General features: G+C 46.1%; 3 protein-coding genes across 4 annotated transcripts in view; 2 read left to right on the top strand and 1 right to left on the bottom strand.

Annotated features, from left to right (window-relative positions):
- TMC3 (transmembrane channel like 3) overlaps positions 1-27505 on the top strand; it is a gene marked incomplete at its 3' end in the record, with an annotated part of 46029 nt that extends 18524 nt beyond the window's left edge. The window contains exons 8-22 of the mRNA XM_079700444.1: positions 370-517; positions 1227-1270; positions 5083-5230; positions 6836-6945; positions 9689-9767; positions 11323-11568; positions 12421-12549; positions 12847-12914; positions 14717-14845; positions 16795-16905; positions 17880-18005; positions 18631-18720; positions 20844-20881; positions 22768-23017; positions 26686-27505. Of these exons, the coding sequence (XP_079556570.1) occupies positions 370-517; positions 1227-1270; positions 5083-5230; positions 6836-6945; positions 9689-9767; positions 11323-11568; positions 12421-12549; positions 12847-12914; positions 14717-14845; positions 16795-16905; positions 17880-18005; positions 18631-18720; positions 20844-20881; positions 22768-23017; positions 26686-27505 (2536 nt within the window). The remainder of the gene's footprint in view (positions 1-369; positions 518-1226; positions 1271-5082; positions 5231-6835; positions 6946-9688; positions 9768-11322; positions 11569-12420; positions 12550-12846; positions 12915-14716; positions 14846-16794; positions 16906-17879; positions 18006-18630; positions 18721-20843; positions 20882-22767; positions 23018-26685) is intronic.
- Positions 27506-35942: 8437 nt separating this feature from the next.
- On the top strand, positions 35943-46129 carry STARD5 (StAR related lipid transfer domain containing 5; the record flags this gene model as incomplete). The annotated part of the gene is made up of 6 exons (XM_079699063.1): positions 35943-36041; positions 36688-36737; positions 37091-37223; positions 40331-40448; positions 41302-41395; positions 45982-46129. The coding sequence occupies 6 exons, from the start codon at positions 35943-35945 to the stop codon at positions 46127-46129; spliced, it is 642 nt and encodes a 213-aa protein (XP_079555189.1).
- Positions 46130-50767: 4638 nt separating this feature from the next.
- On the bottom strand, positions 50768-122356 carry IL16 (interleukin 16). Of its 2 annotated transcripts, none has more exons than XM_079701097.1 (18): positions 122030-122356; positions 96238-96346; positions 90358-90500; positions 87905-88015; positions 84300-84414; positions 78864-78937; positions 77425-77641; positions 74157-74274; positions 71869-72001; positions 68900-68987; positions 67723-68183; positions 64044-64194; positions 60380-61478; positions 58446-58614; positions 56273-56374; positions 53723-53981; positions 53362-53487; positions 50768-51230 (listed from the first exon to the last, which is right to left on the bottom strand). In XM_079701097.1, exons 1-18 carry the CDS (start codon positions 122339-122341, stop codon positions 51037-51039), a joined length of 3981 nt encoding a protein of 1326 aa, XP_079557223.1. In that variant the 5' UTR covers positions 122342-122356; the 3' UTR covers positions 50768-51036. The 2 variants fall into 2 exon arrangements, with proteins under 2 accessions (XP_079557223.1, XP_079557224.1); XM_079701098.1 differs by having other exon boundaries at positions 53362-53484.
- Between the last annotated feature and the right edge of the window lie 21823 nt (positions 122357-144179).

Below are 144179 nucleotides of genomic sequence, written 5' to 3'. Positions count from 1 at the left end.
CCCCCCCATAACCATAAATCTGTTTTCTACATCTGTAACTGTATTTCAGTTTTGTAGATAAGTTCATTTGTAGCCTTTTTTTAGATTCCACATACAAGTGATATCATGATATTTGTCTTTCTCTGTCTAACTTACTTCACTTAGTATGATAATCTCTATTTGCATCCCTGTTGCTGCAAATGGCATTATTTCGTTCTTTTTTATGGCTGAGTAATATTCCATTGTATATATGTGCCACATCTTCTTTATCCATTCATCTGTTGATGGACATTTAGTTTGCTTCCATGTCCTGGCTATTGTAGTGCTGCAAGGAACATTGAGGTGCATGGAACTTTTCAAATTATGGTTTTCTCTGGTCCTTTTTTGCAGGATGGCTAAGAATTCCCGCATGAGCCTCGCCAGCGCGTCCAATGAAAACTACACGTTCTGCTGGCGGGTGTTCTGCGCCTGGGACTACCTCATTGGAAACCCAGAGGCGGCAGAGAGCAAAACCGCTGCCATCGTGAACAGCATCAGGGTGAGTAAGCAAGCCTGTTCAGGCTGCCAGGAATCAGGGCTCTGCAGATCACAGCCTTCACAGCGTGAGCCGCTGGCCCTCTGCTGGGAGAGTCAGCATGGTCTCCTTCCCACGGTGCTCACAGACCAGGGCAGCCACAGTCTGCACCGAGACGCGACATAATGTGCCTCCAGCACGCACCAAACAATCTGATGGTGTACTGGAGAAAAATATGGGAACTTCTCTTTTTTTTTTTTTACTTTCATTCTTCTGTAATTTCAGTGTGTGTATCTTTGTTCATTTGCATAATGGATTACTACCGTGTTGCGTGTACATAACTTGTAAATGAATAAATACATATATGTGAGGGATATAAGCTTTTAGTGTTACCTTAGAAGATAATGCAGTCAGAGGCATTCGGAGACCTGGATCTACTGAACAACACAGACAGTTAAATGGTGCCCCCTTTTGAGAAAAAAATTATTTAGATCGTTTCAGTGACCTAAATAATTTACTCCTCCCCCTCTTCCTCCCATTCCCCAATTTCCTTTTTTATCTATCTATTATCATATAAAGCACTGATATCAATAGAATCTTATTGGACAAAGTCTAGACATTGAAGTTATGATTAAAAATACTGGATAAGTCATTTCTTTCATAAACTATTTCTAAATATTTATGATTAACGATGATGCTAAGCGTTTGATACCGTATGTGTCTTTCTTTAAAGGAGGCTATACTGGAAGAACAGGAGAAGAAGAAGAGCAAAAACCTGTATGTATGAAGACTCCCCATCCTGAATTCATTGATAAGTTGTTTCAATTTAGTAGAAAAATCACCAGACTATATCTCATTTTCACACCTCTTCAGGCAGTTCTTCTCCTTAAAATCTGTCCTTCCGGTAATGTGGAATGTGGATACCCCATAATTTTTCAATAGCAGTATTTCGGGGTTGTTCCTCCTTCCATGGATCTGGCAGTAGGGTGAGAGGTCTGAGGCTGACCAGTTTCCTATTCTTTTACTTAGATAATAAAAGATATTTTTAGCACCAATTTCTAGTTCGTTAAACTAAGCAAAGACTAATTTTATTTAGCAACAAATCTCTAAAGTCCTAGGACACAAATAGTATCCAATGCTTGTTGACAAAACTTCTAAAGTGACTTCTCGGGTTTGGAGTTCTTCTCGAGGTTGTGAGGGCTTCCCTGGTGACGGTGAGGCCCTTCGGCCACAGAATGGACGACACAGAAAGGCAATGACCCTGTCCTCCTGGGCCAGACACGCCTGCTCATCCAATATCCTCACTGGTTCTTTTTTTTTAATTAATTTCTATTGGAGTATAGTTGCTTTACAATGTTGCATTAGTTTCTGCTGTACAGTAAAGTGAATCAGTTATATGTATACATATATCCCCTCCTTCTTAGATTTCCTTCCATTTAGATCACCACAGAGCATTGAGTAGAGTTCCATGTGCTATATAGCAGGTTCTCATTAGCTATCTATTATATATACAGTAGTGTATATAAGTCAATCCCAATCTCCCAATTCATCCTACCCTCCCTGCCCCCTTGGTAACCATAAGTTTGTTCTCTACATCTGTGACTCTATTTCTGCTTTGCAAATAAGTTCATCTCTACCATTTTTCTAGATTCTACATATAAGCGATATTATACGGTACTTGTTTTTCCCTTTCTGACTTAACTTCACTCTGTATGACAGTCTCTAGGTCCATCCTCACTGGTTTTTTAAGCCCCATGATTAGTTTCTTCAGTGCAGAAAGCCTGTCCTGGGGAGTGCTGGAGACCTGGGGAGTGGAGGAAACACCCAGCCCCTGAGAGGAAGCAGGTTGTTGTGGTGGGAAGGACTCTCCATAGGGTGTCGGAAGATGGATTCTAGCCCTCTCTTTGTCATTAACTTCTATGACCCCGAAACTCCCTTGACTTTTCCGGGCCTCCACTTCCTCACTTATGAAATGAAAGGATGGGACTCCATCCGTGCTTCTCAGAGGAAAGAGAGCACCCACCCACATCAGAATCACCCGCAGGCACTGCAGACGCAGACCCCTTTGGCACCCACCCTGATTGACTGAATTAACGTCTCTGGGGGTGAGAGACAAGGCTCCACCTTCTTAGCAGGTCTAGCAAAGCAAAACTCACAGGTGGTTTTTATGTTCCCTCATATTTGGAAGCTCCTGCCGTCCTAAATGCATTCCAGTTAAAAAATGTCTCATTCAATGATTCATTATTACAAGCAAACAAATCAACAAGAAACCGAATTCTCATCTCTCTTGCACACACAAATCCTGAGTCCTCCTGATTCTGTCAAAACTGGAGGAAAATAGATGTGTAAGAGGTATTCTGGGATATCCAGGATATTATAACAGGAGGTGGAAGGAAGAGGGTGGAGACAGGGGAAAACTAGCATGTGACTGCCTACTTCCCCCCGCAAGCCCATCACGTGCATTTTCTGGTGTAATTGCCACAAGGACCAACAGTGCTGGAGGCGGGGAGGGGGGACCAGAAATGCAGGACCTGCCTCAGGGACCACATGGGTAGCATGACCCTACAAATGATGACAGCGTGATCGGGGGACAGGAGGAAGTGAAGAAGCACTAAGGTGGTATTAATGGACCTCACTCTCAAGTCTTCTATCTCTGGTGCTCTATGACACCTTATCTAAAGCTCTCCTCTGCCAGAAGACAAGGAGACACTTACCATTCCATTTGGGAGTGAGTTTTCTCATTGCGCAGAGGAAAAGCTAAGATGCATGCAGAAGGAGATGTTGTCACCTGCCCAAGGTCACCTAGAGTGTGGGGAGCGGGTGGTACACCCCTCGCGTGCCCCTCCAAATCCTCCTGGCCGCACCTCTTTCTCCAGCCCTTGATGCCAAGCAGGCTGTGCAGGCTGCTACCGGCTGCACACATGCCCCTCAGAGCCTCCACTGTACCCATTGCTTGCTGCCCAGGGCTCCTCTGAGGCTGCAGTGTGGGGCACCCACAAGATCCCAGTCCACATGTGTTCATGCAACCAAAAGACTGGGTGCAACACTGGGAGTCAGTGCTCTGGAGTGGCCCTTACCACCAGGGAAAAGGAGCTGATGGAAAATGCTTCACATTTTCACCCCGGCCGGGCATTTCTGAGATGCCATTTCACAGGCCCCTCAGAAGGCCCTGTAGTTGCCTCCAGCTGTGGCCAGCTCCACTCACACCTTGTACTGCCTGCCCTTCTCTCTGGTCTCACTCCCCAGAACTTCATGCACGCTTCCTGGCATAACTTCCCAGAAAAACTCCTCGCAAACACACCTTTGCCTGAGGTTCTGCTTTCAGGGAAAACGGACTAAGACTGACCCCAAAGTCGGAAGCAGATGCCTTAAAGATAAGCCAATTGGAGTCAGTGAGTTTTCCTTCAGGAAGAGTGGGTTTTTTTCAGTTAAAACTGGAAACTTACTGTAAATGCAGTAAGTCCCCTACATATGAACGAGTTCCGTCCCGAGAGCACGTTCGTAAGTCCAATTTGTTCGTAAGTCCAACAAAGTTAGCCTAGGTCCCCAACTAACACAATCGGCTCTATAGTACTGTACTGGAATAGGTTTATCATACTTTTCACACAGATAATACATAAAAACAAACACAATGAATAAAACATTTTGACTCTTACAGTACCTTGAAAAGTACAGTAGTACAGTACAACAGCTGGCATCCAGGGGCTGGCATCGAGTGAACAGGCAAGAAGAGTTAGTGACTGGAGGAGGGAGAGGAGGTGGGAGATGCTAGAGCTGAAGGATCCTCCGCAACAGGAGACGGAGGGTGAGCTGCGATGTCACTCACGCCTGACGTTGCTGGTACAGGTTCCAGATGCGTGTTCGCATCTTTGAAAGTTCGCAACTTGAAGGTTCTTATGTAGGGGACTTACTGTAGTAGGATCACGGTTGATTGTAAGAGGTCTTTGGGAAGTGAGACCTGGCGAGGAAAGAGGAGCCCGTGTCCCAGCTCCTTTCTTTACTTCTTCCTCCAGCAAATATTTATGAAGTGCTTCTATGTACTGGGCCTGTTCTAAGAGCTGAGAATACAGCCGTGAAGAAGACTTTAACAACTGAGCACTTGCTTTCTAGAGGGAAAAGACAGATAACAAATTCCAAGTAAATAACGTGGTATAATATCGAAATCATGGTGCGAAATGAGAGGCAGGATCATTCCCTCCCCTCCTTGCTTCCTCCCCCTTCCCTCTCCTGAGCACCCGTACCTGAGCTCCTATAACTGAAATGTGCATATGCCACAGGACTCCAATTTTAAGTGGCAAAGCAAACACTGAAGCCCAAATACTCAGACTCCAGAACGTGTGTGTGTGTGTGTGTGTGTGTGTGTGTGTGTGTTTAAAGCCCCACTGATGCTGGTGGCTTAGATTTGTATCTCACTGTTGATCTCTTAGGAAATGAGGGATTCTGGGGGTTGGGGGAAGAGCACTGATTCTTCAGGGCAGAGAATCCACTTGGCAGTAAACGTCTTCCCATCCTTCCCTGGCCTTTTCTGTGCATCAGGGTGCCCTGTGCAGAGCCCAGTATATCGCCCTCATACCTGCCTCTCCCCGCAGGGCAGTGACCATCTGCCTGAGGGTCATCGCCAACATCTTGGTGCTTCTTTCGCTGGCTGGGAGCATCTATCTCATCTACTTCGTGGTGGACCGGTCCCAGAAGCTGGCACAGTCCAAGAAGGAGCTGACACTCTGGGAAAAGAACGAGGTACCCACACAACAGTAGCTGCCCCTCTGTTTCCTGGGTGTTTCTTAAGTGGGCTCCCTGGAAACATCTCCACGGAAAAATTGTAGTCCTCTTCTTCTAGAGCACAGACTGCAAGAGCTGGGAGCCAGAGTGGCAACACCCAGACTTGGCTAAATGATTTCACTGGTCTTAATAAGGAAGATTTTGATTCAAAAACACCTTCAGGCATTTGCACAGTCTTTAGTTTTGAGTCTTGCTGCTGACTGTGCTTTGCTTTTCTGGCTTCGTGTTTCTTTATATACACGTTTCCAGAAACTGACTTCACCTAGACTTGCATTAGCAACTGCACTGCCTTTCATTGCATGTGTCAAAGTTGACCATGTGGGGATTATTGAACATTTAGGTGCTTTCCATATTTCTTTTTTTTTTTTTAATTTTATTTTTTTTTGTGGTACGCGGGCCTCTCACTGTTGTGGCCTCTCCCGTTGCGGAGCACAGGCTCCGGACGCGCAGGCCCAGAGGCCGTGGCTCACGGGCCCAGCCGCTCCGCAGCATGCAGGATCCTCCCGGACCGGGGCACGAACCCGTGTCCCCTGAATCGGCAGGCGGACTCTCAACCACTGCGCCACCAGGGAAGCCCGCTTTCCATATTTCTAAATCACAAATGCTTCCCAAACAGCCCCACACCAATGGCTTATTTTTTTAAATGCTCTTTCCCCTCCATTTATGGGACTATTCCCATGAATAGAAAATTACCAAGAAGAAGGTTATAAACAATTTTATAATTTTTAGTATTTATTGCAAGACTCTTGTCCTGAACACTTGGCTCAATTTACCTGTAAAGATTTGAGTGGTAGAAATAGCACAGATGCTACCTCTCAGACCACTTGTATGAAAATGATTTTCATCCTTGGGATTTAAAAAGCAAAGCGGGCAGGCAAGGTGATACTTAGCAATTTATCCTCAATGTACAATACTTTTTCAAAATCTGAGGCTGCATTAGATAATCTCTTCCCATACCTCTTCGTGTTTTATGTCAATTAAGTGGGTTATATATTGATAAATATGGGCTTGTGTGCAGATAGATATTTTAAAGGTAAATTCAGAAATTATTTCTTCCTTTAGCTTACACCTCTTGTGTACCAGCTAAGCCTCCTTTTTCATTTGCAGAGAAAGTACATAAGTACAGAGAAACAAGAGCCAGGCATAATTCTCTAGATAATTAATCTTCCGTGTGCAGAAAGAATATTAAATTACCTCTCAGACTTCCCTTTTCTATTCTTAACAGTTACAGTTATTTCCTTCTTCCATCCAAGGTAAGGGAAGTAGAAATAGAATGAGATGGTAATTGGAGAAGGTGGCAGAAACACCAGTAAATCCCAGAAGACATGTACAAGTGTCTTCAGATTAAGGAGTGTTCCTAGAAGGAATAAACCCATGGCAAAGTGGCCTTTTGAAAACAGCTAATTAGCCAAGATTTGGGGGAGGTTTTCCATGTAAGAACTGCATGACCCTCTGAATACACCCCTCCCCGACCAAACATTAGGCTACAGACCAGCTACGAGGTGAGGGAGGCTGGGATGCGGGGCCCCGAGGAGCTCAGTGGGGCACACCCTCTCTTGGTAGGTGAGCGTGGTAGTGTCCCTCGTCACCATGCTGGCACCATCAGCCTTTGACCTCATTGCCGCCTTGGAGATGTACCACCCACGGACCACACTGCGCTTCCAGCTGGCAAGGTACCACCACCCCGCTGGGAAATGGCTTGTTGTGGGTTACCCGTCCGGCCACCCGCTGTGGGAACTCAGTCCCTCGGGAGCCAGGGCTTGCTTTGTTCCCCCCAAAACTTAGCACAGGACTTCCCCTACGGCTGCGTCTCAAGAAAAGCAGGATACCACAGGAGAGAATGGTGGGAAGAAGGGGGAAGAGGAAGCAGGGAGAGAGGAGGGGGCTGGAGAGGATGGACCAGGAGGACAGGACAGAAGAAACGGGTGAAAAGGCGGTGATGAGAACAAGAGGAGGAAGAGGAGGTGGGTGAGAGGGAGGGGGAGGGGAAGCGGGGAGAACAGGCAGAAAAAGCAGATGCAGGAGAAAGAGGACCAAGAAGATGCTGGAAAGTGTGCCCTGTTTTGCTCACGTTGGGTCCCTCAGTGGACTGACCGTGAGAGGTGAGAGACCCATGCTGTCTTTCCAGACGTGAGATGGACATCATGCTTTGCTAATAATTCCCCAAAGCGTAGACTCAAAGCGGTTCTTGTGAGTAAGTCAGGGAGCATCGAGCATCGGGGCTGTGCTGGGATGGTCAGTGGGTGTGAATACAGGTGGTTAATGCAGACGTGAGCACAGCAGGCGGGGAGTAGGGGCGGGGAGGGGGAGGTCAGAGGGGCCAGCCCCCTGAAACCACACTTCTTCTCTAGCGCTGGCATCATCACTGTCTTCCCGAAAAATCCCCGTCTCTGTTAGGGTGACTGTCGCAGAGGGTGGCACTGTCCGAGCCCTGCTGATTTACCTCCCATCTCTCCCGGGTCTACAGTGTTTGGATTGTGCTTTCTCTTGTAATGCTTGATCACATTCCACAGAACAAATGTCCCACAGATCACTTTGGGAAGAATGGCTGTCATTCAGGAGTCAGCAAATGTTTTCCATAAAGGACCAAATAGTAAATATTTTTGGTTGTGCCGGTCACACGGTCTCTGTGGCTCAACTCTGAGGTTGTAGCACAAAAGCAGCCACAGACAATACATCATCCAAAGGGTGTGGCCGAGTTCCTTACAACTTTATTACAAAAATAGAAGAGGATAGGGTTTGGCTAAAAGGCTGTAGTTTGCCACGATCTTGAAGTCCAGCTGTCATTTCAGAGATAGAAAAACATCACTCGAAAGATCAAGGGGTGTGTGGAAGCCCCTCACCCAGGGTAGCTCTGGAAGAGACTCCCAGCCCCACAGGCTTGAACCCTGGTCTCTGTGCTCTGCTCGGCACCTCCTCTGTTGACCTAGGAGAGAGAAGTGCCGCCCTCAGCAACTCCCTCACGGCAGGCATTGGGGGAGAATCAATTCTATGATTGCATTTGGTCTAACAGCAGTCCTCTTATACAGATTGGCCTTGTTATTCCCGTTCAAAACTAGAGAAACAGAGGCTTCAAGAGACTTACCCCTGATGAATTCAGGCTAATTCTAGAAATAAGAGTAGGATATATTACTTTAGTTCCACTAACTCACCAGCAGACGAAGTTACCTTTTACTCAGGGCACAGTGAGAACAAGAGCCATGCGATACGAAGACGGCAGAAGGTTAAATTCTCTCGGTCCTTCCTTCAGCCAGCAAGTGCCAAGTTGACTCTGAGGGTCCTGCCCTGTGTTAGGTGAAGACAGCGATAGAAAGGGAAGCTGAAGGGAATCCCTCCACAGTGCACAGGGAATCCCTCCACAGTGCACAGGGAAAGCCAAGATGAGTCAGAATGATGCCCCCGGAGGTGTCCTAGCCCCTGTTTCCCTGCTCACTACTGCACACTGGTGGCCACAGGTGGTAAACTCTACACCTGAGGAGATGAAGGCCTGCGGGGATGGGCGACTCAAAGTTCCAATCTGGAGTCTTTTCTTCATGTTAAATCTGCTTTCTCTTTTTCACCAACTGGCACGGGCTTCATGATTCTCCAAGTGCCAACCACTGTCCTGTGAGAGATTTGTAAACCTGCCATTTTCCTTTCTCATCTCATTTTCCCAGGCATGTTTCTGTTAAGACCCAAGGCTGCAGCCTGGGAAACTCCACGGCATGTTTCCCAAAACCTTCCAACTCCGGGGAAGCGGGCATCAGGTCTTGGATCTGAGGCTGCTGCGGGCAGGTGCCACCTACTCAAGGTTGCCCACCTGTGAGCAGGTGTAGATGTGCCCACAGCCCCTCACTGATTCAGCCCATCTGACAGGTTCAGCCTGTATTTCGGAACCAGACCACTGAGATCCTGAAATCTCACCCTGCCTCTTTTTAACTGTGTGAACCCGAGCAGGTGACTTAAGCCCTCCCCATGTTCAATACCCTTGTCCCTTAAGTGGCGGTTATAATAATATGGACCTCACAGAGTTGTGAGACTCAAATGAGATAATGCCTGGAAAATCACTTTATAAACCAGAAGGCATGACTCAAGGACACGTATAATTCACACTACACTTCAGAGCCCCGCTTCCTGAGCTCACACACTGTCTGCTATACCAGTGGTTCTGAAATACTGATCCAGAGATCGGCTATAGTGGAATCACCTGGTAAGGAGATAAAAGGATTTCCAGACCCCATCCAGACCTCTTGAAACAGTGTAGATTCTGGAATTCTGTATTTTTTTTTTTAATGCCCACAGTCTGATTCTGAAGGAAACCAAGTGTGGCAACCAACAACTGTCTTAGCCAAAACATGGTGGTCGCTCCCAAATTGTGGTCATTCTAGAATGATGGAGTGGTGGTCTGGTCATTCAAGGTGGGCTTGTGGCTTTCAGGGTCCTTGTGCTGTACCTGGGAAACCTCTACAGTCTGATCATCGCCCTTCTGGACAAAGTTAACAGCATGAGCACTGAGGTGAGTGCTCCATCCTGGGGATGTGCCCAGCCAACCACTGCCCCCCACACGCACCACACACACATACACACACGCACATACACACATATATACACATACACACACATATACACAAACACATGCACACATATATAGGCACATACACACATATATACACACACACATACACAAACACACACACATACACACATATATACATACACACATACACAAACACATGCACATACGCACATATAGGCATACATACATACACACATATATACACACATACACACATATACAAACACACGCACGTACACACATATATACATACACACACATATACACAAACACACGCACACACACACGTATATAGGCATACACACGTACACACATATATACACGTACACTCACGTATACACAAACACATACACACATATATACATGCACACATATATATACACAGGCACACACACAAACACATACACACATATACACATACATATTGAATACATACACACATATATACACATACACACACATACACCCATATACACATACACACACACATACACATACACACATATACACACATACACACAGATACAGAGTCATCCTCAGTGTTGTCAATATCACTGCTAGTATTTGCACTCTGTTCATCATGTTCAAAAATCAGTTCATTTGTGGTCTTCTCAACAAAGGATAGGAAATTTGGTCTCATTTCCAAGATAAAGAAACTGAGGCCAGAATTTATGGCTAGTCAGTGACAGGGCTGGAATGAGAACCTGGGTCTCTTGACACTCTTTCCTGGAATTCCATCAGGAAAGGTTATCAACAGTTATTGTAAATGATCCCAGGAGAATGGCAGACCATGGGACTAATTTTCACTTAGAAAATCAGGAGAAAATAAATATCTTATGGAGAGCCATTCAGAGCAGGCCCCACCATCCCAGCCTAGGGTAGTTTTGGAGGTCATTTTAAACCTGCCCCACCTGTGAGGTTATCCCAAAATGGTAGGGGAAGAGGAGGCAGGGAGTAGGAGGTTTCTTTAGGGTTGTTTGCCCAAGCCATACCTTCCTAGCATCAAATCCTGCTGCTTATAAGACAGGAGAGGCCACAGGGAGAAATGGTTCTGCATCAGGGCTTTGATGTTGCGTAGACTGGGTCCTTACCTGCCACTTACTAGCAACATGACCTCGAGCGTTTGAGTTCTACTAGCTGAGCTTCAGTCCCTTCATCTGTAACATGGAATAATCATTCTTACCTGACACTCTTGTGAGAATGAGAAATATAACATGCTGTAACCTAGGACAGGCTCTGACACTTTACTGGGGACCAATCAATGCTATTCATTACAACTCTATGTTCATTACTGGACCAACTCTAGTCAGGTGGCTATCAACCAAGCTAGAGATAGTGAGAGAGAGAGAGAGACAGAGAGTCGGAGACAGAGAGAAACAGAGATAAAGAAAGAGAGATTATTCCCAAGCATGCAGTGATATCCTTGGTGTTCATGATGGATTCTTATTTACACATAACTGGACAACCTTTTCTTCTTCCTTCCCTCTCTCCACAGGAAACTGCTCCCCCAAATAGCACAAGTCATTGGATAGATTCTACCATCTTCTTTGTCACCAGGGCAGCCCCTGGAGAAGAGAAGTGGTCCACGCCTGGGCCTGGGATAGGGCTCAGGAGAAACAGCACTTGGGCCCTGGAACAAGCCAATGTTCTGACTTACACCTCGCCTCTCTCAGAGGCCAACAAGACCACTGCTTCCACCCAGAGTCTGCAAGGCCAATGCTGGGAGACATACGTTGGACAGGTGGCTCCCTCGTTCCCTTATAAAGCCCTTCCGTGTCCATTTCATCACTTAATTCTAGTGACTCTCTGAAGTGTCATTATCTCTATTTTATAGAAAAAGAAAATAAAGTTCAGTGGGGGATTAGGTTTTTCCAGGTCTCAAAATGAATTATCATACTCAGTGTAAAGACTGAGGCAGTATCAACAGTGTGCTTGGCCCTGTTCTAAGTGCTTAGTCTAGAATCTTATTATGATCCGTAGAAGCAGAGATGAGGAAACTGAAGCACAAGAGTTTAAGTAACTTGCCCCAAAACACAGATAGTAAAAGCAGAATGAAGGGGACTTCCCTGGTGGTCCAGTTGTTAAGACTTAGCCTTCCAATTCAGGGGATGAGGGTTCGAGCCCTGTTCGGGGAGCTAAGATCCCACGTGCCTCGTGCCAAAAAACCAAAATATAAAACAGAAGCAATATTGTGACAAATTCAATAAAGACTTTAAAAATGATCCACATCAAAAAAAAAAAAAAAAAAAAAGCACAATGAAGCCCTAAACCCAGGCATCTGCTCCAAACTCTGTGCTCTGAACCCCTCTGCCTTTCACCTTCACTATATCCCATGATGACACCTCAAGTGGTCTCCTGTGGCTCAGAACCATAGACTTTTTCCCTGGCTTTGTGTAAAGCTGGTCTCAGATATCAAAATTCAAATTAACAAATATTTGTTGAGCAGCCATTATGTGCCAAAAATGAAGCCACCATTGGAGGGGCCCCAGTGGCTCAAGCCATGGGAATGAAGAGAGAAGGGAAGACCCCAAGGAAGAGGTGGACAGTGGGAAGGGCAGGGCGTGGTGGCATCCAAGGACACCTTGTGTTGCAGGAGATGCTGAAGCTCTCCATCATTGACATGCTCTTCACTGTGGCCAGCATTCTGCTCATAGACTTCTTCCGAGGACTTTTCGTTCGGTACTTAACTGACTACTGGTGTTGGGACCTGGAGAGCAAGTTTGTAAGTAAGATGCCGTGTCCATTAGGGAAGTTCATATGGCCAGATCCATCCTTTCCTGATGGCCAGGCTGGGAAACTGACATGGCTGAGAGAAAATACGTGAGGGAAGAAGGAAAGGCTGTACAAAGCTGAGTTTCCATTTCTTTCTTACATTTACCATTTGCTGGGATGGCCTCACAGACAATGATCTCTGCGTATCTAGGCGAGCAACGAATTCTGTGTATTTGACTATAGTGAACTGGTTTATGCAAAGAAATTTGGAATGTTTTTTAATGCAGAAGTTCGTTTTCTCTTGTAGCCTGAATACGGGGAATTCAAAATAGCAGAGAACGTGTTACATTTAGTCTACAACCAAGGAATGATTTGGTACGTAGCAAAGCTTCTTCCTGCTGTGCTTACATCTAATCTGGGCTAAGATTTTAATTTACCGAGTCTGGATGGGACATGACCATAATAAACACAGCCATAAGAGTCAAGAAAGGACATAAACAGTTTCTAATTGAACTATTTCACATATATAGTAATTTCAGTAATGGTTTTCTAAGCATTTTGCAGAAAGGAATGAGGAAGGAAATAGTCCATTTTTAGGCCACTATCGGTCACTGAAAAACAAACAAAACTGCACAAGAACCAGTAGAATAAGCTGCTGGGGAGGATTGCGGGGAGGCTAGGAGGAGAGGCTGCTGACCCCCGAGGAGGACTTCCATCAGTGGCTGTGTCACAGCTGGGGAGCCTGCCTTCAGCTACCCACTCTCCTTCCGTACTCTCACTTGGACATTGAGCCCAGGTGCATGACTATCCCCCAGAAAGATAGACCCATCCTAGGGGAGGTCTGCTCACCCAGGGCAACCCCCAGCCAAGGCAATCATGTTCCTAAAGATACTAAAGGCTGAAACGGATCATCTGATCGACATGGACGTGTGTGTCCATGGGGCCACGGCAGAGAGCTCCCTAACCAACCCTCCATCTCTGGCTTTCCCTACTGGACCACAAAAAGTGCTATTTGTTAAAATACAAGCAAACGACAAAAAAGAAGAAGAACCTGGGTGTCCCATACCTTCAGAAGACACAATCTCTCTTCATAATCATTCAGTAAAATGCAGGAGGAATGGAATATAAAGTAATATCCCTTTACTCAAATTCTGTATTCTTAGAGTCCACTTATTTTGAAAAATATTTTCACAAATACAGTATTAAAAATAATACAAAACATTTACTTAACGTTTGCCAGAATGTCGGGCATGTTTTTCCCTGTAATAACTGGTTTAATCCTTATAGAAACCCTATGAGGTAATTAGTATTATTTTCTCCATTTTAAATATGAGGAAACTGAGGAAAAGAGAAGCTAAGTGTCTTGCCTGATGTGAGAAACCAAAAGTTTTTTAAAAAAACAGTTTTACTTATTAAACCTCTCTTTGTATCTATTTTCCTGCTGCTAAGTCCAAACTTCACAAGTATTGTATTGAATGAACATCCAGTATAAGCAGATTTAGCCTTAAAGTCAGAAGATCTGGGTTTCATTCCATATTTGGCACTTATTTGCAGGGTAGGTATACCTCTGTTTTCCTGGGATGTTTTCCCAGATCTGTCACTCTCAAAGGTCTCTCAGTTTGGATGATATAGAGTCTCCCTTTTATTAGTCTCTGGGCAAATCACCTAATTTTCCCAGACCCACATTTCATGTCTAAAAACTTTGGATATTTACCCCTCCTTTTATGGTTGCAGAAGGTTAAATGGGCCAAAATGTGTGAGGATGCTTAGCACAAGGTCCAACAAAAGTAGCTCTGCTTCACATAATGTTGATCAAATCTGAAAGTCAATAATTTATTAACGTAGCCCCACCAACCCCATAGACAGGCAAAATCTAGAGCTTGCCCGAAACCACAGTTATCCACTATTTGCCTCTTGACCGGAAGAGGGCCTTTCCTTTGCTAAGTGTGAAGAGGCAGGAGACACTTAGCATCCTTGTGCCAAGAGGATATTTTCAAACAGGCTCCCTGCTAATCTGCAGAAGTGACTTGTCTTATCTCCAGCAGGTGGAAGGTTGGGGTCTCAGATCTCCAGGGGCTTCTTCAGTTCTTTAAGCGCAGAGTATAAATCTCAAGCTCTCAGAACCAAGATAGACCAGAGGAGAACAGACGCTAACTGGCCTCCCATTGTGGTTTCAGGATGGGAGCCTTCTTCTCACCATGTCTCCCTGCCTTCAACGTCCTCAAACTCATTGGGCTCATGTACCTGCGCAGCTGGGCCGTGCTGACCTGCAACGTGCCCCACCAGCAAGTCTTCCGAGCCTCCAGGTCAGTGAGCGTCAAGTCCGCTTCACAGAGAGAACTCACATCACCCACACTCGCCTTAGCCAGAGTGACCTCCAGCAAGGGGGTCTCCCCAACTCCCTGCCTGTCAAAATCTTGTCTGCCCTCCAGTTGCCTTTCCTCCTTGAAGCCATTGCCAATGCCCCACCCTTCAAATGAATCATGACTTTTCTTAAGCTCATGCCACATCTTTTACAACTTTTTACTGAAGTTTAATAATTATCCAGAAAGGGCACACATCACAAATATCCGGCTTGATGAATATTCACAAACTGAACACAACTCTGTAACCAGCCCCCAGATGGAGAAACAGAACAAGAACAGCGCCCAGAAGCCCCCTTGTACTCGACTCCAGTCACTACCAGCTTCTAACAGCGTAATTCGTTCCCCCCACCACACCATTTTTTACTTGATGTAAATAGAATCCCACTCAGTATGACCTCTTTTATTCCTGTCTTCTTCTCAATATTGTGCTTGTGAAAATCACCTCATTGAGGACACCCCCCCCAATTTCTTTATGCATCCTCCTGTGGTTAGCTATAATGAATAACACTGCCTTGAACATTCTCACGCATGTCCTTTGTTGGGTACATACCTAGGACTGTTCTTGCTGGCTCACAGGCCACGCGTGTGTTCTCCTCTAGGAGAGAGCGCCAACTATTTTGCCAAAGCAGAGGCCCCCTTTCCACTCGCACCAGCTTCATGTGAGAGTTCCAGTTGTCCCACAACCTTGTCAACACTTGCTCTTCTCTGTATGTTTCACTTTAGCCATTTTGGTGAATTCATATCACATTTTGAACACCTTGATTAGAACTCATTTATTTTATTTTGACATAATAGTTATTGATGTGGGTGTGTTTCAGTGTCTTTCAAACTTTTTGACAATAACCAGCATGACAGTGTATTTATCATTCACCTAGTGACCAGTGTAGATGCATATATTCATATATATGTTTTATATATAATTTATATATGAATGTGTATATTCATTGACATCTGTGTATGCCTATATATAAAAATACATGCATACATATATACACACAAATATACATAACACATACATATAAATGGATACACACATATATTGAGTGTATATATATATGTGTGTGTGTCTATACATATATATAAAGAGAATGTGTGTATATAAATAGAGAAAGGTTTCACAAATCAACACTCACCTACTTAACCACATTGTATGTGCCCTGATATTTTCTGTTCTCTTCTAGTCCAGTCTATTTCATTAGAGAGAGAGAGCATGCAGGCTGAGAGTCTCAGGGTTAACAGAGCATTCATTCTCTTTTCAGGACTATACACAGGGCCTTGCACACCAAACAGACCTGTGCTGCCCTCAGGGGAAGCCTGGGCAGCCGAGCTTTCAGACCAGCTTAGGGCCCAGGGCTTACTCAGGCAGACCATTCACCCTGAGCAGCCAGAAGCAGAGCGATAAGAGATTGAGAGAGACATCCAAGTAAGAGAGTCAAGAACCGTAACAAAAGAGTCAAACCATCCTCAGACATAGGGGACAAGTTCAAGGCTGGGAACAGGACAGGGAACCACTAGGTAAAGACTCAGCTGGGTGGGGCATAGGTGCTAAGATTTTTCCATGAAATTAAGTTTATTGTGTGATGGCCATGGGGCCACCCGTCTCTTGTCTTGAGGTGGACAGGTGCTCAGCAAGCGTTTAGTAGATGAACAGGTTGGGCTGGGTGATCCAAGAATTCCCGTTGGGCATCCATTTCTAGTTTGCTAAATTGCCTTTGATCCTATAACAGACCCTTTCCTAGGCAGTGATGGGAGGAGGATTTTTCTGTTTGCAAAGAGTCAGGGCTACAGTTTCTGTGTCGGTTTTGTTTGGGGGGGGCAGGGGGGGCACATACATCATCGGCAGCTGGCCAGAGAGTGAACTCAGTGCCTGGCCTTTGGTTTCTTTACAGATCCAACAACTTCTACCTGGCAATGCTCCTGTTTATGCTCTTCCTATGCATGCTGCCAACCATTTTTGCTATTGTCCGGTACAAGCCATCTCTAAATTGCGGGCCATTTAGGTAAGTTCTCTTAGTTCAGTCCACTCTGCCTGGAGCTACTGACAGCTATAGAGGAAGGACCCCTGCATTAAACTGAATTCTCCTTCTGGCTCACAGAACAGGTCAACAGCAGAGAAAAACTTCCAACTCACGTCTTTTGAATCCAAGACCATTTCCCTTTCCTTGCTAAGCAGGCTGCCCTCAAGTATGATCATCTCTGTGCTCATCTTTAAAATATACAGCCCACTTCAAATCAAAATGGGAAATGGCATTGCTCCAAGGCTAGAAGGAAATTCTACCTGGTCAATCTTTCCCTTCCAGAACTCAGAAAGCTTTTATTAAAAGATAGTCCATGTCACTTTTGATTCTACATTATCTAGCTGCATCAAGACAGAAGTCCCGGGCTTCCCTGGTGGCGCAGTGGTTGAGAGTCCGCCTGCCGATGCAGGGGACACGGGTTCAGGCCCTGGTCCATGAAGATCCCACATGCCGTGGAGCGGCTGGGCCCGTGAGCCATGGCCGCTGAGCCTGTGCGTCTGGAGCCTGTGCTCCGCAAAGGGAGAGGCCACAACAGTGAGAGGCCGGCGTATTGCAAAAAAAAAAAAAAAAAAAAAAAAAAGACAGAAGTCCCTTGAGTTATCTTCACCTAGCATTTGCTTTAAGTCAGTTTTGATACAACGTATACGTAACATTTAGAGTCTATCTTTGTATACATTATACATACACACACACGCGTGCACACACACACACACACACACGCCATGTAGTTACTGACCCCATCTTCAAACCTACATGTTAATTAAATGACTACTTCAGGTGAAATCATTTCAGGAATGTTATGTATCTTTCCCATTCATCAGATACTTACTTTAGCTTTGAAACTGACTTTGAGGATTGGACTCCAGCTAGCTAGCCTTTTTTCTTTTTTTTAATGGCTTGCAGGATCCTTCTGCCAAAAGCAATATAATCTGGAATTATGGTTTTCTTCCTCACAGCGGACAAGAGAAAATTTATGACATCGTGTCAGAAACAATTGAGAGGGATTTTCCCGCGTGGTTTGGCTCTGTGGTTGGGTACATCAGTAGCCCTGTGGTTGTCCTGCCAGCTGTGCTGCTGCTTTTGTGAGTACTTTCCTGCCTGCTTTGGGGGAACTTCTGCGTATTTGGCCAAGAAGAAAGCACTGCTTTCCAATAACTGTATAAATTCAATGAGTTCATTGAAAAGTCACTTACGGAGCCTGATGATCTGAGCAGGGATGCTGAATCACACAGGGGCCAGGGAGGTAGAGCATGATTGATTCGTCAACAGCATTTCGGCGATCGCTGTGGCCATGATCATGGGGTTGAATGTGATTATCATTATCTTATTTTCCAGAAGTTTAATCTCAACATGGAATTTTACAGTGCAGCTAACTTGCGTCTGTTTTAACTTAAAGGGGAAATAACATCAAGTAGTTGATCCAATACTCCTACCATGATACACTGTAACATGCCTCTCCCATCTTCACTCCTTCCTTATTGCTGTCATCCGTGCAGAATTCCAGGTCAGTGGAGGTTGCTTTGAAAATCAGGAGAGAGAAAAGGAAAGCAGCTCCTTCCCAGCACTTGCCAGCTTGAAAACTCACTGATACCTTTTGTCCTCAGGGGGTGGTGGGGTGGTAAGTGGGTAGCCCACATCTGGCCGGGAACACAAAAGCCCGACAAGGGGGATGAAGTACACTCACCGCCCTGTGCTGTTCTGCCCTAGCATGCTCATCTATTACCTTCAGAGCATCGCAAGATCCTTAAAGCTCAGCAACCACCAGCTCAGAATGCAGATACAAAACGCAAGTATTATGTAACCTTTGCTATCGTGAATGTGCATCAACCATCTGACTGATTTCCCTGGCCAGGGAATACCAGTGAGGTCACATTTTCAAATTACTAGGACTCTTGGTCACGTGCTAGAGTGCAAGGCCACCCCTCCCCGGCCAGGATCTCCCAGGGCTGTTTCTAAGAATACCCAGGCCCTCAATTGCCAGAATGAGCCTCCTCTCCTAGAGGCCTTGCTCATGCCCTCAGCACTTCATCTCCCCCTCCTGTGGCCACACCAAACTTGCAATGTACTGGGCTCTTCTGCTGGCTGCGCTGACTGGGCAGGGAGAAAGGGTCCCTCCCTAATCCCATGTCGAGTTGGACATCTGAGCCCAAAGACACTGTTTGGACCCAAAGACCCACCTTTTTCATATCTTTTAAATTCTGGTTGTCATTACAGTAAGTCCCCTACATACGAACAAGTTCCGCTCCGAGAGCGCAATCGTAAGTCCAATTTGTTCCTAAGTCCAACAAAGTTCGCCTAGGTACCCAACTAACACAGTCAGCTACATAATACTGTACTGTAACAGGTTTATAATACTTTTCACACAAATAATGTGTAAAAAACAAACACAAAAACTAAAGAAAACATTTTGACTCTTACAGTACAGTACCTTGAAAAGTACAGTAGTACAGTACAAGAGCTGGCATCCAGGGGCTGGCATCGAGTGAACAGGCAAGAAGAGTTACTGACTGGAGGAGGGAGAGGAGGTGGGAGGTGGTAGAGCTGAAGGATCATCAGCAACAGGAGATGGAGGGCGAGCTGCAGTTTCACTCACGCCTGATGCTGATGGAACGCACTTTCACACCTTTGAAAGTTCGTAACTTGAGGTTCATATGTGGGGGACTTACTATACCTTCTCTCCCATCTGGGGCTCAAACCATAGATCTCAGAACAGTCAGAGGGAAACCAACACTCCCCAATCCTTCCACAGTTTCTCCTCCTCTGCACACCCTAGGTGCTCCCCCAGGGCCAGGACCGGGGTGAGGCAAGCGAGGCACCAGGCTGCCAAACTTAGAGGCACAGACTCTCAGGGTCACACCGACCCTGCACTCCCACAGCCCCAAGAGTGAGCACCTCCTTAAATTTGACCCCTGGATACCTCACCCGCTTCACCCAGCCCCAGAACCCCACGCAAAAAACTTCCACATTTCTCCGTTTTAAAAAAAAAACAACTCTCACAAATATCAATTCATGTAAAGAAACACCAGCTCATTTCATATATAGTCAAATAAGAAATGCATCTAGGAACTTCCCTGGCAGTCCAGTGGTTAAGACTCCATGCTCCCACTGCAGGGGGCCCAGGTTTGATCCCTGGTCAGGGAACTAAGATCCCACATGCCACATGGCATGACCACAAAAAAAAAAAAAAAGAAGGAAATGCATCTGGAGTTGCAAAGGGCATTCTTATGGAAATACACATCTCCCATGTGGTTGATCCATATTTTCTCTTTTGTGTCTCAGCCAAACCATGCTTAGCAGAGTCTCAACATGGTCTGTCAAAGAGCTGCCCCTAAAAATGAAACTTGCCAGGGATAAAACTTCAGCTCTCAGGTGTCAGCATTTATTCATTCAAGTAACAGGCTTAGGACCAGAGCACAGTGTCCCCAGGTGACAGCAGTAGCTCAGCCATGGCCCAAAGGATTAGCAGTGATACCTACATCATTCCCCACCCCTACCCCCAAGAATAGTACAGCAACTTCCCTACACACGAACCTTCAAGTTGAGAACTTTCAAAGATGCGAACGTGCCCCTGTATGCCAGCTGTTGTACTGTATTACTGTACTTTTCAAGGTACTGTACTGTAAGATTAGAAATGTTTCCTTTATTTTTTGTGTTTGTTTTTTATGTATTATTTGTGTGTGTTTGTTTGTTTTTGTGCATTATTTTATAATAGTATCATAAACCTATTCCAATACAGTACTGTATAGCCCATTGTGTTAGTTGGGGACCTAGGCTAACTTTGTTGGACTTACGAACAAATTGGACTTATGAACGCGCTCTCGGAATGGAATCCATTCATATGTGGGGACTTAACTGTATTTGTTACTCCTTCCTGCTAAATCCAAAACAAACGTATGGTTATCATTTATATTTTAGGCAAGATCTGAAGATAAGAAGAAGGTTGCCCAAATGGTAGAAGGTAAGTACAAACAAAAATCCCTGATGTCTCAGTTGGTGAGCATTTTAAAAAACAGCAGTTTAAGGTTCATCACGAATAAACATTCCTACTCAACTGTGGTTTTCACAATTAACTAGACACAATAAAAATCTAGGGATATAAATGTTGGTTTATATCTATAATTTTTACATCAGCCCCAGACCTGTGAAAAACCCCAAAACACATCTGAAATCACAAGGAAACATTGAAGTAGGAGAGAAAAAGAAGCACAAAAATCTGAAGAAAACCCGTAAGAACATCTTGGCCTTATTCACTTTTGTGTACTTCCTCTCAGTGGCCCGTTTTTTCCTTGCAAGCCCCCCTCCCCAGTTCTCTGCCCCTTAGGTCATGTCCTCTCTGTCCCTGCCTGCAGAGCAACGCCAGGTGGGCAGGTCCAGCCATGAAAACAGATTCCCTAGTATGAAATCCAAACCCAATGGGCACACTTCTTCCCACCTTCCCCAGCAGCACCTGGACACACTTGTTCCCATCTGGGCTCATCGAGGGAAAAGGAAAGAGCCTCCCTGTACAAAGAATGATAATACGGGCTTCCCTGGTGGCGCAGTGGTTGAGAGTCCGCCTGCCGATGCAGGGGACACAGGTTCGTGGCCCGGTCCGGTAGGCTCCCACATGCCGCGGAGCGGCTGGGCCTGTGAGCCATGGCCACTGAGCCTGCGTGTCCAGAGCCTGTGCTCCGCAACGGGAGAGGCCACAATAGTGAGAGGCCCGCGTACCACAAAAAAAAAAAAAAAGAAAGAATAATACAAGGAGCACAAGTCTGGTGTGGGCTGAAGGGAAGGGAAAGTGAGCAGGTGCAGCTCAAAGGAAACATGCCTGCCACTTGGAGCCACTAATAAGATCAGTGGGCAATGGCAAAATGGCGTACGTAGTCCATATTCTTCCTCAGAAAATAAACAAAAATGAGACCCAAAAAGGCTTTTTGGCTAACTCCTTTGTCTGCTTCAATGCAGAGCTAATTGGGAGGGATGTGTTTCCTTCCAAGAAAATACCTGAATAAGAGTCATGAGGCCTAAGGGTTGTGTTTGCTCCATCCACTTCCTCAGAGAGCAAGCCTACAGGTAAAAACTGCTATGGAAAGTGACATGTACACACTGCTATATTTAAAATGGATAACCAACAAAGACCTACTGTATAGCACAGGGAACTCTGCTCAATGTTCTGTAACGACCTAAATGGGAAAAGAATTTGAAAAAGAATAGATACATGTACTTGTGTAACTGAATCACTGTGCTGTATACCTGAAAGTAACACAGCACTGTTAATCAACTATATTCCAATATCAAATAAAAAAATTTTTAAAAACTGCTATGGAAAGAGACTGCAGCTCATGTTATAAAATTCCGCTGTAATTATCCAGTATTATTTGCCAATGAAGCATAATTAAGTTTAGTTCAGGTTGCCTTCAGAAACTAGGGACTTTCTCAGGATAACAATATTGTCATCTAATGTTTTTCAAGCCCAAGACCACACTTTTTTCCAGAATGCTCTGTGAACTGTTTCCAAAGAATCATAATTATCATCTAAGCTTCATCGTATCAATTGTATAGATAAAGAACCAGAGCCCCAAAGCTGGTGAATAACCCACTTTGCTAATGGGGGCATCAGATGGTGCATGTCTCAAGCCTCAGGGTTCATTTGATTCCTCCTACACTCCCTTCCAGCTCCAACTCTCAGTGAAAAAATGATTTGAATTATGAAATGTTTGTCATCCATGGGGTCAGGAGTACCTGCAAGTGCACACAACTGTTGGTAGACCCACCTGCTGGAAGTCAGGACACTTGCAGCGGAACCAACCTGAGCGTGTCCCCCCTCAGCTTGTCTTCCCCTCACCCTCTGTCTTCCTGCAGCCCGCATCCAAACCCAAGACGAAAGCACCAAGAGGTTTCCAAAGGACAGCGATTTCGGCAGCCAGCTGTCCTCGGCTCACTCGGTGACACCTCAAAACAATGGCAATGTGGTCAGTTTCGACTCATCAAGTAGCAAGAGTAGCAGGGTGGAGACCATCACACGGCCCACGCCCCCGAGTCCCCAGCCAGGACCTGGCAGTCCCAGCTTGCCTCTTCCTGGCATCTCCAGATCCGGGCACAACTCTACCAGGTGAGTTAACTGCAGCTTGGCAGGAAATCTGCCTCCTGGGTAATACTTACCAGTGATGGCCCAGAGCCATAAAGAGCAGGATAAAAAGCCATTAGGGATGCTGCAATATTAGGGACAGCAACGGATAAGGAAGGATTAGGTGATGAAAAGAAGCAGGAGATCAGAGCATTATTTTCCCATCGAGAAGAACACAGGTCTTTCAGAGCAGAGGAGACTGTCCCAGTCATCCAGACCTGATGGAGCGTTTTAGTAGGACAAAAATTCGTTCTTATTTTTGTTGTGTTTATTTCCAAATATAAAATAAAGTTATAGTTCAGTTTTTGTGCATCAAAAACAAAACAAAACAAAAAAACCATTAGGGCTTCAAAGGCCCTAACAGGTTTAGGAAGTAAGAGCCATTAAATTCCATTTCTGCCTGAAGGCCACAAGGCCATTTCTGACTGTTGACAGCTGCTATTGAGAAGAAATGAGGGGACAAAGTTTGTCAAACAGGACAAATTCTTCCTCCTTGGCCTTCTGCCATATAACCTATAAGCAAACCTTCCTGCCAACCTAGAGTATTTATTTCTATAGCCTAAGAAAAGAAAATGCCTTAAAAAATTTTTTTTTCCATTGGGGACCTGGTTTAATGAATAGAGGGATTAATTTTAATTAGAATATTAGTTGTTTGCTTGTCAATGGCAATAACACTGTAACTCAAAAAATTCCAAATTAGCATAATCCAAACACGTTTGTATTGTAAAGAATTCTCTAGTATCTAATTCAACAAACTTTTATTGAGAATCAACTCTATCGTACTCTCTGTGATGGATAATACAGATTAATCAGAAACATCTCTGCCTCCAAGAGTTGAAAGTATAGTGAGAGAAGGATGTAGTTAAATATTAGATAATGTGATCAATGCTATGCTTCTGTGATAAACAGTATGTTTTCAGAGGACAAGGGGGATTGAGATAAAGTCTACGTGGAGAATGGATAAATATTCCATAGGAGAAATTACATTGGACTTGGACCTTAAAAACTAAGTAAGATCTCACCAAATGGAGAAGAATCAAGAATGTACCATAGTGTTGAGTAATAAACTGGTATTAATGAAAAGCCATTTTTTTAAATTAAGACTTAAAAAAAAAAAACAATTCTTATATTTCTGGGATAAGCGACACTTGGTCACAGTGTACAATTCTTTTTATTTATTAAGAAAGAAACTAGAATATGTTCCAGAGCGTTCTTGGTTGGTTATAGACAGTATTGCCTAAGCCATATACCAGTTTTATTTTTTAAAGTTTTCGGTTCTTAGTCAATTAAATCCCTCTATTAAAAGGAGACAATGAGGGCTTCCCTGGTGGTGCAGTGGTTGAGAGTCCGCCTGCCGATGCAGGGGACATGGGTTCGTGCCCCGGTCCAGGAGGCTCCCACATGCCACGGAGCGGCTGGGCCTGTGAGCCATGGCCGCTGAGCCTGCGCGTCCGAAGCCTGTGTTCCACAACGGGAGAGACCACAACAGTGAGCGGCCCGCGTACTGCAAAAAAATAAAAACAAAAAATAAGGAGACAATGACATGTGTCATAAACAAGAACAAAAAGTGGTTACTCTGTGAGATAATGAGTGTGTTAATTAGCTTGACTGTGGTAATCATTTCACAATGGATACATATATTAAATCAAGTTGTACACATTAAACATACGCAATTTTTATTTGTCAGTTATACTTCAATAAAGATGGGGAGGAAAAGGTCAATTACTATTCCACTGTCTAGATACGCTATGACTTATTTAACCAATCTCTATTTAATATTTTTTTTGGGGGGTGGGATATAGAAAGAATGTTACAAAGAAAACACAAAAAATTTAAAAATAAAAAAATAAAAACCAAAAAGAAAAAAAAGGAATGTACCATAGTGGAGAATAAGCATGAACAAAGGTATGATGTTATGAAGAAGTGAGGCATCTTTGGGAAATGACTGAAGCAAAGGGAGCCTGGAGGGAAGCCAGAGATGATGCTGGAAAGAAGTGTAATACAGACCACTAAGACCTTTGAGCCTCTTTGGAGTTGGGACTTTATCTCTTTTTTTTTTTTATTGAAATATAGTTGATTTACACAGCAGTGTTAGTTTCAAGTGTACAGCACAGTGATTCAGTTATATAAAGATGTATATATGTTCTTTTGAATATTCTTTTCCATTATAGGTTATTACAAGATACTGAATATATCAATAGTTCCCTGTACTATACAGTAGGACGCTGTTGTTTAAATTTTTTTTTATCTTTTATTTTTTCACTCCAGACTGGCTATATTATCGGCAAGATCTTTTATATTTTAGTTCCAGGCTGGCCAAGTTATGGGCAAGATCATTTCTGCATTTGTATGGGTCAATTATTTCAGTTGTACCTACACATAAGAAAGCAGTAGAACCCTGCATTCTTTTCAGGGAGGTAGGACATCTAGAAGGATGCACTGACCCTAACTTACATGGAGAATTATATCTGACCTGAATGTAACACAGTGAAAGCAATATAGATAATATATAGGAGAGTTGTTTGGCAGGGGTAAGGGGTGAGGTTGTTTTGTTTGTAAAAACAATGACTAAGTGAACAAAGAATTCAAAATCTTGCTATATTAGGAGTTGTCTTCGTGTATCTATTGGGCTTTGGTACAGAGGAGAGATTCCAATAGTCCTGGATAGGAGTCGACTGAAAAAAAATGCACAACCTAAAATTTGAGAATTATGTTTTATTTGGCGGACTTCCTGAGGACTATGGCCTGGGACACGGCCTCTCAGATGGCTCTGAAGGACTGTTCCAAAGAAAGAGCTAGGAGATACAGCAGTTTTTGCTGAAAAAAACCCACGTGGTTGGACATCAAAGCCTTACTGCTAATCACAAAAAGACAGACATTTCAAGTTAATGATTTTAGTGCTTTTCTATCTTCTAGGGGAATATGCAAGAGTCTGAGCTCATTGAAGTTATTCCTTTGATACACATCTTAACTATCTAGGGCCAGTATCTTGTTTTTCTCCATCCCGAACTCCCCGTAGGGTACACCGTCAGGGCAGCTGCAGTGACCGATGGCTTTACATCCTTTGTTTTCTGAAATGACAGGTGACATTCTTTGTCCACATAGGCTATGGGGAGGAAGTGTCCAAGAACCTGGACAGCTGCATGGCAGAGACAGTGAGGGGCAGTGTTCCCAGCATGTGCTCCACAGTTCTTAGGCCCACTATGTGCTCCTGGACAAAAGGAGGTCTCCGTGATGAAATACACCAGCACAACACTCTTTGCCCTCCATGGAGATTCACGGTGCACATCATTACGATAAGGGTTCTGAGAATTCCAGCAGTAAAGAAATCTATTTAGCCCAGTTCCCCGAAGCCGCCTGTGCATGCAATCCACTGGACACCCATTAGGAATATTTTTTTTTCTTTGATCCTCACTGCACGGCATGTGGGATCTTAGTTCCCCGAGCAGGGATCAAACCCGTGCCCTCTGCAGTGGAAGCACAGAGTCCTAACCACTGGACCACTGGGAAATTCCCCACTGGACACCCATTAACATTTCAGAACAAGTTTCGGTGGAAATGCAGAGAACTGCTGTTCTGGCTCGCAGTGCTGGGACAGCATAGGGGTCTGTGAGCACCAAGGCTGCAGGAGTTTAACCACCTCTGTCTTTCAGGTATCCACGTGGCCTGTGTGCAAGCACAAGTGATCTTTACAGGAAGAGATCCTGCACACCTGGAATGTTTACAAAGCACATCGAAGACGTTCACTCAGAGCCTCTTTTCCGAAAAGACCTTCAGCAAATCGACCATGGATCAAGGGTCTCAGCCTTGGTGCCACGGGGTCGTAGGTCCCGTGCCCCCAGATACTATATGGTTAATGAACGTGACCTTCACCAAAAAAACCATTCAACTTTCTGGCCAGAAAGACGTTTCAAGGTAGACATCTTTGGGGACGCTGTGGAGATGTACCCCAGGAACATGCAACCGTATATTCCCTGGGCCTCTCCACAGCTCAGTGAAGAAGAGGAGGAGATGCAGAGGAGAAAAATGAGCAGACAGACTTTCTACCCACGCTCCCTGACCGACCTCCATGGGGTTCCTCATTTTTATGCTGGCAAAAGTTTAGAAAGTCAGGCCCTGACTCCTGAGCTCCAGAGACAGACACATTACAAATCTTGGAATGATGGCGTTGAGGGTCAGCTTGACCGGCCGATGTATGTGCATAAAAAGCCACGCTACCGGAATTTCCAACACCCCCAGCACCCTCTGAAGCCCAGAGTTAAGGCCAAGTTCGAGCCATCCGTCACAGAATCTGATTCCATGTCGGCAGCATCCAGCAGTGACCAGCAGAACAGCAGCACCGACCAGTGTCTCCAGGTCACCCGCAGCCAGCCCAAGTTTCTGAGGCCTGCGGGCCAGTTTGGCGGGAGGAAGGCCATATCTAGGCAGGAGCTGACCACAGATCTGAATGACCTGATTTGTTCAAACGTCTAGGGCCTTCTTCTGGCGTCCCATTCATAGAGATCAGAGGCCTATTGGAATGCCGTGTAGCGTGACAAGTGTATGGTCCCTCCCCTGCTGGGAAGAGAGACAAACACACCCAGTAGGTGAGATCAGTGGGGCATATCCAGGCACGTGGCCTGATGGCTGTGGCCCTGAGACCCACAGGGCTATGACTCCCTAATCTACAGCAACCATACACAAGTGTGGGGCTCTGTTTCCAGGGGGTCTCTTTGGGTCCAGCCACTGTAGGCCATCATTTCAAAAAACCTCAGTCCTTGACCTCCATTCAGGGTGACCCCAAATCATAGGCAAGCCAGACAGCTGATCCAATTACAGAAGACTCACCCCACGTCTCTGCCCTTGTCCTGAATCTTAGGAGGGGCCTGTTCATATCGTAATGTTCTCTTTCAGCATACAAAACTCAGTCCTCCCTGATAAGCACCCCAAAATGAGGTGGCTGCCCTTAAAGATGTCACAGTGCTTAATTACATCATATCAATAATCAGTTTAGTAACAACCAGAGTAACTAAAATTTACTGAGAGCTTACCATACTGTTTACCCAACTATCTATCTGTATTCATTAGTCAGGATACTTGGGTTGGCGGTAACAAAATCCCCAGGGTTTACTGGTTCCTTTAACTGGGAGGGTTGAGCATCAAGCTGGCTTCAGGCTCAGTTGGACCCGGGTGTCAAACATCTTCAGGATTCTCTCACCTCTCAACTCTATGTCTGTTTGTTGACTTTGTTTTCTCCTACTGCTGACAGGCTTCCTCCATGTGGTAGGTGGAGGAGGAATGCACAGCCACAGAAAATTCCAGGTTGATGGCACCCAGCCAGTGAGCCCCAGGGAAGGAACAGAGCTGTCCCTCCCCACTTGATGTTCTCTTCACCTTTATGGTCAATGCCTCTTTCACTGGCATATGCGGGGGTTTGGCAGCCATGAGTGTTCAGCCTTCCGTGGTTAACCAGACGTGCACCCCTATTCCTATTTCCATGGTAACTTTTCGCTTTAAATTGTGTCTTTTAAGTTTTCTGTCTCTTCCAACAGACGGTGAGTGCCTTTGGGAGAGGAATGGTGTTTATTCATTTCTGCAGCCCTGGTACCTGACATATAACAGATATTGTACTTGCTTTCTCTTGCTGCATAACAAACTTAGTGGCTTAAAACAACACTCATTTATCATCTCAGTTTCCATGGCTTAGCTGGGTACTCTGCTCAGCGTCTCAATCAAGGTGTCGGCCAGAGCTGACATTTCATCTGAGGCTAGGGTGTCACCTTCCAAGCTCATGTGCCTATTGGCAGAATTCATTTCCTTGAGGTTGTAAGACTGAGGCCCTCTGCTCCCAGAGGCTGCCCACATTTCCCTCCCACATGGCCCTCTCCATAACGTGGCTCCTTGCATTTTCAAGGCCAGCAAGAGAGGGGTTCCTGAGCTTTGAATCTCTTTCTCCCGGCAAGATATGGACTCTGTTTTAAAGGACTCACCTGACTAGGTCAGGCCCACCCAGAATAATCTCCTTTTGATTAATTCAGAGTTAATTGGTCAGAGACCTTGATTACATCTTCTAAATATCTTCACCTTTACCATATAACAGAACCTAATCATGGGAGTGAAATCTTATCAGATTCACAAGTTCAAACACACTCAACAGGAGATTTTATAGGAAATGTACACCCAGAGCAGGAATCCTGGGGGCTATCTCAGAATGCTGCCTATCCTAGGTACTTAATAAACATTTGTTGCATGTGAATGGATGGATGAATAAATAAATGGACCGTACTAAAGAGTGAATCATGAATGACATGGTAACAGGATTATCTTCCAAGATCTACTGCTAATTCTAACCCCAAAGAAAAATCCAGTATAAGTAATGCCATTTAAAAGTAGACGCAGATGAACACTCCTCCCCAAATTCATAAAAAAGTGCGCAGTATTTTCCAATTGCTTGACAGTGCTTAATTACTTCATATCATGACCTCCTGACCATGACAGATCCAGGAGGCTGTGGCTTGTTCAAGATGAAATGCTCTACATGCCATGGGACCGTCCTTTTGTGATACAGGTGCCCACAGGAGTTCCACGATGAGGGTACGCTCTTCTACATGCTTAGTCTGGGGCTGTAGCCAAGAGCTCCCTGGGACATTGAAACATATTTTGGAAAAGGCTGGCCCTGCCTCCAGGCACCCTCAGGAGTACTTGTGTCTGTGTGAGAGCAGAGAGGATTCCATTAGGATTAGGGGACCAGCAGGCGCCGCAGCATTCCTAAGAAAACACGAGTTTTGCCAATACTTCTCCAGAGCTGCAGATATGTTCATCACCTTTCAGTGAGCAACGTAGCTCACATGCACTCCAGCACTTAATATTCGGCTACGTCTTTTTTTTTTTTTGTCTGAATTTTCTTTTATTGAAGTATTACAGAAAAGTGTACAGATCATAACAGTATGGGATTGCACTGTTCTTGAAACTTTTCTGTAGGGTTGAAAATATATTTATTATTTTTTAAAAATTTTTATTGGAGTATAGTTGCTTTACAACGTTGTGTTAGTTTCTGCTGCACAACAAAGTGATGGGCTATGTCTTTAATTTAGAGAAATTTAAAAGATGCAGAAGAGCACAGAGACTAGAGTGACAAGCACCCATACTCCCACTGTGTCAACAGCTATTGAAATTTTATTTCCATCTAGTCATTTTGTTATTATTATTAAAGAAAATAGGACAGATGTCATCAGAAGCTACTCTAATCCCCACACTTAGTTTCATTCCCCCCAGGCTGCCAAGGCATGTGACACATGACGCGGCGTGTGTCCATTCAGCCAACTGTTTATAGCTATACATGTTGTGTGTGTGCATGTGTGTAAATATGTATGTTTACACATCCATAAACAATATGTAAGTATGTCTTACTTAAGTAGATGCTATTATACTGCACATATTGTACATATTTGTGTTTCGGAGGTCTGTTGAAGAAATATGCAGATCAAGCTCACTTGTTATATCTGCTACGTAGTATTTCACCATTTGAATAAACTACACGATACTTATCCACTTCTTACTGATGGACGTTGAAGTCATTTCCACTTCTTTGCAGCTAAAAGTAATGTTGCACTAAACATCTTTTATACAGCTCTATGGCACATGTGCTCATGTTGACTTAGAAGTGGATACTGGTACTTTTATTTTTTTCTTCATTTTAAAATTTTTATTGAAATATAGTTGATTTACAATGTTGTGTTAGTTTCAGGTGTACAGCTATGTGATTCAGTTATACACACACACACATACATATATATTCTTTTTTAGATTCTTTTCCATTATAGGTTATTACAAGCTATTGAGTATAGTTCCCTGTGCTATACAGTAGGTTCTTTTTGATTATCTATTTTATACGTAGTACTGTGTATATTTTAATCCCAAACTCCTAATTTATCCCTCTACCCGCTTCCCTTTATGGTAACCATAAGTTTCTTTTCTACGTCTGTGAGTGTATTTCTGTTTTGTAAATAAGTTCGTTTGTATGATTTTTTTTAGATTCCACATATAAGCGATATCATATGATGTTTTTCTTTCTCTGTCTGCCTCTCTGTCTGCCTCTGTCTACAAATGAACTTATCTACAAGACAGAAATCGAGTTACAAATGTAGAAAATAAGCTTATAGTTACCAGGGGGTAAGGGGGGAGGGATAAATTAGGAATTTGGGATTAACAGATACACTACGATACATAAAATAGATAAACAACAAGGACCTACTGTATAGCACAGGGAACTCTACTCAATAGCTTGTAATAACCTATAATGGAAAATATTCTGAATCACTGTGCTGTATACCTGAAACTAACACAACATTGTAAATTAACTATACTACAATAAAAAAAAAAACCCAAAACTTCTCAGAAAAAAGCAGTCTAGTAAATATCTTAGCAACTTGAGGATGATTCTGTCACTCCTGTTTCTGAATTCGTGAATGCCAGAAAACTCAGAAAAAAGTTTTCTACACACTTCTAGAAGACTAACTCCCCTAGTCTGAGGTAGTAGTCCTGTTTTCCTGCCACTCTGTGTGTGTTTTTGTGTTTTCCTCCTTTTTAGAGTTCGTAGGTTATTGTGTATGTGTTTTAATCTTTACCCATTTCATGGTAACCAGTGCATATCCTTATAGGAAGTAGGAATCAGTAAAGCATGAGTATAAAATGTGACCTTCAGAAACAGAAACTGGGCGTGGTGTTTGCCATAGTTCTGCCACTTACTAGCTGTGTGGCCTTGGACACCCCATGTGATCCTCAGTTTCTTAACCTATAAAGTGGGAATAGATGTCTCTACCTGTGAGGGTTAAATGGCACAATACAGGTAAAGTGCTTCGGACAGTGGCTTGCCAGTGAATACATAAATATATGTATGCTTACAGACTCAATTCACCTAGCAGCTGCCTGAGCTAACTAAGTAAACACACATACAATTCTTCATCAGTGACTAGGTAGAAAGCAAATACTCCACTCAAGAGCTTTTAGGATTGGAGCACTTGGACACTTGGGGCCATCCCCTTTATGGTCTGGCGGTGGTTTGGGTTAGAAGTCTCTGGGCCCCCTGCCACATGTACACCTATTTAAAATTCATCTAGGACTTCAGTGAGGTCCGCTTTGGGCAACTGGCTGACTTGGAGGCCCGAGGACATTATGGGTGGGATCTGATCAATGGAATCTACAGACGTCAGTTATTCCTTCTATCCTGTCAGCTCTGAAGTGCAGACTCAAGGAGATTGCTAAATAAAGAGCCCAACGCAGGCTGGGCTGAGCAGCTCTGTGGGCAGCTCCCACCCTCCCCGGCTCTAGCCAGATGCTCACCCTGCCCTGTCCTGGCCTCCAGAGGCGAAACAGACCAGAGGCCTGCTTACAGCTGTCCCAACTTCACCCAGCTCCTGCTGCCAGTGTGTACAGGCCTCAGGGTTAAACAGTTTGCTTCTCCAAATATTTCATGTACACCCAGGACTGGCATTTTCTGGCAGCAAAGATTAAAGTCTCTTATAACGCTAGAAAAAATTTAAAACCCATACTTCATTTTGTAAGTATAAAAATCTCTTAAGCGTTCGATGTCTAACAAAAGTCGCTTTCTACAGCAAGACTTACTTTCCCGCAGCTTTGTTTTCATAGTGTTTTATCCCCAAACAAAATTCTAATAGGCTCCAGACTGAGAGGGTCCAGAGCTGCAGCTTTCTAGAAATATTCTACATTGAATTTTTTAATGATGCTTTTTATTTTTTAAATTATTTTTTAAATTAAATTATTTATTTATATTTTTAATTTTTGGCCACGTTGGGTCTTCGTTGCTGCATGTGGGCTATCTCTAGTTGCAGCAAGTGGGGGCCACTCTTCCTTGAGGTGCGCGGGCTTCTCATTGTGGTGGCTTCTCTTGTTGCGGAGCACCGGCCCTAGGTGCGCGGGCTTCAGTAGTTGTGGCACATGGGCTCAGCAGTTGTGGCTCACGGGCTCTAGAGCGCAGGCTCAGTAGTTGCAGCGCATGGGCTTAGTTGCTGCGTGGCATGTGGGATTTTCCTGGACCAGGGCTCGAACCTGTGTCCCCTGCATTGGCAGACAGATTCTTAACCACCGTGCCACCAGGGAAGTCCCAATAACGCTTTTTAAATTTAAGCAAACCTACATGTTAGTAATTAATATATTAAGCAGTATATGATGATATAAAGTGAAAAAGAAGTGTCCTGTGGCATTATCCCCTCCTGTTAACAGTTTATTCTATACCTTTCTAGAAGTGGATATTCCAAACCTATAGTACATATATAAACATACATAACATATATGTAAACATAAAAATATAATCATATATTAGCACATCTCTAGTTATTTCTCTTTCTCACTCAAGATATATATACATGATATATGATATATATCATACTATGATATTATATATAAATATTTACTTACAGTATGCCAAGCACCCTTCTCATTGCTATTCATTTATTAAATCCTTTAACCCACATGTCAACTCTATGAGTTAGTACTACTATTTTTCTCATTTTCCAAATGAGGATGCAAAGGTCTGGAATGGTCAGTTATTCACCAAGGTCACAGCTAGTAAATGGTGACACTGGGATTTGAACCAGGGCACTCGGATTTGAGCCCTGACTCTTATTCTTATCTACAGTACTGCTGTCCTTCAATTTACATTTTTAAAATATATATAGTGGATATTTTCCCCGTTAGTACACATATAAACATTTTATTTGGTGGGGGTAAGAATTTAAATAATTTTAAGTTATTTTAAAGTTAAGTTTGAAAATACCATTTGTTTCCTTCATAGAGAGTGAATTGTTCTTGATTAAAACAGTCCACTCATATCCGCTCATACTTCTAGTTCCCTAGGCTCTGTTGAGCATTTCCTGTCTGTGTCAGCCCCACCTTTTTTCATCTGGACCACACTATATTAATGGCTACATAATAATCTAATAAATGGATATCCTGTAACTTTGTTTAATCTATTGACAAACACTAGGTTGTTTCCAGTTGCAAGATCAATCTTATACATCTGTGTGCAGGAGTTGCTGTGTCAAAACAAAAAGTAAATTAAATTTTTAATACATGTTATTTTGCTCCCAGAAGGTTACATAAATTTACACTCTCACTCACAGAGTGCAAAAACAACTGTATAAAGTTGTATAAAAACAACCGTTTCTCCATACACTCATCAACACGGAATTAACCGCTGTCAGATTTGTCAGCCTCTTGTTTGTCCTTTGTTTGTCCTCTGAGGGACAAACCTCTTCAGATCTGTCCCTCAGATAGGTGTAAAAAGTGTCCCCTTGTTTTAAGTTGTAATTCCCTAACTATGAGGGTGGTTCTGCATCTTCTCATATCCTTGTTAGCCATGCTAATTTATTTTTCTGCAAAGTGTCTGTTCATATCTGATGCGTTCCTTTTGTCTGTTGGGTTATTTGAAAATGACTTAATGATTTGTAAGAGCACTTGGTACATTAAGAAAACTTCCTTTTAGTTAGAATACGCTCTAATTTTTCCCTCAGACTATGATCTGACTTTTTATGAGATTTTGATGTGCTTAATTTTTTAACCATGGTTAACTTATTGGTCCTTTTTTTTTTTTTTTTAATGGCTCCAAGGTACATTCACATGCATTTCACTTGCCTATCACAGTGGCATGGGGAGACATTCATTATGGTCCCATTTCACCTACAAGCAAACAGGCTAAGTGACTTGCTCAAAAGCACACGGCAAAGTGTGGGTGAAACCAGGTCTAGAACTTGGACTCCCTAATTCCCCATCCGGCTTCTTAACACCTGGCGGCCCATCACATCTTCCAAAAAGGGGTTTCAAGTAGTCGTTTTCTTTACACCATTTTTTTTCAAACCTTTAAATGAAATAATAAGCACACACAACAGAAAATACAAACTGATCTCAGTGTTGACCTTTTCAAATATTTAGTTGGTTATAGCGCTGAAGAGGAGGATAGGATAGGAGGCTGGAGGGATGTGACCCCCCCACACACTCACCCTCCAAGGTAGATGCTACGCAGAGGCACAGAACCCTGCGACCTCTTATCTGGAGCCCAGCTCTCTCCCAGATACCAGCGTATCCCACTGTCTCCCGGACATCGCATAGAGGTCTTTCAGGCACCTTCAACTGAACATGCCCAGAACTGAACGCACCATGTTCCCCCTCCAGTCTGTCTTGTCCCCAGCTCAGCTAAGCCACCCGTGGCTCAAGCCAGAAGGTGGGAGTCACGATGCTTCCTGCTCCTCCGGCCTCCACCATCTGTCACAGAGATCTCTACGTTCTACCTTCTAAGCACTTTACGAGGGGTCCTCTTCTCTCCACCCCCACTACCCAGCCCTGCTCCAGGCCACCCCCATCTCTCCCACTATCGCTGCAGCTTCCTAACGCGCCTCCCAGTCTCTACGCTCATTCCCTCTTGCACCCCTGCAACGGCCGCCCTAGAAAGGTATTCCGGATGGAAATTTCTCCATCGTCCCGCCTGGCTGAAAGCCTCTGTGCATTCAAGACAGAAGTCCACGCTCCTTACACAAGTCTACGACGTTGCCCACGACCTGGCCCGGCCCACTTGGCTCTCCACCACTGGCCGTCTCAAGTTCCGGAGTCCCAGAGCCCCTCCCTGAGCTGGGACAGGCGAAAAGCAGGTCCGGGAGGACCGTGCGGGGCGCGCCTTGGACCCGTCAGGGCAGAGGGCGTCCTGCAGTGACCGGCCGGTGATCTCCGGCCCTGCCAATCTCAGAGAGGGGCAGGGTCTGTCTGATGGTCTAGGCCAATCCCAGAGCGGGGGCGGGGCTGGGGGCGGGACTCTGGGCTCCTCTGCTGGCCCGGGCTTTCCGGCCTCCCATACCTAAGTGCCCGGTCGCCACCGCACACCGCACCTGCTCCACAGCAACCTCGCGCAGCTCTCGGCGCAATGGATCCGGCGTTGGCCGCGCAGATAAGCGAGGCGGTGGTGAAGAAGATGCTCCAGTACCGGCGAGACGAGTCAGGATGGAAGATTTGCCGGGAAGGCGTGAGTGAGGAGCTGGGCAGGAAGGGGTCGAGGGGCCTTTGCTCCCTGGGGCCGGGGTTCCAGAAGCCCCCAGGCTGCTCTCTCCTGGAGGTTTTCTGCGTTCCATCCTCCGGAGCTAGACTGAGGAGGAGAATGCACTGGGCGTTGTTTCCTTAAAAAAATATCGGGCCTGTTTTGCACACAATGACCCCCCCACCCTGGGAGATAAGTATCCGTTCCTTTCTTTGAAAGACTTAGCCAAGGTCACCTGGCTGGTAAATGGTTAGGATGGAACCGGAAGCACCAGGTTCCAAAGCCTCTATTCCTTTCCTCAGAGCAGGAGCCCCTCTCTGCCTTCCCAGGAGGGTAGCAGAGGGATGGTGCTGCTCACTGGACACTTAGGATTTTTAACAAACAGACCTAAATTGCCCGAGGAAACAAGATGCATGGTGGGTTTTAAGGTGGTTTGAAAACTCCCCAGCGCTCTTCAAGTCAGCCATATAAGATCCCTTTGTCCATCACATCCTCCTGGGGGCAGTTGGGTACCTTGGAGATTTGCATCTCTTGGGGCTCTCGACTTTTCTTCCATAAAACAGGGGATTGGGCCTGGTGATCTCCCAAGGGCCCTTCTAGCTCTAAAATTTTGCATTTCTGTGGCTTTTGACAGAACGGAGTTTCAGTTTCCTGGAGGCCGTCTGTGGAGTTTCCAGGGAACCTGTAAGTGCACCCCTTGTTCAAAGCTTATCAAAGGTGCCACACCTTTCCTGCTGTTTCTGTGGGTTTGCTTCCTAAGGGACTCCAGTCAACCCTAGCACCTGGAATCAACTTGCCAGTTATCTTCCAGAAAAGTTTCCGTGTTTAACTACATCATTTCCTCAAACTATATTCTTATGAAAGCTTGACGTCCGTCCATTTCTGCAGGCCTGAGGGGAGGTGGGCTGGTAAATGTCAGCCCCTTCTCTGCAAGGCTGTCTTAAAGAACAGTGACAGACGTGACTTCTAGTCCTTATATGTAATCCCAGGATAAACAAGTTTGATGCCTTGGGGTCACATTCCTCTTTGTGCACCAGGTACCGAGGAGAAGGCATTGTGAATGGGACACCAGAGCAGGTGTGGGACTGTGTGAAGCCACTTGCTGGGACCCTACGAGATAAGTGGGATGAGAATGTGAACAGTTTTGAAATTATCGAAAGCATCACTGATGTAAGTCTTTCTAAGCACTGTTATCACTAGACAGTAACCTGACTCTGTTCCCTCTGCGGGGGGCCAGTGACACCTTTAGGCGAGAGGACTACACTGTGAGCCCCTGATACCCAGCAAACAGTTTGCCCACTGCTTGACACTCAAACCCAGCCTCGGCCCAGGTACAGGTAGGTAACAATGAGACCCAGAGAGGTAGAGCTGCCCTAAACAGAGCTGAGAGAACATAGCAGTGGATGATGAAAGCAGGAGTGCAGAGTGAACGTGAGCTCTGAGGATGCTGAAGCAGTGCCTGGATTGGACACAGCAGCTCTAGTTTGAAATATTGCCCATTACTGGGACCATGGTAATGAATTGAGTCCTGGCCAAAGAGTCAGGATTCTCTGCCAGCTGTAACGCTGTGCCAGGTGGCAGATGCTGGATGGCAGTTGCTCCATTGGTAAAATGTGTGGTACCTACTCTAGCGCTGCCCAGGAGAACTTTCTGCTATGATGGAAATATTCTACAACAGCGCTGTTCGGTACGGTAGCCACTAGCCCCACGTGGCCACAGAGCATTTGAAAGGTGTCTAGTTTGAAGAAATAAATTGTTAATTTTATTTAATTTTCATGACTCGATGTAAATTTAAATAGCCACATGGAACTAGTGGCTACCGTATTGGACAGCAAAGATCTAGTTTGTCCTGCCCTGGGATCCTCTGTAGTATTAAGTATCCACCTCCTTTCGATTATAGAAGTTAAGGAGAAAAAAACAAAACAAAACATAGCCAAAACAAATGAAAAAGTTGCCCTGGGGAAATGTTGCCAGCTTTTTAAATTTGAATGGTGCCTTGATTTTGACATCTGTGGACATGGTACCCTCTTGGGTGTTTCTGTAGACGGTGCTGTGAAACCTCAAGCCATAGTTCTTTACTGGTCAATCCGTAGGACCCAAGTGTTCTTAACCTTGACCAAGAATTCACATTTCAGTTCATTATCACAAATTATGTCAGTGTTTCCTGAAGGGTGGGGCACATAATGTTGGGGCACTAGGTGATACAGTGTATTAGGTCTTTAACAGTCAAAGATGAAATTGAATCACACATAGCGAGGTCACCCCATTTCAAATCTTCTTCAACCTCTCTGATAACTTGAAGGGAAAAGTCTGGGATAGGTGCTAATGTGCCTTTGACACCTGTTTAACACTTGCGAATCTCCATTGTAACAAACAGACAGCTGGCCTCAGGCTCAGAATTAGAACCCAAAAATCTCTTGTGTGTGTGTATATGTATATATATATATATATATATATATATATTTGCAGTTGTCTTTTATTTATGCGAAGTGGTACCTTTTTTTCATTTCCAGTAGTTAAATAGCTTCCTTTTTAAAATAAGTTTAAGTTTTAAAAAGTGAGCACATTTAGGTAAAAATATTAACTGAATAACAGGATAGGTGCTACCAGAGATAGGAAAAAATTGTGAAGATAGTATACAAATAATTATACACAAATGCTTGAAGTTGAGGAAACATGGGTTAATGCCCTTTGAAACATAATGGAAAGGTAATAACAGAATGACAGCATGATTTTGACAAATCTCAAATATCCTAATTCTAAGATTGATAGATAGTAGATGGATGGATGGATGGATGAGATACAGAGCCATGCCACAAGTTTGTGGCAGTTATAACACGTGCTGCTGCTTTCAGCATTTCTTACCAATATGTCCTCTTCATCTTGTTCTCCAGACACTCTCTTTCAGGATTGATGCGTTTTGTAGCAATAATCAGGAGTGGAAGCTGTATAGTTATTTTTTTTAAAATCTCATCACTTCTGCCATTCCTACTACAAACTACTAGAATTCAGAAAAGGCAAAATAACCTTGTTTCTAGCAACAAGCTTTGGCCTTTAAAAAGAATATATGCTTTAAGAGAGGGGAAAACATGGAAATTCTAACTCCAGTGTGCAGTGCCTTGGTTAAATATTGAAATCAGCATCCCTCAGTGTCCCTTTGGCCCCCTGGGGGATTTTACACCCTAGGACAGTGTATGATTGGAAGATTCCAGATGGGTAGGGTATGTGGCACCTTTTTCAAGTGGGAAAGGGAAACCTGCATGAAGGTGCAGGCTGTTCTCAGGCAGGTCATTCTAGGAAGGACACATGGAGGATGGGCCATCTGGAAACTGATTCCCAGTGCTCCCAGAGCCCTCTGGAAAGTTCTCAAGTGCCCCCAGGGATTGCACGCCCACCTGGAAGACTTATACCCAGGGTCAGAGTTTTCTCAGCAACACACGGTGCCCCTAGTCTTAATAGCCAAAGAGGCAAGAGACCTTCTTGCCTGCTCCCCAGAGGTCTCCCCAGGACTGTCCCATCCTCGGGCCTGACCTGTACCTTGTGACCTTGAAAGGACTGGGGTCCTGCTGGAGGAAGGGAATCATGGGATAAAGCATGGGGTGGGTTTGAAGGGCCCTTGGCTTGTAAAGTGGGAGAATGGACTTGGTGGGATATTCTGAGATGGAGTGCAGTTCAAGGGGTGCTCCCTCCCAGGGCTGGGGCTGGGAGAAACCAGAAAGCTGCCCAGGACACACATTTAAGGAGGCACTGCTCTCAGGGTTAGGCAAGTACCAGGTCGGCCTTAGGAAGGAATGGCCTTTCTTGCCTCACCCTACTCCTGGCCCTATTCAAGCCTCATCTCCACCCTGAGCTTTGTGGTGAATTCCTTCATCTCTCCAAGCCTCAGTTTCCTCACCTGTCAAATGGGTTCATGAAACCTATTTCTCAGTTGCAAAGGACCACTGAGAGCTTTGTCCAGCCAGGCTCTTACTACTTGCTCAATTAATGGCAACTCTCATGATCTTCTGAGACATAAGCTCAGAGTCGTCCTGATCAGCCATGGGCAGCCCGTGTCACAACCCTGGATTCTACGAGCTGGGTGTGTTGCCGTGACCCTTGGCACGTCCAGGAAAGTTCATTCTAGACCCTCCAGGTCACAGCGCCATCCTGCCGTCAGTGCTATTCCCATTTTCCAGACCCTGGGGTATTGGGACAGGGTGGTTGGGTCCGAGTCGAGTTGGAGCGGGGAGCACATGCGCGGCCATCAGACGCAGCTGGATCCCCCTTTGCTCTGACAGACACAGTGCGTCAGCAGAACCACCACCCCCTCGGCCGTCATGAAGCTCATCTCTCCCAGAGACTTTGTGGACCTGGTGCTGGTCAAGACGTATGAGGATGGGACCATCAGTTCCAATGGTGAGTGACGGCAGGGCTGCTGCAAAGCCTTCGTGGGATGCTGGGTTCTGTCTCCTCCACACCCGCCCAGCTCTTCAAGGAAAGCCGACCAGCTGGAAATCCCTGGAGCACTCACAGCCTGGGTCCCTTTTTCTGTGCCAGCCTCCCCTTGTCAGGTTTGGGGAGATTCTGTGCCAGGGAGGTCTGAGGTGGGAGAGTCCACACACTACTAATTTTAGTTATAAATCGCAGATTTCGTCAGCACCCCGTTTTCATCCCTGCTGAGGCGCATAGTTTGTACGCTAGACATGCGGGGTACGGTTTGGCTCCAGGGAACCCCAGGGTGCGGTGATTCCCTGCACCCACGGAGCACCTTCCCGAGAGGGCTGTGGGGCTGTCCGCTCCCCTCCTTCCCACGAGGAACAGAGTTCCTGCCTCCGCACTTTTGGTGGTGCCTCCCGCTGAAAGCCACAGCACCTGCCACTCTTCTGAATCTTCCACATGGGGGTAGATTGTGTGTCCATCCACACCTCTCTCGGCTGCGATTTGAGAGCGGCTCCTTCATTCTCCTGCCCCCAAGCCTCATAGTCTGAAATGTTCTTTTCTCTAATATTCCAGCAGGCTTGGGGAAGCTGTGGACATGAGTGTGTGCGTGTGTGTGCGTGCACGAGTATGTGTGAACGTGTGTGTGAGTGTGAGGGACAGGGGGGTTGCAGTAGGAAGAGCTCAGGGCCAAGTGGCAGGGCCGTCCTCTGACGCCTGGGCTCCAGATGACTGGTCTGTACCCACCGTGAGTGCCCGGTAAGGCCCTTCCGCGGCAGTGGCCCAACTGCCCGAAGTTGTAGCTCACTGACCGTCTTTCTCTGTCTTCCAGCTACCAGTGTGGAGCATCTGTTATGTCCCCCAAAGCCAGGTTATGTGAGAGGATTTAACCATCCCTGTGGTTGCTTCTGTGGACCTCTGCCAGGGTAAGGATAACCTCTTGGATTGAATGATGTGCCCAGACCTAACTGGGGCTTCACTGAGGACATTCTACTCAAAGGCAACATTAATGATGATTCGCAGTAATAAAAACGCCTCGCCACTCTGTAGGCCTTGATGTTACAGAACCCTATATATACACATTAGTGACCTAACACGCCAAAGTTCTAGGCACGTGGGAAAGAACTGTGGGGAAGTGTCATTATTTCTGATGTGGGGAACCCTCCCTCCGGCCCCAGGCAAGCTGAGCAAATGTCACGGTGCCATTTAGCAAACGAGGAAACTGAGGCTCGGGGAAGTTAGGTGGTCTGTGCAGGGTCGCAGGCTGGCCACGCGGGCCCCGGGCACCCAGGCTTCTCCTCCATGTTCTTAGTGCTCTCCACCAGCCTGGAGCAGCCAAGAGCTTAGCTGTCCTCACCCCGAATCCCACACGGGGCTCTTCACCCCTCACCGAGGAACGGGGTGGAGATACTCGGGGTTAAAGGGCGATTCTCAGAGCACACCGTGAGTCAGCCCCAGAACTGAGCTCAGAAAGGGTTCTGTCCCCATTTTCTCGCAGGTCATGGCCAGGTTCTTTTTGGGTTCTTGGTTTTTTGGTTTTGGGCTCACCGAGCAGCGTGCAGGATCTTAGTTCCCTGACCAGGGATCGAACCCACGCCCCTCGCAGTGGAAGCGCGGAGACATAACCACTGGACCACCAGGACCAGGTTTTTACCAGGAGCTTTCCATGCAATAATAACCCGAAGGTCACTGGTTTATCCTGGGAACCACTCAAGTTGACAAAGAAAGAAACTGTACCTGAGGCTCTGTCCCTGTCACCCTGCAACCCACAAACAGACACCAGCAGGGGAAACATCGATGCTGTCACCACGCAATCCCAGGAGAAGGGTTTTGGTGCCATAGCATTGTACCAAAAACCCACATCCCACACCGCCACGTAACACTTTTGACTAAGCTGGCTTTTCAGACATCTTGTGGCAGACTTCTGTTAAACGTAGCAAAACTTTATGAGTTTGGAAATAATAGCATAGCTGCAATCCAACACAGCTCCTCCCCTCACCATGCGCGCACACACACACAACACACACGCACACACACACACACAGGAATTTTCAGAATAAGAGTCAGAGCACTTTCCCCTTAGGGGCTGAATTCTATGGATATCTTCCTTGGGGAGAACACACAGTTTGATGAGTATCACTATGCCTCATTCCAGATAGCAAGAGTTGATTGCACAGACTTTGTAGCTGGGTCACTTAGAGCCAGAAAGATCCCACAAAACCCAGCTAGTGTGGAGGTTTTTTTCTTAAGACATTTTAAAAACATTTTTATTATATATGTGACAAATATTTCTTCCCAATATGTTCCATATACATACATATATATATATATATATATAGCTTGTTTTATTTTTTGGCCGCTGCAGTGGAAGCGTGGGGTCTTAACCACTAGACCACCACACCAGGGAAGTCCCTAGTGTGGAGGTTTTGACTCAGCTCGCTTGAAAGCATTTTATGTGGATCTGAAACCTGGGACAATGATGGTTCCCATCACTCTATGAATATAGGCCTGTTCTAGGTGCTGTGGATTCAAGAAATGACACTAATCGTGACAGGAACAGCAGCACATGTTTACACATCCCTCCTGTGTGTCAGGCACTCTTCTCTTCTTTATATTTTATAATTTAATTCATTTTTATTCTTATAACAATTCGAAGGTACTGTTATTACCTTCAGTTTTTATCTGAGGACTCTGGGCACAGAGAGGTTATCTAACTTACTCAAAATCACACAGCCAGGAGCTGGTCAAGCTATAGCATCTGACTCCAAAATCTGTGCTCTTAATGTAGATATTGACCCTTCAAAACAGATAAGCCTTCTTGGAACTTAGATTCTAGTGGGAGCAGGGTAGACAGACAAAACACAAGCACCATAATTATATCAGATGTACGTGCTTGTAATGATCAGATTTTAAATGATTTGGAGAAAACTGAAACCAGATAAAGGTGCCAGAGAGGGATGGGGGAGCTAGACATCTGGGGGGTCACCAAAGGCCCCCCTGATAGGACGTTTGACCAAAGCACAGCACAGGGAGCCTTGGGGATGGAAGGGGGCTGGGGGGAGTGGGTTCTTGGCAGAGGGATAAGCAGGTCCAAAGTCCCTGAGGTGGGGGCAGGCAAGGGGCATTGAGGGAACGGCATGGAGGCCGTTGTGCCAGATGGCAGTGAGCAGGGGGAAAGGCAAGGAGATCCGGTCACCGAGGCAGCAGGGCCCACACCTTGGAGTCATGGGCGCTGTCATCGGAATCGAATGGGGAGCTGGTGGGGAGTCTGGAGCAGTATGTGCTCTGAGCTGGGTGTCCAGTGCTGTGATGCCTCTGGAGTGGGCGAGGTTGTGAGCCAGAGTAAGGGGACTAATTACAGGTGGGGGATGGTGGTGCCTGAGTTGAGTGGCTGCAGCGGACAGGGCAGAGCTGTCGGGTTCTGGTGGTTCTCCAGGCGGTGGGGGGCTGGTGTTTGTAGCAGGGGCAGCGTAATCACATCGTGAATGCAGCCCTGCTCTGTGCCCAGCGAGTCTGCTGAGGGCTCTGCACGTGTTATCTCACGAATCCTTAACAACAAGGACCAGTGGTGGACGCTGTTATCTAGGCCAGCCTTCTCCATGGGGAGACCAGGTGATTCCGGCATCTCTCTGAGCCCCCCTTTGCCCCCTCTGTTAATGATGTCCAAGCGAGAAGCACTCTTCACCGTGACCACTCTGTAAGGTACCGAGTTTGCCTCTTCCAGCCGGCCTGTTGCATGTTTACCTCCTACCAAGCCCCGTCCTCACCCGGAGGAAAGCATGGTCACTGGGCAGACTTTCCCCCTCACCTGTTCAGGCCAAAGAGGACAGCACTGAGAGGTATGAGGGCTTGAGTGAGCCCGGAGAGGACGAGCGGAGAGAAGAGAGAAGGTCCCAGCAAAGGTGGAGGGGCTGGGGGTTGGTGAGCAAGGAATAGAGTCCGATGATGCTGAGGCTTTGGGTTGGAAGGCAGTCTGTGCCCCCCACCCCCGCCCCGAGTTCAGGCTCTGTGCAGAGAAGGCATGAGCAGAGGAGAGAAGCCTGCCCAGCCAGCACCGTCCTGCACTGTCATTCATCTGCTGGTCCCCGGCCCTGTCTGTGCATCTGGGAGGGAGGGCAAGGTTCTAAAGGGTCTCCACTTCTCAGCCCTTGACCTCCAGGATGTCAGGAAACATTTGATGGGCAGGTGCAATGCTCCGTGGGGTTCCTGATGAGATTCTGAGGCTGCTGACAATTCCATTCAAATGAAACGCCAAATGGTCTCCGCAAAGCCCGTGCCTTTGTTGTCCTGGCAATCGGGAAGTTTGTGACACTGAAGACCCCTTGTCCCTACCAAGTTGGGTCCCACCTCCTCCCGTGCGTGCCCCTCACTGAATCTGACTCTCGCTGGTGGGCTTCACTGCCCTTGTGCCCCTGAGCATGAGGCCACTACGTCTGCAGCCCAGGGAGGTCCGCTGAGTTGCTAGGTTGGTGACCGGACCCTGACTCTCGACTTCAGCACAGGTCTGTGCCATGTTCCATGTTGTGGCCTCCCTCGGGGCTTCTGCCACCCCCAGCCGAAGCCCCTTCACATGTGCGCAAGTTATGTGTCAGGTCTCTAAGTCAACCCTTCTCACATTTTTGGTCTGAGGCTCCATTACACTCTTAAATATTATTCAGGGCATCAGAGGGCTTTTGTTCATGTGGATTATATCCATCAGTATTTACTACATTTGAAATTAAAACTGGGATATTTAAAAAACATTTATTTTAAAATGATAATACATGTATTATATGTTCACATAAATATTTTTGTGAACAGTAACCATATTTTTCAAAAGAGGAAAAATAGTGAAGAGTGGCCCTGTTTGACATTTTGGGAAATCTCTTTAATGTTAGGTTTAACAGAAGCTCATATCTGCTTCTGCATTCAGTCTGTTGTGATATCACACCTCATGTAGCCTCTGGAAACCTCCTCCGGAAGCTGTTGACAGCTCCATTCAAATAAAATACGCAGTGGTCTCCACGAAGCCCATGCCTTCATGGTCCTGGCCAAGAGAAAATTTGTGAGAGTGAAGTATACGCTGAGAGAATGGGAGTGAAAAAGGCAAAGCACATCTTCGTGCTGTGATGAAAATAGCTCTGACCTTGCAGACCCCTTGAAAGGGTGTCAGGAGCCCCCAGGAGCTGCCAGACCATTTGGAGAACCGCTGCCCTACATGGACAGAGGGCAGCATTGTGTCTGTTCCTCCCAGGGCCCGGTACAGGAGTGAGTTCTCTGAAAGCTTTTGCCGAGTGAATCGGGCACAGGGAACGAATGACCTTCCTGGGCTGGAACTGGGGGGTCGTCCTCGCTCAGTGGCCTGGCGGGGCCATGGAAGCATCCACGAGAGGGCCCGCTTCCATCCCGAAAAGAAGCAGGCCCAGAGGGACGCCCTGGGCAGTGAACCCAGCGAAACCCCTGGGTCTGGACCATTCCCCTGGGCGGGCTTCTCTGCTCCAGACACATAACAGCCCTGGCCTTGCTTTCACAGGGAGCCCGACAAGACCAGCCTGGTCACGTTCTTCCAGACCGACCTCAGCGGTTACCTTCCGCAGGGCGTGGTGGACTCCTTCTTTCCCCGCAGCATGGCCGGGTTTTACGCCAACCTCCAGAAAGCAGTGAAGAAATTCTACAGCTGACGTCCTGGCTGGTGGGCCGAGAACTGCCATGACTTCGTGCGGAGCTGCCATTGTTGGGACGCAGCTGGAGAGCCTGGGAGAACACGGGCTCCTTTGGAACTGCTCTACCTTTGGGACCCACTGGTGACCAGTTCATCTCCGGGGACATCAGCCAGAGGCGGCCCCGGCCCCTCCTGCGCCTCCTTCCACTTGGGCGGGGCTGCTGTTTCCCAAGCACCCCTCCTCCAGCAGGGTGCCCCCCAAGTCCCCCGGCCACCGGACAGGGACTCTGCCCGGGCACCGTGCTACGCTCGTGGGTCCAAAGCCTTTCTGTGCCGATCACTCTCAGAGACCACGTCTCCCCGTTTGTTGAGAAGAATCACCATCAATCCCAAAAACCTGGCTCAGCCCCTTGGTAGCATTCGAGCTCTCAGTCCTGTGCCACAGATATCCGGATGTGTGTTTCTGATACCGTGCCAGACTTTCCCCCTTAAAAGACGTCAGCTTGGCAAAATGATGCTTAAAAAATGAGACAAGCATTCAGGAAAAAACACTTTCAATACTCCTTTTGTTGTCTCTTCTATTCAAATCATTTTTCTTTCTTTTTCCCCGGCATGAGTTAACTTTCAGGCGCCCCAGGGAAACCAGGCCGTTTGAATCTGCCCAGGCAGCGCTCTGGAATTGATTCTGGGCTCAGGGCACCTACAAGGGGAACTTGGAGGAGAACCTCCTCTCCCCGGGCATTTGCCGGTTCTTGTGTCTGTTATAGAAGATGGAACAGGAGTCCTCTGGCCTCCAGGACCTGGTGAGCCTGTACTGCTGTCAGCGGGAAGGACAGAAGAGCAGATGCCCCACCCCCAGCAGTGCTGGCTAAAATCCCCCCAGGCCCTGCTGCAAGATGAAACGACCCGGAAAAGGCTATGCCCAGCCCGGTGCATCATCGGAAACAGGGAGCACAGCCTTGCCACCTGGAAGGGGCTTCGGCAGCCACACGACTCCCTTTCCTTCTCTCCGGTCAGGGCCACACAGTCCTGTGTGGAATTCTCCAACATTCCCTCACAGGCTCCTCCGTGGGCCCACCAACTTCCTGGTGAGGGAGGCCCCACGTGTGTTTGACCAGAGTGCACTTGTACTGCAGTTTCTCAGGTTACTAGCACCCTGTGCAGATAACTTCCAGAGTCCTCAGCCTTTGCGCCTCCAGATGGAAAACATTCCCCTTGTATCAGAGTATCTTGCTTCCCCACCTTTGAGTCCTGGGGTGCCTGTCTTCTGAATGTGCCGAGGTCTGAGCAAGCTTTAAAACGTGAAAGCTCAGTGTCAGGGGGTTAGAAAGCCTTCTTTCTGGACTCTAATGCAGCTGCAGATCCCACAATCATGCCATGAAGATCATCCAGCTAACTCCCTCTTCTCATCAAGACATCTTCACAGGACTCTTGTATGTACTTAGATTTCATTCATTCATTCGCCAAGTACTTAATGGGTCCTTAACCCTGTGCCAGACGTTGTTCTGTATCAACTCATCACAGTTTCATCTCCCAAACCCAGCCAATTCTGGGCACGCCAGCCCAGGAGACCCAGGAAGGTGGTGGTCTTACCAAGATGGAGCCACCTGTGCTGCCCCCTCTGGCCAGGAGGGGAGGTCAGCCTCCCAAAAACACGTCTCACTGGGCCCACTGCATGGACTGCACCTGCACTGCTGCTACGTGCATCTGCTGGCAGTGGGTTAAACTGGATTGAGCACTGGACCAACAGTCAGAAAACATGCAAGTGGTCTCATCCCTGCCAGTTAGAAATGATGCCCTCGGACAGTCACTTAACACTCCTGTGCTTTGGCTTCCTCTCTTTAAAGAAAATCTGGGGGCATGAATACCAGTCCTGGGGTAGCCTGCTTAACAGTCCATGCAAATGAGATGATGATGGTGAATCAGTGAGATGCTGTACAAAGCCAGGAACGAGGGCTGCCTGGGAGAGACTCTTGGATGGACTCATTTCCCTGGAGAGTTAAAGTAGATCTGGGATTGTTGTTTGTGTGTTTGCGGTGTTGGGGATGACTGGAATCATTGTTTGCAAAGGCACTGTTTTCTCTGCCTGTTGTCAGCTCTGAGGAAGGTGGCCAAGGCGCACTAAACCTCATCCGTAAACTGCAGCATCATGACGCTCAAATGGATGAGCTTTCGTTTTAAGACCTTCTTGCTGATTCTTTTTCTTTTTTAAAAATAAATTTATTTATTTATTTTTGGGCTGTGTCGGGTCTTCGTTGCTGCGCCCAGGCTTTCTCTAATTGAGGCGAGCGTTGCGGTGCGCGGGCTTCTCGTTGCGGTGGCTTCTCTTGTTGCGGAGCATGGGCTCTAGGCACACAGGCTTCAGTAGTTGCAGGGTGCGGGCTTCAGTAGTTGTGGCACATGGGCTTAGTTGCTCCGAGGCATGTGGGATCTTCCCGGACCGGGGCTCAAACCCGTGTCCCCTGCATTGGCAGGAGGATTCTTAAACCACTGCACCACCAGGGAAGTCCCTTTCTTTCTGATTCTTGATTTGAAACTGGAAAGCTGGCAGTGGCAGCGTCCTCAGTGGTTCTATTTGAGCTGGGGGAGAAGGGGGTCTTCAGAGACAGAAGGGGTTCCTGGGAGGGCCTTGGCGCACCCTGGCTGCATGTGAGTCCTCATACAGCCCCACTCACTCACTTGATTCATCTGATCTCCCAAGGAGGCATTCTCTGTGTCCCAGGCCCATGGCTGGCACTGTGCTCATCCATGTCACCACCTCCGAGTCCTGATGGAAAGACTCTTTCTCCTTCCCCAGGCTGGTCCACATTCATCACCTGGCTGGTCCACCTTCATCACCTGGCTGCTTGATAAGACTCAAAAGAATAACCCGATTATAGGAAACATCACTGTGTACAGATGTGAGATTGCGGGGGTGAGGGGTGTGCCCGCTGAATCCCGTGGCCTGGGTGCCCAGCCCTGGACAGGCACACAGTAAGATCCGGTAGGATGGCTGTTGAATGGGGTCATACCTTTCATTGACAGACCATGTTTAAATTCAGCATTTCTCTTAAATCTAAGGAGCTGACACAAATGGTTATCTCCAAGTTCTTGTCTCCTCTAGAGCTTGACACAGATGACCCTGAGCACGTAATTTCTCAGGAAGAATAGGGCACTGAGCTGGCACCCACTGTGGTGAAGTCACTAAAGGGGCTTGCATGAAGATTATGATTCCCCGGGAGAGTTTTCTAAGAGTTCACTGCCAGAAAGCAGATTCTTAGCCCCCTGTGGACCCTGGAGAAGCTATTGGATGACATTAAGATGGCCCCTCTGATACTGGCCTGGGAGTAAGGACTTTTTGTGTCATGTCTGTGGTCCTTGCCAGGTCCTCCCTCACACCCTTATTCACGGGAGCAGGGCTGACGCACTGTCCAGGCCTCGTCAGGGGGTGCTGGGTGTTGCTAATGCATTTCCTTGTCCTGAGCTTTGGCCTGTTAGTCTCTCCCAGACCACAGAAGAAAGGACTCACTCTCCATGCCATTCACCAGCTGGACAAGTTGCCTCTTACCTCTGGGTCTCAGTACCCTCATCTATACAGTGAGACAATACCACGCTCTGTAGACACTGCTGTGATTACTAAGGACAGTGTCCACTTAACCCAACACGGTGCTTGGCTCGTGGGAGTCAAAGGGCAGCCATTGTGTTGTACAGCCTCACGCTAGTCCATCCTGTTGGCACAGCTGAGCACACGTGGAGTTTCCATTGTTTGTTTACTCGCTCTGCCAGCGGGTACCACCCTGGCTAGGAGCACTTCTCCAACCCAACCAGATCCAGTTTTGCAAATGTGTTGTGTGCTAGATTGGATTTTCCAAAAACAGCCCCAGCAATCTTTCCCTTCCCCTTAAACCGGGGCAGGTTTGTGCCAGCTCTGACTGATAGAGCATAGGAGAAGTGATGCTATTTGATGTTAGAGGCAAGGTCTTAAAAAGGATGCAGCTCCTACGTGGCTCTCACACTCTCCGGGGGACACCCAGCTACCACGTTGTGAGGACGCCCAGGCCACAGGGAGAGGCCTCCTGCAGTGTATAAATAGCCAGGGAAGTCCCTAGCTATTTTTTTATTGTGATCATCATGACTATTATCTTTTACTCTTATTAAATATTTGCAGATATCCTTGTGTCAAACAGATGGGAAATTTTCTTTCAACATCGGCAGTAAAAGAGCACTCTTTCCCTACGTAACTCTGAAAGAGTGGGAACCGTATGTGATTATGTCCTCTTTACGTGGGCCCAGGGGTCTTCTCCAGGCCATTCAGAGCCAAAAGCACTGTGAAGATTGTTTCGTGAACATCCCACCAGCTCCATTCCCACACCACCCAATGCGCGGCCAGCAGCCAACATCAGCTCCAGCTGAGTTCCCAGCCAGCAGCCAACATCAGCGGCCCGATGTGTGAGTGAGTGAGTGACCCTTCGGGTGGTTCCAGCCTCTGGCCTTTGAGTTGGGCCAGCTGATGTCACGTGGACCAGGACGTGCTGTCTCCTCCAAATCTGCCACCATTGCAGAGTCCTGGGAAAAACAAAGGGTGCTGTTTGGGGTGGATCAAGACACAGTGATAGTCCTTAGAAAATCTGCAAAGCAAAACATGGATTTCATATCCAATTGTCATATATCCGTTTTATTTACAGCACCACAATATTAATCAGTAAGCTCTCTCTAGACATAGTCTGTAGTTTGTATCAGTCACCCCAGTGTGACTCTGCCCTAACTTTCTGGGACAACCCGCTTTTTGGGTGATGTTCCAGAAGGTCCGTCCAGACGTGGGCAAGCAGCCACCAGGAAGCACGCCTGTGCTTTCCCCCATCGGGGTGGGGTTAGCAGTGACCCTGAGAATTAGCGGTTGTGGAGAGCCGCACGCAGGTGGCTCTGGTGTCAGCTCTGGCGCTGGGCCTAGGGGTCTCCAGCAGCTGTGGTCCCCTTGGACTGGAGGCTCTTCCTCCTGAGGACGATAGTGACAGGTCCATCAGGCAGCGCCTTGATGACGTTCCAGGCTTCAAACCGTGTGAGGCCCTGCATGGCAGTGCTGGCCAAGTGTAAGATTTCATCTCCTGGCTGGACCGTCTCACTTTGTTCTGAGGCCGCCCCTGGGATGAGAGAGAAGAGAATGGGTCCCACAGATGACAGTGGAACAAGCAGTTACTTCCTACCCTTGGTCTCTGAGGAGCTGGGACAGCTCAGAAGGCAACTGGCACCCATCCCTCCAGAACTCGGTGGTCGTTCTGAAATGAGACATCTCATAAAACGGTGACTTCTAGGCTGGCACACCAGGCTCCAGCTCTCTGTGGCCCTTGGGAGAGGTGGGGACCATGCTGTCCCCAGAGAAGGGGGATTTCGAGCAGCTCCAAGCCAGAGCCTGGCTGGGGAGACCTCCCCGGGGAACCAGGTCCTCCTCTAAGCCTCCCCCGCACATGTGGTCTCTCTGCTCCTAATGAGGTGGCCGGGCATTGGGTGGTGTGGGAATGGAGCTGGTGGGATGTTCACGAAACAATCTTCACAGTGCTTTTGGCTCTGAATGGCCTGGAGAAGACCCCTGGGTCCACGTAAAGAGGACATAGTCACATACGGTTCCCACTCTTTCAGAGTTATGTAGGGAAAGAGTGCTCTTTTACTGCTGATGTTGAAGGAAAATTTCCCATCTGTTTGACACAAGGATATCTGCAAATATTTAATAAGAGTAAAAGATAATAGTCATGATGATCATAATAAAAAAATAGCTAGGGACTTCCCTGGCAGTCCAGTGGTTAGGACTCCGCGATTCCGTTGCGGGGGTGGGGGGCGTGGGTTTGATCCCTGGTCGGGGAACTAACATCCCGCATGCTGTGTGGCGCGGCCAAGAAATAAATAAATAAATAAATAAAATGGGCCAAGTATCTAAGCAGACATTTCTCAAAAAAAAAATTAGCTAAAATATATTGGGCAATTATATATAACAGGCATTGTGTTAACACTTGGCATTTATGGCAATAGTCCTGTGAGATATGTATGCTCTGTTAGTTCCCTTTTCACATGGGAGGAAACCAAGGACTCAAGTAGCTCACACAAGCTCCAAAGCTGCTGAGTGGTGCAGCTGTAGAATCCACTTCCCTTGGTCCCTTACATCCCCATGTAAGCAAATGGGGACAAGATAGTGAAGGAACTTGCCCAGGGTCATGCTGCCATTAGGGGCAGAACTAACTCTGGAATCCAGGTCTCTCGACTTTGAGCCCTACGCTCATTCCAAGTTGACCTTCAAAGTTAAAAATATCTTTCGCAGAACTGGAGTCAACGTGGATTTCTGGGGAAGCTCCACGTGAGCCTTGGTCCACCCCCTGGGTTTCAACAGCTGTAACAGATTTCCCGCTAACAAAACCAGTCTGCAGTGGGGGCGCCTGGGGGACGGGGAGCAGAACTGGGAGGGCCTCTGGTCCCAGTACTAAGAGCCCTCAGACACACACCCACACCTCTTCTTATAGGTAAGGAGCCTCAGGCCCAGAAGGCAACAGTCACTCAGCTAGTTAGAAGCAGAGCTAGACCAGAGCACAGGCCGCGTGACCCCCTGTCCACAGCTCCCTGCTCTGTGACTCAGGGGGGTCCGGCATGAGAGGCAGTGAAGAATCAGGGTGATTGCCTGTGACAGCTGCAGGCCATTCATGATTTTCACAGGAAAACCCAAGTGACCCCCCACTAGAGGCTGGCGTGCTCCCCAGTCCATGATGAACAAAATCTCAAAATTCTGAATAAAGGTAGGAGCTGACAGGTCCAGGATTAGGGTGAGGTGAGTAAGGCTGAGTTGTGCACCTGGAAAGTCGGACTCTTGGCTTTGTTTTACAACTTGATATTTTGTTCATTGTGGACTTTTTGAATTAATTTCGAGTTTTAAAAATATTGCACTGAAACAGTATGTATCTTGATTACTGAATATTTCGGTGCCGCCTTCAATTTTGCACCCAGGGCAGTGCCTCACTTGCCTCACCCTAGCCCTGGCCCTGCCAAGCTGAACCAAGCCCAGGGCTGGGTCACGTACAAGGACCCAGTAAAACAGGGGGGTTAAGGGGATGTCTGAGCCTTAACAGGGAGAAAAAGCAAAGTGGAGCCCTTAACAGGCTTGCCTGCCTCCCAAAAGGGCCTGGGGTTGTGGGAAACTGACATGGCCTAGAAGGTGCTCAGAAGCCTTTGGGGGGCCTGGCCGGACACCCACAACTGGAGCGAAGGCTGAGAGGCAGACGCACACCGCACCTTTGAAGATCCTGTTAACAGTCAGAGGCTTGTCCCCTTGCAGAGAGCCCTTCCCTCCTTCCAGACTGAAGCCCAGGCCGGCAGAGGTCTTCTCCAGGGTCACTGTGCAGACTGTGGCCTCTGCTGCTGCTGCTGAGAAAACACAGGGGACTGTTAGGGATGCTCTCAAGTGAGCCTGGCTGATGCGCCCAGCAAACTGGTGCATGTGTACGGATAAACCCAGGCATGCATGCCGGGCAGCATACAAGGCAGGCCACGTGTTCTGGGGGCCACAAATGACTGCGCAGCCCTGCTGGCATGGGCCTCACCTGTCCAAAGGTGATGTGGCCCACGGGGCTTCCACCATGTGGGGAGAACTTACAGGAATCTATGGAAACGTCACTGGCCACAGAGGCTGAGGCTGCAGAATCTGTGGAAGAGTTGAGGTCGGGCGTGGTCTCCACAGTTGGCTTCCTTGTGACAATCACGGCTTGCCTGGGGTCCCGAGCTTGGCGAAGGATTGCCAGAGCATCATTGTGTGTGGCCCCTTTGAGAGACTTGCCGTTGATGGAGAGAACCTCGTTGCCCTTCTGAATAGTCCCTTCCTGGGAGGCCAACCCGTTGGGGAACACCCTGTGAACCTGAGCAAACCAAAGGAAGTCAGGAGCCAGGAATCACCATATCAGATCTGGATTCTTGCTGCAGGAGGATCGGAACCAGTTAGTCAAACCCAGCAGATCCTTAGGCCAAAAAAATAAGACGAAATGTGTTCTAGATTAGGGCTGCTAGCCAGCATTCCCTCCTCCACCCAGACCAGAGATCATTAGCAAAAATGACCAGATTGGCCCTCAGAATCCTTCCCAACACAATGTCCAGGACTATATCACTACAATCTTAGTTAACATTCAGTTAAAATCTTTTGCCTTATGTGCTCTACATCAGCATTTCCCAGAGTGATTTTCTTCAAGCACTGATTCTGTGCCATATTAATAGGTATTGTGTAAGAAAAGTTTCTGAAGTCTAAGAAAATTAAGAACATTGGATAAAACACAAGCTCTGAAAATGCCTACAGTTTAAAAAAATCCTAGAGACTCTACAGTGCTATTTGGCATGATAATTCTCTAAGAACAGGCTATATAATACAGTGACCCCCAAAAGTTTCAGCAAAGCATCCTTTTTTCCATAGAGAAATTCTCAGGCCCCATCTTCTGCAGAATGCAGAATTCCTATCCTAGGAAGTCTAGACATTTTTAAAACTCCTACCCTAGAAATTCTGATCCTTTAACTCCAGTTAAAAGGGACCATCACCCACCCCCATTCCCTTTCTGAAAAATATGTGGGATTAAAAAATCTCATGTCTTTGCCTCAGCCTTTTTAATGTAATGTAAATTCTAATGTGCTTAATTAAGAGGACTGAATGACAGCATGGATGGGCAATCACTAAACTCTGCTACGTGTTGTTTTGCTGTTATCATCTGAACAAGGTTCTTTGTTTCTCTAAACTGTTTCAGTGTTAGAAAAAGTCTGTTATGGGGTCAGATGTGGTCAAAATCCCTTGGTTATAAGACCCAAGTAGGAAGCAGAATCTCTGCTCTGCATCTCAGTCTGTCCTCTATAAATGAAGCATACATGCCACCAATCCCCCATCCTGAGGTATGGGGAAGGTGACTTGAACGTGCCAGTGAGAGCCCAGCTTGCTCTTGGTCATGGACGGTGCTCAATGTTAGTTCTCTTTTAATGAATCTGGAAAGGAAGGGAAGTGCTCAAACACGGAAGGAGAAAGGGGAAGTCTGGTGCCTATGATGAGCTGGTGTGTATCGCTCCTGGTTTTTGAGGCAGTGTCTCAGGGGTGGCGAGCAAATGGGATGCAGAGAAGTCCCGACTCAAGGAAAGACCCACAGATCCAAAGTACTCTTCCCACGGGCAAGCTCTCTTTTCTTCTCTTCAAATAGAAAGCAAACTGCACCATCAGGAAGGTCTTTATGATGCTCTGCTACGTGCTTAGTGTCAGAAAAAGTCCTCATTGGTTTTACGTGCTTTTGTGTGGTAGAGAGCTTGCTTACAAAGAAGGAAGTTGGTGCTCACACACAACTGACTCCGAAGTGACCAATAGGAATGGGCCAAGTTACCACTGCCAGGGGGTGTGGTGTGTTTAACGCTGGCTGCTCCTGTGAGCTGGAGGGTTTGTTTTCAGCTGAGCAAGGGAGTCCAGATGAGTCCACATGAAGGATATACTGAGACAACACAGCCATGGGGGTGACACCAGTGCACTCAGCTTTGGAGAGATGGAGCAGCCATGTCACAGCTGGGTGCATGAAGATGGGATGACCAGAAACCATCTGGGTCAGGTGCAGGTAGCCTAAATAGTGGGCAGAGGGCAGCAGCCAATGCTGATCAGACTGTGTGGACCAAGAAAACAGGGTCCACGGGGAAAGATGCAGATGATCCAGGACCGCGGCCCTCCCCAGTCTTACCCCGGGCTCTAGTGGGTCCTGAGAGAACAGGGGGCTCGACCGTGAGATCTGAAGCCTCATGTGCATCCTGGGTTGCGCTGTGCTGTTCCTGATCTTTCCAGCTGGGCCCCATTGCCCTCAACCAACCATCAGATCTGCTTCGCAATCATGCGTGTTAACATCCCCGATCTCCCAGTGGGCAAACCCAGGAAAACAGCCTCCTGTACAGGACCTGCCTTCCCAAGGGCTCTTTCTGTCCAGGTGACGCCTCTTTCCATCTAGGTGTGCTATGCTACATATCACAGCCAGGTCTTCAATCCTGGCTGTAAAGGTTCTTGAAAAGGATCTTAAGCTCCTGCCCTAACCTCACACCCAGTGGCCTGGGGTCATGCATTCCTCTGATCTCTCCTAGTAAGTGCTCCCCCCTCCCAGGACCATCACTTCTGGCTCTGACGCGCCCCCATGGCTGGGCCACTCACCGTGATCACCTTGTTTTCTAGATCTGCTCCTCCTGCCAAGGTGAACCCAAGGCCAGTCCCTTCCTCCTTGTGCAAGATGGTAACATGGATGTTGTCTAATTGCTGCAGAAGGAAATATATATATTAAAAAACATTTTATTACAACAGCGTGAACAGTTTAACAAGTGTTCCAACATCAGGCTGATTCGTTCTCAAACCCCAGCTTGGCCACGCTCCCAGGTATGTCAGACCCATTTCATCATTTGTAAAGAGAAGACTATATTTCCTGGAGTCATGGGAAGCTCAGAAGAAAAAAAAAATGTGCATAAGGCAACCAATAGAGTTCTTTTCCTCTCCTATTCACGCAATCCACATCCAAATTTGTATGGAAATAGGGCTGGGCGCTACTAAGTCAGCTGGAAATCCCAGCGTGTGAGATAACACAGCTCTGGCACTTTGGCGTGGGACAAGATGAGGTCAGCCTGTAGGACTGTGGGTCAGCACAGCTGGGGGCAGCGCTGTTTTGCAGAAGTTGGCTGCTCCATGGGGCACAGCAGCTGCATTTAGGAGCCCAGCTGACTCCTTGCCCTAGAACACACATGCACGCATGCACACACACACCCACACAAGCCCAGCCAGGCACACACAGTACTTCCCGGCCTGCACCTGGGCTCAGCTGGAGCCAGAACAATCACTCTGCAGTTTCTAAAGTCAGAGACCCTCATTCCGGTCTCGATGGTAGAGGGGTCTCAAACTCAAATGCACACAAGACCCAGGCAGATCCCTTAAAAGAGCAAAATGGGCAGATGTGGGCGACAGGAACTGCAGAGAACTGAGAGCACACCTGCTTAAGAGGACCCACGGCTACATAGGAATGCAGACCCAGTGCTACAAGATCATTCATTCCTTTTATTAAAAGAGAGCAGCCAGAAATCCAGGTTTTGATTCAGGTTTGATAATATTTAGGATATAATACTTTTTTAAAAAGCACCATGCAGACCACATAAAATATACCTGCAGGCTCTCGGGCCACCAGTTGTGCCTTAGCGCAAGGGAATAAGCTTATGTCAAAGAATTCGCTTGTTGTGGCACCACCAGAGCATCTGCTGCGCAGCTGGCTCGATGATCATTTGATCTGGAGTCCCCAAGACCCAGGAAGGATGAAGGGATGAATGGACCTCACTGTCCCGCCTCTACGCCAGCACTGGCCCAAATCTCCCAACTTTGACCCAAGTGTCAGCTTACTTGCCCTATAAGAGCCCTTTGTCAAATTGGAAAGCAAATACTGTCCCAGGAACACCCCAGGCAGGACCGCTCTTTGTATTTTACGCAACAATTTTGCCTCTGTTATTTCATTGGAATTAGGCCCTGGGGATGATGGTCCCAGTGCACAGGTGATGAGTGAGAGCCCCAGAGGATGAATCCCGGCCCAGGGCATCTTGTCAGACTCACCCATACCCTGGATCTAGGGAACACCAGCTATGGTGCCTCCTTATCCTCTCATCCCAGTCTGGATGATTCCAGCACAAAAAGCCTGCGTGGACTAGGGCAGCCCAGGCGGATGCAAGGCCCATGAGCCCGTGCTCATCTGAGCTGAATGGGCCTCAGCTCTGCCTGACCACTTCCTCTCCACGCACCTTTGGGTCGTGCTCAGAAGGCACAGGGGAAGTGGGACTTTCAGAATGACTTGACTGAAGTGTGGGAACCCTTACGAGCCCTGGGATCAGTCACCTCTCGGTGTGCAGGGCAAGTCTTCAGGCAAGAGATCAGAACTTGCAATGGATGGCTCACGCCCACGCAGCATCTCCCTGGAGACGCACACTGGGCAGGCAGCCCGTGGGACGTGGAAAGAGCATGGAACGTGGAGATAGAAAACCGAGGTTCTGCGACCTTGAACCTCGCCTTCCTCATTTATTAAAGGGTCAAAAAGATACAATAAGTCTATGATTGAAAGCACTTCATGAGCTACAAAGCTCCCTACACCGGAAGGTCTTACTGTGGTCCAGTGATACACCGCCCCTCGGCCCAGGGCAGGATACAACCCGAGTCTGGTGTCAGCCCCTGGGAACTCCCTTCTCGACCTCAAGGAGCCCAGGGCAGCGTGCGCTGCTTCCCCCGCACCGGCCCACCTGAGGTGACCAGACTGCTCATAGCAAGGCCTTCATCTCTGTAAGTGCTTATAAAAGAAACCTACCTTTAATGTTGCTTCATCCAGAACCTTCACCTCCTCTATGAGCTTCTTTAATTCCTCGGAGCTCAGCAGGGAGATAACTGATTGACCAGACTGAGGAGCGCAGTGGTCAGAGTCGTCGGCTTCCGTGGGCTCACCGAGACCCTCTGTGTATTCTCTCAGCTCCGAAAGGCTTTCACAGGGAGGACCCGCACACAGTATGAATCATGACATTAGTAAGAGCTAACATCCTTAGCAGAATTACTCTATTCCAAGACGGTGCGAATGTTCATTCTATTATTGGGTGCAACAAATGCACAAATAGATACCAGCATCCCTCCACTACAGAGATGAGGAAATTGGGGCTTAGGGAGGGGGAATAACTTTTCTATGGTCACATGGTTATGAAAGGCCGAGATCTGGGATTCGAAATCACAGGTCATGGTGTGTCTGGCTCCAAAGTCTGTGTTCAGAACCTCAACACCTCACCCCAGAGTATAACTGATGCTTTGGACAAATCTGCACCTAGATGGCCACCCAGCCATCTAGGTGGCTTGGGACAGGACATCTGTGTGTCCTTTCACACACACACTCACCTTGGCCTCCTTCACAGATGTTGTCAGCCCCTGCCTATCCTACCTTAGCACCTAATCACTACGAATGGTGCCCACTTAGCTAGCAGCTGGCCTTCCTTTTTCTTTTGAACTCATTTTGGTACGTGTAGCTATTTTTTTGCAATGACACTTCATATTTTGCATGAAACTGTGGTTTGGGTGATAGGGATTATTCCTTCCTCTGATTGACAGATCTTTACTGCTAAAAGGTGGAGGGGGTCTCACAGCAGTAAATTCTAATGGTGAGCCTTGCAGTTCCAGAAGAAGAACAGACTCTCAGCCAGAAAGAGCAAGCTCCTGGGAAGCCTCAATATTAAAGGCTACGATTCTACCACTGACCAACTCTAATGCTTGAGTTGGTCTGGCTCTTCAGCCCCTGATCTGGGTGTATCTTGGTGCAGGGGTCCCCAACCCCCCGGGCCGCGCAGCAGGAGGTGAGCGGTGGGCGAGCAAGCGAAGCCCCATCTGCCGCTCCCCATCGCTCCCCAGCGCTCACATTACAGCCTGAACCTCCCCCTCCCCCCTGGGTCCGTGGAAAAATTGTCTTGCACGGAACCGGTCCCTGGTGCCAAAATGGTTGGGGACCGCTGTTTTGGAGGATCTCTCCTGTTCCCTCACAGTAGCTGGCACCTGATAGAACATCACAGTAGCTGGAACCTGATGGAACATCTGGGTCAGTGAGTCTCAAACGTTTCTCAGCAATATAAGAACAATACATAATATTGATCAATGCACAGTTGTTCCGATTCAAGAGGGAAGACTAAACCCCAGCCCTGTAGCAGGAGCTCTGGGGCACTGCTCGGAGCCCCCCGCACCCCCGGTTCTGTGGAGCAGGTCTTGCCCAGCTCCTAACTTCAACTGAAGAGGAAACCGAGGGGGAGTGTGGTAGGAACCAGCTCGTGGTCAGGGCGTCAGTGTGGGAGATGGGACTGGGACTCAGGTGTCCGAACTGCCAAGCCAGGGGGCTGAACCCTGTGCAGAGTACAGGTGGATTTCTTTGGAGAGAGGGAGGTAGCAAGAACCCCCAAGGGATCATCTCCTAGCCTCGTTCTGGTCTTCCTGAGCAATGGCCGGATATGTCCAAGGTTCATTAGTTGCAAATATGCACGTGTTATTCACCAGGGGGCCAGTTCTGTCCCCCACCTCCCACCCCTCCCAAGGCCGGGTGTTGTGAAAACTCCTTAATACAGAAGGCAGAGGTGTGACACACACACACACATGCACACGTGCATAAAAGAACAGGTGGAACAATCCTTTAGCAAACCTGAGCGACTTTTTACAAGACACAGAGGATTATAAAAGGAAGAAAGACAAGAAAGTTCAACACTGGGCAGAGACACTCACTTGAGCGAGAAGCCCATGTCTGAGGCAGGAGCTTCAGCAGAGCTATTTGCAGCAGGATCTTCGCTGGACGCCATGGGGGGTGACGCCCCTTCCTTGGGGCTGCAGGAGGTCTGGCCACAGGAGACGGAAGACGGAAGGCACAGCAGGGACTTCATGACAGCCGATGACACCTGGCTGCTGATGGAGTAGAGTTTACTGGTCTTTTCATCCAGTGACTTCAGCTCACAGGACTGGGTCCTGCTCAGGGGGAAGCTCCGTGCCCGCTGGCTTGGTATCTTGACCCCTGGGCCTCCAGACCCCTCTATCTGTGTCGCCAGCAGCCTTGAGAGAAGGTCGGGGTCCGAGGAGAGGGTTTTCTGACCGGGCTGCTGTCCGGGGGGAGGGGACTCCGGCACACCGGGGTCGCTGGCCTCCAGGGCTGCAAGGGAGGCTGGGGGCGGCTGCTCTGGCTCTGGCCGCTGCTGCTCCATGGCGGGGGGAGCCCCTCGCCCTGAGACACCAGGAGCCCGAGAAGCCCGTCCTCCCTCTTGCTTCCCAGGAGGTTTTGCTGCCTCCCCGGAGGAGCTGGAGGGCTGGAGGCTTAGTCTCTGGGTTCCTTTGTCAGGCCGGTGAGAAGAGCCAAAGGTTTCAAAGGAGCTAATCCTTTGCTTGATGGAAGAGGAGGCCCGTAGGGGTGGCCCGGGGCGCTCCCTGGAGGTGTGTGTCGGCTGGCTGGGGGAGGCTGCCTCTGGGGGCTGCCTTGGGGCACGATTCCTCAAATCTTTCAAGCTTTGGCGAAACCAGGTGGGCTTGGGGGCCACTGGAGGACCCTTCTTCACGGTGCTGCCGTCTGCCGACTTGTAAACTGTGGGACTGCCACTGGTGGTGTCCAGTTTGGGCACAGTCCCATCTGGGTGGCCCTGAATCCCATCTTCCTCACCCAGCGTGACGACGGGCTGCAGTGGCGTGTGGCTATGATTCTCACTCATGACAGGGCTAAAGAGATTTTTGATGCAGTCAGAAATTCTAACCCAAGGGTCTTCGGCGGTGATATCAAGGGTATAGTCCATCCGAGCCTGCCTCTTAAGCAGTGGGTGTTTTACTGGAGATGTTGGTGTCACTGGGGAGCAGAAAGAAGGCCAAAGCTGTGCGTTACCCCTGATCGTGAGTTTTCTTCCTAAGTTCTGGTTTCAAAGATGAATAGCAAGGATGCTAGAGGAGACGATAAGCAGAAGTGGTGGGTCCCTTGTTGGGTGAGCTGCTACCCCAGGTGCTATTACCTGGCTAAGTGTGAACAGGCAGGGACACAGAACCAGAGGACCAGAAGTGTGCATTATCTCCACAGCATCCCAGCATTTTAGAGCTAGAAGGGCTCGCATAGAATACCTAGTCTGATCTCTGACATTGTATGATTGAGGAACCCAACATTCATGAGGGGAAGGGGTCATCTGTTGGCAGAGCCAGAGTGAGAACCCCTGTCTCCTGATTCCCCACTTTCGTATTCTTTCCACTGTACTAAATAGCCTCTTAGATAACTCATTAGAACTTTAAAGGCCAAAGCAATCCTCTTACCTTTAAACTTTTAAGCCAAGGGTCACAAATTGGCAGCCGTATTTGGTTTGGACCACCATGTCATTAAAAAGAAAAAGTGGGCGTGCACGCCTTCAGACGGGGCACACCCCAGCTCTACGCAGTTACAGCCTTCACCCTCACTAGGTCAGCATTTCACACATGAAAGCATCCATCTGGTCCTTGAGGTCATGTGAGTTTGCTACTCTCCCTACTCAAAGAATTAACCAGCTTGCTCAGCAAAGGAGCATTCCCCCTACCTAAAGAGCTGATGAGAGGATTCCAGGTAGAAAGAAGATCTGTGACAATGATTCCCAAACTTGGCTGGCACATTGGAATCTGGAGAACCTAAAGAATGCTGATGTCCAGCCCTGGGTTCTGATTTAATACACCTGGGATGCAGCCTGGGCATTGGTGTTGGAGCAGCCCCACAGGTCATTCCAACCTGCTCTATCAGGCACGCCTAGTCAAGTTCAGCCCCTCACCACTGGTGGGGAGGGGAGCCTATGGAAGTCTTTCTTGGAAGCCAGTCTTGAACAAGCCAGAACAGGGGAGTCTGCCCGGACTCTTTCCCAGGAACAGAGGGAGGCCGGCCCCCAAGTCCTGCACAGCCAAGAAGCCAAGTAGATGCGTGGCCCTTGGGTCACCCCAGGTCTGATCTCTCCCTGGTTAGGAGTATGCTGCTCTGGTTCCATGCTCTGGGGGATGCTTGGCATCAGAATGCAGCCCAGTTTAAGGAGGGCTGATTCCTCCTGCCCTCAAGGTATGCAAACCATGCAGAGCACTAAGCCTTGAAGATGCCCAGGAGACCTTCTGCATCATCCCAAAGGCCAGGGTGGTTAGTACTGACTCCGGGGGCTTTACCCCTCAGCCTGGTTCTGCATTTACATATTGCTCTGCTGCAGGGCCTGTCGTAAGACTCAGGAGTCAGACGTTCTACAGGAGAGCCCTCTGCAAACTGGGGGGAGGAGCTCTTGCCAGTAGAACACCAAGGCATTCCCTGGCAAGTTCCTCAATTGGGGTAACTCAGGGGAGGGACGGGGGGGAGGAGCCTCCAGTGGTAGGGCCGCTGCTCTGGGTGAGACGTGCCAGCTGTTTCCATTCATAATGTCCCTTAACCTCTGAGAGCCTTCCTTGTGCTTTTCACGTAGTGTTTCTCAAACAGGTCGAGTAATAACTATGTAGGTTTGTAACCTACATAGCTATTACCTTGCCACTGCTGGGAGCTCCTTGATGGCAGGGACTGGTCTTTCTTCTTTCTCTCATTCTCTTTCTCATTCATTCTCATATCTTCTCTCTCTCTCTCTCTCTCCCCCTGTCTCGGTCTCTGTCTCTACCTCTATCTCTATCTCTTCCTCTCCCTCCCTCCCGAGAAGCTAGCACAGGGCCTCACGAAGCCAGCACTCTGTACACGCTTGCTGAATTGAATCACATGTTGGGCTGCTGTGTGATTTCCCGCTTGCTGATGAGTGACTTGAGGCTCAGAAAAGTAAAGAAAGTTGCCCAGAATCACCTTCGTGAAGGACAGAGCCAGGTTTCCTACCCTGGTCTCCCTGACCCCAAGTCCGATGCTCTTTCTAACAAAGCTCTGCATCTTCAGCTCAGGTCTCAGCCCTGCCAGGGGCACCATGTGGGCACACCCCTTCCATCCACGCTCCCCCTCCCCCCGCAGGAGGCGGTGACCACCAGCAACATGCTGTTTATTCCTCCCTCTCTGACCCCGCGTTCCCAGACTTGGAAATGCTGAATGTAGCTTACTAGAACGCTGTGACCCTAGAGGGAGCAGCTGCTCACTGTGGTTGGGTGGGCGTGTCCTGGACCTTTTCCCGAGGGCCCCTTTCTCCAGCTGACTGTCTGGATTGGCCCGAGTTCCCCCTGCATCCCCCGCCCCCATCACAGCATCACAGATCCAGCCAGGAGGTTCCCACCCTGGACAGCAACCCCACGGTCCTGCAGTCCCACGGCCTCAGGGGACTCCTGACCGTTCATCGGCCCAAGTCCAGCTGTCGAGTTGTGCAGAATCCTCCAATGCTCTGGGCAAACTCACGTTCTTCCCTTAGCACCGGACCTTGATCTGGAAGTTCCTTCCTCCTGGCAGATCTAACTGAAAACCTACCTGGGCCGCCTCCTCTCCTCCCCGGCTGGCCCTCTGAGGAGGACGTCGTCTGCGGGCCGACTGCAGGTCCTGGGCTGCAGGCAGTGGCGTGAGGGCTTCTCCCTGCTGCGCCTTCCTGCACAGGCAGCGGTGGCAGTACTTCGCTGGCTTCCTGTGGTGTAAACAGGAAGCAAGACCGTGTCAAAACGGTAGCCTCCAGCTGTGAGAAGGCAAGGCACACTTTGATTGGGACTGGAGAGCTGACGTTGAGATGCTTTAATGAGAAGTTCAGCGGCCCTGTCAGTCAAGGGCCTTTCCTCCACTGTGGTGCCTGCATGGCTGACCCAGGGAGCCGGCACCTCCTAGAGGCCCAGAGCATCCCTCTGCTTCCCACGAGCTGGTGTCCAGAACAAGGGCTCATCCTATTGACATATGTGAAGATCCTGGGCTCTCTGTGACAGGGAAAAGAGGCTTGGGAGTGGGGACGGGGGACTGTCACTGCTTCATTTACCACTGCATTCTGCCAAACTACCCCCCGTCCCAGGAGGGAAGAGAACCAGGCAAAGAACTGCCCTCTAATCTTCACTAAGTTAAGGTTAGAATGCTTGGAGGAAAATGTGTCTATCGCTTTCTACATTGTGATTCATTATTCAGTTATTTAGAAAGCATGCTGCAAAGGATGACAGATACTCAGGACCTGTGCCATCACTTCCCTTTGCAGCCCCCAGAGTGATATCATTCTAGGGCAGAATCATTCTCCCCACTAAGCCTGAATGTGGACTCAGGCTCCTTCACAAACCAGCCTAGGGATGAGATGGACCAAGCACCAAGTAACCATCCAATGCTTGACTGGAGTTTGGGTTTTCATACAGCATGAAAGAGATGCTGTCAGGGCCCAGAGGAAGCAGCCAGCACCAGTTCTGTCCCAGAGAGTTGCTGAAGGCTTCCCAAGAGAAGTGCTTTTTGTCTGGTTCTTGAGCAAAGGGTAAGAATTTTCTAGGCAGAGAAGCTGAGGAAGAGTATTCCAGAGATATAGACGTACACAGTAGAAGGAATAAGCAAAATACCAATACAGAAAAAAAAAAAGGCAGACATCATCAAAATGATGCTGCCTAAATTTTTCTGCAAGGGAAATACTCTGCCATGCTGCCGTGGATGGCATCTGTGTTCTGCTCATTCCAGGGTCAGGTGGAATGACGGGCTGGCTATTTGACAAGGCTGCAGGCTTCCTCCCAAAAAGAAGGAAGGAAGGAGGAACAAGTGCACCATTTGGGACTAAAAAAGACATTGAAAATGCCTGTGGCCTGAGATTTAATACCTACTTTCTGTCAAGAAACATTCTTTAGCAATGAAAATTCTACAGAAGTTAGAAATATGTTCCCAAAGCATTGTTTCAGCCCAAGGTCCCTAGTGTAGAACTGAGTCTAGGGGGGCATTTTGGAAACACTGAGAGACTAACTAACTCAAAGGAATCTTGGCGTTTCTAGAACTAGTCCTTCGTAAAAGCAAGGCTTGGCCGTGGCATTAGAAGCTTAAAATATTAGACTGACGGTATCTAAGACACTCATCAGCAGGAAAAAATCATATGTGGCTGAAATTTAATTTCGCCCAGTTGGAACTCTGAAAGATGAGGTGACACTTGTCTATATCCATGATTGGTTGACACTTTCATAGGCTGATGCTCTGGGTACCAACCACAGTCGTCAAAGCAACTTTGCATCTTGGAACAGACACAGATGTGTTTTGTCTTTTCATCAGCACACCTGATGCTGCACCCTCTTCATGGGAGTTTTTTTTTTTTTTTTAATTAGCTCCTGAAATAAATTTGATTTTACTTGAATTTTGCTCTAAATAGTATTTCCTGGCACAGTGCTTGGTGAAAGAGGGAGAGAGAAGCGAAAGAAGGAAAGAAGACAGAGATGTGGACTTAGGGGAGAAAGTGATTTTTAACCACAAGTGATAGTTCAAGCTGATTTTCCAGAAGGGAGAGGATTGGTCTTCTGTTGAAGGGAATACCCTGAAGGTCATTTTGGTAGTGAAAGTTAAGTCCCCTTGAGTTACAGTAGATGAAAAAGATTTGGGGGTTGTAATAAAAGCTTGAGAAGGGCCTTGGGACCCTGGAGAGAAAAGACTGGGGGAGGGGGAGGTGGGGGGAGAGAGAGAGACAGAGAGAGAAAAAGGAGGAGGAGGAGGAGGAGGGAGGGAGAGAAGGATGGAGAGGTGTTATACACTGGGGCCAAGGAGAGAAACACCCAGTGAAAAACCCCCAGGCATGGCGGTGGAGATTTTTTAAGAATGACGCACAGCAAACAGCCCCGTTTTTGCTATGCTATAATCCTTTCTCTGTACCCCCAACGCCCAGGAAAATAATGTGGTGTTGGTTGTGCTTTTGTAAAAGGCCGTAGAAGGGTCTGTGGGCCACGTGGGACACAGCAGAAGGTGGGAGGGTGCAGGCAGGCGCGACGGATGCTGAAGAGGCAGCACAGCGTGGCAAAGACAAGGGACTTTTGCTTGCAGCAGATCTCCTTCTTCTGCAGAAGAAGAAGGAAGTTTGAAGCAGAAACCCTGATTCCTCCTCCAGCAGCCTCACTTGGGGAGACTGCCCTGCCCCATATCTGGTCCAACCCGGCCAGGTGGCCCAAGGGCATCGCTGGGGCAGACCTGCTCTGGCAAATCCGCTCCTTTTCTGGGTCTCCAGGGACAAAGTAAAAAGCCTGGCTTCTCAGCCTCTCTGTTCCTAATTTGCCCTCCTGGACTTACAGGTCTCAGGCTCGTAGGAAAATGAAATGTTTGCTTAGAAAGGAGGAGCAGGGGAACAGATCCACGTCGGCAACTTCATCATGAATTGCTAACCAGCCACATCCTGCCGGCTCTGCAAAACTGTGCTTCCTCTGCAGTAACCTGGCTTCCTCTCCCTTCTTCACTCTCGCCCCTCCTACTCAATAGCTTCCTCTCTGGGGTTTCTTGTTCCTGCTGAAATTTACCAACCCTCCTTTACAGATTGTTAGAGGGGATTCCCAGTTCCACCTGCCCAGAGAAGGCAGCTGTTGGGGAAGAAGTGAAAGACAGCGTAGCCTAGTGATAAAGCGACCCACTGGCAATGTGACCTTGAGCAAGTCCCTCGGTTTCCTCTTTGCATGAAGGGCACCCTCATCCCCAGGTGGTTGTCAGGCTTAACTGAGACAAAGCACAGTGCCTGGGCATAAAAACAGCCCAGGATGTAGAAGCTGCCTGGCCATCAGCCTGCCTTCCCGTAGGGGAGTGGGATGGGAGGACATGAAGGTCTTTAGGGGTGTGATGGAAGAGCCAGTATAGCAATGAACACCATTATGCCTGAGAGTCTGTCAGGCGTCCACTTGGCCGGTTCCATTTAATCCTCATGCTAGCCCATGGAGGGAGCCTCTAAACTTGGCCCCAATTAACAGATAAGGAAACTGAGGCTTAGAGAGCTGTGAAAACAACCCTGAATTCCAGTGTGTAATGGATGGGAACACAGAAGCCAATCAACAAGACTGGGGCTTCAGTTGAGATCTGCCGGGCTTCAAACCTCTCTTTCCACAGTCGGCCCTAAGCTTGCGCCCAGCCTCTTCTCTCTGATGGAGGAGAATCCTCCTTTGCCCACGGCTAACGCTCTGCGAATGCTCAAGATCAACCCTGCTTGGTGCGGGAGAACGCTCAACCCATCGGACACCACTCTTACCTGGCCACAGGTGGGCAAGGTGTGTCCAGGAGGGCACAGGGAGTCCCCTCTCTCTTCTAGACTCTTCTGAGGGTCACTGTCACTTTTAAAGTATTTTCTGGGTGGAGGCTTGGGCTTGGAGGACGTAGGCTTTCTCACCAAAATCTCGAAGGATTTCTTCAGTCTCAGTGGCGGGTGGCCGCCCGGGCTCTCCTGGGTCGGCCCGGATGATGCCCCAGGAGGCACCCCTGGCTCCGGCCCCAGAGGCAGGCCGGGGCTGCGCGTGCTGACTTCCAAGTCGGAGGGCGGCTGCTCTCCGCCACTGCTGGGACTGCCCCCGGGGGACCCCGACATGTAGCTGCTGTCACTGCTGGAGCGGATCATGACCTTCGGAGCCCTGCGATGAGGGGGAGCTGAGTTCTTCTCCCGGTCCTTCTCCAAGGTCGGCCGCCCGTGCCAGCTGCTCTCCAGCCTTTTGACACCTGCATTGGAAGCACAAGGGAACCTCCACCCCTGGCCTTGATCACAAGGTGAGCCGCGGGTGGCATGCTGCCTGCCCAGGCTGTCCGATTCTCCTCCGAGGTCACTTTGGTTTGGAGCTCGGCAGTCTTGGGTCTGGTGCCCAGCACCAGTGACTTTAGGTTGGGAAAATCATTCAAACTCTCTGAGTCTCCATGTGATGGAGACTGAGATGCACCCCCTAGATGGCCCTTCAAGGAAGGGCTTGATGTCCTAGCTGTGCCGAGTGCTGATAGCAGATGGCCTGTAGCTGTCAGCCCCTCCAGGGACCACCTTGGCTACAGAGAGCTACCTCGCCCGAGGGGCAGCCCGTCTCCAAAGCCTGATGGAGATGGGTCTAGAAAGGCCCAGCCATTTCTGCCAACAGGACAACTCTGATGGGCCATTTGAGCTCCAGGGGTTGGCGGAAGCTGTCTGACGTCATCTCAGCTCAGCTCATCCCTCTGCCCAGCCCTGTGACTCCCCTCCCTTCCACAGACGTGGAGCCCAGGATGCTTCTGAATAAACATCCTGAAGGCCAAACACCATGTCAGAGTCGGCTTCCGGGGGAACCCAGGCTCCCACACTCCATTTCCTCATCTGTAAAATGGAGATCCATTGGAGAGGGTGAGTTAATGGCTAAACTCAAGCTTTCTAAGAAGACAAAGACACTGCAGATGCAAGTTCACTGTTTCCTTACCTTCCAGACTCCACTGATGCCTCTCCTTTCCAAACTTGACATTCTCCACAGCCTGGGCCACAGCTTCTTTGAGTTGCTGTTCAGAGACCTAGAAAATATCCATCACCTCCTCAAGCAAACAGTGGAAACTCTTGCATCAGGATCTGAGTCCTGTACCAGCTCCCAAGCTGAGCCCCTGGATTCTAGTTTCTTTCCTTCACACCCACTCTACAAAGAGTTGACAAATTCCATTTCCAAAAACACCCTGGGCATCAATGGTTCCCTAGTATCTTCTAGGTAAAGTCCAAACTCTGTCAATAATAGGGTTCCCAAGATAGCCCCTCTCAACTCTCCAACCTTCTCTCCACTACTTGCTGCAAAACTAGGCCAAGTTACCATTTCAGAGTTTACCTCTGGGAGCTATACCATTCTGTTTTTTTTTTTTTTTTTTTTTTGCGGTACTCTCAACCACTGTGCCACCAGGGAAGCCCAAGAACAGAGGGTTTTAAGAAATACGTTGTTTGACACCAAAAGCACAGGCAACAAAAGAAAAAAATAGATAAATTGGACAGTGTCAAAATGAAAATATTCTGTGTATCAATCAACAAAGGGTACAATCAATAGAGTGAAAAGGCAACTCAGGAAATGGGAGAAGACATTTGCAAATCATACTCCTGCAACTCAAAAACAAAAACAATCAAACAATCCAAGTAAAACATGGGCAAAGGATTTGAATAGCCAATAGAAGATATACAAATGGCCAATAAGCATGTGAAAAGATGCTCAACATCACTAATCATTAAGGTAATGCAAATCAAAACCACCATGAGATGTGACTTCACACCCATGAGGATGGCTACTATCAGAAAAATAGAAAATGAAAAGTGTTGACTAGGATATGGAGCAATTGAAACACTTGTACACTGCTGGTGAGAATGTAAAATGGTGCAGCCACTATGGAAAACAGTATGGCAGTTCCTCAAAAAAATTAAACATAGAATTACCATATGATCCAGCAATTCTACATCTGGATATATACCCAGAAAGAATGGAAAGCAGGGACTCAGATATTTGTACACCTATGTTCATAGCAGCATTATTCACAATAGCAAAAGGTGGAAGCAACCTAAGTGTCCATCAACAAATGAATGGATATACAAAATATGGTCTATACATACAATGGAATCTTATTCAGCCTTAAAAAAGAAGGAAATGGGGCTTCCCTGGTGGCGCAGTGGTTGAGAGTCCACCTGCCGATGCAGGGGACACGGGTTTGTGCCCCGGTCTGGGAAGATCCCACGTACCGCGGAGCGGCTGGGCCTGTGAGCCATGGCCGCTGAGCCTGCGTGCCTGGAGCCTGTGCTCCGCAACGGGAGAGGCCACAGCAGTGAGAGGGCCGCGTACTGCAAAAAAATAATAATAATAATAAAATAACTGAGCAGGGCTGGGTTTGAATCCCACCACACAGGCACGTGTGGATCTTGCCCATCATTCCGTTCTCTGTCCTACCTCTTCTGGGAGTTTGGGAGCCAACTAGTTAAGGACACAGGCTATTGTGGATTTAAATCGTCATTTCTCCACTTCGTAGCTCCACCACTGGGCAAGTTCCTTTGCCTTTCTAAGCCTCAGTTTCCTCATCTAGGAATTGGAGGGGAAAATCATACCGACTTCAGAGGGATGTATAGCAACTAAATGCAATTGTATATGTCGAGTCTTTGGCAAACCCAGCTGGGACACACTAAGGATGAAATAAATAGTGATGGTGACTATCACCAGGGTCCCCAAAGTCACCTCATCCACGCCCATGGCCGCACTTCTCAAGTCTTGCTCCCACCTGGATCTCCCTTACCAGTCACTGTCAGTCCTAAATCTAATGGCCTATGGGCATCTCTAACTAAACCTCCCCCAGTCACCTCCATCTCTCTCTATCCCACACTGAGATCTTTCTCTTCCCTTCCAAGCCCACCTCCCTCCTCTGATTCTCTACTCCGGTGGTGGTGTTGCCATCCCTCGGTCTTCTCATCTAAAAATACTCCAGTCCTCCTAGGCTCCCCCCTCTCTTGCTCCAGAGCAATCAGACAACAGATCTTGTTGATTCTTCCCAGGTTGCCTCTTGTTGCCCCTTCTTCTCTATTCTCTTCCCACATCTGCTGTTTAGTTCAGGTCCTCACCATCCGTTTCCTTCCTCTGAAAAATTCCGAGTTCCACCTACTCCATCCTGTCCTCTGCGTGCAATCAAAGGGTAAAAAAAAAAACCTGAACATGTTACATATAGAGCTAGAGACCTCCCCTAGTTCCTTACCACTCACGGAATAAAATGCAAACACCTTAGCATCCTGTGGAAAGCCCTTTGCCACGTAACCCCAGTGCCTCGCCAAACTCTGCTCTCGATGCTCTCCTCCAGTCCCTACATCCCAGCCCCGAGAACCTACCCCTCGCCTTCCACGACAGGTCCCTTCACGACTCTCCTGCTTGGAATGACCTTCCGCAAATTCTTGGAATTTGCCTGGAATGACCTTCCGCAAATTCTTTGCCTGGAGAAAACTAACTTCTGATATTTCTTGCTTTCTCTCACCTTCCCTTCTGTATCCCTGTATTCTCATAGTACTTACCACTCTGTATCACAATGATTTCTCTGTTCGTCTCTCTAGCGAGAACGTAAGCTTCTGGAGGGCAGGCATGCGTGCTACGAGCCCACTTCTTCCTGTGTGCTCAGTGCCCGGGTCCAGACAATCACATAGTGGGGACCCACTGGATGCATGCATGAGTGAATCTCTTCTATCTACTAGCAGGAACCCTGGGTCTATATTTTCCTGCCCTAGAGCCTGTAACCCAGCTGCAAGAGCTTCCCTGAGCTAACGCCAATCGCCTCTGTGTCTAGGAGTTTGTCAGGGGACCTCTCTGCAGACGCTTGTTACGACAGACACTTGGTTCATTTGAGTCCTGAGAGAGTGGGCCTGGGAAGAAGAGGATGCCCAGCAGGCTGTCACCTGTGGGTCCGGATGTCGGCTAACCATGATGGGGACTGGACCCGGGTTACAGTGACTCAGGATGGCGTAGACTTCATTGAGCGTCATGCAGTGCACAGGGGAGTCGTTGATCTCCACAAGTTCATCGCCACACCTGCAGAGGCATCAACAGGAAGTCATCAGCAAACTCATCAACAGGACATGTGCTTCCCCGAGGTCCCAGTCCTGCCTGGGCTGTGTGATGAGACCTCAAATTCACAGCAATAAGGAGACATCCTTCGCCTCCCGACTGAAACTCAGTACAGGGCTGACCAAAGCGACATATTGCACACCCCCTTCATGCATGACCACAAAGTGGGAGACAATGCATACCGAGTGTAAGTCTGTAACTTTTTCCTGCCCTTTCCATTTAACTTAAGCTCGATCAAGATGGAGGGCATCGTTTAACCAATGTAATGGATTAACCAATTAACCACAATTTAACTGCTCACATCCTCTCTTGGGGCTTCAATGTTCCCATATGCAGAATGGTTAACAGGAAGAGCAGATGGGACGTGCTAAAAGGTAAAGAAGAAATAACTGGGTGGGGAAGCAGCCAAGGTTCTTGCAAAAAGAAATAAAGAGGGAAGGCAATGGAGTTCATTCTTGTAAGGCGGGAAATGGAGGAAAAAAGGAAGTAGAAAAAATAAGGTTGCATCGATACACAGAGGATTTTGTACCATCCAATCCTCTTGCTTCATACATGGGGAAAATGAGGCAGAGAGGGTGACATAATCTCCTCAATAAGACGTCACTTAGGGATTAAAAAACTTTTTCTGGAAAGTGCCAAATAGTAAATATTTTAGGCTTTGCAGGCCATGCCACCTCTGTGGCAACGGTGCAGCTCTGATGTCATAGCCTAAAAATAGCAGCCTTAGACAATATGTAAATGAATCAGCATGGTTTCGTTTCAATAAAACTTTATTTAACAAAAACAACAGATGGTGGGCCCCCATTTGCCCTCCTCTGCCCTAGCTGGTTATCAGCAGGGCCAGGATTGGAACTCAGGTCTCCTGTGGCTGATTTCACACTTCCTCCTGCTGTGGTTGGCTGCCTCTTCCTTCTACATTTCTGTCACTGAGTTAGTTCCCCTTCTCCTTCTTGCTAAGAAAGTACACATTTTCACTGAGGTAACTGAAGACCATACAGCACCTGATGCCAAGGAAAGTGGAAGCTTCCAAAACAGTCCCTACCCAGCTGCAGGTCCAGGAGGGAAGACTCTGTCTAAAGATATTAGGACTAAGACCATCACTCTGACTGAGCCACTCGGTCCCAGGTAACAGCACAGCACCTCAGCAAATCAGCTGTCACCCTCCTGCCCATGACAGCAGCAAGCCCACCTCTAATTCAGAAGCTCCATCAAGATACCACCCTAAGCAGGGCTTGCATATATTGGCTTGGCCAAAAAGTTCGTTCGGGGTTTTCCAGAACATCTTATGGAAAAACCCCAACGGACTTTTTAGCCGACCCCAATACTACAATGATAGGAAAACATTTTAACATATGGCCAAACTCTCCTGATTCAGCAAAACCTAAGCCCAGTAGAGAAGATATACATGAAGATATACAATCTGGGATACATATAAATATATAGCATATATCTTCTTACGCTATAGGAGAGAAGCTATACCACACATGAGTGTTGGACTGAGCATAAAGTACTGTAACAAGTTAAACTGGAATAAAATGTAATTACCAAACTCAGATCCCTTGTTGAAAATAAAATTTAGATTTTTAATTCTCTTAGAAGTTATTCGTAAAAAGATATATGTGGAATGCCCGAAAATATTCTGCTTATGTTACCAAGAAATGGAGTTAATACTACTGATTTGCTTAGTAAGCTTCTTTTTCCATACAGACTGACTCCACAGGTAAACCTCCTTGAAGCTCCTATTTATGTCACTCTACAGTCTGTATTACTTACATCTGAATTAAAGTATGTTTAACTTCATGTTTTCTGTTTCGGACTGATATTCTCTGAGACAATGCCTCTTACACTGCAACGTGCATACAAATTCCCGGGGATCTAGTTAAAATGCAGGTTCTGATTCAGTGGGATGGGGAGGGCCCTGGGATTCTGCATTTCTAAGGAACTCCCAAGTGATTTCAATGCCGCTGGTCCAGGGACCACACTTTGAGGACAAAGGCTCTGAGCTATCCCTGGATCATTCTAAATATCTCATCTCCCAGTCAGTCTCCTGATGCACTAAGGAATTCCTTCCCTCCTTGGTAAATCAGGGGTCTTTTCAAAAACAGAAATCAGGACATACCGGAGTCGTCCGTCCAGATGCGCCACGGATCCCGGAGAGAGCGTGTGAATGAAAATGCCTGAGATGCACTGGAAATAGGGGACGCTGCACAGGCCGATTCCCAGCCCAACGCCAGCCTCTGGAAGGCAGAACGGGATGGGGGTGGGGGGACTGGTGACTGAGCTTTCCCAGGGTTGCACTAGTCTATTAGGCGCCAAACCTGTCCTGGGTTCGTTGGTGTCTCCTATTCATTAATGCATTCATTCCACCCATGCTTATGGAGAATCGCTGTGAGTAGGCACGGCTCTAGGGTCAGCAACTAGTGACCAAGGCAGATGAGGATGCTAAGGTCAAGTAAGGAAAGGGAAGGAAAGAAGGAAGGAAGGGAGAGAGAGGGAGGGAGGGAGGAAGGGAGGAAGGAAAAAAAGGAAAAGGGAGGGAGAAAGGGAAGGAAGGAGCGGGGGAGGGAGAGAGGGAGGGAAAGAAGGAAGGAGGGAGGAAGATGTCAGGGAGTGATAAGTATTATGCAGAGAATTAATAGGGAATGCACTAGAACACAAAAGGATGACCACTTTAGGGCTCAGAGAGGGCAACATTTAGGCTAAAATACGAATGACAAGAAGGAGCCAGGGATGTGGTGATGGGGGCAGATCATTCCCAAAAACGGTAACAGCTAATGCAAAGGCCCAAGGTGAAAGGAAGCAGGCCATGCTGCAGGACCAAAAAGGAGGCCAGTGTGGCCGGAACGTAGCCCATCACGGGGAGAGTGGTATGAGAGGATTCAGGACAGGGAGGCCAGCTTAAATGGAACCTTGCCAACAAGGATGTGTCAGCGAAAGGACGCTATTCTCCACTGAGAAGGAATGCCATAGGAAACTTATGAGCAGGAAGTGACATGATCTAATTTCTATTTCCCCAAATATGACTGGCTGCTTGGAAAAGAAAGAGCTATGAAGGGTCAAGCAAGAATGGGAACAAGGAGAGCAGTTAGGAGGCTACTCTTCACCCAGCAGTGGTGACTTGGACTTTACCGCTAGTGAAATAGGAGAGAGATGGATATACACAGAACGCATCTTGAAGACAGACTTGCTGATGGATTCAATATGGGGATTTCATAAATTAAAATGAAGATAACTCGTAGAGATTTTTTTAGCTTGAAGAACTCTGAGACTTTTTGGCTTGAGTAACTGGGTGGGTGATGATTTGGTTTACCAAAACAGGACACCTATGAAGGACCAGAATCATGAGGATGGTGACCAGGTGTGCAGTTTTGCCCCAGTCACTCTTGAGATGCCTATGAAGTAGCCAAGTAGACATGGGGAGTAGATAGTTGGGTAGATGAATCTGGAACCCAGCAGAGAAGGCAGGGTGGAAGTTTGAAGTTTGAAAGTATCAACATGGAGGTGGTAGTGTTAGGACCATGGGGCTGGATGGGTCCTCCAGAGTGTGTGGGAGAGGAGGGCCTGGGGCTGGCCAGCATCAAAAGGACTGGAGAACGAGGGGTAGCTGGTAAGAAGGACCAGATGGAGTGGACTGCTGTGGCCTCTCCCGATGTGGAGCACAGGCTCCGGACACGCAGGCTCAACAGCCATGGCTCACGGGCCCAGCCGCTCCGCGGCATGTGGGATCTTCCCGGACCGGGGCACGAACCCGCGTCCCCTGCATCGGCAGGCGGACTCCCAACCACTGCGCCACCAGGGAAGCCCGAGAAAGACCTTCTTATGGTTTGCTCCTGGCACCTGTGATTTACAAAGCACGGTTGTGAGTATTTTCACCTCTGATGCTGGTCCTCCCAACATCCCATGAGGGTTGCCATGGGCAACTGTTAGCAACCCTGTTTGATGGATGAAGAATTTTGGCTGTGATATGGTCCACAAACAAAGGTCAGAGCCCTTTGCCGAGATCAGGTTTCCTGACCAGAGTGAGAGTTCTTAAGCCCTGCGGGCATCAGAATTGCCTGGGGTACTTATATAAAAGTTATAGATCCCTGGGCCTCTCTTCTAATACAGTGGAAGCGAAATATCTGGGGGTAGAGATTAAGAAGCTGTGTCATATACATATGGCAATCCAACAAAAACCCTGCCTATGGTATTTCTGATGCCAGTGATCTGAGGAAAAACCACCCCAAGGCCAGGGACCATGGAGCCCAACAGGGGAAGGAAGAGAGCCATGTCTTCCCCATGTCCTGCGCCTGCTCAGTGAACTCAGGCCGGGAGTCCTGGACACAGCTGCTGGCGTGTGCCAGCACGTACTGACCTGTGCCTAGTATTCATGCCAGGCTTGGGGGCTCAGGGATGTCTGAGTCCTCAGGCTGCCTGCTGTCTACCCTCTTCATTCCTCATTCTCCTTCTACAACAGATCTCAAAGCCACCCACCCGTCTTCTACCTACCGTTCTCATCCTCTCTGATCCAATGGCTGCAACTGGTTCCCAAGCCTCCATTTTTGTCACATTATAGGCCATTCTCTACAGACGCCTAGGAGATGTTTTTTTTAAAGCATAAGCTGATTGTGTCTGTGCTTAGAAATCCCTCAAGGACTCCCAATTGCAATTAGAAGAGAATCTAGCGGCAAAGTCCCACAGGGTCTGTCTCTTTACCTCCGCCAGGTGCTCCAACACCACTTCTCAGGCTGCCCACCTCGCTGCAGCCACACTGGCTTTCCCTCTGTTCCTACAAGCTGAGCTGGTCCCTTTGCGGGAGCTGCCTCCTCTTCATTCTCCAGGTCTCAGCCTAGCTGCAATCTGGCAGGGGGGGCCTGCTGAGCCCCCTGCAGTTAGCATCCACCCTTGGGGGGTATGAAGGGACTAGATGCCAATCCCCAAATGTCTGCGCTTGAGAGGATCTCAATTTTCTGGCACAAGTGAGAAAAAAAGTGTCCCAGAGAGGGCAAGTGATTTGCCCAAGGTCTCTTAGCAGATTAGGTATAGAGCTACAACTCCTGGTCTAGTGTGTGTGTGTGTGTGTGTGTGTGTGTGTGTGTGTGTGTGAGAGAGAGAGAGAGAGAGAGAGAGAGAGAGAGAGAGAGAGAGAGAGAGATTTGTGTTTGCTTCCTTTTGTTTTATTTTATCCACCGCACTGGGACATGTTGACTGAATTTGGATGGTGTGTCCCGGGCTTCTGTTAACAAACAGAGCCCTAGACCTTGGGGCTAAACAGCAGCCGTAAAATCTGCTAAAGGACAATGCCCGGGCCTGTTTCCAGCCAAAGAAAGTCTGGGAGATAGCTCAGTGGAGGGAGGCCCAGGCAGAGGGCAGAGGAGGACAGCAGGGCCCCCAGGAGGCCGGCCTACCTTTCCTCAGGGACACCTCCACCAGGATCCTGTAGTTGGGCTTGGCACTGCTGGCGGGCGCTTCAGGGCTTTCCAGGATGAAGGAGTTGCAGTCCTTGGTGACACAGGTGCTGGAGCTCAGGGAGCGGCACAGTGTGGGGGATAGGCGGCTGCTCAGGGAGTGGGGGGCCGTCAGGCGGGTCCTCACCGTGAGGGCGAGGAGGCCCTTTTTGGCTTGCTGGAAGGAAAGAGAGAGGGCCATGGCTTCCAGCAGCAGCTCGGGGCAAAAGGGCAAGAGCCCGGGCCTTTGTGGGGAACAATAGTAGAATGCTTTTCAAAGAAACGTGGCCACATGCGGGGGTGTGTGTGGGTGTGCGAGATACAGAAATGTGTGTATGCATATACATGACATATATTTGTATGTCTGGATATGGATATGACATCTTATATATGAAATATATACACATATATGCCAAAGAGATAGAGTCTTGAATTGAACTAACTAGGTGGAGACTCAAAAAATATCTTTCAGTGACTGTCTTCGAAACTTTAAAGATTGTAATATAAATACATAGAACGTTATACCCTGAGAAAACCATAATTCAAAAGGACATGTGTACCCCAGTGTTCATTGCTGCACTATTTAGAATAGCCGGGACACGGAAGCAACCTCAATGTCCAACGACAGAGGAATGGATAATGATGTGGTACGTATATACACTGGAATATTACTCAGCCATAAAAAGGAACAAAACTGGGTCATGTGTAGAGATGTGGATGGACCTAGAGACTGTCATACAGAGTGAAGTAAGCCAGAAAGGGAAAAACAAATATCGTACATTAACACATATATGTGGAAGCTATAAGAATGGTACGGATGAACCTATCTGCAGGGCAGGAATAGAGATGTAGAGAACAAACATGTGGACACGGGTGGGGAAGGGGAAGGGGGGACAAACTGGAAGATTAGGATTGACCTATATACACTACCAGGCACAAAACAGATGGCTGGTGGGAACCGGCTATAAAACACAGGGAGCTCAGCTCGGTGCTCTGTGATGCCCTAGATGGGTGGGATGGGGGGGGAGGTGGGAGGGAGGTCCAAGAGGGAGGGGATAGACGTATACGTGTAGCTGATTCACTTCATTGTACAGCAGACACTAACACAACATGGTGAAGCAATTATACTCCAGTAAAAAAATAAAATAAAATAAAATAAAACCGTTCTATAAACCTGAAATAGTTGATACAGCCCCCGACAACAGTCCTGATTACACTATTATTTTCAGAGTAAGGCCTTTTTTGAACAATGTGCCTAGATCAGTGTCAGCAAGGTGCCCCACGTAAAGGAGCCCACATTTGGAATTTGTAGGTTTGAAGGAAGGAGGGTGATGCTGGGAGCTTGCTTCCTTTGTCTGAAGGCCCCAGAGTTTGGCCATATATTGATAATAAATGGTCACCTTGAACTTCTGCAAAGCATCCTGATGTGTGAGTCCAGCCATTGATTCCCCATTGAGTTCCAGAATTTCATCACCTGTTGGGAGAGGAAGAAATTGTAGCTGCGAAGAGTTTTGCCCAATCAGGAGGCGTTATCCCTTAAACTCTAGTGCCCCCACCGCCTATCCAGGTTTCTGTGAGATGCACAAAGCATCACAGAGAACATCTTCTCGTTCAGGGCTCTCCCCCTGGGAGGTGGGCAAGGCAGCAGTGCTAGGCCTTCTCTGGCACCACTTACTTTCCAGGGTGAGATCCAGGGTCCTTAGCCAGGCACACAAGGCCTGGCCCAATCGGCTCCCTGCTGGGTTTCACCTCTTTCCCTCCTGCCTCTCAGCCCCTCATGCCATTCGCTCCCTGGACCATTTCCTGATGCCACACACCTGCCTTTCCCACCGTGGTCTGTGCAGTTCCATGCTTGTTTCCGTGCCATCTTCCTAACTAAAATGTACATCTCCTACCTTCTTCACCTACCACTTCTTAATCTCTTGGTCTCTGCTGACTTTGCACTCTCGTGGCACCCAGAACCTACCACTCTCACAGCCCTTGTCACCCCGGTGGTCATCGATGAACTGTGAAAGTCTCTCCCTGGGGATGGGGCTTTGTTACGTCAGAGGCTGTATCCCCAGGGCCAATTCTGGGTGAGGCCTCCACAGTGCCCAGTAAATGTGGGTTGGATGTGATGTTTCCAGAATGCAGTGTAGGTCCCATGTTACAGAAGAGGAAAGTGAGCTCAGAGGAGTCCAAAGTTCATATGGTAAAAGGAGTTAGGGTTCAGAGCTTTTTCCTCCTACACACCTAAGAGAGGAATTTTTTCTGTATCCAGAGATCTATTTTTATGGGGATGGAAAACCACTTTCGCCCATTCATTCCATCTATTCAATACATAAACAAAGAGCACTGTCTCTGCATTCAACACTGTGCTGGGAAATTCAGATGCAAACATTATTTTTTACACGGGTTTCTGGCCTGCGTGCTATTGGGTGAATCTGCTGTCACTTAATTATGGTCCCATTGTAGAGAATCCATCTTTTTTCTCTGGTTGTTTTTAATATATATATATATATTTTGTCTTTGATAGTCTGAAGTTTCACTAGGATGTATTAGAGTGCTACCTCATACTGAAGTTTGCATAATTCTGGAAAATTCTGGATAATTCTGGAAAAATTTTAACCACAATCTCATCGCCTATCACTTTCCCTCTTTTACTCTATTCTTTCTTTCTAGAATTCCCATTAGATTATTGTGGACCGTCTCAACCTATTCTGCATGTTTCTCTAGTGCTCATCGTTTTCTTCTCTATTGTTCTGTGTGGCCTACTGGAAATCTCCAGATCACAAGTTCTCCTTACAGCTGCATTCATCTACTGTTTAACCCATCTGTTGAGGTTTTTTTTTATTTCAATGACTTTGCTTTTTTTTAAATTTCTAAAAGTTATTTTTTTCACATCCATCTATTTTTTCATTGTGTTCTGTTCTTTCCTTATTGTTTTTCTATTCCTTCTCTTATCTTTTTAAAGATCTTATATGTTGAGAAATGATCACCACAATAAGTCTAGTTAATATTAGTCACCACACCTGGTTACAAGTTTTTTTTCCTTGTGATGAGAACTTTCAAGAGCTACTCTTTTAACAGACTTGTGGTTGCCCAAGCGGATTGGGAACTTTGGATTAGCCGATGCAAACTAGTATATATAGGATGGAAAAACAGCAAGGTCCTCCTGTATAGCACAGGGAACTATATTCAATATCCTGTGATAAACCAGAATGGAAAAGAATATGAAAAAGAATATATATGTGTAGAACTGAGTCACTTTTCTGTACAGCAGAAATTAGCACAACACTGTAAATCAACTACATTTCAACAAAATTTAAAAAAAAAAAAGCTCTACCCTCTTAGCAACTTTCAAACATACAATACAGTATTACTAACTAGAGTCACCCAAGACTTATTTATTTTATAACTGGACATTTATACCTTTGGACCGCCTTCACCCAATTCACCCCCCCCCCCGCCAATTCTGGCAACCACCAATCTGTTCTCTATAACTATGAGTTAGGTTTTTTGTTTTGTTTTGTTTTGTTTTTTTAGATTCCATATATAACTGTGATTGTATGGTGTTTGTCTTTCTCTTCTGACTTATTTCACTCAGTATAATGCCTTCAAGGTCCATCCATGTTGTCCCAAATGGCAGGATTTCATTCCTTTTTGTGGCTGAACAATTGTAATCTTTATTTTCAACTCACTTTTAAGGGGAGCTTGTTTTTCTGTGGAATTCCCACACCCCTCAGGTGGCTACTTTTATTTTTTTCCTTTATTTCCAGCAGGTACCCCGGGGTCTCAGGACTGGTTCAGGACCAGTAGTAACATCAGCTCCTCGGCTTGGGAGTCCTGAGCTGCAAAGGCTGACGGCTGAGGTTGCACACTCCCCCTGACATGGGTTTGGCTCTTCATTTTCTCGAGCGAGATGTCTTTTCCCCACCCAAGGGCCAAGGACAAAATTACGTTTCCTCATTGCTTCCCTGGGCTTGCTGGCCTTTCATGAGGGCAGCTCTTTAGTATGAAGGCTTTCTGCAGGTTCTCAGAGGTTCCCAGGGCCCAATACCACCTCTCCTGCCCCTGTGTGAGCATCAAATCCCAGCCCCTGGGCCTTAGGCCCCGTAAGTAGCTCCCTGTGCTATCACGTCATCAACTCCTGGGAATGTCACACTTAGATTTAAAGTGGTTTCTTTGTTTCTTAGAAGCTGGGTGTTTCCATTTCTTTCTTTAGAGTTCGGATGTGCTGTTTTAGCCAACTTGTGTCTATGACAATAAAGGGGTGGGAAGCATAATCAAATCAGCTTAATCTGTTAAATTGCTAAAACTAGACAAGAAAAATAAAAGCCTCGGTCCTTGTCCTTATAAGATTCCAAGTTGAGGTGTGACAACTGACAAATTAAAAATAATCAAAATATAACTAAGTACGTGCTGAAGGCAGGATCTACAAAGAACACACTTCAGAAACATCCATTCTTTATGACACAAGAGGCTGAAATTGTCTTCAGATTATTAGAATGTCCATCCCAAGGGGGCCACATACTCTGGGCCCTCCAGAGAGTCCTTAGCCTTATTTGGCCATATCTGGTAGAAGGTGAATAGCCTCGGTTTTGCCTTATAAATCTTACACAATCATTTTTTTGCAAAGAGAATACAAATAAAACATTCTTAGCCTTGATCTGGACACCAAACTTTTGTTGCAACTGACATATCCCTGGGGAATTCAAGGGTGTATTCTAAAACTTCACTTTTGAAAGAAGTTACAAAAGGCAATTTGGTCAATTATTTGAGGCTAGAATCAAGGACCGCAGACTAGCTGAGTGTCCTTTTCACCGAATTCTTACGATCACTATTAACTAAGCGAGACAAATACCCAGAAAGAAAAAGAATGAAGCTTGGCTTGGGCAGGCTTCTCTCTTCTGGCCACTTCAATTCCTCCTCCACTTTTTAGTCAAACACAGAAAAGTACAGAAGATAATGAAGCAGACCGGCGCGTCTCAAGATTCTGATCCCACTTTGCTTCCTTTCTCTCAGTGACTCCTCTGCGTGCCTCTTGATTTAGCTATCCCCCTCAAGCCTTGCCTCGGCCCTCTTCTCTCTCCTCTCTTCCCTGCTTCCTGCATCCACTCCATAACTTCAGCTATTTTCCAAAAGACCCTAAAAATCTACATTCAACCCTTATTCCCTTACTGAACTGGAACCCAAATTTTCATTCGCCTGCTGGACAGCGCCACCTAGTGCTCACCTGGAGACCTCACTCCGCTCTGCTGCTCAAACCTAAATACCCTCATTTGCCTTCTTTTGCTCCCCTTCCTCCACCTCCTGTTATATCTAATTCATCATCGTTCTCTAGTTTACTAAGATCAGACGCCGTTACGTGTTCTCTGACCTCATTTGCCACCTCTACAGAAGCCGTTGTTTCCCCCATCAGCATCTTTCTCCTCCCAGGGTTACAGCCTCAGGGCAGACCCTTAAGAGCTGGAGCCTGGCTCTTACAATAAATAGCCTCTGAACTGGTTTTACTGCTTCTGGTGTCTAGCCAGCCCACTTCATCTTACACTCAGCTTCCTGAATCAACTAAAAACCCTGGTCCTAGCTGGTCCCTCCCAAATTATAAAAAGCTTCAAATGCTCCCCATTGCCCATACAATAAAACCCATATGCATAATGTTAGAGTTGGCAAACTTTCTCTATAAAGAGCCAGATAGTAAATATTTTAAGCTTTGCAGGCCACATGCTCTCTGCCGAAACTACTCAACACTGCACAAAAGCAGCCATAGACGAGAGGTCAATGAGCGAGCATGGCTGTGTACCAATAAAGCTTTTCTAAGGAGGCTGAAATTTGAATTTAATTTTCACAAAAGAATCCAAACTTCTTTTGACTTTTTTTCAGCCATTTAAGAGACATGAAAACTCTTCTTCGTTCGGGAGCCTTATAAAAATAGGCAGTGGGCCAGATGTGGCCTGCAGGCTGTAGCTGGTCAACCCTGCCCTGAACAAGTTAGGTTATTAAGGGTGGTTCGGCTCGCAGCAGAGTTTACAGAAACTGGCCTGACAGAGAAGGTAAGAAGGTTGTGAAATCACTTCTCTTTAAAGATCCACGTGTAGCCCGGTGTCAGACCTGCAGCATCTTCCCTCTGCTCCCTGACTAACTACCCCGGAATTTTGCCTCCCAGTTAGAACCTGGAGATCTCCTGGGGCCAAGCCTACACGTGACTGTGGGGTAGGATTGGGGGTGGGGAGAAAACCCTCCCCTCCAGGACAAGGGGACAGGGAGGGGCACTCAGGGGACACCTCAGCACCCTGGGCCCCTTCCTCTCAGGATGGCCAGGGGCTTCCCTCCCTGGAAGAGATGAAAAAGCTGGAGGGAGGTAGTGGATGGGAGTAGGGTGGGCAGAACGGGAGGGGGGGCAGCTGGGCGGATCCTGAGCTCCTTAATAGAAGGAACCTGTCTGATAATCCTCTGTATTCTTAGAGGCCAGAACAGGGCAGGCTCACAGAGGACTCACTGGAAGCCCTGGGCCTGGTTCCCCGTGTCTGTGGGCTGGGGAGGGCAGAGAAAACGAAACAAAGGGGATGTCGATGGCTGCCAGCAACGCAGAGGGGCCTTGACAAGCAAAGGCGCAAGAGGGCTGGAAGGGGTCTTCTGACCCAGGCCAGTAACAGGACCGAGACTGAGTGTGCAAACACACCCAGCCAACGTGCCAGGCCTGACGGAGCCATCGGGGCCTGCAGACCCCCGAATCCACACAAGCTGGATTCTGAAGGCTCAAGACACATTTCACTTTCCTGGTAGCTTCTACCAGTAGCCTAGTGATTCTGCTTTTGATTCCACCAACATCATCTAGTAAAGGCCGGGAAATCTACCTTCTTGTAGCCTTCCATCGGCTGCCGCTGCTCCCCCTGCAAAGATGGTTTTAACGTAAATTCCAATGGGGCCATAAATGCTGTCTTTTCCTCCAACGATGCTGAAGCCCAGGCCCTGGGAAAGAAGAGGAGAAGGTCAGATTTCGGAGTGTTCCATGCCATTCACCGGGCTGCCATGTCCTGAGGCCCTGCCCCAGCGCTGAACAAAGGACTCAGGGAGGAGAGGGGTGCCCTTGGTCTTAGAGGTCTTGGGACCTAACAGAGGGATGGGAAAAAAGGCCACGCTGGGCTGTGTCGTGTCTGGAGCTCTCTCACGAGTCTGATGTTCCCCACACAGGGGGAGTCTGAATGGAGACTAGCAAGCACCCTGGCTCTGCCCCTCTGACTAGCAATTCTGGGCAGATCACTTCCTGTTTCTGAGCTTCAATTTACCCCCTTGGAAAATGATGCTGACATCGCCAAACTCATAGCGTTGTGTTTGAATGTTAACTAAGACATCCAGCAACGCACAACTAACACACCGACACTAATAATCATAAAAGCAGCAGCTGACAATGGAAGAAGCATCTCTTCTCCTACCAAAAGCTGTTCACTCCCCTTCTGTTCTGCATCCCACCCCCGCCCCTTCTCAAGGAATTTACTACAATCCTGTGCTCTCCCTCCTGCCCCTGCAGTACCACGAGGTCAGGAGCTGCCAGGTGGCAGCAGAGAGGAGGCCAGAGGCCGGGGAAGCAAGAGAAAGATGTGAGTGAGGTCAACAGACAGCAGGAAGAGAAAGGCGGGCGGGTCCAGCTTTGCCTGTAGACCTTCAGTGAGTTAGGACAACCACCTAGGCAGACCCAGAGAGCAGCGAAGGAGGTGCACGCACAGCCTGCTTTATTTGGTTGATGACTGAGAGCACCCTTCTTCTCAAGAAGGCTTAGCTTGGGTCGCAATGAATTTCTCTGGAGACTGTGAGCTCCCCGGAGGTGGTGAACGCATCTTATTTGTCAGTGTCTGCCCTCTGGATGCAGGTGCTCGGGAAACATATGTTATAGACTGAAGGCACGAAAGCCGGCTGGAGGCTGGGCCTTTGGATTCACCTTGCAAGCATGCCAGGAAGCAGTAAGCAACTTGGCTCCCAGAAAGACCCCTCTAAGTGATGGCTGCCAAGTAACAGCATCACTGCTCCTGGGCAATTTCTCCGAGGCCAGCAGCTGCTCAGAGCCGAGTGTGTGCATTGCCCCAGCATCACAGAGGTGGCAGGCCAGGCAGCCACCTTCAAGACCCTAAGGGAGCATGGCGAGCAGGGGCCAGACATGAAAGCTGTGTGGACAAAGTGCTGGTGTGAGCTTCTGGTGAAGGTGTGGCTGTTCCAGGATGGGAAAGAGCAGCTGTGTCCAGGAGTAGCATGGGCGTAGGAAAATGAGAGGTAAGGCAGCTTCTGGGCTCCCTGTATGGGCTCCCAACTTCTTCCTGGCTGAAATAATTGCTCTAGACCCAAACTTTCACCCACTCTGGTGAGGCCGGATGGTGTAGTGGTTAAGAACAAGATCCAGGGGTCAGAAAGTCTTGGGTCATTGTCTTGGTTCATCTGCTCACTAACCAAGTGACCTTGGGCTAGTCCTGTAAGTCCCAGATCCTCAGTCTCCTCACCTATTAACAGGAGATAGTAATAGGGTTTTGTGAGAATTAAAGGAATGATCCTTGCAAAGCCCTTAGCACAATGCCTGGGTTTGGGTCGCTGGTTTTATTGTTTTTGACTACCTCAGGCACTGGTGGAACCTTCTAGCTCTGCTTCTTCCTCCTCCTGCTTATCCCTGTTAATGATGAGGTCTTCGGTGTGGAGGTGTATCAGGAGGACAGTGGGAGACCCACCGTATTTCTAACCCATCGCCCCTGCTCTGTACTCCAGGCTTCCGACACCGAACACCTTACGGCTCTCCATCAAGGCCATTTCAATCCACCCAGTGACACATCTGCCCACGAAATCTATTTACTGACTGTACAATCTATGCACACCAAGATGACTGACACCATTGTTGATCATCTTTGCGTGAGTGTTGGTACTCTTTTCCATTCTGCCTCCTTTTGAGCATTGCAAACCGTCTAAAAGTCAACTACATTAAAAATGCTTCTACCTAAATTCAAAGGGGACAAGCATTGTGATTTACAAATCAGAAAGAGGGGCTGTCTGGAGAAAATCAGCACTGGCGAGAGTGACCCCCTTGTGATTAGAGGAACAATCATCTCAGTACTTCCCACTTGTGTCTCCTCATTTATCTCTGCTGAGCTGCCAGGAGACAGGAGGGATGGGGGTGGAGGGGAGGACTCCAGACATATGGGGCCCTCCTCCAGGAAGACCATATCGGTGAACAGATCTTCCCTCACACCACACACCAAAATCATATGAGGTGGGTAGAAACCTACCCTTCCATCATTTACGCATCTCGGTTCCCTGGGCTGGCCTGAGAACTTTGCAGCAGCTGCCATGTCTATTTCAGAAGTTCTTCAGTGCCCGTGTCAACTCCATGTATGGGATGGCATGTCCTGGAAGCAATGCCAAGGAGCATTTGGGATGTCCCACCATTACACTGCTTTTGTGCCCCCCTTTTGATATTTCTCAATTGTGGGGCAAAAATCAGTCTGAATATCTGAATTTGGGGAAGACACACGGACTGAATGTTTATGCCCCCATCCCAAATTAATACGTTAGGGGGAGCCTTTGGGAAGTCACTAGGCCATAAAGGGGGAGCACTCCTGAAGGGGGCAGGGGCAGGTAGGGGTAAAAGATGAAGAGGTACAAACTACTATGTATAAAATAAATAAGCTACAAGGAAATATTGTACAGCACAGGGAATATAGCCAATATTTTACAATACCTATAAATGGAGTATAACCTTTCAAAATTGTGAATCACTATGTTGTACACCTGACACTTATATAATATTGAACATCAACTATACTTCAATAAAAAAATAAGTAAAATAAAAGAAAGGCAAAAACAAAAGAAAAGAAAGGCTAATTTGTTTATATATGTACTTGCTTTGTTTACAAAATATATTTATTCTAAAGAAAAGCACTGCCTTGGTCCAAAAAAAAGAAAAAATGTGGAGCCCTCATGAATGGGATTAGTGCTCTTATAAAAGAGACCCCAGAGAACTCCCGTGCCCCTTCCACCATGTGTGGACACAGAGAGAACAAGGCATCCGTGAATCAGGAGAGGAGTCCTCAACATATGTGGCATCTGCCGGCACCTTCAACTTGGACCCCCAGCCTCCAGAACCGTGAGAAATAAATGCCTGCTGTTTAAGCCACCCAGTCTATGGTATTTTTACTATAGCAGCCTGAACTGACTATGATGATGTTTTGAATTCAATCATCAGGTAAAACTAACTTCTGGAAAATACTACACCAGGGAAAAACTGGGGAACATTTGTCTTCCTGTGATGTGCACAGTGCAGAGCAACCCTGACTGCCCCTCCCTGTGCCAGCATGAGAGCATCCGAACACTCACGTTCTGAGCCAGCATCACCAGTCCCTCTCTCCACCCTTCCCGTGACATGACAGCTCCTCAGGAACCCGTGTCGACCCAGTAACTTCTGTTGGCCACAGTCCTTGCTCACCTTGGCCTGGCCCTTCATCAGCACGATGTTGGAGATGACGGATGCCTGGAGGCCCCCCAAGGGCTGCATGAGCTGAGCTGTGCTGAGCGACCGCATTGGCCTTGACGGGCCCTGGAACAAGGGACCAGGGTGGGGAGAGGATAAGTCAACAGGATGGCGGCACACGCCTTGCTGGGAATAGGGACAGGGAAGGCCCAGCCGAGGAGAGGACCCGGATCCCCTCTCTCCTGAGGGAGAGGGGCCAGAGCATGGTGAATGGGGTGTGGGTGGGTGTCTGGTGGAGGGGGGCTGTTTTGGTGGTCCCAGGAGCCTGATCTCCCTGTGGACCAGCAGCCAGAGGCTCACTAAGGCTTGTCATGGGAGTGGGTCCCGGTTCACGACACAGACCACGCTGCCCCAGGACAACGAGTCCCATAACCGGAGTCCCCAGCCCAGGTTGGGAAGCCAACGGCCAAGGACACCCTCAACAGAATCCAAGCCACATTTACGGAGACCCCATTTTGTGCCAGGCACAGGGTGGTGGGCAAAGGGTCAGGAACCCAAAGAAGTGAAAACTCAGAATGTAAAGTCCAGGGGGAGGCAGACAGGGGATTACCCACTTGCATAGGAGCAGGGGTGCCAAATAGACACACGTCCTGCGCCCCACAGGAAGTGCCGCGGGGAGGGGCAAAGGAGCATGGTGGTTAGGTCTCAGACTTGGGAGCCCGGCTGCCTGGCTCTCCAACTATCAGCTGGTGACCTTGGGGAACTGACTTAACTCTTCTGTGCCTCGGGTTCCTTATCTGTAAAGTCACCTGTCACTTCGGAAGCTGTCTTTTTCTAACACTGGAACACCGATGATTCCCACTGGTGAGAGAAAAGCATAATAGCTCAAGGAAGGGAATGGAAGAGAGAAATGAAATCTTCAAGCGCCTGATGTGTACCGTGTGGGGAGAATCAAACATGGCTTGACTATGGACCCTACAGGGGAGCTAAGACCCTACCATAAGTAATGACACCAACAAGGCATGTTGGGTGAGTCTGTAAGAGAAGCCCAGACACGTTACGATGGGCGTCAGGAAACATATAAGTGCCAAGCACTTGGAGGACTCAGGAGAGCTCGCAGCGGAAGTAGTGCTAGGAAGGGTTTTGAAGGATGGGGTAGGGTTTGCAGGCTAGAGGTGAGGGAAGGGGACAGGGTGATGCAGACGGAGGGCACTGTATGCTCACAGGTGGCAGCAGGAGGCACTGCAGGTGCCTTGTGCCTCGGCCGGGGCTCAGGGACACAACAGGCTGGCTGGGGTGACAAGTGAGGGGACCCTGTGCTTCACACCTGCTTGGCTCCCAGACTGCAACCTCGTGCCCCATAGTGGGAAGGACATGGACTGGTGAGCCACACAGGGCTTGGTTTCAATTCTGGACCCTTAGGTTTTCAAGATGTGTGAACCCAGACCGCTACTCCCCTTGCCAAACCTCTGCTTCCTCACTGTACAATGGGGCTAATGTTACCCTCCTTTCTAAGCTCAGGAATTACAGTAAGTCCCCTACATACGAACTTTCAAGTTGCAAACTTTCCAAGATGCAAATGTGTGTGCCATCCATGTCAGGCGTGAGTGACATCACAGCTCGCCCTGCGTCTCCTGTTGCTGACGATCCTTCAGCTCTACCATCTCCCACCTCCTCTCCCTCCTCCAGTCAGTAACTCTTCTTGCCTGTTCACTCAATGCCAGCCCCTGGATGCCAGCTCTTGTACTGTACTACTGTACTTCTCAAGGTACTGTACTGTAAGATTAAAAATGTTTCCTTTGTTTTTTGTGTTTGTTTTTTGTTTATGTATTGTTTGTGTGATAAGTATTATAAACCTATTCCAGTGCAGTACTATAGAGCCGACTGTGTTAGTTGGGGACCTAGGCGAACTCTGTTGGGCTCACGAACAAATTGGATTTACGAACACGCTCTCGGAACAGAACTCGTTCATGTGTAGGGGACTTACCGTAGAGGCAAAATGTGTAAAGCAAGTCACTATATCACAGGGGCTAAAAGCACAGGTTTGGAATCCTGAAGCTCTGACTTCGAGTCCCAGGGCGGACTCTTATTAGCACTGTGAATTCACATGCCTTCCTTAACTTGTCCTCACTTCCCTCGCCCTCCTCCTAGGATCGCTGTGCAGATGAAATAAACGGATCCACATAAAGTGCCAGTTCAGGGTCTGCATGGGTGGAATGTTCGCTGCACATTAGCTCCTCATAGCATCAAAGCATCCACAGTCACAAGTGCCTGGCACCCGTGGGCACGCATAGGTGACCATTCCTGATGTGGTTCTTTGCCTGAAGGCGCCCACACTCATGAAGCCAGCCCCTCCCCTCTGTAATTCTGTGGACATCAAACCACTAGGAAGGTCTCTTCAGCCACCGCTGAGTCTGGACCCCTCCCCTCTCTCCCTGCTCTCCAGGGTCCCCTGCCTTCGCTCTTACCACAGCCTTTCCTGCTGCACAGTCCAGTTGTTGAGAGAGAGACTTCCTGTTGCTACAGAGGGAATAAGGCTGCCTGTCTGTGGAAGCCGCCGATTTCTTGGTCATTGGAAAATCAATCTCTCCTGTGCAGTAGGGATTAACACCTAACCCAGGAGAGGAAAAAAAGGAAGAAATCATTTGTGCTGTCAGAAAGCAAAGCTCAAGGGAGAACAACATCAGCCCCGGCCAACGGCCAGCCCTCATGAACCAGCGGCCAGAGTGAACCTGAACCATGGAGCGCCCAGTGCTGGGTGCAGGATGCAGAGTGGGGGCCAATGAAGACGTAGTCAGCATTAGCTCCGTTCATGCTGTCTGCACCGCAGGGTGCAGGTGGGACTGTCACTTCCACTTCACCTCAGCTCAACTCGAGACAGTTGGCAAGGCATCTCCTACGTGTCAAGCAGGATGCTGGGCTCTCAGGAAATCACAATGCTCTGTCAACTCCAGTCCCTGCTGCCAGGGGGTTTTCAATCTCGACCCAGGAGGGAGAGGAGGGAGAGGAGGAATGCCCCCAGACAGGTAGAGCCAGAGGAGAGACCGGGCAGGAGCCTGGGGGATCTGCCATGGCAACATCCAACCTCCCGACAGCACCTGACTGCTTCTTACATACACGCACACGCACAGTCACACACAGGCACATACACACCCCTAACACAGGCAGGCAGAGTCAACTCTTGATTCTTTGGGGATCTAAGAAAATGCAAAACCATCATCTTCTTTTTCTTTTGGGGGAAAACCCCAGACTTCCTTTCACCCAACCGGGAACTCTACCTCTTTCAGCTGGAAAAATCTGCAGAGATTCTCTGCTATGGCCCCTCATTGTCTAGATCAGTGTTTCTCAATTGAAATATAATACAAGTCACAGATGTAATTTGAAAATTTCTAGTAGCCACATTAAAAAAAAGTCAAAAGAAAAAGTGAGGTTAATATTAATCATGTATTGTATTTAGTCCAATATACCTAAACCCTGTCATTTTAACATATAATACATAAAGTTATTAATGCAGTGTTTTGCATCCTTTTTTTGGTTGTGTGCTTAGTCTTTGAGTTGGGCGCATCTTTTACACTCTGAGCATTTGGACGAGCCACACTCCAAGCGCTCGAGATGTGAACAGTGGCCATGGTACTGGGCAGGGAGCACCCAGAGAGGGGCCGATTTTCCTAGCGTCCCTCCACAGTGAGTGGACAAGGCTTTGGTGGGAAATTCCCCAAGAGAAAGACACGAGATGGGTGGTGGTTCAGAGTGAAGAAGGGAGGTTGGAGCAGAGCCTTTGGTTTGCTTTCATAGGATGGGAAAGACTTAGGCTGAAGAAAGGAAGCCACTGCCCAGGGTGGGCTGAGAATATGGGACAGAATGGGCATTCCTGGAGATGTGAGATCCCTAAGGGAAGAGGAGGAAGGGACAAAGGCCTGGGGGGGAAAGGAGATGTCCTGGTCCATTGGCACTCCAAGTGGCTGGGGCAATGTTTCCCTGCCAGGACAGCTGCTCCCAGCAGCCGTCTCCACACAAGGAGGTGGTTCTCCCTGACTCACAGAGACCCTCTGACCCGAGAGGGGCCAGGAGAAAGAGGAGGCCAGGAGGTTCAGAAAACCACGCCCCAGAAAGAGGGGACGAAGAATCCTGGAGCGGGGTTGGGAGGAGGGGCTACAGATGGTCCTAAATCTGTCTGTTCATCATGTTTATCTGGGTGTGTATCATAAGTGGGGCAAATTTCAATGCCCCACCCAGACCTGCTGAATCCATGTCTGCATAGATGGGGTCTGGGCGCGGGGGGGTCTCTGTGTTTATCAGGCTCCCCAGGCGATGCGTCCAGCTTTTGAGGAAACTTGAGGGAGTTCAGCTCCTTACTTCATCGTGAGGAAACCAAAACAAGTCTCCCATTCTCTCTGCCCACAGCAGTGCAAGGTGACTGCCATCTGAAGAACGGCAGCGGTGTACCATTTGGGTTCAGAGGGAATAAGGACAAGCAAACACGTGGCCAGCTTGGATTGGTCCACAGGACAGAAGCACCTAGAGCCACCGGCAAGCACAGGGGGAACAGGCCAGGCAAACTCTGCTTCTACCCTCACTGATCCAGACAAAAAAAAAAACAAAACTCGGGGGCTTCCCTGGTGGCACAGTGGTTGAGAGTCTGCCTGCCATTGCAGGGGACACAGGTTCGTGCCCTGGTCCGGGAAGATCCCACATGCCGCAGAGCGGCTGGGCCCGTGAGCCATGGCCACTGAGCCTGCACGTCCGGAGCCTGTGCTCCGCAACGGGAGAGGCCACAACAGTGAGAGGACCGCGTACCACAAAAAAACAAACAAACAAACAAACTCGGGCTTTCTGTGGTTCCTGCTCCCACTATGAGTTCCAATCAGCAAGGACATAGGCCCAGAGTCAGGACGAGCAGTCTCTCGAAAGCACTAACTGGTCTGAGCCCTCTCCTACTCCTTCAAAAAATTACTGGATGTGCTCCAACAGCAAGGAAATACATCAAGATTATCACCTTGAGTGGAGGAAGTTGAAATCAGTTAACATGTAGCACTGAGTGAGTTCACTGAAAATGTGGTTATAAAATCTAATGCAAAAACCAAAATAATTTTTGATGGGGAAACTATATATTTTGAAGATTATATAATAATAATGTGAGTTTCTAATTTAAGTTTACATTGAATTATGAAATAGAAAAATAAATGGGAATGGGACTAGAGGTAAATAACACCATCTTCCATTAGGGGGACAATTTGGAAAATATAGTCTCAAGTATTATTAATTAATTAAACCTAATTGATTAAACTTAAAGGAAACTGGAAGTGGTGATAAAAATTAAATAAACCTTACAAATCACTGCAAAAACTAAACACACACACAGAGAGCAAGAGGCAGAAAACAAATGACAAGTAACCATAAAAACAGAAAGTATAAAAAGAACATGAGTAAAAGCAAATATTAATTATAATACTAATGTCAATGGCTTAAGCTTCTCTCTTTAAAAAGATTGCCAGATTTGCTTTCGAGATCTAAGTGCATATCATTTGCAAGAGATAAACAAAATAAACAAAAAGTGTAAAATAAACGGATGGGCAGAAACTACCAATGAGTAATGCTGGAATCAGCCACCTAGAAAAAAAATCTATCTAGATTCTTGCTTCATAGCAAACACCAAAAATAAATTACAGATAGAATACATTTGAAAAAAAAAAAAGGCAAATCATTTAAAAAACTAGAAAAAGCAACACTATGTAGAAATAATTTAATCGATGTGGTTGTATACTTAATAATCTTCATATTATATAACCTCAATGATTCTCTCCTAAATATGTAACCAAATATGATAAAAGAAACGTGTACAGCATGTATCTATAATTATTTTGTAAATGTTGATAAACTGGAAGCAACTTAAAGGTGTCATAGTGTAATAATTAAATAAGTATACATGAGAAAAAACTAGAAGAAAACACAGCCAAATATTTAATAGTTCTCTGGATGTGGAAGAAACTTTTAACATTAGACAGGAAAATTTGATGAATTTGATTAGATAAAGATGAGAACATCTTCATGCTAAAAAATTAAGTTAAAAGAAAAATAACCAACTGAGGAAAGTATGTTCAGCAAATACAGCAGCCCAATATTAATTTTACCAAGAGACTTTTCATAAATTAGTGATAAAATAATGATCCTCCCAATAGAAAAATAGGCGCACTCAAAAGAAGGGAAATAAACAAATGAAGGAATGTTGAACTGCGCCTGTGTAGAGAGGTGTTCTTTCCACTGATTTCATATGCACGTGAACCAGTCAGGGTTTGACAGAAGCAAAAGGCACACTCAGGTAGGACTTTGAGAAAGTGAATAAAGGGGCCATTTACAAAGAGTAGATGGGGCTTAAGAAAATAACAAGGCCTATTGAGGTACCTAGGAATTACTAAGAGCTGGAAGCTATTACCATCCCAGACCTGAAGGGGCACAGAGAGGAAATAGCATCACCAGGCCAGGGAGTGCTGGGACCAGGGCACTGCCAGAGCCACCAAAGCAGAGGGAGCAGAGAAACACCCCAGCGGTTCTCCCTTCCACCCTCCAGTCTCCCATTGATCCTCTCATTGACTGAACTCAGCTAGAAACCAGAGGGCCAGGGCACCCGGATGACGCCATCTGAAAGAGTCAGTGCCTGGGATGCAAGCAGGGCTGCTTCATGGGCATGCGACCTGTGAATTCACACAGAGCCCCAGACTTAGAAGGTATTCAGCTTGGTTTAATGCTCTGCTGTCGCCATTTTGAAATTCTTCATAGTATTTGAACAGGAGTCCCACATTTTCATCTTACAATGATCCCCACAAATTGTGAAGCTGCTCCTGGGTGCAAAACAAGCCCCCCACCCCACCACACCAAAAAAGCGGACAATGGGAAAGGGAAAGAGGGAAATAGAGAAAAACCTGCATGGCAAATATTTTTTAAATTATCATCCAGTGTGGGCTATGATTGAAGAAATTAGCATTTGTATACATTATTAGAGTATTAGCTCTGGAAATTTGGAAGCCCAGATAAAAATCTAAGGTATAGGGCTTCCCTGGTGGCGCAGTGGTTGAGAGTCCGCCTGCCGATGCAGGGGACGCGGGTTCGTGCCCCGGTCCGGGAGGATCCCACGTGCCGCGGAGCGGCTGGGCCCGTGGGCCATGGCCGCTGGGCCTGCGCGTCCGGAGCCTGTGCTCCGCAGGGGGAGAGGCCACAACAGTGAGAGGCCCGCGTACTGCAAAAAAAAAAAAAAAAAAAATCTAAGGTATATTTACCTTTTGAAACTCCATTTCTAGGATATTATGCTAAAGGAAAAAAAAGTGATGAAAAAGGGCAACTAGCAGTCCAAAAATAGGAAATGATTAATATAATGATGATCCATCTTACAACAGAATAACACGAGGCTTAGAGAGTTTAAGGGATGTGCCCAAGGTCACAGAGATAATTATTTCTGGAAGCAGGATCTAAATCCAAGTGCCTTGGCTGCCAAATGTGAGCTCCTAACCACACATCAGTCCACTGCCTTGTATATTTCACCTAAGAAAATCACTGTAAACTCAAACAAAGTTTCATGGACAACCTCAGCAATGTTAATTATGTTAGCAAAAAGCTGAGAATAACTTACCTATCTAATAATAGGGAGCAGGCTAACTAGATTATGTACATAATGAAACACTATTTATCCACTAAAAATAGTGTTTACAAAAGAATTCCCAATGACATGAGGTCAAGGGTGTGTGTGTGTGTGTGTGTGTGTGTGTGTGTGTGTTTTCTATAGGCATATATAGGCATAGGAGGGAAATAATTGACAATGTTAACATAGATTGTCTCTAATTAGGATTTGGCACTGTTTTAATTTCTTCATGCTTTTCTGCATTCTTCACATTTTCCCGACTTTGCATTAGCACCATTCTCTTTGCAACAACCAAGAATCACGACATCTTCCAGCCCCAGCTCCCATCCTATACCAGATGAGGTGACAGAGGCCCTGAGAGAGACAGTGGCCTTCCTAAGACCAAGGAGCATCTTGGATGACAGAGCAGGTGTAAAGCCCTCGTCTTTTATCTTCTGTGTCAGGTCTTCCCAACTTGGCACTTGAAGTCCATCTAGAAGAGAAGTTGACTAAACCACAGAGAGCTCTGTCAGCAAGGGCAGAGGTGCTCTAGCTGGCCAGGACATGCACACACAATGAAGGGCGCTCTCAGAGGGGTAAGCAGACCACCATCTTGGGCTAGTCCAGCTGGACAAGCAGAGACCCACCCTCCCCCAAATCTCCAACATCACTGATATTCTCGATATTCAGCAACATCTAAGCCCTGCTCCTGTAGATGGTTCAATGACACACTTACTGGTTGAGTTGCTGCGTGTCCTTTGGTGACAGGCTTTGGGAAACAGGAAGTTACTACTTTGTGCATCCAGTTTTCCAGACTTTTCTCGAGAGGAAGGTGTAGAAGCTTCCTGCAAAACAATTTCCATCTTTTATTCAGCAACTTAGTTAGAACAGAAAAACTGAGATTTCGACACTGACCGTGGAAGTACTTGTCAGATTGTCTGTCTCCTCCACTAAATTACAGGCTCTGTGAGAGCAGGGACTTAGAATTACTGTCATCCATTAACTCATAGATATATTAATTCAGTTAATAAAGAATATGAAAATATCATATCTTTATGTGACAAAGAATACAAATTATAATAAAGAATGGATAGAGATTGCATAAATGTTGAACTAATGCAATAAATGTTGAATGATTATGTCAGCTATTACATGTCAGGTTCTTTGTTAGGCATTAGGGATTTAGCTGTGAAGAAGACAGAGAAGGGCACTGAGAAAAGGCATTTTCATGACGGAAGGCCGACAGCAAACAAGCAAACAGATAAAGGTGAAAGATAATGACAGAGAATGATAAGTGCTACCAAGAAAAGAACTAGAGACTGACGCGAATGGGAGGCTGGGAGGAATGTGTTAGAGAAGATGATCAAGTAAGTTCCATCGTTCTGGCACATAATAGGCACTTAGAAACAGTCATTGAAAGAATATTATACAAAGAGATTTCTTAATATTGAACCATCCATGCATTCTTGAGTGGATTGCAATTTTCTTATACTGCTGATTTCTCTCCGTGAAGATTTCATTTAGGACTTGAAAAATCAATATTCTTAAGTTAAATTTGGTTATCATTCTGTTATTCTTTTTCTACCTTGCCATATTGATCCAATTTTCCCTGCTTCTTTTTTATACTAATAATTTGGGAACTCATTGTACTGAGTCTATAAGTAGTATGTATTAAACCACATACTTGAACTCATCTCTCTATCAGGGTCAGTGATGAAATAGAAAACATATGACCCTAAGATGAGAATCTGAAACAACTTTCACGCACCCTCTCCTCACCCTGGTATTTTAGAAACAGAGGACAGATGGACAGAAGGCTAGAGGTTAACAATGAGGATAATGGTATTAATTATTTTACTTCTCTTCCCAGAACTACTTTTTGTATCTTTTTTTATTGCATAACTTTATTAGTCACAATGATCTTGACTTAATTCTTGAGTTATGTTGGTTTTATTCCTCACAACCATAATCCTTAGGAGAGAAAGAGAGAGTGTGTGTATGTGTGTGTGTGTTCTCAGGAAAGCTGTGCAGATGGAAAGCTCTCTGAATATTTTCATGTCTGAGAATGTCTTCCTGTGGTCATCACACTTGAATGATTTGCTGAGTATAGAATTTAGGGGTATTGGTTATCCTATCTAGAAACGCTAGTTGGCTCAAATGCTACCTGGGATTTAGTGTTTTAGCATAGAGGTTTGCTAGGGGTACCTGCCACCCTTTTCTGACAGGTCTTTCTTGTTCAAAGCCAGGCTTGGCAGTGCCAGTTAATTTGGCAGTGCCCTCCCAAAGTGTGCCAAGTGCCTGCCGACTTCCAGCACCTGGTACATTTCCCAGAGTGGAAGGAGGGAAGATCTACCGCTGCCTCTCACTATGCACCAAGTAACCCATCCTCCCCTCCAGCCCCCAGCATTGTGAGCTGGTAGGTATTGGGGTTGAGGGGTCTGCTGGCCCCTGTCCCACTCATTCCCCAGGCCTTTCCCTCCCGTGTGGTCAACGGCAGGCTAACAAGCCCTTCCCTCAATCCAGTCTCACCTGCACTATGTCATGCAGAAAGTTCTCATGGGTTCCAGAATGTGGTTGGCCCCTTTCCGTGGCTTCCTGTTCTGACATGCTTTTCTCCCTATTGGTAGTTTTTTTTTTTTTTTTTTTGATAGAAATTTCTAAGAGGTGGGGGAGTTAATAAAGTGTACTCTGTAACCGTCTGAAGCCAGAAGTCCACTCACAGCCTTTTTTTCTTTTTAAAACTGTATCCAGTTCTGACACAAGGGGATCCTGCAAGAAACCACATATCAATTCCCTTTTATTTCTTGTACACATCAACGTTAAAATCGGAGAACTCATCTTCCTAGACATTCATTTTCTTTTTCACCAGCAGATGGCGCTATATTAACCTGACCAAAATTATCTTCTCTAACCAGGGTAGCCCAGGAAATGTTTTAAAGGAGAGAACAGGGATTATATGGAAGGTGGTTTAGTTCAGTTGAATTCTTGAGACTCCATATTTCTAGGACTTAGCAAAATGACTGGTTCTTTGAATTAGCTGTTTCATACGATATGGTAGTCAAAAGATATTTCTTAGCTCCAATAGTTTCTCGAGGTCATGTCCTAATTCTAATATCAAGACGGCCCTCTGGCATTATTCCCACCTCTTCATGTTCTCCAGTGAGACTATGAAAGTAAATAATAACATGTTATTTCAGTAGCTCTTTTGGATTCGCTGATAAAACAGCCAGTATGTCTACTTGTTTGAAGTGAAGCCTTATTTGCAAAGTACAATTGAAATGTATTTCCCCCCAAATATCTAGTAAGATGAAGATAAATAAGTAAATGAGGTAAACACAAAACATAGAATACTAAGTATCTTTTTTTTCTTTTTTTTTTTTCTTTTTTCTTTTTGCGGTATGTGGGCCTGTTGCGGCCACTGTTGCGGCCTCTCCCGTTGCAGAGCACAGGCTCCGGACGCGCAGGCTCAGTGGCCATGGCTTCCAGGCCCAGCCGCTCCGCGGCATGTGGGATCTTCCTGGACTGGGGCACGAACCCGTGTCCCCTGCATCGGCAGGCGGACTCTCAACCACTGTGCCACCAGGGAAGCCCTATTCATTCTTTTTAATCGTAAAACCCTGAGCATAATGTTTCTCCACGAGATATGCACAGTGGGATAGAGCAGATAAAGGGTCACGAGGCCAGCAGCATTAAGCCTCTTATGACCCTGGACTGGTCAGTTGATTGTTTGGTCTTGGTATCCTCTTTTGTAAGGTGAAGGGGTGGACTAAACAACTTCTAAAACCACGTTCGGCTCCATACTTTTGAATGTAACTGATGATTATGTTTAAAGAGCAAAAGGGTTACTGTCCTCTCTGAAATGATCACATGTCAGAAGATCGTTCACAAGGACAAAACATCCTCCTTTGGTTCCCTGGCCCCTCTCCGTCTGGCAAGGATGTCCTGGGTGGAGTGGTTTCTCAACAAAGGAGTCTCTGTAGGAGCCCCTACGAACATTTGCACAGAACAGCTCCCCCACCAGTCCACAGAACAGAACTCTTCTATTCTTGCTCCCAAGGTGGGGCTGCTCTTGAGGCCAAGGATTTGTCACTGAGGTCAGAGGCTGGCAAAGTCATTTCCAGACACATTTCCCCTTGTTATCCTCAGAGACTGCAACCCAGAGCAGCAGTTCTGTGGGTGGTGTACCCCATCATTACCTGGGTGGGAGTCTCTACATGTATCAGTCCCACTGGTGCCTGAGTGGGGAATGAGGTAGACTGTCCAGAGAGCCCTCCCAAAGTAAGGACCAGTCACATAACTGCTAGGACTTAACAGCCAACTCCAAGAAATGGAAAAAACCCATGATCTGCATGTAACCAAGGAATAAACCTGGAATGAAGATGCAGAATTCTGGGGCATTTTTTTCTACAAGCAACATTATTCTGGAGTCTAAACTGTTCCCCAAAGGTTACAAGGCTCTATTACTCTGTTAGAAGGGTTCATTTTGTATACAGACCCTTAACATTGCTGACACAGCTTGATGCTTCTGGAGCTTGGTGACTGCATTCCTCTTACATACAAGCCTTTCCATTTTCTCTTTGAAGTGAGATGCTATAGCTGCTCCAGTCTAAGGGAGCCACAAAATGGAATCCAACTGCCCTCCTGATCAAGGCTTGTTTCCTGTGGTTGGGTTGATCATGCAGCAGCAGACTTGATCTTTAAGTCATAAGGATAAATAACTGGCCCCAGCAGATTGGTTCTGGGATGGTCACATGGTCATGTGGGATGCTGAGGCCACATACCTCCTGATATGGAGAGGAAACTGGTGGAAACCAGAAACCTAGGAGTCCTCCAAAAGTCCTGCTTCTCCTCCCATGGTCCCTACATGACCACAGCCACAAAGTCCTTGTAATTTTACCTTCTCAAAATTCCCCAACACATCCATTCTTGCTGGCTATGTTCTAGTTCATAGTATACCTTTTAGATTAGGCTATTACAATGGCCTATGGGATCTAAGAAAAGTATTTTAAAGAATATTTTTAACAAATGGTCTGGGACAACTGGATATCCACATGTAAAAGAATGAAGTTGGACCCCTTCCTCACACCATACACAAAAATTCATTCAAAATAAATCATAGACCTACAAGTAAGAGCTACAACTATAAAGCTCTTAGAAAAAAAATAGGACTAAATATTCATGAACTTGGGTTAGAGAAAGACTTGGTAACTGTGACACCAAATCATGAGTGACAAAAGAAAATACAGATAAATGGACTTCTTCAAAATTAAAACCTTTTGTGTTCTAAAGGACACCATCAAGACAGTGAAAAGACAGCCCACAGAATTGAAGAAAATATTTTCAACTCATATATCTGATAAGGGACTTGTATCAAGAATACATAAAGAGGGACTTCCCTGGTGGCTCAGTGGTTAAGACTCCATGCTCCCGATTCAGGGGACATGGGTTCGATCCCTGGTCAGGGAACTAGTTCCCATATGCATGCCGCAACTAAGAGTTCACATGCCACAAGTAAGGAGCCGGCGCAACCAAATAAATAAATAAAATGTAACCAAATAAATAAATTAAATATTTTTTAAAAAGAATATATAAAGAACTTTTACAATTCAATTATAGAAAGGCAAATAATCCAATTTTTAAAATGGACAAAGGATCTGATTAGATACTTCCCAAAGAAGATACGCAAGAAGCCAAGAGGCACATGAAAACAGATTCAACATCATTAGCCATCAAGGACATGCAAATCAAAACCACAATGAGATACCACTTTACACCAACTAGGATGGCTATCATCACACCCACTTAACATCCACTAATATATGGAGGATTTAGAAAAAATAGAACCCTCATACATTGCTGGTAGAAATAAAAAATGATGCAGATGCTTTGGAAACAGCTTGGCAGTTCTTCTAAAAGTTAAATATACAGTTACCAGATGATCCAGCAATCCCTTTCTTAGGTATATACTCAAGAGAAGAAAATATACATCCACACAAAAACTTGTGCACAAATGCTCAAAGCAGCATTATACATTATAGCCCCAAAGCAGAAACAACCCAAGTGTCCATCTGCTGATGGACAGGTGAATAAAATATGGTATATCTATACAATGGAATATGATTTGGCAATAAAAATGAATGAAGTACTAATATACGATATAACATAATGACCCCTGAAAACATTACTCAAGTGAAAAAAGCCAGTGACAAAAGACTATACACTGTATGATTCCATTTATAGTAAATGTCCAGAATAGGCAAACCTATAGAGACAGAAAGTAGATTAGTAGATGATTAAGGATGGAGCAATAGTGTGGTGGGGAAGGGTTAATGAGGAATGACTGCTAATGGGTATTAGATTGCTTCTGTGGGTAATGAAAACGTTCTAAAATCAGATAGTGGTGAAGGTTGCACCACTCTGTAAATACACTAAAAACCACTCAATAGTATACTTTAAATAAGTGAATTGTACGGTGTGTGAGTTATATCTCAATAAAACCACTTAAAATGGAATATTTATCCATTCATTCATTGATTCACAATTTCCCTGCCCCCAGTCTTTTCTCACTTCAACCCCTCTACACTCTGCTGACAGCATGATTTTACAAAAATGCAGATGGTATGCATGAAACTTCCTAATTAAATCTATGATGTATTCAAGATCAAATCCAAACTCCCTGGCATGTCATTGAAGGTCCTTCCTTCTCTAACACTACCAAAAAAATAAATAAATAAAATAACTCAATCAAAAAATGGGAAGAAGATCTAAATAGACATTTCTCCAAAGAAGACATACAGATGGCCAAAACGCACATGAAAGGATGCTCAACATCACTAATTATTAGAGAAATGCAAATCAAAACCACAATGAGGTATCACCTCATGTCAGTCAGAATGACTATCATCAAAAAATCTACCAAAAGTAAGTGCTGGAGAGGGGGTGTGTAGAAAAGGGAACCCTCCTACACTGTTGGTGGCAATGTAAATTGGTACAGCCACTATGGAGAACACTATGGAGGTTCCTTAAAAAACTAAAAATAGAACTACCATATGAACCAGCAATCCCACTCCTGGGCATATACCCAGAGAAAACCATAATTCAAGAAGATACATGCACCCCAATATTCATTGCAGCACTACTTACAATAGCTAGGACATGGAAGAAACCTAAATATATATCAACAGAGGAATGGATAAAGAAGATGTGGTACATATATACAATGGAATATTACTCAGCCATAAAAAAGAGCAAAATAATGCCATTTGCAGCAACATGGATGGACCTAGAGATTGTCATACTGAGTGAAGTAAGTCAGACACAGAAAGACAAATATCATATGATATTGCTTATATGTGGAATCTAAAAAAAAAGGGTACAAATGAACTTATTTACAAAACAGAAGTAGAGTCACAGATGTAGAAAACAAACTTATGGTTATCAGGGGATAAAGGAAGGGGAAAGGATAAATTGGGAGATTGGAACTGACATATACACACTACTATATATAAAATAGATAACTAATAATAACCTGCTGTAGAGCACAGGGAACTCTACTCAATACTCTATAATGGCCTACAAGGGAAAAGAATCTAAAAGAAAAAAAAAAGAGAGCAGATTTATGTATATGTATAGCAGATTCACTTTGCTGTATACCTGAAACTAACACAACATTGTAAAGCAACTATACTCTAAGAAAAAAAATAAAAACTACTCAAACTGACTCAAGCCTCCATTGAGCCCAGTTAGTTACACGTCCTATCAGTAGACCCTATGTGTCCTGTCCTATCTGTATAGTTACCCACGCTGGCTCCCCTTCATTCTTCAAGAATCAATTTAGATGTCACTACCTTTGTAGTGATGTTTCCATGCAAAATAGCTGCTCCCTCAAAAAATCATGGGCTCTCTTTGCCAATAACAGCCAAGGATGGACCCCCTCATGCAAAAGCACCTGAATCACAACTAACTGCTGAACAATCATCGACAGAAGACACTGGAACTCACCAAATAAGATACCCCACATCCAAAGACAAGGGAGAAGCCTCAATGAGACGGTAGGAGGGGCGCAATCACAATAAAATCAAATCCCATAACTGCTGGGTGGGTGACTCACAAACTGGAGAACACTTACATGACAGAAGTCCACCCACTGGAGTGAAGGTTCTGAGTCCCACCTCAGGCTTCCCAATCTGGGGGTCCGGCAAGGGGAGGAGGAATTCCTAGAGAATCAGACTTTGAAGTCTACTGGGATTTGATTGCAGGACTTTGACAGAACTGGGGGAAACAGAGACTCCACTCTTGGAGGGCACACACAAAGTAGTGTGCACATCAGGACCCAGGGGGAAGGAGCAGTGACCCCATAGGAGACTAAACCGGACCTACCTGCTGGTGTTGGAGGGTCTCCTGCGGAGGCACAGGGTGGCTGTGGCTCACCACAGGGACAGGGATACTGGCGGCAGAGGATCTGGGAAGTGCTCCTTGGCATCAGCCCTCCTGGAGTCTGCTAGTAGCCCCACCAAAGAGCCTGTGGCCTCCAGTGCTGGATTGCCTCGGGCCAAACAACCAACAGGGAGGGAACCCAGCCCCACCCATCAGCAGACAAACAGATTAAAGTTTTACTGAGCTCTGCCCACCAGAGCAACACCCAGCTCTACCCACCACCAGTTCCTCCCATCAGGAAGCTTATACAAGCCTCTTAGATAGCCTCATCCACCAGAGGGCAGATAGCAGAAGCAAGAGCTACAATTCTGCAGCCTGTGGAAGGAAAACCACATTCACAGAAAGATAGACAAAATGAAAAGGCTGAGGACTATATACCAGATGAAGGAACAAGATAAAAGCCAAGAAAAACGACCAAATGAAGTGGAGATAAGCAACCTTCCAGAAAAAGAATTCAGAATAATGATAGTGAAGATGATCCAAGACCTCAGAAAAAGAATGGAGGCAAAGATTGAGAAGATGCAAGAAATGTTTAACAAAGAACTAGAAGAATTAAAGAACAAACAAACAGAGATGGACAATACAATAACTGAAATGAAAAATACACTAGAAGGAATCACAGCAGAATAACTGAGGCAGAAGAATGGATAAGTGACCTGGAAGACAGAATGGTGGAATTCACTGGCACAGAACAGAAAAAAGAAAAAAGAATGAAAAGAAACAAAGACAGCCTAAGAGACCTCTGGGACAACATTAAATGCACCAACATTCTCATTATAGGGGTCCCAGAAGGAGAAGAGAGAGAGAAAGTACCCAAGAAAATATTTGAAGAAATTATACTCGAAAACTTCCCTAACATGGGAAAGGGAATAGCTACCCAAGTCCAGGAAGCACAGAGAGTCCCAGGCAGGGTAAACCCAAGGAGAAACACACCGAGACACATAGTAATCAAATTGACAAAAATTAAAGGCAAAGAAAATTATTAAAAGCAACAAGGGAAAAACGACAAATAACATACAAGGGAACTCCCATAAGGTTAACAGATGATTTCTCAGCAGAAACTCTACAGGCCAGAAGGAAGCGGCACAATATATTTAAAGTGATGAAAGGGAAGAACCTACAACCAAGATTATTCTGCCCAGCAAGGATCTCCTGCAGCTCAATATTAAAAAAAAAACCAACCCAATCAAAAAATGGGTGGAAGATCTAAATAGACATTTCACTCAACGAGGACATACAGATGGCCAAGAGGCACATGAAAAGCTGCTCAACATCACTAATTATTAGAGAAATGCAAATCAAAAGTACAATGAGGCATCATCTTGCACCAGTTAGAATGGGCATCATCAGAAAATCTACAAAAAACAAATGCTGGAGAGAGTGTGGAGAAAAGGGAACACTCCTCCACTGCTGGTGGGAATGTAAATTGATACAGCCACTATGGAGAACAGTATGGAGGTTCCTTAAAAAACTAAAAATAGAATTACCATATGACCCAGCAATCCCACTACTGGGCATACCCAGAGAAAACCATAATTCAAAAAGACACATGCACCCCAATGTTCATTGCAGCACTATTTACAATAGCCAGGTCATGGAAGCAACCTAAATGCTCATCGACAGATGAAGATAAAGAAGATGTGGTACATGTATACAATGGAATATTACTCAGCCATAAAAAGGAACGAAACTGGGTCATTTGTGAAGACATGGATGGACCTAGAGACTGTCATACAGAGTGAAGTTAAGTCAGAAGGAGTAAAACAAATATCGTATATTAACACATATATGTGGAATCTAGAAAAATGGTACAGATGAACCGGTTTGCAAGGCAGGAATAGAGACAGATGTAGAGAACAAAAGTATGGACACCAAGGTGGGAAAGTGGGGGGCAGGGGTGGTGGGAGATTAGGATTGACATATATACACTAATATGTGTAAAATAGATAACTAATAAGAACCTGCTGTATAAAAAAATAAAATAAAATTCAAAAAATGAAAATGAGGAAAAGATAGGAGCAGGCATTTCACTGAAGAGGGTATACAGATGGTAAACAAGCACATGAAAATACATTTAACATTATCAGCTCTTAGTGAAACACAAATTAAAACCACAATGAGATATCACTACGCACCTGTCAGAATGGCTAAAATTTAAAATAGTGACATCAAATACTAAGGAGGATACAGAGAAACTGGATCACTTATACTTTGTTTACATGAATGTAGAATGGTACAGCCACTCTGGAAAACTGGTTCAGCAGTTTCTTTAAAACTAAAACACAAAACTATGGCACAACCCCAAAATTGCACTCCTGGGCATTTATCCCAGCGAACAGAAAATTTGTGTTCACACCAAACCTATACAGGAATGTTAACATCATCGCTATTCATAATTGCCCCAAAGTGAAAACACCAAAGATGTCCTTCGATAGTGAATGGTTAAACAAACTGTGTTACATTTGTTCTAGGGAAGGATTGGTTCAAGGATTCCCAAGGATACCAAATCTGCAGATGCTCAAGTCCCTTATGTCCAGTCTGCCCTCCCTATCTGTGGGTTCCACATTCGCTGGTGCAACCAGCTGGGGATCGTGGAGGCAGAACCTGCAGATGCCGAGGGATAACTACACACCCCTGTCATGCAATGCTTACTACTCAGTAGTAAAAAGGAACTAACTACTGATACATGCAAAAACCTGGATGAACCTCCAGAGAATTATGCCAGTTGAAAAAAAGCCAGTCCCCAAATGTTACATACTGTGTGGTACCATTTACACAAAGCTCTTCAAATGACAAAAGTATAGAAACAGTTGCCATAGGTGAAGGAGGAGGTACAGGTGGGAGACAACTGAGTGTGGCTATAAGAAAGCAACATAAGGAATCCTTGTAGTAACAGAAATTGTTCTGTATACTGACTACTTCAATACCAATAATCTGACTGTGACAGTATACTATAATTTTACAAGATGTTACCATTGGGGGAAACTAAGTTATATGGATCTCTTTGTATCATTTTCTCATATCTTCATATGAATCTACAATAATCTGGAAACAATTTAATTTCAAAAACTATTTTAAGTGCATTTCTATATTCCAGGAAATAGCAGTTAGAAAATAGGATTATTAAAAAGATGACATTTACAATTGCACCAGAAAATAAAGAATGCCTAGGAACTAACCCGATGAAAGATATGTAAGCCCTTTCTGAAAAAAATTACAAAACTTACTGAAAATCATTAACTAAGGCCTGAATAACGGAGAGGTACATTATGTTCATGAAAATGGGAGGCTTACTATTCTATAAATGTAAGTTCTCCCCCAAATTCATTTACAGATTTAATGCAGTACTAACCAAAATTTCAAGTGTTTTTTAGAACATCACAAACTGACCCTTAAATTTTTATCAAGAAGCCAAGGGCCTCAAAGAAAGACACAGACCTTAATAAGCACGAAGAGAGAGAAATTTCAATACAAGAGAACAATACTTATTTTAAAACATAATGATCAAGACAGTAGAGTTTTGGCATAACAGTAGCAAACTGACAACATAACAGTAGCAAAGATGCCACAATCACTTTAGAAAATAATTTGGCGCATCTGGTACAAATGAAGATATTCATACCCTAAGACTCACTGCTTCCTCATCTATTTTTATGCCCTAGTGAAACTTGCAGACATGCACATGGAGAAACGTACAAGAGTGACCGTTGCAGTGCAGTCTCTGCAGAGGAGTAAAGGGAAATATCCCCAAAGCCCGTCCATAGTACGATGGATAAATCAATTGTGTGTTCACAAAATAGAATACCATAAAGCAGTGAAGATCAATGAACCACAGCAAAATGGAATAACATGAATAAATTTCTGGAACATAACACGGAGTAACAGAAGTAAGTCTGTGCAATTGCGATCATAGCATCTTCAAAAATAAGTAGAACTGAGACTTCCGGTTCTAGGACAAGATGGTGTCGACTCACTTTCCTCCTCTCTGCTAAATACAACTAAATACCCTGGAAATTATTCAACAGATAACAATAAAAAGATTCTGAATGCCAGCAAGGAGAAGGCTAACTGGCGAGTGACCACAGAACTTGATGAATGACAGCCTGGTGAATTCTTTGTGTTTCTTATAAAGAACTATACACCCAAATCAAACACTGGAGAGGCCTGCAACCCAGAACTGCCAATAGGCAATGACAAGAAACAAGCAAACAAACAACAATGCTCTCTCTGTTCTGGCCAAAAGACCAGGAAATCGGAAACACCAACAAAGACCTAGTGGGATCCCCAGCCCCTGCCCTACAACCAGGGTACCAACAGGAGGTGTGACATGTCTGTCTTGGCAGCAGCAAACCCTGGCGGGTGTCCCAGCCCCTGTTCCACAACTAGAGCACTGGCAGGTGGTCCAATCTACCTGCAGCAGCGGCAGCAGCAAAGCCCCAGGCTGACCCAGCCCCCAGTCTATAACTGGGGCACAAGCAGGAGGTCGATCCACCTGTGTGGGCAGGATCAGTATTCCTGCCCTCCAGCTAGTGGCAAAGGAGACCCAGGGCCAGAAGCTTCTGCCCACCCTCACCCTGAGCAGCAGATGGTCACCAGTGATACCGGCAGGCCAGAGAAGCTCTTTCCATCCCAGCAGGCAGAACTGCAGGGATTAAGCAAGCGCTCTAGCCATGCCAGAAAAATGAAGCAGACCAGAATAGCATAGCAAGGGCTCTTAAAACTAAAATGTCATTACAACAAGAGCCCGCAAAAGTAGTCCAGAACCATATGTTAAATGTAAGCAGGTGGCTGCCTGCTAAAATGGCAGATTTAAACCAGATCAAGTGACCCCAACATAATAATGCAAATGTCCAAGATACAATTAATAGTCACTTCTAACATCAAGAACCAGGAATACATGATCTGAATAAGAAAAGACAACCACTGATGCCACTACAAAAATGAATCAGATGTCAGAATTATCAGACAAGGATTAGAAAGCAGTCATCATTGAAATGCTTCAACAATCATTGACAAATTCTCTTGATACAAATGAAAAATTAAGAGACATCAACCAAGAAATAGAAGCTTTTTTAAAAGAAGCAAATGGAGATTAGAGAACTGAATTCAAGAAACCCAAAGAAATTAATACCAAGATACCTCATAATTAAACTTCTGAAAACCTATAGACAGAGAAAAAACTTCTTTAAAACAACCAGAGAGAAATGATACATTACCTCCCAAAAAACCCACCAAGTCAAAAGACAGATTTCACATCTGAATACATGGAAGGCAGGAGGAAGGAAGACAATATTTTTCAAGCGAAGAAAAATTCATGCCAACTATAAATCCCATATTCATTGAAAATACCCTTCAGAAATGAAGAGGAAATAAAGATATTCTCAGATGTAGGAAAGACTAAAAGAATGTGTTGCTAGAAGATCTACCCTTAAAGAATGTCTCAAAGGAGCTCTCCAAATGAAAAGAAAATGATAAAACAGCTGGAAACTTCAGGAAGGAAAGAACAGCAGAATTGGTAAAAACAGGAGTAAACATAATAGATTATTTTTCCCTTCATGAGTTTCTTTAATCATATTTGTGGTTGAAGGAAAAGTTGTCACGTCATCCGATATGGTACTCAATAGATATAGAGGAAATATTTAAGACATGAAGAGAGTAAAGGGGCCTAAATGAAGTCAGTTTTCACTCAAAATAGCAAAACGCTTGTACCAATATGGCAATACATAGCAATATGATAACAATATGATAACATAGCAACCACTATGAAAATTATAAATAGTGATATACTCAAGAATATTGTAAATAAATCCAAACAGAACTCTGAAAAATGTTCCAGTAATCCACAGAAAGGCAAGAGAAAAGCAACGAAGGAACAAGAAATAGAGGAAACAAACAGAAAACAAATAATAAGGTGGCAGACTTAAGCCTTAACATATGAATCATTACTTGAAATGTAAATGATTTAAACACACTGATTTTTCTTTAAATGTAAACAATCTAAATACATCCAAAATAGAGAGATTGACAGGGTAGATAAAAATCTAAAATGACCCAACTATACGCTGTCCACATGAAAATAGTGACATAGGAAGGTCAAAAGTAAAAGGATTTTAAAAAGATATGAAAAGATTAATCAAAAGTAGCTAAGGGCTTCCCTGGTGGCGCAGTGGTTGAGAGTCCGCCTGTCTATGCAGGGGACAAGGGTTCGTGCCCTGGTCCGGGAAGATCCCACATGCTGCGGAGCGGCTGGGCCCGTGAGCCATGGCCGCTGAGCCTGCGCATCCGGAGCCTGTGCTCCGCAACAGGAGAGGCCACAACAGTGAGAGGCCCGCGTACCGCAGGAAAAAACAAAAAACAAAAAAGGTAGCTAGAACTAGAGAATCCATCATTCAGGAATATAAACAGATATGGTACACTCTAAAGAAAAGCCAGGGAATGAGAGCCCCTCAGTTAAGGATAGTGCGTACCTCTTTGAGGTGTGGGAATGGTATGGCAACAGGTAGGGGCACTCAGGGGACCACAAAGTTCATGGTAAGTTTTGTTCCTTCAACTTGATGATTGATAGAGAGGTATTTAGGGCAACTTTATTTTTTAGAGTGCATATACATTTTATAAATTCATTTTTATATTCTCAGTATTTGACAAAATATTTTTAAGATCCTAAAATAATAAATTATGATACATCCATGTGATGGAAACTCACACAGGTTTTAACATTTTTTCAGATATTCTCCTGTGACTACTACCCAGAATTCATTCTTCAATGGGAACACATACATTTGTGTTTCTGTCATAAGTTACTGTAGTTAAATAAGGAGGCACAGCATGGCCTAGAAATCCAGAGGGAGAAGGTTGTTTCAAGTAGGGATAGTGGAAACTAAAGAATAAAGGAAGGATCGGGAAAAGCTTCATGACCGATATTCTATTCATGCTGAGCCTTAAAGGATGACTAAGACATGGATTCATGAAGACAAGAGTCAAGAAGGTATTCCAAGCAGAAGGTATTCCAAGCAGCAGGGCCATCAAGGGCAGAAGCCTGGAGATAGTAACTAGTGGGATGGATGCAAAGAATAGGGAGAAGCCTTAGGTGGCCTGTAATGTACATATGAAGGGCCATACTGAGAAACAAGAGTAGGAAAGGTAGACGGTTTACTACTTCTTCCCATTTTCCCTTCTCCTCCTGCTTCTCTCCACCAAACCCCCTTTCCCTAAACAAATGGTGTCCTGTCAGAACCAATGAGGTTCAGAAAACCAGCTTCCAAGCAAATAGCTCCAAATGCCTCTGACTATGGAAAGAGCAACTAGAAATCACGTGAAGTGATGTCTGGAAGACAGCAAGTGCTCCTTAATCGTACCTGTGGGCCGGCCCTCCAGTTTCCTGCACGTGGACCACTCTAGGCTCCCTCCCCACACACAGGGGATGTGGCTACTCCGTGGGAGTCCTGGAGTCCCAAGCTTCCCTCCCAGGGGCTGCTCTCAGCCTCCACAAGCTGCTCTTCTGTGGCAGGAAGAGGCAAGCAGCCAAAGGATTGGGTTTGCCACTTGCCAAGGAAGGCTGGGCCTCAAAGCCACAGGCTGAGCTGCTCGCAGGCAGCAAGACGAAGAAACTTGTCTGCTCACAGAGGGCCTCGACCACCCTTTCTCCCCGCAACAGCACATGCCAGAGATTCTGACGGTTGATCTGACCTCATCATATCCTGAGTCACTCTGCATGAGTGGTGACTTTGCCTAACCGATAATTTGAATTTGTAAAGAAAAGCAGGGTTTTCCACACTACAGAGGCCATTCCCATGTGGATCAAAGCATTCTGTATCCTTTTAGGAAGGCAGCCCCAGAGGGAGGCCCTCCCACACGTCTGGCCTCATCTGCTGCTCTCTTATTCCCAGATCGAGTGCCCAGTGACTCCAGACCCCCAGATCGAGTGTCCAGTGACTCCAATGGGAATGCTCAAAGCAATGTCCAACGTAAACCCATGTGTTAGCTCAAAAAAACCAATGCCAGCTCAGGCTATGTCAATAGACTCTAGGCCTTAAGGGTGGCCTCATTCTACTCAATTATGCAACAACCGTTCTTCCCACAAATATTTATAGAGCCACTACTATGTGCCAGTACCCAATCTCATCCAGTGCCATAAAAAGAGTGCCAGATCCAGGGTAGATAAATGCTGGCTTCAGGCCTTTTGGGTGATCTGCTAATATTTAGCTAGAGGGAAACTGAGAAACAAATGAGGTGGGAGGCATCAGATTGCAGCAAAGGACCTTGCGCCCGCAACCTGTCTCTCTCCCCTGGGTCTATCCGATCAAGAGCAAATCATACCACTCATGTGTACAGCCCTAGGCTGGAGGGGTGCCAGGGTGGCTGTTTGCTGGAGTGGTGGGAGGGCGGTGATGATTAGAGAATTGCAGGTGTCCACGTTCTTGCAGGTAAGACCTCTTGTGGTACTGGACTGTGCTGTGGGTAGTAGAAGAAGGGGAGCATGGCCGGTGGCCAAGAGCCAAGAACAGTCTCTCCCTGTGCCACCACATTCCAGTGCAAAATGCTGAGAAATCCAAGAACTTACTTGAACTTGGCTGTCCAAGTACTTATGAAGGTATGTTTGTCAAGGGAGGAGGACAGAACATAAATTTTTAAACATATTTTTACCTTGATTTATAACTTTTAAACCTGGAGATATTTGGCATGTAGATCTCCATTGGTTCTCTTGTCCCAGATCCTGCCCGTGTTAGAGGCAGGCCTGCTTCAGGCAGAAGGAAAGTGATCGCAATGAGAGGCACAGAAATGCAGGAATGAATGAAGAATGATGGAACCGGTAAACATGTGAATTAATGGAAATGAATACTGACTCTACAGAACAATAATCATTATCTAGTCTTGAGTTTTCGATATTTGTAGACTTGAGATGCATGACGATAATATCCCAAAAAAAGTAGGACATATGAACGGAGCTGTGTGTCTAAGGTCTAAGTGTTGTCTGAGAACTGATAAGAGTACAAATTTATAGGACACTCTAAATCATTAAGAACATAGGTTGTATATTTTAATGGTTAAAAAATAGTAAAAAATGTATAACTAAGAAGCTAAAAGAAGGGCAAATGGAGTAGTAAAAAAGAAGTATTAATCTAAAAGAGGGCAAGAAGAGATGAATAAAAAAAAAAATGTAAAACTTTGAGGACAACTAGAAACCAAAAATTAAGGAGTAAATATAGACCCAAACTCATCTGCAATGACATTAAATGTAAATGGTATCAATACTCACTATTATAAGATAAAGATTGTAAGATGGAAGAAAAATAACCTAATTACATGCTGTTTACATGAAATATTCTTTATATAGGTGAACACAGGTTGTAGATAAAAAGAGGAAAAAAGATATGCAATGCAAACACTAACCAAAAGACAGTAGGCTAAGCTATACTAATATCAGATCATTTTTCTGCAAAAGTAATTGATAGACTAAAGAGGACTATGCCAAAATTATAAAGGTGTTAATCCACCAGGAAAATAGTTTTAAATGCTAAATGTGTATGCACAGTAAAAATATAACTTCAAAATATATAAAGCAGGGCTTCCCTGGTGGCACAGTGGTTTAGAGTCCGCCTGCCGATGCAGGGGACACAGGTTTGTGCCCCGGTCCGGGAAGACCCCACATGCTGCGGAGTGGCTGGGCCCGTGAGCCATGGCCGCTGAGCCTGCGCGTCCAGAGCCTGTGCTCCGCAACGGGAGAGGCCACAACAGTGAGAGGCCCGTGTACCGCAAAAAAAAAAAAAAATATATATATATATATATATATATATAAAGCAAAAATTGACAAAACTAAAAGGAGAAGTAAATCTACAATCATAACTGGAGACTTTAACACACTTCTCTCAGTAGCTAATAAAGGAATGGAATCAGTAAAGATAAAACTGATCTGGAAAATGTGATTATCTGACTTGACCTAATTGACATATATGGAACACTGCATCCAACAATAACAATATATATATTCTGTCTCAGCAGATTCCACTGAGTAAAGTTATCCACAATATGTTCTCTTCTCTGAATACAGAATAATCAATCTAGGAATAGAGAGAGAAAAAGAAAAATTAGAAAGTCCTCAACTACTTGGAAATGAAACAATACAATTCTAAATAAATGATGAGTTACACAAGAAATCACAAGAGAAAAATATATACATCTTTATCTATTTACCTACTTATCTAAAATAATGAAAATATAGAATATCAAAATTTATGGATGAAACTACTAAACTTAGAGGGAAATTTATAGCATTGGATAAGGAAATAAGCTGAAAATAGATTATCCAAGCTTCCTCCAAAAAGCTAGAAAAATAAAAACAAAAAATTAGACCTAAAGAATGTGAAAGAAAGGAATAATAAGGATGAGAGTAGAGATTAATTAAATAGAAAACATAGGACAGAGAAATTCAACAATATCAAAAGCTTTGAAAAGACATAAAATAGATATATCACTGGAATGATAGATGAATTTTTAAAAAGAGAGAGAGAAGACAAAGCATTAATATCAGGAATGAAAAATGGACATCACTACAGTACAAACACACATCCATGTCCACACACACACACAAGTATAAATAAAACTGGGGAAATCTGAATGAGATGAGTAGGTTTATCAATGTCAAAATGCTGGCTGTGATATTGTACTACAGTTTACAAATATTACCTATGGGGGAAACTGGGAGAGGCTACACAGCATGTCTCTGTATTATTCTCTACAACATCATGTAAATCCACAATTATCTCAATAAAAATTTCAATTAAAATGTACTAATAGTTTATGAACAACTTTATGCTAATAAACTCAGAAATTCAGATTAAAAAATCCTAGAACAAAAATGCACCTTATCAAAACTGATACAGGAAGAAATTAAAAATCAGAACATTCCTATATCTATTAAATAGATTCAATGGTAGTTTAAAGCCTTTCCACAAAGAAATCTCCAGGCCAATGCAGGGGACACGGTTTTGATCCCTGGTCAGGAACTAAGATCCCACATGCCACAGGGCAACTAAGCCTATGCGCCTCAACTAGAGAGCGCACGTGCCGCAAACTACAGAGCCCACACTCTCTGGAGCCGCGCGCCACAACTAGAGAAGAGAAAACCCACACGCCACTACTAGAGAGAAGCCTGTGCGCCGCAACGAAAGGCCCCGTGTGCCGCCACTAAGACCCAAAGCAGCTGAAAATAAATAAATAAATAATAAATAATAAGTAAAATAAAATTTAAAAATAAAAAAGCATAGCACCAATATTAGTCAAACTATTCCAGAGGATGGAAAAGACGAAATATTTCCTAACTCATTTCATGAGGCCAACATACTCATAATATGAAAATCAGACAAGGACATTACAAGAAAAGAAGATTTTAGGTTAGTCTCTCTCACAACACAAATGGCAAAAATCACAAACAAAACATTAACATATCAAATCCACAGTTATATTAAAAGGATAATATACCAGAACTAAATTGAGTTTATTCCAGGAATGCAACATTGTTTTGACATTCAAAAAAGTAAATCAATGTAATTCACCACATTAACAAGAATAAAATAGAAAAATCCATATGATTATTTCAATTAATGCAGAAAAAAAGGCATTTGATAAAACTCAACAATTTATGAGGGGAAAAATAAAACTTTTTTTCCAGCTGCAAATAGAAGGAAACTTCCTCAACCCAATAAAGAGTATCTACAAAAAACAAAACAAGGGGCTTCCCTGGTGGCGCAGTGGTTGAGAGTCCGCCTGCCGATGCAGGGGACACGGGTTCGTGCCCCGGTCTGGGAAGATCCCACATGCCGCGGAGCGGCTGGGCCCGTGAGCCATGGCCGCTGGGCCTGTGCGTCCGGAGCCTGTGCTCCGCAACGGGAGAGGCCACAACAGTGAGAGGCCCACATAACGCAAAAAAAAAAAAAAAAAAAAAAAAAAAAAAAACAAAACAAAAGCCCTACAGCAAACATATTTATTTGCAAAATAATGAAACTTCCACCTTAAGCTCATGAATAAGATAAGGATGACTGCTATCACCACTTCTATTTCACATTATACTGTAGGCCCTAGCCCAGTGAAATAAAGGGGGAACATGTATAAAAATTAGAAGGAAGAAATAGAGCTATGATTATTCAAAAATGGCAAAAAAAAAAAAAAGAATTGTGTATGCTGAAAACCAAAAAAACTGCAGCCAAACTTTGAAGAAATACATCATGTCAGCAGATTGGAAAATTCAATATTGTAAAGATGTCAGTTCTTTTCAAATAAATCTATAGGAGGATTAGGGTAAAAAGCCCACCAGAATTATCAACTCTAGTTTGCAATTCCAGTAAAAAGCCCAACAGAATTATCAACTCAAGTTTGCAATTCTAGTAAAAAGCCCACCAGAATTGTCAACTCCAGTTTGTAGAACTAACCTAGAGGACTTGTATTACCAGATATCAAAAAACTTGTTCTAAAACTATCATCATTAAAATTGTGTGGTATCAGTGAAAAGAAAAAGAAAAAATACTTAGAATGGAGAGGCCAGAAATAGATAGATAGATATAGTTCTTATAAAAAAGATGACATTGTTGTACAGTGGGGCAAGGACGGGCTTTTCAAAATATAGTGCTGGATCAACTGGATACCCATATAGGAAAAAAAGTTTTTAATGTGTACACAAGGTATACAAAAATCGGCTTCAGGGCTTCCCTGGTGGCGCAGTGGTTGAGAGTCCGCCTGCCGATGCAGGGGACACGGGTTCGTGCCCCGGTCCGGGAAGATCCCACATGCCGCGGAGCGGCTGGGACTGTGAGCCATGGCCGCTGAGCCTGCGTGTCCGGAGCCTGTGCTCCGCAACGGGAGAGGCCACAACAGTGAGAGGCCCGCGTACCAAAAAAAAAAAAAAAAAAAAAAAAAAATCGGCTTCATATGAATTAAAGATCTAAATGTGAAAGGTAAAACAACAAAGCCTCTAGAAGCATCACGGGGGAATATCTTTATGACCTTGCAATAGACAAAAATCTCTTTAAAAGGACTCCTAGTAAATCTGGAGTCAAGCTCGACTTGTGGGATGCAGAAGTGGTATCTCTCTCCCATACCCACCACCTCCTCTCTCTCCCCTCCCTCCACTGTCCCCCTCTGCACTTTTTGCCCCAATCCTACCCGCACACCCCACTGCTCTGGCTCCCTTCAAGGAAGCACTACCTACAGCATTCGTCCACACGTGCTGAGCCTCCTGGAGGGACAAGCAGGTCCCTTAGGTCAGCTTGACCTAAGCCATTCTCTTGTTTTGAGATTGCTTAGATGCCACAGTGATTGACCTGGGCCCATTCGCCTCTAGGGAGGTTCCATAATGAAGGACATAAATCCTATGACTGTAGAACGCTCTGGGAAAATGAAAGGTAACCTTGAAGGCTCCTTCGAGGATGTAATTCCCCAACTACTCATCCTCTACCTGGGACCCTTTCCATAAGAAAACTGAACCCGCAGAGCCATAGCTTAGGGGAGGGGACAAGGAACAGGATTAATAATGTTCACGCCTGCAAGCAATCTGAGGGAAGGAATAGTATCAAATGTGTTTCTCCATCCCCAGAGGAGAGCTCGTAGCAGGTGCTTTGCCAATGTTTGAGAAACAGAAGGAAAGGGATGAAGGAGAAAGGAGAAGAGAGAGGAAAGAGAAGGTGGTTTAGGTAAGCTTCAGTCCCACCTGAGTGGGCTCCCTTCCCTTTGCCTCAACGTCCTACTTAAAGGGCATTTAAAAATACTCTTGCCATTTGGAAAAAGACAGTGGGTCTGGAGTAGCCAAGGAGTCTGTGCATTCCCTCCTTTGAAAAGTCTAGATCTGATACATTGTGTTTTTGTTTATTTGGTTGGGGAATCTGGCTTTGAACATTCTTCCCCAAGGGTCTGGAAGCTCCTCCTGAAAAAGGACCCTGCCAGTCCCTTAATGCACAGACCCAAATGCTTACTCCAGATTCTGCACACCCCTGCCCAGCTTTGACACATCCCTGGGTGATGATTTACTTAGTCCTAATTGTGCCAAGCACAACACATCCAATAAGGCTTTTTTTTTTTTCAGTTGGCTGTTTATCTAACTTCCTCTTTTTTAATTTTCATATTAGGCGTTTCTAGAGAAGAGGCTGATGTCACAGGGCCTCTTTCCAGATGTTGTTTTGAAATCAGTGTAACCATGGCATTGTTGGAAGCTGAGGCATCCATCTGGGCCAACTGAGTCATGCCTGGGTGCAGGGCAGGAGCCGGGCGGGGGCTAGAGTGTCCCTGCGAGAAGGGAGAGGGAGGGTGGTGTTACTGAATACACAGAGGCTCCTCCAGAAAAGGATATTGGGACAAGCTGTCACCTTTGACCTTTCTGCCCTGGCACTTTTGATACAGGACCTGCTCAGACAACTGAAACACTTACTTGTTTAGAACTCATGAATGGATAGTTAAAGATCACCTGTGCTCCTTAAAAAGAAAAAAACAATCTTGGGTTCTGAGCTGGCCAGTACCCCTCTCTGCCTTCCCAGTTCATCCCTGCCTTGAACTTGACTCAAAGGCACATCACTCCTCCCCCAACCTCAGCAAACAAACCACTTTCCAGCCTCTGAGACTTCTTCCTGTCTCTCTGCCTGTTCGCACTGCTATGATCTGGACTTGTCTACTTGGAGATGCTGCTTTCACCCCCTCCGGGATGCCCTTCCCCAGATAGAACTGCACATACCTCCTCAGCATCCCCACGATTTCCCTTACAGATCTGTAGCCACGCCCCGAAACAGGAATCATCTGTTTCATCCCTGTCTTCCTCATTAGCCTATGAGCATTGCAAAGCTACAAGTCTTGCCCACAGCCTGGCACATTTAATATATGCTATTGAATTCATTAATTACTTAATTACTCAGTGCCAGTCAGTATCCCCATCCTAAAACAGAAATAATAATAATAGTATTTATTAAGCAATTACTATGTGCACTGCACTGTGGATTTTCTTATGTAAATTCTTATAACTTTATCCTAAGAAAACTCATATATCATCATTAACATTCTCCATTTCATAGATGAGAAAATGGGCACACAAAAAGGTAAAGTGACCAACAAGGACCTACTGTATAGCACAGGGAACTCTTACTCTGTTAAGGGAACTTAACAACTTAAATGGGAAAAGAATTTGAAAAAGAATAGACACATGTATACGTATAACTGAATCACTTTGCTGTACACCTGAAACTATCAATATCACAACACTGTTAATCAACTATACTCCAATATAAAATAAAAAGTTAAAGTGAATTGTCCAGGATCACACAACTGGGAAAGCCTGACTCAAGCCCAAGCAGTCAGACTAACGAGCTCACACCGCCAGCCCCTGTGCCATACTGCCCACCCTCGCCCCCGGAAATACAAATGCTGCTGTGACTTCCTTCCTCCCAGGAAGGAGACAATGAGATAGAGCTGTGAAAACATTTTTTAAACCAAATTACGGTGCACATGTGAATCACAGAGAGACGAAGAGGTGGAGCTTATCCTTGACCCCTTGCCAGTTTCCTGTCCTATGCCTGTTCATCTAGCTTCCCCGGGGCTCCATCCTCCTGTCACTGGACAGGCGCCCAAAACGCAGCTCCAGACACACTCTCCTGTGCACGGTGGCCCATGCATAAGCACTCGGTGCCTCCTGCCCTCCACATCTTTGCTCACACAGTTCCTTCCACCTAGGATTCTCTTCCACCCACCCCTGCTTTGTCAGATCCTGCGTCCTTCTGGCAGCATCTCACCTTTTCCTGATCATTTTTGCAGCCCTGAGTCTTTCCCATATTAGAACAGGCCACCTCCTTTCCCCAGGACAGGTCAGGTCAGAATTTGCAGTTAAGCTTGCTGCCTCTCTCCCCGCTCCATCCTTCCATCGACAAATCCCGTTGGCTTTGCCTTGAAAATAAATGCCTACCCTGAGCATCCTCAGTGCCTTTCCCACGACCCTTTCAGTCCAGCCACGTCACTTCCGGCCTCGGTTATTGTCGTAGCTCTGCTAACCGGCCTCCCTACGCTCCATTCTCTGCTCAGCAGCCAGAGTGCTCCTTAAAAGGATCGGGTCACTCCCCTGCTCCGTTGTCCAAGGCTTCCCCATCCTTCTGAGAGTAAAACTCCACGTGTGGTGCCTGGCTACCACCCCGACTCCATCCTCCCCCGCTCTCCCCTTCCCTGAACCGCCCATGCACCCTATTCTCCTCCAGCATTCCACAAGCACACTCTTCTCTTCCTGTCTTCGCACATGCTGTTCCCTCCGCCCGGAACACTCTTCCCCCTGATGTTCATATGACTCCCTTCTCTGCTTTATTCGTTCAGGTCATGGCTCAAATGTCACTTCTTCAGAGAAGCCTTCATGATCACCTTTTCAAAAAGGGCAGCGACCCCTCCTCATCACTCTCTATCCTTTTATCCTGCTTAATATTTCTTCAGAGCCCTTCACTCTTTAATATTATAACATATGCTAAGTTGTTCACATCTGTATCCCCCCACGAACATAAAAGCTGCCCAAGGGCAGGGACTGAGTCTGTCTTACTCCCTAGAACAGTGCCTGGCACGGGTTGGTACTCTGTAAACATTGACTAAATGTACTGATACCCACCCCTAGAGATGTGCCGCCTCCTTTGGAGCCTCCTACAGCCCCGGTGGGGTGTACTTTTTTTCCTCCACTTGAGACAAGTTCCTTGAAGGCAGGGGCTGGATCCCTACTGTGCCTGGCACGTAACAGGTGCTCAGGAAATGCTTGTTCAGTTAAATAGAAGCAAGTGAAAAGTTCGTTCTGGAGTCCGCTGGAAACTCCAAATGATTTTAAAATTTCTTTTATGTGAACTCTAACCTGGATAAATTGGCATTGTCATTAATAAACTTGACTCTCAGTTGGTGGATTGTATACTGGTCACATCATTGGTGGCAAACCAGGAGCCTGGCCAGGCTCCCCCAAACCCACTGAGCTGCTGTTCCCTCCTTCTACCCTATCGGGTGAGCTCAGGTCACATCAACAGAAGCCACCTTGTGGGTGATGGAGCAACCTAGGCTGGGTGGGTCCCTTGAGGTAGCTGCTTGTGTCTGGAGATTATTGCGCCGGACCTGTTAACCTGTTATATAACGTTACATGATGGTGTTTACTATTCACGTGTTAAGCAATGATTTTCTTTCTCAAGGAAGGATGCAAAAGCACTGCATCTCCTCCAAAGGTACCGGAACACCTTCCCTATTTGCTGTTGACAGTCACGTGACTGTGCCCAGCGGGTCTTGGCAGTAAGGTGTGGGAAAAGCCCCTCGGGGCTGGCCCATCCCTGAATGAGCTGCACTGGCTCCAAGGTTCAGGGCTGTTTGGACCGTTGAGAAATCCTGCCTTTGATGGAAGGCTGAGGGCATAGGACTTATAGAGACTAATTCAAGAGTGAAATTCTTTAATCAGCCTGTATCTCACAGTACCCTGCAATTTCCACCTTGCTATAATAACAAAAATTGAGATACGGTCTAACAGAAAAGAAAACCTTCTGAATTTTGGCAAGTCTCCAAACCCTACTTCGTTTTCCCTCTCCCGTTTCCCTTACGGCTCTGCCTGCCAGCCCTCACTCACACCTGTGCTGGAATTGGCAAGGGGCACCTGGGGAACGTTCTCGGTCAGCATTCAAGTGCAAACTCACTCAGGCTGTACTCCCTGCCCTGATTGACCTTCCGGCTCCTTCTCAGTCCGGGCCCTATAAGTCAGCTTCTATCAGGTTCTCGACTGGATTCTATCTGAGCTGCCTGTGGTGTGCTGGATACTGTCTGTCTGGAGAGGAGCCCTTCCCAGTGTAATTGCACCTGGCATTTTCCAGCAGGGACCCAGGCTCAGTTGACCTGGGGCTGACACAGTATCTCAAAGAATGTCTCAAGCAGGAAGGTTAACTGAGCCTGATTCACTGCCGTGCTCCTCGGCGTCATTCCAGTGGGCCCTGCTTTCAACTTCTTCCCCTGTTCCGAATGAGAACTCTGTGCCTCCCTGACTTTGGAATAAAAAGACACGAAGCCTTTCATTCACAGCACCGGAAGGCAACCGCGGGCTCCTCCAGCCCCACAAATCCTGGGCGTACCTTCATGAAGAACATCCTCCTACAGTTCTGGCCTCCATCACTCCCAGCTGCCTGCAGTTGAGCGGCCTCGGAGGACAGCGTGAGATCAGGAACGCTGCCGGGCCCGGCCTCTGACGTGTCTGCCAGCTGCACGGATGAGAGGAAAAGTCCCTCCTTGCCCTGGCCCAGGGAAATCTCAAAAGGATCAGGATATCTCTCATCGGGGCTTGAACCATCGTCACTGGTCTTGGCATTACACAGGATCAGGGACCGGGAGATGGACCAGAATTTTGTGGATTTTCTGCTCTTTCCAGAATGGCTGTGAGGCTCCATCCTGAGGGAGGAAGTAAAGCTGCCCGTCTTCCTTTCCTGATCTCTGGCCCTCGGTGGACGGGTGGCGACCAGACTGGGTTTAGCCACCACTTCATGGATCCCTGGAGGAAAGAGAAAATGGGAAGAGGCAATGTGACTTGATGTGGACAAGTGGAGAGAGACCTGAGTCCTGGAACTGAGCTGTGAGGGCCGGGTGTGGTGCCCGTGAGACAGGACAGATGGAGAGATCCTCCTTCAGTATCACTGGCCCTTCCAGGGTGCCGGCCACACGGGGTTCAGTGAGCCCAAGTGTTTACCACGCCCTCCACTCCCAGGATCACGGAGGCCAGAGCTTCTCTTATCCAAACCCTCCTTCTGCACAAAGGGACACCAAGGCACAGAGAAGGAGGCTCAAATGCAAAGCCGCAAAGAGCATTTGCAGGAGAGGCAGTGATCAGATCCCAGGAAGAATTTTAGAGATCACAGAGACCTGTGCTCTGTGAGATTTTTCAATGTAAAAGCCGTTCTTCAGTCAAAAGTGTACAGGGAACTCCAGACTCTAGAGCAGGTCAGGGCAAAGAGGAAGACTAAGCTGCACCCACCAGTCCCTTTTTGCTACCCCTGGTAACGTCTGTATCTTCTCCACAGAAACCTGAGAATTCACAGAGCCCAGGCTGAAGACCACTGATGTCTATGCGCTCAATTCTCAGATGAAGAGCCTACAAACTAGGAAGGTTGGGAGTCTCACCAAACGCTGACCTGTCAGTGTTGTTTTGAGTGTAAAACAAGGTGAATCAGGGACAGTTCGTGCCAAAGGGTTTAGCACACAACAGGTATCTGGCAAACCTGTGTGTCCTTCCCTGGGACCAAGGTCACACCTGGCCAGTATCGCAGCCAGGCCGAGGGTCTCTGGCTCTGTCACCTATTTCCATGGGATCAAACTCTCACAGGCCGATGGATCAAAGACTGGCTTCACCCATCAGGTCAACAGCATCACTTTCAGCCCAGCCCAGCTCAGCTCCGCTTCACCTTGGGGGGCCTGCCACGAATTCAGTCTCCATGAGGCAGGTGGTGAAAGGGCCCCTGATGCTGCATCCAAAGAAGTTCTGACTCAAGCCCAAGCCACAAAACAAGCCTGTTGCCAGAATAACAAATTGTGGGATGTTCTTGGCCCACGGGTACTGCTGTTTGTGCACAACTAGTATTGAATAAGAAAAAGCAGAGGCCTTCCAGCATTTCATCAAGTAGGAGCCCTTTCACATTATATAATCCCCCCAAAGAGAACTGCTTTTTAAAAGAAGACAGTGCTTTTCAATACCCAGTTGTACCATTTTATTGTTTTCTGTATTAGCCTTTGAATTTTATCAATTTATCCACCAATCATCTATAGCAGCCAATAGCAATGAATTAAAATGAATGAATGGATAACTATTTGAGAGCCTACTCTATACATCAGGCACTCTTCTTGATGCTTTAGTATAAATTAACTCAATGTTGGTCCATTTCATCAAGCACCCTCTGGCCAATATCCCAAAGTCCTGCACTCTGTGTCCTTCCATCTCGAACACACTAAGTCCCCTACATACAAACCTTCAAGTTGTGAACTTTCAAAGATGCGAACATGTGTTCGCCTGTCCAATCACATAAGTGAGTTCACGTGTCTGGCATACACTGTCACGTGCGTGCATCCTCTACAAGTGGTTGTGCTTTTGTGTACTTTACTGTACAGTACTGTATATAGTACAGTATTTTCTTTTCTTTTCTTTTTTTGCAGTATGCGGGCCTCTCACTGTTGTGGCCTCTCCTGTTGCGGAGCACAGGCTCCGGACGCGCAGGCTCAGCGGCCATGGCTCACGGGCCCAGCCGCTCCGCGGCATGTGGGATCTTCCCGGACCGGGGCACGAACCCGTGTCCCCTGCATCGGCAGGCAGACTCTCAACCACTGCGCCACCAGGGAAGCCCCATAGTACAGTATTTTTATCTCAAGCCCAGGATGTCCGGAAGCAAGTGTAAAAGCAGTGGTGATGTAGCTGGTACTACTGTACTTTTCAAGGTACTGTACTGTAAGATTCAAACTGTTTTCTTTCTGTTTTTGTTTGTTTTTTATGTATTATTTGTGGGAAAAGTATGACAAACCTATTACACTACAGTACTAGATAGGCGATTGTGTTATTTGGGTACCTAAGCTAACTTTGTTGGACTTAAAGAACAGATTGGACTTACGACCGCGTTCTTGGAATGGAACTCATTTGTTTGTAGGGGACTTACTGTAATAGCAAAACCCCAAGCACAGATGAATCCAATCCTCCACTAAGTTCCATGGCTGCTTGCAGGTTTCTGAGCCCTGCAGGGGACACTCCCACTCCTGAGCAGATTGGTGCCATGAAACATTCTGGCCAACAACTGTACTGTGTTTCCATGGTTAGGTTGATCATCCATTCTCAATAATGACTATTTCAAGACTTCACTGTCTTCAAAACTAGATTTACCTCTCTCCTCATCATAAACAGGTAATGTCACCTTCTGCTTCATAGAAACACAGAAGTTTTCAGATAGCAATCCCTCCCAAATTTCCACCATCGAATATACAAATCCATTTGCCATCCATACATACCTGTCCATACCCTTCGTAGTGAAACGTTTGCCCTCCTATTGAGGTCAGCCCACCCATCCATTCTCGGGATCCCACTCAGCTTCTTTAGACTTAACAACAATAAAAATGATAATTGCTAACACTTATTTAGTGCTTATGATGTACTGCTTTGATGTACATCACTACTTTGATGTAGTGCTTATGATGTACTCTAATTGCTTTACCATTTAGTTTTCACAAAATTTACTGTAGGTTCCATCAATACCCTCATTTTACAAAAAAAGATAACTGAGGCACAGAGAGGTTAGGCCACTTCCCCAAGATCACACAGCTAGAACGCAGTGAAAGCAGGAATTCAAACAGGCAGTCTGACTCTGGAGACTGCATCTTTACCACGGCTCCACACGGCCATTTATTAGCATCTTTCTTTCACCTCATTCTCTCCCTCTGTTCTGTGTTTTATCGTCAGCGTGTAAACATACTCAAATTGTCTGTCTTTTAAAAACTATGTGTTGAATCCCTATCTTCCTCTTGTTACCTGCTTCTCTTTTATCCTCTTCATATCTTTTTTTTCCTTTTTCTTTATTATGATAAGAACACTTAACATGAGATCTATCATCTTAACAGATTTTTAAGTGTACAGCCCAATGCTGTTAGCAACAGGCACAATGTTGACAATGGACCATTCTTCTGTCCTTCCTATCTTCTTGAACAAACGTTTTACACTCTGTTCTTTCTGCTCTCAGGTTCACCTCCTCTTTGAGCCACAGCCCACAGTGTCCGCTTCCTTCCCCGAAAACCACTGAAACTCTTTTTTTTTTTTTAATCAGTTCTGCATTTTACCAAAGTCATGAACCCAAGTCCAGAGGGCATGGTCTGCTTGCTCGAAACCTGCTTCATTTCTAGAGGATTCATTAACCTAAATATCAATGCTCAGATCTATTGGCTGAAGAATACAGAGAATTCAAGCTTTTAGAGTAGTTATTTTTAAAATCTTTTTCCTTCTTCTCAGCACTAGCCTTTACTTCTGGATGTCATCTTTCAAATCCAAATTATAAATGTTCTCCTTCCTGCCACCATTCCCCAGCACCAGCGTTCCTTTGCATTCAGCCACTGCAATATCCCAGAATTTGTAGCTCTCAACACCAGCACCACTGTAGGGATTAATATATCCAAAATTCTTTGCATTTTGTTCAGCTTCATGAGGATTCCCCATAGTTTACCTGGGACTCATGGAGAAGGAAGTGTGTGTGTGTGTGTGTGTTGGTCACAGCCAGCACTGGTCCATTAGGTATTTGAAATATTGAAAGACAATCAAAATTTAAAATCTTTCTGGACTTTTGCTGGTGCTATACAGAGGGGATATAAATCCAGAGCTGCCGATGCCACCACATGGACAGGGCTGCCCGAGAGTGAAGCCAACACAGAAGGTACAGAGCCCACAGGGGAAGAAAAAGGAAGGAGGACAGAGAGAAAGAGTGAGAAGGGCGAGCCTAGACAATGCCACATGAACACCTAGATTCAGCCATGCCTGAAGCCACACTATCTATTCACTTAGACAAACATATAAAACTTCTTTTTTGCTTAAAAAAATCCTGCTGGCAGGATACAAAATTAGTGCACAGAAATCTCTGGCATTCCTATACACTAATGATGAAAAATCTGTAAATGAAATTAAGAAAACATTCCCATTTACCATTGCAACAAAAAGAATAAAATATCTAGGAATAAACCTACCAAAGGAGACAAAAGACCTGTATGCAGAAAATTATAAGACACTGATGAAAGAAATTAAAGATGATACAATGGAGAATATACAATGGAGAAAAGACAGCCTCTTCAATAAGTGGTGCTGGGAAAGCTGGACAGGTACATGTAAAAGTATGAGATTAGAACACTCCCTAACACCATACACAAAAATAAACTCAAAATGGATTAAAAATCTAAATGTAAGGCCAGAAACTATCAGGCTCTTAGAGGAAAACATAGGCAGAACACTCTCTGACATAAATCACAGCAAGATCCTTTTTGACCCAACTCCTAGAGAAATGGAAATAAAAACAAAAATAAACAAATGGGACCTAATGAAACTTAAAAGCTTTTGCACAGCAAAGGAAACCATAAACAAGACCAAAAGACAACCCTCAGAATGGGAGAAAGTATTTGCAAATGAAGCAACTGACAAAGAATTAATCTCCAAAATTTACAAGCAGTTCATGCAGCTCAATAACAAAAAAATAAACAACCCAATCCAAAAATGGCCAGAAGACCTAAATAGACATTTCTCCAAAGAAGATATACAGATTGCCAACAAACACATGAAAGAATGCTCAACATCATTAATCATTAGAGAAATGCAAACCAAAACTACAATGAGATATCATCTCACACTGGTCAGAATGGCCATCATCAAAAAATCTAGAAACAATAAATGCTGGAGAGGGCGTGGAGAAAAGGGAACCCTCTTGCACTGCTGGTGGGAATGTAAATTGATACAGCCACTATGGAAAACAGTACGGAGGTTCCTTTAAAAACTACAAATTGAACTACCATACAACCCAGCAATCCCACTATTGGGCATATACCCTGAGAAAACCATAATTCAAAGAGTCATGTACCAAAATGTTCACTGCAGCTCTATTTACAATAGCCAGGAGATGGAAGCAACCTAAGTGTCCATCATCGGATGAATGAATAAAGAAGATGTGGCACGTATATACAATGGAATATTACTCAGCCATAAAAAGAAACGAAATTGAGTTGTTTGTATTGAAGTGGATGGACCTAGAGTCTGTCATACAGAGTGAAGTAAATCAGAAAGAGAAAAACAAATACTGTATGCTAACACATATATATGTAATCTAAGAAAAAATAAAAAATGTCATGAAGAACCTAGGGGTAAGACGGGAATAAAGACACAGACCTACTAGACAATGGACTTGAGGATATGGGAAGGGGGAAGGGTAAGCTGTGACAAAGTGAGAGAGTGGCATGGACATATATACACTACCAACGTAAAATAGATAGCTAGTGGGAAGCAGCCACATGGCACAGGGAGATCAGCTTGGTGCTTTGTGATCACCTAGAGGGGTGGGATAGGGAGGGTGGGAGGGAGGGAGACGCAAGAGGGAAGAGATACGGGAACATATGTATATGTATAACTGATTCACTTTGTTATAAAGCAGAAACTAACACACCACTGTAAAGCAATTATACTCCAATAAAGATGTTAAAAAAAAAAAATCCTGCTGGCACAGTTGTTCTTCTCTCTGATGCCACTGGCATAAGTTACAGAAAACAGTGACAATAAAGGGCCAAGGGGTTTTTTGAAACTGTATTTTATCCCATCCCAAGCCTAGGAGAGGTGCCAGTCACCCCCAGTCAAGGCCCAAATTCTTTTCCCCTTCAGTTCCTGGCTCTGGTATAAAGGCCTGTTGCCTTCTTTTTTCACCAAGCATTGCTACCGTCTGCATGGATTCTTAGACTGCAAACCCAATTCCTCTCTCCCCCATGTCCTCTCCTAACCCACAATATCTGTCCCAGCAAAGGCGAGCTCACTCACTGGGCATTTTCCAGGGCACAAACATTTGGGGGCCTTCTGGACCAGGTACAAGGCTGTGCGCTTCACTCAGTGGTGGAAAAGTTGGCTGCGTGTGGGATTTAGGAGAGCAGAGGGATAATAGTCCTTGGTGGAAACTGGGCTAATCCCAGGGGACCATTGCAGGAGTGTCTGATGAGGACTGTCAGTTTTTTAAAATAAGCTTTTCCAGAGAGAACCGCAACGTCTGCGGCCTTGGCTGTCATGTGGGATGGCAGAAGCCGCGGGATGGGCAATGCACAGGGGATGAGGGGTTAACCCTTCGGTCCAGAGCAAAGAGGGTTTTCAAAATGAGCCTTGTTATTATGGAAAATGTAAAAAAGAAAGGGAACGATTGCAAAAGGATTGTAGAGGAGAAGCCAGGATTGGACTTCTGTGGGAGACTGTGTTGCCTCTAGGCCTGGCATAGAGAGAGAGAAAGAGAGAGGAGAGAGGGGAGAGAGAGAGAGAGAGAGAGAGAGGGAGAGAGAGAGAGAGAGACAATAATTGAAAACACAGCACCGCGTTCAGCTTAGCTTTGGTAATTGTTCTCAGGACATTGGAACCAGCTCTTGGTCCCTAATGGAACCAAATGTCAGCAGAGTGGGGGGCGGGCGGGCGGGCAAGCCCGTGCCGTTCCCTGATTCCAGCCATCTTCAAAAGGTCAGAGCTAATAAGCTCTCTCTGATTTTACCCTGGGCTTCAGGAGCATTTGCCAAACTCTTGTCAGATGTGCTCTGCCCACCGTGGGTCCTCCATGAGACTGTCTCGTGGGTCTCTTCCAGAGGCTTCCCAGGGACACACAGCTGAGGTTTCCAACATGGCTAAGCTAAAAGGACCAGCTGCTTCCCCTTCCCAGCAGAAAAATCCAAAGGATCCACTTCACCCAGGACCCAGCTCCCTTGGGAGGGGCCTTTCCCCGCCAAACCATGAGAGCATTCTCTTTAGTTAGAGCTTCCACAGAATACTCGGGCCAGAAGGGGTCTCCCTATCACACATATGAGGAGATTGTGTGGTCAGAAGGGATACGAACCAATTCACCATCACAGTTCCCAATGTATGTTTAGGCCCACCTTGGCTTAGCTGTCATCTGTACAGAAAATGCAGAGCCAAAAGCATAAAGCTTTTTTGCAAAGAAATGGATGGTTCTTCCTTTCAAGGGGCTTGAAAAACTTCCAGACTGGGGGCGAGGGAGAAGGATCAGTAAAGTCCTTCCTTCTCTCCTTCTTTCTTTTCTTCTTTCCTTCCTTCGTTTTCATTTGTTCCCTCGGAAAGCACTTGTTGAGAAAAACTGTTATATGCCTGTTAGCTTTTGGGCAAAGCTAACCCACTGGAGGAAAGGTACTTCCATCTGGTTAGAATTCACTCACTTGACTGGAGAACTCTGAGACGGTAAATAACCATATAGAGAAAGGGGAACTAGTTGATCAAATGTGTTTCAAATTTCTGAATTCTCCAACAGTGCTCTATATCAAAGGCAATTTTTAAAGTTTGGTTACTCTTGCCCAGGGGGTATTTTTTGTCTTCAACTAAAGAGTGACTCAGAGATAAGAAATGAAGGGAGGAAATTTATGGCTCCTTTCTTTCTAAAAGAGTATCTTTAATAGGATTTTATGGGACATGCGGCTGGGACTGGTGGTGTGTATGTCTGTATACATTGGTCACAGGACAAGACAAATGGCACAGCACCTCATAGCCTCTTTCCCAGCTGGTAAAGTGAGAAGGTGGTGTTGAAGTTAGTTTTATACCCTTGGTCTTTCTTCCTCTGCACTGACCATATCTCACTATGTTTTGTCTGCAGACCTTTGACAGGGCTTAGCACAGAGTAGGGGCATTTGCATGTCCAGTGAAGGAAGGAAGGAAAGAAGGAAGGAAGGAAGGAAGGGATGGTGGATGAACACCTCAAAAGTTCCTTTGCCTTCAGTTGGCCTTTCCCACACCAATATAAGGTGAAATGATCCCAGGTGTGATGGTAAATTTCATATGTCAACTCCACTGGGCTAAGGGTTTTCAGTATTTCTGGCTGTGTCTGTCAGGGTTTTCCAGGAGAGATTAGCATTTGAACCGGTAGACTGAATAAAGAAGATCTGCCCACTTCCAAGTGGGTGGGCATCATCCAATCTTTTGAGGGCCTGACTAGAAGAAGAAGGTGCAGGAAGAGCAAAATCACTCTCTCTGCTGGAATGGGGACAGCCATCTTCTCCTGCTCTTGGATATCGGTGGTCCAAGTTCTTGGGCCTTTGGACTCAAACCAGGACTTACACCACTGGCTCCCCTTGTTCTCAGGCCTTTGGGTTCGGACTGGACTACACTACCCACTTTCCTGGGCCCCCAGCTTGCAGACAGCAGATCTTAGGACTTCTCAGCCTACATATGCACATGAGCCAATCTCTCATAGTAAATCTCCTTCCTTATATCTATCTGTTATCTATCTATCCATCCATGTATCTATCTACCTCCTATTGGTCTGCTTCTCTGCAGAACTATGACTAAACACCGGGGAAAACATCCCCTCTAGTACCACAGAAGGAAGGATTCCAAGTAACCGACTGACATCAGAGGGATAAGGAGTCATAGTGGGTTGCACCTGAGAGTAGATGACAAGTCAGAGCCACTGGAAAGACATTCTGGAATCTGCTCCTCGGGAAAATCCTAAAGGCGTGTGTAAAATCCTAAGAGGAGGCCCTCACAGGGGCCTCTGCACTTTCAGCATCCTGGAAGGTGATCAAATCCATCAACGTGCAGGCACATGTCAGAGCACCAGGATGCCCCCCAAAAACCCAGGCCTCTGAGACAAAGGATGAAGATGGACAGGACTATTCCCCCTCAGCATGCATTCCCTCCAAGATGGAGAAGGCCGAAAATATAATTAACCTCAAAAAGAACCTAGACAAATTCAAGAAAGGCACATCCACCCACCACTGTTCTGGAGGGACTGGCTAAGACGGATTCTTCATTAAATCCCAGTGCTCGGAAGAGGGCTTCACATATAGGAGACACTCAATAAATGTCATTGCCTACAGATGGCCAACAGGCACATGAAAAGATGCTCAACATCGCTAATTATTAGAGAAATGCAAATCAAAACTACAGTGAGGTACCACTTCACACTAGTGAGAATGGCCATCATTAAAAAGTCTACAAATAGGGCTTCCCTGGTGGCACAGTGGTTGAGAATCTGCCTGCTAATGCAGGGGACATGGGTTCGAGCCCTGGTCTGGGAGGATCCCACGTGCCACGGAGCAACTAGGCCCGTGAGCCACAACTACTGAGCCTGAGCGTCTGGAGCCTGTGCTCTGCAACAAGAGAGGACGCGATAGTGAGAGGCCCACACACTGTGATGAAGAGTGGCCCCCACTTGCCACAACTAGAGAAAGCCCTGGTAGAGAAACGAAGACCCAACACAGCAAAAATTAATTAATTAATTAATTAATTTTTTTTAAAGTCTACAAATAACAAATGCTGGAGAGGGTGTGGAGAAAATGTTACCCTCCTACACTGTTGGTGGGAATGTAAGTTGGTGCAGCCACTTTGGAAAATACTATGGAGGTACGTCAGAAAACTAAAAATAGAATTACCATATGATCCAGCAATCCCACTCCTGGGAATACACCAGGACAAAACTATAATTCAAAAAGACACATGCATTCCTATGTTCATAGCAGCACTGTTCACAATAGCAAAAACATGTAAACAACCTAAATGTCCATCAACAGATGAATGGATAGAGAAGATGTGGTACATATATACAATGGAATACTACTCAGCCATAAAAAAGAATGAAATAATGCCATTTGCAGCAACATGGATGCAACTAGAGATTATCATACTAAGTGAAGTAAGTCAGAAAGAGAAAGACAAATATCATATGATATCACTTATATGTGGAATCTAAACTATGGCACAAATTAACCTATCTACAAAACAGAAACAGACTCACAGACATAGAGAACAGACTTGTGGTTGTCAAGGTTGTGGGGGAGGGAAAGGGATGGACTGGGAGTTTGTGGTTGGTAGATGTAAACTATTACATTTAGAATGAATAAACAGCAAGGTCCTAATTTATAGCACAGGGAACTATATTCAACATCCTGTGATAAACCATAATGGAAAAGAATATAAAAAAAGAATGTCTGTATGTGTATAATTGAGTCACTTCGCTGTACAGCAGAGATTGGCACAGCTTTGGAAATCAACTACACTTCAATTTAAAAAAACACCATATGTTATCTACCTATAAATAAAATGTTTGCAAAAAAAGGTTAAAAAAATGTTGTTACCACGAAATAAGCAGTCAGCTGCCCAGAGCTACCCCAAGGATGCTTGCAATTGGGAGGAGTGACAAGCAGGTACACAAATGTCCTGGCCAAGGTCTTAGACTCTGGAGGTGGCCTTAGTTTGTATGCCAGGTCTGCCCCTTACCTGTGCAACTTCAAGCCAAGTATTGAACTCTCTTATGACTTGCTGATCACCCATAAATTGGCCATGACAATGCTACCCACTGTGGGAATGAAAGCAGATAGTTCTGAAAAGGACTCAGCTGAGTGCCTGACACATAGGTGGACTACAAAAGAAAGAGAAAAAAGTAAAATAGTAGGAACAATCTAAAGGTACATCAATGAGAGATTTTATTAAATATATTATAGAACATTCACACAATGGAATATTATGTGACCAATATCAAGAATAAGGGCTTCCCTGGTGGCGCAGTTGTTGAGAGTCTGCCTGCCGATGCAGGGGACACGGGTTCGTGCCCCGGTCTGGGAAGATCCCACATGCCGCGGAGCGGCTGGGCCCGTGAGCCATGGCCACTGAGCCTGCGTGTCCGGAGCCTGTGCTCCGCAATGGGAGAGGCCACAGCAGTGAGAGGCCCACGTACCGCAAAAAAAAAAAAAAGAAAAAAAAAAAAGAAAAGGCCTATCATCCCACTTTGGGCTGTCTTAGGTTATTATAAAAGGAATTGGGGGGAATTCCCTGGAAGTCCAGTGGTTAGGACTCTGCGTTTTCACTGCCGAGGGCCCGGGTCTGAAATAGTTTACTAATTTAAAATATATCCAGTAAAAGTTTGAAATAGTTTTCCATAAAATCTTTTGGTCCTGGCATCACTTTTGAAACTTTCCATTGTTTCCTTAGTTATTGGTCTATTCAATTTTTCAAAAATCTTTTCCTTTGTCAATTTTGATCACTTACCTTGTTCATAAAATGACCCTTTCATCAAGATTTTCAAATTTATTAGTATAGAGTTGTCCATTACATATTCACAATTTAAATTTTTTTCTCTGAAACTATTATATACATATGCTTTGTCTCTCGTGGCCAGTGTTGTACATTTCAGTTGGTCCTCCGGTCCTCCTTCCTTTCTGCTTTGATTTACCTGATTGAAGAGAGCTATTCTATTGGCCCTCTCAAAGGACTCATTCTTAGAATTAGTAAAAACATCTACTCTTTTCAGTTTGCTTTCCAACGTATTTATTTCAGCTTAAGTTTTATTCCTTTTTCCTTCCTGTTTTTCTGATATTTGTTTTATTCTTTTCTCCATCTTCTAGAGTTTAATATTTAGTTCCCCCAAATCCATTCTTTCTATTTTAACAGCATATCATGCAGTGATTACCTGGTCTGGCATGGAGCCCAACTAGGTCTTAGTTTAAATCCCAGTCCAATAAGTGTCCGAACATGAAAATCTACTTAACTTTTCTGTGACTCAAGTTTTGTTATCTGCAAAATGGGGATGATTGTAGGAGCCGCCTCACAGCAACTTTGTGATAGATAATAAATTGAAATACTGGATGTAAATCCCTTAGCACAGTTTGTTGGCTAGTTATTATAGCCACCATTGTCATAATCACCATTATTATAAAAAGCTAGAAATTTTCTTCTGAATATCCCTTTGGCCACAACCCATGAATTTTGAAACATGACGCTCTAATTGTTGTTATTTTAGAAATGGCCTGTAATTGCAGCTTTGATTTCCAATTTAAACTCAGTTTTTTAGAAGACTGCTATTGCTATTGTTAATTTCTTTTGGTTAAATTTCCAAGATTTAGCCTTCTTGTTCTTGTAATTTTTTTACTAGAAAATTCCAATTTAATTGCATCATGGCCACAGGATGTGCCCTGGACATTTTTTATTTGTTGGAATTTATTGAGGTTTATTTTGTAAGCCAGTATGTGATGTAACTAAATGTTTTTAATGTTCAGTGCACATTTGAAAAGAATGGTTTTCCTCTGTTTGGAGTTTCAAATATTTATATACTCAAATGTGATATTAAAATATGTGTATATATTCAATATTATAAGTCATCAACTATTTATATTTTTGTCTAATTAATCTGAAAAAGCTTAGAGTTGTGTGCATTGAAATCTGGTACCATATTTGTAATATATTTCAAAAAATTTTTATTTTATATATTTCAATGCCTTTCTTAGGTGCATAAAGTTCTCTGATTTTCATATCTCCACTGTGTGCTTTTTTCATTTTGTAAAAAGTACTTCTTGATCTATTTAACAGTTGCCTCGGTTTTTATTTTGTCTGACAGAATTAACATTGCTACCCCACTTTCTTTTAATCTGCATTTGCATGGTTTTTGCCCATCACTTTATTTTTAACTTCACATGATTTAGTTTTAAACATGTCTCTTACAAGTGGGATATAATAGGAGTGGGAGGGAGAGTTTGTTTCTTTGGGTTTTTTTAATTTCCCTTTTTTAAGCTGAATCTGGAAGACTTCATATTTTAATATATAACCTTATATCTTATACTATATTTTGTATATCTTATACACATTTAATATACAACCTTATATCTTAATTGAGACATCTTCCTTCTGATATGCTTTGTTTTGCTCTCTTTATGTAGCTTCTTACTGCCTCCTTTTCTTGATTTCCAGGCAAGCCATTCACTCCTTCTTGTCCTTAATGAATTAGAGGTTTCACGTTGTATTTTTATATTATGGATGGCTCCATAAAGAATTGTTGAAAGTGATGTTTGAGCGTAGATGTTTCCTCTTCATCCTTTCCAAGAAAGACACTGTACCTGATGCTTCTCCCTACAGGTGCTGGGAATCCTTCTCACTTCCTCCTGATTCCAACCTCTCAGTTCAGAGCAAATGGTTGTTTGGGGGACATTATATATTATCTCTTTAAAAATTACTTTTATCATTTACTTCAAAATCCTGTTGAGAACCGTCACTGATTGAGATTTAACTTAGAGTTAGCCTCCTTTTGTGGCCCAAATATCTGCTCTGCCATCAGCAGTGTCTGCCCCGACCACCCTCTTCAGATCTCGCTCCGCTCCTTTCCTGAACTCTGTCCACTGCACAAGTAAGCCCTTTAGCCTCCTGAGCAGCCCTGGATTTCTCTAACCTGCCGGCCAAGGTGCAGGTGCTTCCCAATGCCTCACCTGCTCTCTATAACCCTAGGTGACACTAAATTTTCACCACTCTTCAGATCCCATTTGAAGATAACACTTCTTTGAATTAAAACCACACCCTTATCCAGACCTAGGGCTGTCCCAGGTGCCCTTCTGTGTGCAAAGTGGCAATATCATAAATTGGTAATAAATTTGTATACATCACTGAATTACAATCTAGAAAAGAAAAAAGATCAAAACAAAAAAAGCAAATTTAAAACAAACAAACTGAAAATATGACCTACTTGCTAAGAGACCTGGATTGAGAAAGATGCTCAAGACATACCCCTGGATAAACAACAAAGATCCCTTCCTGGGGAAGGAACTGCAGGGGTGTTAAACTGATATCCAAGGATGTCTAAGTCAAACTGAGAGGAGATTCAAAGAAAAACAAAATAACAGCTACAAATCATCATAGAGTCTTTGGCCTAAAAGAACTGTTGGACTTTGTGGTCCAACTGCTGCCATTGTGTGTGCACACACGTGTGTGTGTGTGTGTATGATTGTTTGGGGTTTCAGTTTTGGTAAGAGATTATGTATCATCTCTTTTAATATTATTTTCTATTTCTCTCAACACACAACACGCACGCACGCACACACACACACACACACACTTTTACTGTTTGCTTTTGACAAAGAGCTCAGTGCAGGGGAAGTGTGTGCCCAGACATTGCTTAGTCAAGGCCATGGGTCTCCTCCCTCTGTCAGCAGCTGCCCCAGGTGCTCGGACCACTGCGGTGTGGCTGGAATTGACTCTGAACACCCTTGGAGGATGAGAAGAGGGACGGCACGTGAGCCCAGAGTGCCTCCCACTTTTTCCAATTCTTTCCCTTGCTTAAACCCCTCTAATCGATTTAAGGACAGGTGAGGATAGGAAAAGGGAAAGATCACCTCATAGCTGACTTAGGTCTGGAATCCCTGCCTTGGATGACGGGGACAAGACCATCTTGTTGAAAGAGAAGATCAAGAATACTTGGGGCTGAAAATGCTCTCCTAACACATCTCTGCCGTTCCAAATCCCACCCTATGTTCTTTCTACAGTACTGTTCTTGAAACTTTGTAAATATTGACTTACAGTAAGAATTTACATTTTACATCATAGTATGTACCACATAAACACATAAGATGTCTATTATATAAATAGTTTTAAATATATAAATAAATACAAATAGTAAAACAAAAAGGTTTATGAAACAACACACTTACTATGCTATAATAAGGTGAAAACATGACAAAGATAATATAAAAATGATTTTTCTTAAATTGGTGCAGCCATTATGGAGAACAGTATGGAGGTTCCTCAAAAAACTAAAAATAAAGTTGCCATAGGATCCAGCAATCCCGCTCCTGGACATATACCCAGACAAAAGTATAATTTGAAAAGATACATGCACCCCAATATTCATAGCAGCACTATTTACTATAGCCAAGGCATGGAAACAACCTAAATGTCCATCGACAGATGAATGGATAAGAAGGTGTGTACATATATACAATGGTATATTACTCAGCCATAAAAAAGAATGAAATAGTGCCTTTTGCAGTGACATGGATGGACTGAAGATTATCATACTAAGCAAAGTAGGTCAGAAGGAAAAAGACAAATATGATATCACTTATATGTGGAATCTAAAATACAACACAAACGAACATATCTACGAAACAGAAACAGACTCACAGACATAGAGAACAGACTTGTGGTTGCCAAGGAGGAGGGGGGTGGGGGAGGGAAGGATTGGGAGCTTGGGATTAGCAGATGCAAACTATTATATATAGGATGGGTAAACAACAAGGTCCTACTGTATAGCACAGGGAACTATATCCTGTGATAAACCATAATGGAAAAGAATATGAAAAAGAATAATAACTGAGTCACACTGCTGTATAGCAGAAATTAACACAACATTATAAATCAACTAGTCTTCAATAAAAATTATTTTTAAATGATTTTGCTAAGAACCTGATGCATTTTGATAAACTCTATTCTTCTTTTTCTGTTAAAAAAAAAAAAAAGCTGGTCTCAACCCACTAATTTGATTTGCAGTGCACTAATGGGTCATGTTTGAAAACAACTACTCTAAAGTTTTCTCTGATTTCCTACAGTACTTTCATTTGAGGGTATGTGATTTGGTTCCTCATTTAGGTCCCTTCTGAGCCTCTGAATCTTTTCACGTGTACGTTGATTTGGGTGCCTTTGATCGTCCTTCCTCAGAGACCTGTGCTTCTCCAGATTTGAGAGGTGGGATCGACCCTGAAATTTTCTGCTCAAATCTTTCATATGCAGATGGAAGACTGAGGAAGGGCTCAGGTTGACTGGAGCTTTCCCTTGCCAGATGAGAGCTGCTGTGAGCAGCAGGGAGGAAGCCCTAGTGCCAGCCATCCCAGGAGTGAAGAGAGCTTCTGGATCATTTGGAGAACATGTTTGCGGGAGGTGGGAGAGGGAACCTCCCGTCGACCAGGTAGGGCAGCCCTGTCCTAGCTGCTGTAGCTGTCTACCTGAGAAACATTTCTGGCCCAGATGTGCATGCCAAGTCTCATCCAGAAGCAAGACCAGTGGAGATCCCCACTCTGGGTGGTCCTCAGCATCTGGGGCACTGCACAGAGGCACTGCCAGACTTATGAGCTGCTTCCGCAAAAGGCACACACTCTCTTCCAGCATCTCCAAGTGTGCAAGCATAACAGCTCTCAATGGGCTCTGCCTTTCCACCCAGGCACCCTGCTCCTCCACAAGCCTTCCTCAGCACCCTGCTCTGCATTCTTTCATGCAGACCACCTCAATCCTTCTGCCATAACTTGCTTAGCTTACAGGACCAACATAGATTTGTCCTTATATAAATTGGGATCCAAGAGAAGAACTTGAAGTAAATTCCTAATTTCAGGCTGCCTTCCTAGCCAAAGTCCTCCTAGCCAAAGTCCGAGCTCTTAGTTTGTTTATTTTGCCTTGGGGGGTATTTTTCTCCCTGCATATAACAGTATGTTGCTATTCACACTGATTTGTGTCTTAGTATCAAAAACATCTTATATATTAAAATGGGTTGCCAGCCCAAATGGACAATGCAAATATAAGGTGCTATTGTCAGAGTTAGCTTTGTTGTTATGTTGATAGTGTTCATTCATTTTTGCAACAACTATATTCTGAGATTCGTCGTGTGCCAGGCAATGATGATGTAAAGGATGAAGACATGGTCCTTTACGACCAGTGAGAGAAGACAGATGTGTACATGGATAATATTCCTAGTGTGGGAAGTTTCATAATAATGGTCTGAATCAAGTGCCACCATCTGAAGTGACTTTATGGATGGTGTCACCAAGGAATCGGCCCCTGAGCCGAGGCTTGAACGCTGAATGAGGGTCTTCCACATGGGAAGGAAAGGCAGAAGAGTGAGCATTTCCAGCAGACAAAACAACAAGCAAAAGCACAAAGCTCTAAAAGACCCCCCCTGTATTCAGATCAGAGCAGATCTCTTGGCAACACTGGAGTCTGGGTGTGAGCAGGGGCGAAAGGGTCAAATGGCCAATTCACGTAGCTGAGCAGTCGTGCTTAAGGAATGAAGACACTATCCTGCTAGTGAGTGGCTTTCATTTCAAAGTGCACCCTCCCCACTTCACCTCCAAACCCTGGGGGTACCCTGGCTGGGGCCCAGAGAGGGGAGTGGGGAGTTTGGCAAGAGGACAGGTCTCAAACTCCTAGCCTGCCTTCAGTCTGAATAATTCTGCTCCAAACTGTTTACACATGAATGTTTATGAAAGATTTCAATTCTAAAAAGGTTTCCATGGATAAAAAGAACTAGAAAACATCTGCTGTAGGTAATTATAATCCAACTCAGATTTTTTTTTTTTTTTTTTTTTTTTTTTTACCCTGTGGATATATGACCATCTTTGTGTTTAGGAACTAGAAATATTTGTTGAGGCATGTAGCAGAGCAGTTAAGATTGTAGATTTTGGAGTCAGACAGGCTGGGGTTCAGTGCCACTTTCTAGCTGAGTGACCCTGGGCGAGTCACCTCGTCTCGCAGTTTGCGGGGATACACTACCTAACTGAGGGTTGCTGTTAAGGCTTAAATGAGATGATGCAGGAAAAGATTTTAGCACAGAGCCTGGGGCAGGAAGAGTGCACAGGAAATGACTGGGTATTCAGGGTGATTAATAAACATCAGTGGAGGTGAATAAATGAATAGCCAGGGTTTCAAGGAGGGGGCTGTCGCACCCTGATAGCTCATGCCCTCGTCATGCGTGGAATACAGGAGGTACCCTCAACTGTGGTCATAAATGTTGACCGCCACTTAACTGCAGGTCAAAAAAAAGAACAGAGGAGAGGAGAGGAAAGGAATGGAGCCATCCTGTCCTTCCCAGCAGCCTGGAGAAAGGGAAAGAAGCCACAGGGCAGGATCCCGGGCTGCTTGGGGAGGTAAGGAAGCCTTGGCGCTCGGCTCCTTGGACGGGCTCTGCGCGAAACGGGAGGATTTCACTTGGCAAGAGAAGGAAGTGGATGGGACTTCCTTGGTGGTCCAGTGGTTAAGACTCCGCACTTCCACTGCAGGGGGAGCGGGTTCCATCCCTGGTCAGGGAAGATCCCGCATGGCGAGCTGCGTGGCCTAATTAATTAATTCAAATTTTAAAAAAGAGAAGGAAGTGGATGCTGCGCTGTGTCCTCATGGAGCAAGGAGTCTGCTGAGTCCTCCGACAACAGAAAGCAAGCAGGTTTACCAACCAAAAGAGTGACAACCGTGGGACTGAAACCACGCGGAATTAGTCTAAAGCAAGTGGACCCTCATCTAAAGCAAGTGGAGTGACTGACAGTCTTCCCAAGGCCAGTGGCAGGGCTGCCCACGCGCCGTGCCCGCCTAGGAGAGGGGAAGCCTGGTGAGCAGCGGGGAGGCCTCCTCTGGTCTCTCCATCCTTCCTTCCATCGCCTTCCATATCCCCAGTCCCAAGGATGAGGTCTTGGCTGTTCAGGCGGAAATCCTAGAACCAGAAGCTCCCAGGGCTACAAAGCGAGGACAAGTGACAGCTCTCTCCCCATGCCAACCTCCCAAACGGCTTCCTCCCCCCCTCCCTCTGCAACCAAAGGTGGCACCCGATTTCCTACCCCAGTGACCGTTTCCCCTCCTGCCCAACCCAGCACAGCCTCCAAACAGGAGCCCAAGTTCCAGCAACCGGGCCCCGTCCCCATGCAGGTCAGAGAAGCCAGCCTCCTGCGTCCATTAACTGCCACCTGGTCGGAACCGCTGCCTGAGGGACCTTCTCTCACCCGGGCCCACCTACCTCTCTGCTCACAGCCCCTGGGGCTGCCCCCTCCTTGGCTTTGCTCTCCAACTGCCCAGCCGGGACCACGGAACCATTTATCCCGGGAAAGCCAGGGCCCGGGCCTGGGTCAGAGCCGGCAAAGAATGAGAAATGGATGCTCCTTTCTCACTCAGAGGCTGGTCTCAAATCGGATCTCAGGCGCTGATGGCTGGGATGCTGTGAGTCGGACAATGTTCTCACAACCTGCTCTGGACAGGTGACTCAGGGCAAATGTGTCCAACCTGGCACCGGCTCACTTGGAGACTCCCGACCTGAGCCATCTGACTTCTCTGTGTGAAGACGCTTGGTCCAAAAAGGCCGGGCTGCCAGCGCTGGGAAGCTCAGCTCAGAACAAAGTCCACCATCTGCTGGGCTGGCAGAGAACACCCAGGAGGCCAGTGCCGCCCAGAACCCCAGAGCCCAGCGAGGCTCCTCGTTGGGGTCCCAGTTGACCCCTGCCTTCCTTTGATAACCTGGAAGTGGCTGGGAGGGCAGGAAGGTAACAAACACAGTGCCTCCAAAGGGCCTGGCATGACGTCAGCTCACACTATCTCGCCGTCCATCTTGTAAATATTACCATACTCATTTTACAGGTGAAAAGGTCACTGCACAGAGATTCACTGAGCACCTACTATGTGCCAGACCTGGTGACCCTGGGTCATAGCCCACTACTGGTTCAGCAAAATCCAGCGCCTTCCCAGAGGTCACCTAGCTAGCAAGGTATCACGTCAGGAGTCTAATCAAGATCCACCCGACTCCAAAGCCCAGGCAGGCTCTTTTCATGGCATCACGCTGCCTCTCTATGCCAGGCTGCCCTTAAAATAAGAAACTGGCTCTCAGGAGCTAGTCTGGTCCCCAAGCCAGTTGTGGGCATCAAAAGGGATGCCTCCAGGAAATCACTGGAAAAAATAAGTTATGTAACAAGTTTGAGCCCATAGAAACTTCTGCTAGAAATGCAAATTCTCAGGCTCACCTAGTCCTCCGGAATCAGAAACTCTGGGGGTCGGCCTGGCACTCTGCTTTTGCAAGCCCTCCAGAATCATCTGGTGCCTGCTCAAGTTTGAGAACCGAGGACTTCACTTACGTAGAGCATGTTGAGAACCATGGCACAAAGGGACAAGGCGCTCTGTGTGTCCTATCAGGATTCTCATTGCATGACCAGAGTGCTTTTCCCCCGCATGTCCCCTTGGAGAGCCTGATCTAAGGGTGACATTTAACCCATCTGCCCCTTAATGACCATCCCACACATCTCTCCTAAGCACGGTCTCTGTGAGCTGTTTGTACGTGCCGGGCTGGGACTTCTGTGTGGCCTTCTCTTCTAACAAATGGAATGCTTTCCTCTGCTCACCACCAGATGTTTCAGGGCTGACTGGGGGCTTTAATGAGGGTGTAGGTGCGACTCGTAGGAAGCCCGGGGAATTCCATCCAAGGCTTTGGAGATCCAGCCACTACTGTGGGAACAAGGCCCACGGTCACAAAGGAAGCACTTTGGGGATAAAGCTGCCTTTGTCAGTGGGTGTAGGGGGCAGTTCCACACGGCAGGGCTGAGTCTGGGGCGCAGTGGAGTAACTTCTAAAGTGCAGGAAGCCTGGGCCTCGGTCAGTGTTGCCTGCTCTGCTCACACCCGCAGTGTAGTCAAGCCTGGGGCCCGGGGATCAACTGCCCAGGCTGTTTCACTGGCAGAAAGGCTGGGGGGCGATCTGGTAGTGCAGGTGTGAGGAGGCCAGCCTTGCCCTCCCCAGACCCCACAGACTCCCTTCTACGCCTTGTCACCTGTACCTGAATCCACTTCCTGCCTCTCCATTTTTTTTTAACATCTTTATTGGAGTATAATTGCTTTACAATGGTGTGTTAGTTTCTGCTTTATAACAAAGTGAATCAGTTATACATATACATATGTTCCCATAACTCTTCCCTCTTGTATCTCCCTCCCTCCCACCCTCCCTATCCCACCCCTCTAGGTGGTCACAAAGCACCGAGCTGATCTCCCTGTGCTATGTGGCTGCTTCCCACTAGCTATCTATTTTACATTTGGTAGTGTATATATGTCCATGCCACTCTCTCACTTCGTCCCAGCTTACCCTTTGCCCTCCCCATGTCCTCAAGTCCATTCTCTACGTCTGCGTCTTTATTCTTGTCTTGCCCCTAGGTTCTTCATGACCATTTTTTTTTTTTTTAGATTCCATATATATGTGTTAGCATACGGTATTTGTTTTTCTCTTTCTGACTTACTTCACTCTGTATGACAGACTCTAGGTCCATCCACCTCACTACAAATAACTCAATTTCGTTTCTTTTTATGGTTGAGTAATATTCCAGTGTATATATGTGCCACATATACAATGGAATATTACTCTCCATTTTTTTAAAAGTCTTTATTGAATTTGTTACAATATTGCTTGTGTTTTATGTTTTGTTTTTTTGGCTCTGAGGCATGTGGGATCCCAGCTCCCTGACCAGGGATCGAACCCACACCCCCTGCATTGGAAGGCAAAGTCTTAACCACTGGACCGCCAGGGAAGTCCCCTGCCTCTCCATTTTCAGATGATACATACTTGCTCACTCTCCGAAGGTGAATTCATTCCTGCCCAGACCTTTACGGACACAGGGTGGTTTCCCTCATGGTGGAGACTGTATCATATCAGTGCCCTCCAGGACCTGTTCCAGAAAAAGGAGTCTTCCCTCTGCGCCCTGACAGTCTCCAAAGGCAAGCTCATTTAGTGCCTGAAGAAAGGGGAGAAGATGCAGCTGGGAGAGCCCCACCTGGGTGAGAAATGGGGCCCGCCCGAGCTACATGCCAAGCTTGGCCAAGGTCTTCCTATGGGATCTTGGTCACGTCTCAGCTTTGGTTTATTCATCTGCCAAATGGAATTAAAAACTCCCACCGTGGGACTTCCCTGGTGGCATAGTGGTTAGGAGTCCGCCTGCCAATGCAGGGGACACAGGTTCAATCCCTGGTCCGGGAAGATCCCACATGCCGCGGAGCAACTAAGCCCGT

The sequence above is a fragment of the Hyperoodon ampullatus genome (genome assembly GCF_949752795.1).
Source record: "Hyperoodon ampullatus genome assembly, chromosome: 3".
Classification (NCBI taxonomy): Eukaryota; Metazoa; Chordata; class Mammalia; order Artiodactyla; family Ziphiidae; genus Hyperoodon; species Hyperoodon ampullatus.
The sequence above is the reverse complement of the archived record's forward strand: the minus strand, read 5'-3'. Positions and strand labels throughout refer to the sequence as shown.

Bases quoted from the DNA above. Each gene is read 5' to 3' on its own strand.
- IL16 (XM_079701097.1), bottom strand. From the start codon at position 122,341: ATGGAGCCTCACAGCCATTCTGGAAAGAGCAGAAAATCCACAAAATTC. The intron at 78,938-84,299 runs GTAGATTTCCCG...CTCTCCCAACAG, and splicing joins CGATGGAAGGCTACAAGAAG to GTGATGAAATTCTGGAACTC. The intron at 53,982-56,272 runs GTGAGTGGCCCA...TGGTTTGCTCAG, and splicing joins TAGAAAACAAGGTGATCACG to GTTCACAGGGTGTTCCCCAA.